We start from the raw sequence: 118438 nt of genomic DNA, 5'->3' as shown, positions 1-118438 counted from the left end.
ACTAAAAAAAACTACTGGTGAATATTGGGAGTATTTTTTAAATTCTTTTTCTCTCGCGAAACGCACAGGGAAAAGGCCTTGGGAACGAGGTGGGAATAATGGGCTCCTGTATGTGTACACTCCTGGTCCTAGTTTACGTGGTTCAATTCCACGCGTTTTTCTCCATCCCCCTAACCCGGGCAATCCCCGAGACAAGTCCAACCCTTAGTGCCCAGGGGTGGGGAATCTTTTAAGCCTTGTCCCGGGGTTGTAGGGGCGAGGAAAATCAAACAAGAAGATCTGTTAGATCTTATAACCGCGCTTTGAAAAATTAACTGTTTGCTTACCACTGCAGTCGCAACGCAGTGCACATTTCAAAGCAGTCCTTGATGATTCTTTTTTTACTGTAGACATCACATCACTTGATCAACACGAACTGTATTATTGCACCATCAGTCGTAGCCGTTGTGAAATCTCCGATGACGTAATGGTCTTAATCTGGAACTTTCTTCGGGATATGTGTGGGCATGCACTATATGAACGATATGAACGATTCGATAACAACACTATAAACAATTGCTTTCTTTCTTAAAAGTCATGATTAAATTTCTTTGATGTTTTCCACAAGTAAAGGGCTAGAAAAGTAGTCACACGAGTCACATAATTTAAGACTTCCGTTATTCAAGGCTATTTTTAGTACGGTGGTAATTTCCCTACCAATGACGTAATCCTTGCATGTTTTGACAAGTTCTTTGCTTGGCTTGCAAATATTTAATTTTCCTTCAGATCTATGAACTCGCTGCGATGAAACAGCCAAAGAATTTACGTCATTTGCCTAAAACCACAAGAAATACTAGCAAAACTTCAAATAAATTGATGACCGTCGCTTCTGCCGAAATAACCTTGCAAAATAAACACCATCTTATTTGTCACCTAGGGAAAGTGAAAGCTGCAATGTTAGCGCATTCCATGGCTGACGTAATACTTTTTTTTTTAGCGCGGTTATTATTCCATTTGAATCCAACGCTTCGATAAAACCAAAAGAAAATATATTTTACCCACAACAAAGAAAACAATATCCGTAAAATTGTCCGCGTATTAATGTTTCAAGAGCTTTTGGCGAACAAACACCACACGTTGCGTAACTCGAAATTTGGCCGAGCGGAGGTCTGCGTCTGGTCACCGACAAAAAAAAATAACAAGAAGATCTGTTAGATCTTATAACCGCGCTTTTAAAATTTAACTGTTTTCTTAGTACTACAGTCGCAACGCAGTCCATATTCCAAAGCAATCTTTGATGATTCATTGATTACTGTAGACATCACATCACTTGATCAACACACACTCTATTATTGCACCATCAGTCGTAGCCGTTGTGACATCTCCGATGACGTAATAGTCTTAATCTGGAACTTTCTTCGGGATATGTATGGGCATGAAGATACGAACACTATTACAAACCGCTTTCTTTCTTTAAAGTCACAATTAAATTTAATTGTTTTTTTCCCTTGAGTTAAGGGTTAGCAAAGAAGTCACACAAGTCACATAATTCAAGAATTGCGTTATCTACGGCTATCTTTAGTACGGTGGTTATTTCCCTATCAATGACGTAATCTTTGCACGTTCTGACACGTTCTTTGCTTGGCTTGCAAATATTTAATTTTCCTTCCGATCTATGAACTTGCTGCGATGAAACAGTCAAAGGATTTACTTCATTTGCCTAAAACCACAAGAAATACTCGCAAAATTACAAATAAATTAATGACCGTCGCTTCTGCCGAAATAAACTTGCAAAGTAAACACGATCTTATTTGTCACGTAGCGAAAGTGAAAGCTGCAACGTCAGCGCATTCCATGGCTGACGTAATACCTTTTTTCACCGTATTTATTATTCCCTTTAAATCCAACGCTTTGATAAAACGAAAAGAAAATATATTTTACCCACAAAAAAGAAAACAATATCGGTAAAATTGTCCGTGTATTTATGTTTTAACAGCTTCTGGCGGAAAAAAATCACATGTTGCGTGACTCAAAGTTTGGCCGAGCGGAGGTCTGCGTCTGGTCACCGACAAAAAAAAAAATAATAAACCACGGGTAAACCTAGAACCGCGCTCGGCCCATGGCCGCGCGGTTAATAAACCACGGGTAGATTATGAACCGCGCTCGGCCCATGGCCGCGCGGTTAAAAACTGCTTGCGTACGTATACGTGGTTATCAAACGCACCGCTTGCCGGACGTAAAGAGATTTTTTGAGGGAAAGTTTGTTTCGGCTTGGCTGGAACAAAGCAATCTTTCTAAATCAAAACCCATATTTGAAGATAAGTTTTAATGTATAAATGCGACGTTCAGTTTCGCGGTAGTGCGACCATTAAATATTGTCCAAACCCACTGAATGTGACGGATTTCCTTTTGTTTGTTATAACATGGCGGTTTAGGCGGAGGTAGTCAATAAAGCTTTATAATTCTAATAAACCATTTAATATTGGATTTCCGATTTACGGCTTTTATACTGAAAGTATTCATTTGCTTAAGAGGTCTTAAAAACACTTTGAAACATTTTATAATTATATGATGGGTTCAGGCTCTTGCAAGATTCAGTCTCGTTCTCCCAATGCAAGCTTTAACTCGCGTTTCTTAAAAATTGATAGAAACATGGGAGGTGTTTTTTATATCTTAATCATTAAATTGGAGAAAGAACGTAGCCGTCCAAAAGTAACAATCTATCCACTCTTGACTGTATACAGTCTCAGCAGTCTATATACAGCTACAGGCTATTTTTGCTGATAATCTCGAGAGATATTAGAATTACAAACTGCTCGGAGCTTGTTTGAGAGGTCCGAGGGAGCGTTTATCCCCTCTGACTTTATTCGCCTCCTGTAAAGGTTACGTTAAAGAAAATATTTGAACGCAGAATCAGTGCAATAACCTTTTCATTTGAAATTTCCTTTAGAAAAGGTGCGTATTATATTTTATTTTATTATCATTATCATTATCATTATCATTGTCATTGTCATTATCATTATCATCATCATTATTATTATTATTATTATTATTATTATTATTTTGATTGGGGAACAGTATGACTGACTCCTTCAAAGTTATAGCTTAAGGAAAACAAACTTTCCTCGTGGTGCATTCATTCCAGGCAGCCTCGCCCGTTCTAGGTCATCAATATGATGTTTTTCGGCGGAAATATTTGATCCAGAATGGGGAATAGGCCACGTTCGATATGTCAATATTCCAACATGGCTCCGAGACTTTCAGGACAAACTTCTGTATTTGTTGTTGTTTTCTTTATATCCAAGTCTCTTTTGGGAACAGCCCTTTTCATGGTTACCTTTGCTCATTTACATTACGATAAAACCTAGCATGTATGTGAGGCAATTTCGGGCTATTTTGTAGTTTTAGCCCTAAATTGCCTCGCATCCACGTTGGATTACATTGTAATGCAAATGAGAAAAATTAACCGTGAAAAGGGCTATTGAGAAACAAAAGAAACTTTTTGACCCGAAAGCCTCGGAGTCACTTTAGATAATTTAAGATTGTAAAATGTACTCGTTAATTCAGTTGTTTTACTGCAAGAGAGTTTTAATAAACTACTTTACTTTACCATAACTCAAAAGGATACACCCGAAACAAAGAGACTGTGATTATAGTTATAGTATCTTGGCGAAACAGAGTGGCTAGGCCAAAACTGGTCATGAGTTCTGACAGTTCTGATGAAAAAAAAAAAAAAAAACGTCATGGCCATAATCATAAATCTGGTCGATAATTAAAGACCTTAACTAGGCTGAAGTTAACGCTTGAATTTATTGATCTCGGTTAACACACTAAAATTCAAAGTTAATGAATGGAAGGACAAAATCGTTTGAACTGTGGAAACTTAAATGAAATGAAGATGTGACCATCACAGGTGTAATCTCGGTTTAAAAAAAAAAACACCAACAACAACTGCAAATCAAGCTCGAAAATAAACTTTCGGGCGTTAGCAATGATAATAATAATAATATACAGACAAAAACTAACGATAGACAAATCCGACGTTTCGGCGACATCTTGGCGCCATTGTCAAGGGAAACTAATTAAATATGCGATTTCAAGGGTAACTGAAGAGTTCAGAGTTTCTAATTTGCATAAGTTAGACAAAGACTTAAGCGCGAACTGAGTCTGATTGTACATTTAAACACGGTCGTAATTGTTTAATGAGTAACATCTTATTAATGAGACAATCAAACTTGTTGTGGCATTTTTTCAACACGCTAAAACAATTGCGAAGGTCATCCGGAATCCTGCCTGCGTGTCTATTATCATAGTGATTGCGTACTGACGAGGTCTTGCTTCTATGTCCATCAACGCGTACGAACAGATGGCCACGGGCGTAACCGACATAACCAGCATCGCACTGGTCACACTTGAAGTTATACACAACGCATTGTTGATCAATGAGCTGAGGCTTAGACTCGCTTGTCGGAAACTCCTGGGCAATCTTGCGGCTCGTAAACACCGGTTGAACACTAGTCTGCAGCTTCACACTGAGATCTTTCAACTGTGTCTTCACGATATTAGCAGACTCCTGGTCTTTAAAGGGTATGACAACCCGAGTAGTGTTTTCTGTCGTAGATCTGGACCGTAATGAGGGCTGGTCAGCGACCTTTAAATTTAGGAAGGTTTTGACAGTGGAGTCAACAAGGTGCTTGGGATATTTCAGTTTAGAGAAAACAGACTTCAGTCGTTCGCACGCTTCAGTGAAGTAGGACCATGACGAAGACAGGCGATGTGCGCGATCGAGCATAGTTGTCAATAGTCCGCGCTTGTACCTATTATCGACATGACTGTGGTAATGGAAAAGCAGACCACTGTTTGTTGGCTTCACAAACACTTTAGTTTCAATACGAGGCGCTCTGTTTAGGAGTTGAGTACCGAGAAAGGGAAGCATTCCATCATTTTCGACCTCCATAGTGAAGTTGATGGTGGGGTGAGCGTGGTTGAGGGTGTTAAGAAAGTCCCTAGCTGTAGACAAATCGGGCATCACAGTGAATGTGTCGTCAACATATCGACGATAGTAAGGTGGCAGCTTGCCATTAACATCTAATTTCTCTTCAATAGACGACATGAATACGTTGGCTAGCAAGGGCCCAAGGGGGGACCCCATCGCTACTCCGTCGATCTGTTCATGTAGGGATCCATTAAATTGGAAAAGCTGCCCCTTGGTGGCCACACCCAAAAGATCAATAAGGTCTTGCTTTGAAATGTTCAAATCATACTCGGAATTAAACCGGTCGAAAATGATGGAATGCTTCCCTTTCTCGGTACTCAACTCCTAAACAGAGCGCCTCGTATTGAAACTAAAGTGTTTGTGAAGCCAACAAACAGTGGTCTGCTTCTCCATTACCACAGTCATGTCGATAATAGGTACACATGACGAGCTTTGCTCAGGAAAAAAATCTATGCAAATTAGGTTAATAATAAGCCATGGGTGTGTTGAATCCACCCATGGCTTATTATTAACTGTAACTGAAGATCGAAGTTCGCAAGTTTTGTACGATCGAGGTGTTATTTGTCACATTTGCGGTAACACATAATGACACTAATTTAGTTACAAAGCCCATCCAGCGGCATTATTTTTCTCATGCGGTCCGCAGCTTTGTATATTGTCACGTTTCATGAAATGGCCGTAATAATATCTATTAAAATGTCCTGAAATCTCAAGTTAACATATAAGACTGAGGTAAGATATTTCCAAACTTTCGTGTTCGCGGAACAAATACCGCTAGCAGACCAGTTCCCTATGGAGAAAGAAAAAAAGAGGCAGATATTGTTAAGCACGAAGATGATTCCTCTCTCAAAATATTGAAACAACTCAAAATACGGACCTCTCAAAGAAGGCAAGAAATGCTGGGGTGCAAGCAAGTGAAATAAATAAAGCAGAAAAGGTTAGCATTATTATTCTGCTCGACAGATAACAACAGTTCAATCAAGAACTGACTACCCAAGTAAGACGGAATTAGCTAAAGCGCGAGGTTAATATTCTGCCCACAGATAACAACAGCTCAGTAAGAACTGACTACCCAAGTAAGACAGAATAAGCTGGCGCGCGAGGTTAATATTCTGCTCGACAGATAACAACAGCTCAATAAGAACTGACTACCCAAGCAAGACAGAATGAGCTAGTGCGTCAGGTTTATATTCTGCTCGACAGATAACAACAGCTCAATAAAGAACTGACTACCCAAGCAAGACAGAACAAGTTAAGCCGAGTTAAGCATGTATTTGGCGCAAAGTGAATCAGATAATTCGCTTCATTGCGACATATGACAACCGTTCTCTACAGAACTCTTTTCTCTGGTTTAGGCTAGATAGGTACGCAAATATGAGAGCTCTCTGATCTGATATCAGCATATTTAATAATTTCAGTGCAACTTACCACTGCAGTCTTTTCCTTGTTCCATGGCATCGTGGATCGGAGGATTGATGGCAATGCCGTGCGGAAATTTCCCGCCAAAAATAATTTAGTCCGACATGAACAATGATCATCGAGACACAAAAACACCAAATGCATGCCTCGTTGTCTTAACCCAAGAAGACGTCATTTATTCCAAGACCTGGCTTTGAGGATTCGCACTCGTCTATACTAGCTATATAGCTAGAAAAAATAATATTGCAAGGTAAACTGCGATATCTTGACATCATTCTAACATAAGAATGTGGCTCAAACAAAACATAGAATGTACTCGAAGTCGTAGTCATCAATCGAAAGTGCCGTGCGCCATGTATCCCCATTTCGCTATGCCAAAATTAAGACTAACGATATAGTAATTACTGATTTCAATCTTGTTCGGCATTCATACATATGTTACCACAGTAGATTTCTACTGGCGGCTTTCGCCATAATTGTTCATAATTATTTTGGTACAAACCGGCTTCCCTTGACGCGACGGTGTTGGCAATGTTTCCACACAGAAAAATGTCATAAAATTATAACCATCTCTTTTAAGCCCCACAGTGAGCTATTCTGGCGGTTTAGCAAGGAAAGTACCGTAACAAAGATGCGACAAACGCATCACTGGCTTCAAGCATGTTCGCAAAGGCAAAACTGCGTGATAAATAAAAGCAAGTATCGGGTCCTGTTTCATGTTACATTTCCTGGCGTGCGATGATAAGTCGTGTACAAGATTAAAAGACCTCCTGGACAGAATTTTTTTAGAGGGTAAAGCTCCTCATGCGCGGACTATTGACAACTATGTTCGATCGCGCACATCGCCTGTCTTCGTCATGGTCCTACTTCACTGAAGCGTGCGAACGACTGAAGTCTGTTTTCTCTAAACTGAAATATCCCAAGCACCTTGTTGACTCCACTGTCAAAACCTTCCTAAATTTAAAGGTCGCTGACCAGCCCTCATTACGGTCCAGATCTATGACAGAAAACACTACTCGGGTTGTCATACCCTTTAAGACCAGGAGTCTGCTAATATCGTGAAGACACAATTGAAAGATCTCAGTGTGAAGCTGCAGACTAGTGTTCAACCGGTGTTTACGAGCCGCAAGATTGCCCAGGAGTTCCCGACAAGCGAGTCTAAGCCTCAGCTCATTGATCAACAATGCGTTGTGTATAACTTCAAGTGTGACCAGTGCGATGCTGGTTATGTCGGTTACGCCCGTGGCCATCTGTTCGTACGCGTTGATGGACATAGAAACAAGACCTCGTCAGTACGCAATCACTATGATAATAGACACGCAGGCAGGATTCCGGATGACCTTCGCAATTGTTTTAGCGTGTTGAAAAAATGCCACAACAAGTTTGATTGTCTCATTAATGAGATGTTACTCATTAAACAATTACGACCGTGTTTAAATGTACAATCAGACTCAGTTCGCGCTAAAGTCTTTGTCTAACTTATGCAAATTAGAAACTCTGAACTCTTAGTTACCCTTGAAATCGCATATTTAATTAGTTTCCCTTGACAATGGCGCCAAGATGTCGCCGAAACGTCGGATTTGTCTATCGTTAGTTTTTGCCTGTATATGTTTATCTAAATCATTGTTGATTAGAATAATAATAATAGTAATAATAACAATAATAATAATAATAATAATAATAATAATAATAGTAACAGTTGAACCTCCCGTAAGCCAACACCCAAAATGTCAAGCCTAGGAGGTCGCTTAAGGGAGGTGGTCGCTTACGAGAGTTTAGACCATATTGGGTAAAAAATGTTGCCTCATTAGCATATGAAAATAAATTTACCCCATGTTCACCCTCATTGAGAATTACATTTCCATCTCTTGTGCTACCCAGGAATGCGATATGGTTATAACGCCTTATTATCCAATTCACGCTCTATTATCTGTCAAATGGTCGCTTACGAGAAGAGTGTAGTAATAATTTGTTTTATGTCGTGACACAGGGAGTGGCTGCCCATTCTTCCGACTCTAGTGCTCATGATAAAAGTGTTTGACAAACAAACAATTAAAGAAAAACCTACCTAAGCACAAAAATACCAGCGCTGCTGCCCTTTAAACACCCTGCTGCAGTGCTCATCTGCCAACTGTGCTAAGAAGATCCGTACATTGGGTACAGGCTACGCTAATTTATTGAGTTCACCTTAACTCGTGAAACGGATGAAACATAGAATGAAGAGGGTGTGAACTGCGGTCAAAGTCTTGGAACAAATTTGCACTTCGTGTGCTTTTTCACACGCAACAAGAGTTTCAACATTGCACTGAGTAGCGTCGGGAGGAGGGAACAGCAATTACCGTATTTTTAAAAGGATAGCAGTGCGTTTTTAAACTTCAGCTGTAAAACACAGACAATTGCGGCAATGCATTTTCTGTACTTTATTGTGCTTAATACGCGAACCAAACAGACTACCAGCAGGAACGAGGACGGCAGGCATATTCTGCAGGTTGCAGGTTGAAACGACTTGTTTATTTGAGTTGAAGTCGAATAAACCCCAGTATAAAGGCTAACCGCAAGCAACCTAGGCTAATTTAGGTTAACTAGAGTGCTATTCAGGCTAACCCATCGAAATGCTAAGAAGACTCACTCGGACTTAAAAGTCGATTTTGCAACCTGCAACCTGCAACCTGCAACCTGCAAAACATACCTCCCGAACGAGGAGGGTTACGTTACGATCGGCTAAAGTTCCGCCTCGATGGAGACTTCGAGCTTCACATGTGCTAGCTTGCGAGCAGGTTCCCGGAGGGGAAAGAAAATGCTTGCTACACATGCGCCGAATCTAATGAATACATTACGGATACATACTTTAAATTATATTTTACCTCAGAGATTTTGTACCAAATTAGCAATTAAGTTCGATCCCATTATATTAGGTTCGACGTCTGGATTAACTGTCCAAAAAATTACTTGGGTCGACTAAAATCAGTATATTGGGTTCAGGACATTTAAGGTTTTACGCTTTGACAGTAGATAAAACAGTTGTTATGCATGAGTGTAAAATGGGGTTGACAGGCCTGCACGATTCCCAGGCACGCCAAAAAAAAAAGCCTTGATCGCAGCCGTTAAACCAAAACTCACTTTCTCCTTGCAGAGAGGTTGTTTAATGCTAACTGCATCTGGAATCGCATTCCTCTACTCTCCTTGATCCTGTCGTGTTCCTCTTAATTAGGTTCAACGTTTGAATAAACTGCAGGACTTAAGACGAAATCCGATAGAAAATAGAGCAATTTCAGGTTTTAGTGGACAAAAATCTGGTACCAGAATAATTTAAGTATTTTACAGTCATTTTTACAATTTCTTAAAGCGAAATACATAAATAATTGCCTGAAATAACTCCGAAAACCATTTCCCATAGGAACGAGAGAAAATGTATTTCAAAGTTTAGAGATCTTGTGCAAACACAGGCAAAATTTCGTCATCAGTTTCATTTCACCAGTACTTTTAAGTGTTTCATATGAAGTTCAACATTCGTTTTCGGCGTTTGGTGTTGCTAGAAATGATTTTTTTTAGAAGATATTTAAAACAGTCGTACAGAAGTTTGCACTAAATACGATGTAAATAATCTTGGTACTAGGTTTCTGTCCATTTGTTACTCGAAATTCTGGTGGATTCCGTCTTAATTATTTAGGTCGACCCGAATTGGTACAGTCGAACCTGTATACAATGGTTACCTTCGGGATTTGAGGAACTGGCCGCTTAAGGGCCTCTTCATATGAGCCCGGTCAACCGGGCTTGTGGCTCGGTTTCCGAGATCTGGCTTCGCCACTCTTTCCTTCGTAAGAGTGTCGACGGGTTCATATGAGAAGCAGGGCTGGCCCGATTACCGAGATCTCGGTTTTTGCGACCGATATCTCGGTAACCGGGATGAAAATTTTCCCATAGGAACACTCCAGCCCAGGTAACCGGGACGAAACTTTATAGACAAAATAGCTTCGCTTTCGCAACATAGCGGCCAAAAGGGCATAAGTTTTGTCTTGTATGTATTTACACTTTAGGAGTATGCGAATTAGCTTTATTGGTAAGTTACAAGAGTTCACAAAGCTACGACAGCCGCGAACGATACAAGTTTATGTTCCACCATTTTGGTTGTGTTTCTTGGATTTCATCCCGGTAGGCCGGACTGGAATTTCCCATATAAACAGACAACAAAATTCGTCCCGGTAACCAAGCTAAGCCAGCCCGGCTACCAGGCTTATATGAAGAGGCCCTAATACAGGTGGCCGCTTAATTAATGCAGGATCACTAAAAATACTCACTAAGCGTGGTCTAATGTCAATTTTAAGGAGCTACTTGACTCACCTTCAAGCGTTGCCATAGCGATGCACGCGTTGCTTTATATAGCACCTTAATTATCGTAATTACGTCTCTAAGGACCACAATTGGTTAACACGTTACTGAATGAAATAGACCCTTGGTTCCTTGTCCGCTTATGCTGACTCCTTGCTAATGGATCATTATCACGGATTTAGCGACAAGCTTTTAACACTCTACCGGATGCTTTCAATTTTGCTGTGGAAACAGAAGCGACAATGACAAACAACAAAGGACCTTTATCACTGAATCAATATCTTTAGTCCTTTTGTCAGTTGGTTGACGACAACACACGTAGGGTTCTTCTGAAAGTAGTTTTAGTTCAAAGCGAGGTTTCAGTGTTAAAATTTGAGCAGTCCTTTCTTAGTTTAAACATCGTTGAGCGAGTTGCGCGAAAAACTGAGAGACCGGCGTAATTGGCCCTGCGTGCACAATCCCTGGGGGTAGGTAGACGATATCACCGTGTTCCTGCATCGCTAGAGAAGCAACAAACAAACAAAGATTTTATGTTTTGCTTTACCTCTATCGTGTGATATTGCCGTCAGTTTTAAAGGGTTACCGTACATAGAAAACGGCTGCTAAAAAAAGTCAAAATTGAATGAAAAGATAAATGGATTAGAACGGTATTCACTGCTTGTGCTTGGTCCCATCCCGGCTTCGCATGATCCCGGCTGTGATCCTCAATTGCTTACTGCTGTGTCCATTTACATGGTCACGAATATCATATAGTCAAGTAACAGTGCTGAGATTATTTCATGTTCCGTTTTCAGAAGGATTGTTTAAGAGTCTGATGTAATCGTGTTTCATTGGTTTTAAAGTCGCTTATAACAATCAGTGTGAATCAAACCTCGGCGCGGCGCGCTTTTCACAGACTAACTGATCAGACACAATTTTCACATATACAGTGGAACCCCGTTCATCCGGTCACCAATGGGTCACAAAAATCTTGCCGTATTAACGGGGGTGGCCGTATTAAAGGAATTCTTTAAATAAGAAAATGACTGACTGTGCTTTTGTTCGGGGCAGAATTAATTGCCCACCAGTGTTAACCGCGGGGGTTCTTGAAATGAGAAAATTACTTTTTCTGCCCACTATCGTCTCCCTCCTACCCCACCCCCTCCCAACAGAAAAATGGCTGTAACCTTACATTGTCTTTCAGAGATAGCATGTTTACATTTTGTCTCTGTTGTTCTATCTGCATGTGAAAGACATGGTTTGACATAAGGGAATTTGTTGCTGGTTCCGAACCACAAAAATCACTTCCTTCCCATCAAGTAAATCTGTTTATTCGTTATCAGCATTATCATTAGCAGCAGGTTTCGAGAGATCATGTAATCACCCTGTTTTGTAAAACCAATATTATTGGCAAAGCAACAACAAACGAAATAGCCTAATACCAACAACGATAATAGCAAAAAAAGAATTCAGCAAATAGCCTTTTGTAAGTATAATCCAAGCGCAAATAAATTTAAACACATGCTTGAAGTTCACTTGTGCTAAAAAAAAAAAAACCAGCAAATAGCCTTTAGTAAGTTTAATCTAAGTGCAAATAAATTGAAACACATGTTTGAAGTTCAGTTATGCAAAGTACTTTAATATAGATTACAACCAAGAAAATGTAAATTATGTTTCCTGGTTAAACTGACTAGTAAATATCATTTCGATCAACCGGTATTTTATTTTAGTTAGAATCACCTTTACGGGTTATATCTTGGGTGAGTTAAGTTAAATCTTTCTTAGATGCAACGTGATCAACACGCAAGGTAACCTAACTGCAATTTTGCGCTCTGGTTTTTGTTGTTGTTGTTGTTGTTGTGTTTGTTTATTTAATTTAATTTTCGCGCTCTGAAAGAAAGGCACGCCAGCAAGGCGACAACCGAAGCATCACTCAGTTAACGTTCAATTACGGTAGTGGAATGAAGTTAACTAAACGTGATGTTACCATATGGTTATACTACGTGTAATTATCTTATCCAGTCAACTTTTGCATACGATTCCTGGCTCGGTATCTTCCAGCAGTCTGGGACCACCGTGATAAAGTCGCTCCTGTCAGCATGGGGCATTCAACAAGATTAATAAAAGACTTTATCTGAGTGTCAAAGGGTATTTGGCTTTAAAAAAAAAAAAAAAGTGGGGACACCATTTGCACCTAGGACGCTGTATCTGTATTCCCAGACTGCAAGAAGTTATTTATAACCGATCGAAAGTCCTATTTACATTTTAAAACAATCTCATATGGACAGCATAGCAAGATCTTCTTGAAATTGTTCCGCTATAAGCATCAAGGTGCTCCTGCTTTATGTGGTACGCCATTTTATGAACCTATAACAAACCACGTTAGGAACGCAAAAGTTTTATACCTTTTTAATTAGTGTTCGATGAGCGAAACAATTCACTAAGTCTTCTTCTAGGTGCCAAGAATTTTTTCCGTGATCTCTGTCCATGATGCGTCAAAAGTTCAGTACGAATTCTTACAGGCGGCCTACTGATAACTTGGGCAAGTCAACTGCCTCGTGATGCGTCAAGCTTCGAGGTCAGGCCCTCGTCAAGCTTTATCTCCTTCAGTCCCAATTCCTTTAATTCTGAAGTAGACTTCTCCAAAATTAGAATCGTCGATCGTAAAAACTTAGGGTCAGTGTACGAGGCAGACGATTGTTTATACAGGCTTTGGTTCCTCCGCTGCTCCTGCTTCCTCCTCGCCATACACCTCGTGAAATTTAGTCTTCTTCGCAGTTCCGTTCTTCGTTAGCTTACCCTTAGGGCTTGCGTTAGTTACAGCAATGTTCATAGAATACTGAGACTCGTCAACGTTTGAATTGTTGTTAGATCTGGAGCATGAGCTACCAAATGTCCTCTGGAGTAATCGGCAGAATGCTGACCTGAAGTCCCTGTTAAACAAGGCGTATATAATTGGGTTCAAAGTGCTGTTGATTGTTGGCAGGACGTAATTGAACGTGCCACGCAACCCCAGGAGGGTCTGTTCAGAAAGTTGTTTTAACAATTCAAGTTTCCACAAACTGATCAGCAAAAGTGTGAAAAACGGGAACCAGCAGATGACAAATGCTCCAATGACAATGGCTAAAGTCTTCGCAGCCTTCACTTCTTTAACGATGTTTATGGAAAATCTTCGACCGCGTCTGTCTCGGTTAGAGGTGGGCTGTAAGGAGGCTACAGCTCTGGCTTGATTCATCGCCACACGGAAAACGAGTCCGTACATGATCAAAACAATCAGGAGTGGCACGTAAAAGTCCATGGTCGTGGCTACGGTGTAGAATATTTTGTCCTTTTTATGACATACATGATCGGTGAAGATGTGCTCTTCACCGAGGTTTGTCCAGTTGAACGAGGAGAGGCTCGCCCAGGCTACTGAGTAGGTCCACACCATTGCAATCATCACCCACCCAACTCTTGTAGTCATGAGGGAATGATACCTGAACGGGTGGACAATGGCGATGTACCGGTCTACAGAGATGGCTGCCAGGTTACAAATTGATGCACATGCACAGGTCAGATCTGTAAGGAGCCAAGTCCAACAGAGCGCAGTGTTAAGGCAATAGACACCATTGTGTAATGTTTGGTGGATTCGGAAGGGCACCAACAACACGGAAATCAATAGGTCGGACACGGCCAATGACACAATGAAGTAGTTGGTGACGGTGCGCAGTCTTCGATGGAGGTACACGACCAAGCACACCATGAAGTTTCCCAGGAATGTTACCACCATGATCAGGATCAGAAACGCTGTTTGCAAAATGAAGTCGCGTTGAATTTCTTGCTGACATCGATCCTGGGTTTGGTTCGTGCTGTTGCTCATTTTCATCGCAGTTATTTGAAAATCAGGACTGTGTGACGACGTCGGGTTAACCTTTACCCAAGTGAATTCTTCAATTACAGATTGTCTCTTAATAAGAGCTCACGTTTTCAATGATAGCAGAGAAGTACTGTTAAGGAATGGTGCTCAACAAAGGTGTGCTCAGTTCTACTCCGGACCGCTCGAGAGTCGTGTAAATGTCGTGTCTTGGTGTAAACACTGGGACGTAGATATGTTATCCAATGGTACAACTCGGCAGCTATTAACAAGCCACGCTGTCAGACTTCTGCACAAATACTAAGAAAAAACCTTCACTTTTGACGTCAAATGCTTTTAAGGTGAATAATTGTCCCCTTTGTGGTCACCTCAGTTTACATTTGAAGGATACCAGTCAGGTAGAACGCTTCAAAGCGACTCGCAGTTTGGGTTCGTCTCTTCGTTGCCTGCAAAACAAAGAGAAAATATAATGAGTTTGGCGATTCATAGACCCATATCAAGGATTTTAGCAATATGCGTCATCACAAGCATTGACAAAGTAAAGCTTCCTTGTGTTTGGACAACAAAAACGTTAATCCCTTTAAAATGTATCTTAATTAGGGTCTACCTGCTGCATGAATCGGCATTACTTGCTTCAAAACGAATGCGACTGAAAATTCAAAAGGGAATGCCTCCTGTGTTAAAAATCTTGGGTTTTAACGTAAAATACTAAGAAGAGAAGGAACAATTAGTAAGTGTCGTGAAAGGATGTCAAACCAGATAATGAAAGAATTCAATTAACACATTTGATGTTGTTTCTCACATGTACAATGAATTCATAAGCTTTGTCCCATTAAAATAATTTTGTATTGTCGTCAGGAGCATATCGTAAGGAACATGCAATGAATAATAATTATTTGATGCTAACATTAAATAGGTGATCCAGTTCTTTCAAATCTCTCAAGCAAAAAGTTCTCATATATTCATTACCAAGACCTTGTCAGCATTATAAAATTGCGGTCTGTCACATTGAAAGTTGCACACACAGTGTATGAGTTACTTCCATTTTGGATAAATGACCTCCCATTTGGAGCAACACTTGAATTTGATTAGCTGTTAAGCCTGCCACTGAGTTTTCAACGCGATTTCATACGGTTAAGTGGTTCTTAGTAAAGTCAGCCCAGAATAAAAAAACTCCCTTTCGCAAATAACAATCAAAATAAGTAAAATGCAGTGGATATGATCTATTAGGAGTTATACTTCGCGGTTAGCGGTATTCGGGCGCCAGCTGACAAGCAAGATATCACAAGGAAAGCCGACTCGGTAACTTGGCAAACAGAAGCTTTTATCAGTTCTATCTTGGAAGATAAAAAAAATTCATTTAATAGAGACGGATGTAAACGAAGTTTTCCTGGTGGCGAGAATTTCGCGTTTCGTATTCCCAAGAAATACACCCAGAGTATCAGAAATTTAAACTTATTTCTGTCATGTGGCTTGTGCCGCGTGTCCGTAATCACCATAAATTTCTCCAGGGTCTGCACTGGCTAATTGCGGCGACAACAGTTTCCATGGTAACCAAAATTAAGATGGCGCGCGAGAACGAATTTAATGACATGTATAAACCCTTTCCTTTTCGAAAGTAATACAATTTGTTTTTCTCTGAAATATCTTTGTCATCATCTTTGAGCTTTCTATTAGATGGGAGAACTTTCATTTCGAACAGAGAGAGAATTTTCGAGAAGAACGTGATTATGGTTGGGATCTGTCTTAATCCATGAATGAGTAATACTTAAACCATTGATAAGATGTATAAAAATAAGCAAACTCACTCGCCGTGACTGTTTTCATGCAAGGCAGCCACAACGAACCATTCAAAACTGGCAAGAGGACAAACTGATTACACAGCTTGCCGGAAAACGTTCCTGGCTTCAAGGACGTTATTTGGTCGTGAAAAAACTAGCCAAAGAAATCTGACAGTGGTTCGCTGCTTAACCTAAACTCCTGGCTGCGCTGACAGAGAATTCCGGGAGAGAATTTAATCCCTACAAACATTTTTAACCTGAACTGAACAGAACCGTAAATAGATAAGCCTTTAAACAAAAATACGTATGGCCAAAATAGAGACCAATCTTAATCAGTGAAAAGGCCTCGATCGATGGAAAATTTATAGAATATTAATCAAAATCTCGGGCAAACTGCCAGAGGTTCCAATAATAGCTATTTCGAGACGACGATTTGGTCAAGAGAAGCAAACCTTACATTATGAGCACATTTCCAATTCCATAGAACTTATCAGAATTTTGTAGTTGCTGGTAGGTCTCAAAGTTCATTAACTAAAAAGCGTGAGAGCAAAGAATTACCTTGGTTAAATCCGAGGGACACGTTCACCGTATTACAAGTAGTATCCAAAGCACGGATGCAAGTGCCTCGTTCCTCTCCGATAACACCCAGTTACAGGCCAAGAACTGACAGGCAATTATCAACGTCCTTTTTGACAAACAAGAGATTGCCACCTGAATATCACTTACTCTTATTATTAGACAAGTTTATTTACTTTAAGGTGCTTAGTTTACAAAGAGTTTCCAATAAGATCCGGTAGTTGAATTAATCTGTAGCAAAGACACTAATTGCTGGCATAGACTGAATTCTCGTGATTTCTTTCATTCGCCGCTGCTTCTAAAGAACGTCCAGTGTGACGAGAACTGAGCAGAAATATCTTATTTACAGCTTTAATATCTCTCAGTATCGTTTGAGAAGGAGAGAAAACAAACGCTTTCGGTCTATAGCATTTTCATTGACTTAAAAAATGTCCACCGGCTTAGTGATTGTTTGTTTCCGTGGCAGTAAAATAGACGGTAATGAAAATGGAAAAATAGACGTTTTGTTGCAGAGCAATAGCATTTAAAGACTTCTGAGTGAATAAGTTGCACAAAATTGTAATTAAAGGCAATGCGTGCAGTTAAAATGAAGAACATGACCTTACAATAACCGGTCTAAAAGCTAACAATGACATATGGGAGACCCCACTTGTTTTATTTATTTATGCAGAGGCGAAAAATTATCAAAGGGCGCTCTGTTTCGGTTGACATTGAAATTATTAAAACTCTTTTGTTTATAAAGCTGTCTAGTAATTGATTTTGACTATAATCATATTAAGCTCCGATATTTCACTGTACTGCAAATACATAACCAAATTGGTCTTCACAGGTTCAAAGGACGTGCGGTCTATCATTATACCGCAGTCATAATGTACAGTTGCCGCAATCTTTCCGCAATCTAAACTAATACATCCCTACCGCAGTGAGGTGCCGTGCGGATAAAACTGAACACTGGAGTTAAGATGTCGGGCAATTTACCTACGAATTTTGCATGCGCCAAAAATCCACCGACGATGAATTTTATTAGTTTTACACTTAACGCCCCCACAGACAAACTGAGTAACATTGTCGAGGAAACATTACTTATCGCAAACTAGTTTCCATGGACTACGGAAGCAGAATGTTTCTGAGAAAATCAGAAACATTTCTTATTTAACTTCCAGGAAAAAATTACTTCCTTAATAAACTTTGCTCGTTTGAGTAAAGGGGAAACAATTTAGCGAAACGAGCAATATTTGCTAGTTGGGGTTGAAGCGGCGAGTAGGAGAGGGTGGGGGGGGGGGGGAGGGGTGGCATAATCGGTTTGCACCAGTCTGGGGACCAAACGTTGAACTGCCGGCTTTCCCGAACAGAGAGCTAGAGAGAGCCAGAACTGGACTAGGACGGATAAGTTCAAGTTAAGTCAGTTATCCAAGGATTTATCAACAACTAATTTTCCAAATAACATCGATACACTTTCGAGCGGATAAATAGTGATAATAATAATCAATAAAGAGAAATCGTCAACCAAAGAATATGTAATCACGGATTTTCTTGGTAAGTTTACTTATCTTGATTGCATAAACCATCTGCAATGACAGTGAGCTTCAGTGTAAAGTTTGATTTGAAAAAAAATAGGTGCATCTATAACTGACAACGACACTGTAACAACACGGATAAAGTTCTCTTCAAGTAATTGGTTTCGTAATGAAAAGTAAACAAGAAAGTATCAGCTGATTCAAGATTGGTCATGAACTAATAACCTTCATCTTACTAAGCCTGTTAACAGCTACAAACACAGCTTAGTCGGGGTTTTTTCCGCTGCGAATTCCCGTTTGTCTAGCTTTACGAGTTTGAATCCTGGTTGTGAATGAAGCTAGCGCGATACCGAAGCCGGGATGCGCTCGATGCGAGTGTTGGCGGTTAGCGTGCTTGATTTCACGTGTACTTAAAAAAACATTAATAAATAAAGAAGAATTAAGAAGTAGAGTAAATGCAGGAAAAGAAGATTCGGTGATTCTTTTATTTCTGTTTTTCAAATTACCAGAAACTGAGACGAACAAGTGATATCTCTGTACGTTCTTCGCCATTATTTGTTGCAGCCTTAATTTTTTCACTGACCACACAGGGATCGCTTAGTTGTAGATTGATAGTCTCGCCTAAAAAATTGATCAAACTGATCAAATTGCTGACCACAAATACCTTATTACATGAAATTTTCGCGACACGTTAATTTCGCGATTTTGAGGTTCGCATATTTCGCGATTTTGCGAAAATTTTGCATTTTGACTCACTTTAATTTCGCGTTTTTGAGTGAGACACTATATTTCTCTGTCAATGTTATTAAGATGTCCCTGAATTTGATCAAACACTTAACCAACAACGTCCAAATAACCAGAAACGCATCTGATTATGTAAACAGTAACAAGAAAGATGTTCTCACAGTGGCTACAAGGCAATTGAAAGGTTTAAGCAACTAGTGGAACAGCACTACAAGGAGCCAGTAAATGGACAGTTTGAGGATTGTACAAAAGAAGTGCTACCTGGAGTGGAGACGGAAAGCAGCAGTGATGAAGAGGACCAGAACATTACCACAGAATAGTTCAAAATGATTGTTATAAACGTGTGTAATGGTAATAAAGTCGCTTTTTTAATTATTGACGTAATGTGAGTCACTTAATTTTCGCATCATGTTAATTTCGCGACATTTAATTTTCGCGTCACTTAAATTTCGCGAAATTAACGTGTCGCGAAAATTTCATGTAATTAGGTATATGATATCACGCCATTAACAGTTTTGATATTTAATTCCTTGCATTTTTCCGTCTGCTAAATATAAGTATGGCAGAAGCCTGACCTGAAAGGTTGGCCGGAACGCAATCAGAAATTTGTTCAGTTGACAAGAGAGGCTGCCGACCTTTCCACACTCGCCATTCTTTGCAACAAACTGCAACATCGACTTTCCTAGTCTTTTACCAAGTTTGGGGCTTGTCAAGCCTGATCATAAGTTTAGAAATGTTGATTTAATTTTCGACTCGACCAGTCGGACAGGGCAGCTTCCCTTTCATCAGTTATGCTACAATGCGGCAAAATAACGTTCTAAGAGAATCATTTTTGGATCTTTTGGCCGGCTATGTATCAGTCAGTCCCACCAAGCTAAAGATGAATTTCTTACTTTTTACTTCTTCCAGCCTGTTCCTGTATCAGATTGCATGGTTACATATCCTTTAGTAGTGGGATATCTGTAAACTAGCCGTATAATAAGGCTAAGCACATTGCCACTGTAAATATTGAAAGTATCGTATCCTATCATTAGGCAACGCCATGGACATGGTAAGCTGCGACTGGCGATTACTAAACTGGCCTGTGTACAGCCACCCCATTACTAAACCAACTCAGGCTATAAAAAAAAAAATGTAATGCCATACTGCAGTTTATCAGTTATCACTGTTTGGCCTATGCTTCAGGTTATCAATATGATCCGTAAATATGTAGTCAGACATAAAAAAAGCGAGCAATTGCGCGTAATCTTTGAGTGCCGCGGCTTTGGGAAAACTTTTAAAAAATCGGAGATTCGACGGAAGGAGACCGTCCCTGAAGCTGAACCTGCTAAGATGTTTCTTGTATGTTTGTTTTCTTTTTACTTGTACGTCTAGCGAAAGAGAAAGACCAGAAGTCTAAGAAAGAGGCCGAGTTAGGCTAATGATAGCTCCACTGCAGTTGGCTTTTGAAAATTTTGGGATGATTTCGATCATACGTCATAAACGTATGGCCGGGGTACAGAGGACAATGATAAGAAATCGAGTTACGTGAAAGATGCTACAGTTCAATGAAAAAGAAAAAAAAAAGAAATTCATGGTTGTCCATTCCCCCGTCCTGTGTGCATTCTGCTGAACTTAACGCGCGAACAAGAACCTTAAACTCGAGACACCGGTAAAGCCTTTTTTTTTTCACATTCAAGATTAGTTAGTTAGACTCGCAAAAAGGTTCAAGAATAACTATTATCCTTTCAGTGCTTGTGTAAATGCTTTGTCTGATATGATAAACAGACCTCCAACAATTCGATTTAATTAACAGCGATGGGAACACAAAGCCAAGGAAAATAACGAATGGAACTTACCCGGGGCAATTAGCCGTATTCTAGGTGGATTATCCTCGCTGCAGTTCAACACTCACTAAGTGCGTTTTGTTAACAGATGCGCAGTGGATTCACAGATCATTTCGCGTTCTGGAATTCAGTGTCCGCTTACGAAACCAAGGTTATCTATTGATATCTACTGTACCCCTGATCACAAGCGAGATAGCTAGGCATTTGGACATTTCTAAAGTAGATCTGCATCTGGATTTTCAGGGGGAAAAAAATGACGCCTCAAATTTGATTGCTGTCTACTTCAGTTGAATATCGGTAATTCAAAGCGTTATGTACTGCTTTCATGAAATTAATAGCCATCCGAATGATTGCTTTTTCTGTCTACAGCCGGTAGTTCTCAACAGCATTGTAGCTATATTAGGAATCTGTCAATGGAGTTGTGGGAAGGTATATAATTGCAGAAAGAATTATATATCACATCACTTTTAAACATCTATGAATTCCTGCTAAGAACTCAGTGCTAATGACAAGTTAGAAGAGTGAAAAAGCAAAATCTGATCGACCAGAAGACATCGTGTCGATGTACCGCCAATATTTTTATAGAAAAATGCGTCCGTAAACACAGCGGAGAATTTTGAGCTTGGGAATTTCAATGATCAAAATGGTTTGCTTGATGATTGATGAGCAAATCGGTATCCTTTCCATTCAATTAACCCTGTCATTGCAGAGACAGACTTCGTGTCATTTCAGATTTGTTCCAAACTTTTAAACTAAGTGAAATGAAAGTAATAATGTCATGCCACACAAGGTAGCTGTGATTTTTCAAGCGGAGATGAAATCCTTCGTTGAGTCTGATTCAAGTCGAGTCAATTCGACAGTATCGCACCTACATGTTAGTCATTGTCCCGGGGGGGGGAGTACTCCCAGAAAAATTGGGTGGGGTGTGCGGCCCGCTGAAAGTGGGGGGGGGTACTCCCAGAAAAATTGGGTGGGGGTGTGCGGCATGCTTCCCAAAACCCTTACCCTATTTATGACCAAAATCTGCAATTTTCCCTACCCCATTTATGACCTGACATAAAACTTGAATTCCCTATTTATGACCGTTGGGATTTTTCAGCGAATCAACAAAAACCCTATTTTTTGTTGATGTTCTTATCGATGAAATGAAAAAGTAGCTTCTTCTAAACACCATCCCAAATCAAGACTGGAGGACAAAAACCATACCCTATTTATAACGAAAAGGCCAAATCGGTGCCCTATTTGTGAGCAAAAAGGCGGAAAATCCATACCCTTTGGGGCCGCGCATACCTATATAGCCCATATAAGGGAGTACCCCCGGAGCATTGTAACAGCCTCAGTATATTATGCCGAACAAGACGGTTCTAACTTTTAACTCTAGAGCGTGGTGTTTGAGTTGAAATGCAACTAATTTCATGAGCAGTAAGTATTCTGAAGTGTTACAGTAACAGTTCTCCTTAGTGCAAAATAAGAAAACTGAGTTATTTTAGGTACTCTCAAGATGAACACGTGTGACGTCACAAAGATAATTTGAATATGGGCATTTTGCACAAAGTCGTTCAAATCATGTTCACATATGTGTTTACACCAATATAGGTCTCATTCTTCGCACGGTTATTGCGAAATTTGAGATCTTTCAGCGAATCAGATATTTTGCGATTTCCAAGTAGTGATTATGCGTTCTTGCGTCATTCAGAAGGTAAAAACCGAAAAATGCGATTCCCCGTGACGTAATGTGCCATATATTCTTTTTGATGCCATACATATTGGTTGAAATAGATTACTATATATGTAAGGTGCACGAATAATTACTTCTGCGAGAATTACGACACCTTTATTTTATTTTATGTTATAAGTGATTCATTTTTACGGGTGGAAGCCTGAAGAACATTGTTCAAGGCAGTTAGAAATTTCAAAATCTCGCGGACAGTTTTCTCAGTACCGATAAATACATTAATATGCATGATATAATGCTTTGAATAGTAACAGATTTCCATACGCTAAGTCCATGTACTTATTTTTGTTGTCGTTGAAGGGAACGAGAGTAATTTGTGTAAAATATGGCGTTGCAAAATCATGAGGGGAAACGGACGATAAAAAATGTGTCACTCGGCTAATAAAATAATGGCCATAAAAACTCACATATAACAGTACAGTACAATTTCAATGCAATATAGAGGTATTAGAGGGAAAGTTAATCGGTTCGCGCTATTTAAGGAGTGGTGACAATGAAATGCTATTAAACTCTGTTTTTACCCGGCGCACACCTTTGAAACCCTACTTCATTAACAACTGCCCATGCCTATACCACTTTGCATGTAAACATCAAAATGCATCACTTGAAACTCAAACAACTGAACCACTATTCTATGAAAATACAAAGTGGCAAATGCGACGAAATATAAAGGAAGCACATTTTAAAATGGGAACTTTCGATAAACGTTCCTTTCGTAACCAGGATTAAAAATCCCAAATAAGCGTTCAGATACTTACGAGCAGGTGGGAATGTGTTTTTTTTTTCCATCGTAATCAAAGAGAAAATGTTTCAACTGACAGATGAATAAATTTTGCCTCTGCTAATACTGAGGGCCATTTTCACTAAATTAACAGTCCGTTTGCGACCGCTTTGAGCACAACTATCAATAGCATCACGTACATCTTGAAGAAACGATTTTGTCTATAGGACTGGGTTACATCGTCAATCAGAAAAGCACTTGATATGAACTTGATAGAGAGTTCGTGTGACATCAAAAATAATTATCAACGAAAGCGCAAACCGAAAAATAACCCGTAATATACCACAAACGCTCCTGAGAAATACGTCTCTCACTCATCCTTCGACTTGCAATATCACCACACAAAACTGAATTCATCAACTGAAAGCATTTAAAGCAATTCATTAATCAGCCTTGGGATTTTGATTTGCAAATTTTTTTTTTTCTGTAAAATCGGTGTAAGGATGAAAAATTCTTCCTTACCTCTCATGTCGAAATATCTCGCACATTAAAAGGCTGTTTGGTTCCAATCCTTGTTGAACCGCAGTCGAGCATCGTGTTAAATGGAATTTCGTGTTAGTCAAAGCACAGACGTGTTTATAAATTTGAATTGAACTTAAAACAATAATGGGTTCTGCTTTTGTGGAGAGAGATTTTCTGATAATGCGCACAGCCCGAAACCCATCCATAGCTTGACAATGTCGGCTTACGACTGTGCTTAATAGTCGAGACGAACACGAAATTCATTTCGCAATGACAATAATGGGATTTAAAAACCGCTTAAGTAGAAATTTCCAGCCAATTGGCAAGCCGGGGGACTAGCCCAAATGATTCACTTTCATCTGTCTTTGAGATAATGAATACATTTAAGATCATTTTCCTGAGGTATTGTTTAAAAGCTTGAAGGCGCATGCTGCCTTTATATCACTGAAACGCCACGATTAATATTTCGAAATCGTTGTCATCATCACACGGGGCCTATAAACCTCATTTATAGCCCGATAATATTACACAAGCGTGTAGCGTTTTCTTCAAAAAGCGAAAATAATTCGAGTCAGAGTATTTACATGAGATGTGTGAAAATCAACAGCTTTTTGGAAAATATATATATATCTAATGTAACACTTATGAACTTTAAAAGGGAAAACCATTTTTAAACATTGAATAAAACAAAACAAAAAACCGACTGAGTTTTAAAAGACACCTCGATAAGATTTTTTAACCAAAATTAATTATTCTTTCCGGAGCTGAGGATAATTTCATTTTGGCTGCTTATTAAGAACATTTGCATGAAGCGTTGATCACTGGTGTTAAAATCCAACATTCTGCTTTGTATTGGCGTGGGAACATAAATACCGATATTTTTCCCTGTGCTATGACGTCACGTGAGATAAGAAAATCTAGAAAATTTTGTTTAGAAGTGTCAAAAGTCTCGACGCACTTGTAAGACAAAGAATTTTCAAATGGAAATTTCAATTTATACCAGCATTCCTTCTACTTATTATTTTTGAACTAAGAAACATGAAGTATAAACATTGAAAGTTTGAGTGATAGTTTGACTGACTAAGGAAATCTAGACATTTTGTTTGAGGGAGGGGAGGGGGCGAAACTCTGTGCGCTACATTTTGCGCTTGCTATAGGAACATGAAGAAAAAGGTAAATTCAAGAAACGTGCAAAGTTTTACTTTCGTTTTTTCTGCTGGTTGCAACGTGCAACGTTGAACATCAGTCCTCTTCCGTTATGTAGGTTTCCTCAATTAAAGAGAATATGTTCTAGTTTTTCAAAGAGGAGTAGAAATATAATTTCGTCAATTTTAAAACTTCTTTCCCACTTAGGTATGTATAAATAACACATGTTTTTGGTTTAGAAAAAGAGTAAAAGACAAAAAAACACAAATGAAAACCCTAGTTTTTTAGGTTTTCGTGCAGAAACATGCCTTTTACGTTTTAAAAGTGATCCTTTGACATCAGATTTGTTCGGGAATTGTTTCGCAGTTGGCAAAATAATTCGTTTCGTTTGATAACACTCTTGAACAGCTTTGACAAATTATGTAAATACGAGCGAGTAAATTAAATTCAACGCGCTTATATTTTCAGTTAAAAGAAAGGAATAAAATAGTTCACTGATTAAATGTTCTGTACACTAAAATTTCAAGGAGATGTCTCATCATAAAATGTCCTCGAAGCTGGGAGATATCTTAACTGAAAACTGGTGAATCATCACTTAAAGCTATAAACGGCGACTCAAAATTTGTTTACCTGCTCAATGCGTTACAAAAAGATGGATGACCTTGTAAAATCTAGACTGTGTAGACGGTCTGTGTACTTTGTTAACTGAACGTACTCTATCTTACTCACAGTTTTTGTCGCTGAATGTTTTCTCACGAGCACTTCAGTCTACTTGTAACAGCTCCGTTTGCGCAGGTTTAAAACAAGTCTCCATACCGCATCCAGCTTTATTAATAAAACGTTGTATGCATTTTTCGCAATTCAAAAGAAAGCTCCAAGCTTGAGGCGAATGGGTTAGAGATTAATCCATTATTAAAATTCCCGATGCGTTAATCCCCTTTTGATAACAAAAATAGCCAACGGGCATGAAACAATTATCCTTCAAAAATGAAAAAAAATCGCCTAGTTCCGGCAAAGAACCTCCACAGGATCATCTATTGTTTGCAGTTTATTCATCTTCCTTTGCTTCTGTTTCTCTAAAAATGCAGTTGTGTTGAGGCAGAATAATGCTCTGAAAAGCTGGTGATTGCTTCATTCGTCATTGCTTGATTCTTTCATTTATTTTCTTGTTATTTTATTTCTCTACGTGACGGATCGAAGGGATTCAAAATATGAGACATAACCACCCCACAACACAAAGCTTGCCTTGTGTCTCGTATTAACCTTCGGTGGTATCTTTAGCTTTTTGGGGGCGCTGAACTCAATGGAATATTCAACTTCAAAATGTTGGCCTGATGAATCTTGCGAACATTTTCTATTACCATGGACATCACACTGAGCCTTATAACGTTTTTCTCGTCAATGTGGCTTTGGAATAAGGAACACCTGTCAGTTTTCTACCCATTAAGATGATTTTCTTTTCAAAAGTTAAACCGGTGTATTGAATTTGGAGTGAATGGAAACTTGAATATTTGTATTAAATAAATACTCTTAACGGAACGTGCTTTAAAACATGGCTGAAGATAATGTTTTACTAGCAAAGTGGTATTCAGCCGTTCAATTTTTTGGGGAAAATACCAGAAGGAAAACCCAAAGCGAAAACTAAAAACTCAAGTGTTAATGTTAAACAACAAACCACCAGAATAATCGTGTTTTCTTTGCCTTGGGCAAATTGTTTTGATATTGCCGCTTTCGCCGGACGTATTTAAATTGAAAACATTTATCTCGTGTTTCAAAAGCTACTGATTTTGTTTAGAATTTAAACAGTCAGAACTTCCTTTCAGATTTAAGCTGCATCGAAATTATATGCCAAGCTACTGTTTAAAATAAGCAAAATATTTCAAATACATTTCGTGTTTGGTCTTAAGGCTCAGCTGGAAATACCTCTCGTATAGCTGGAATGTATGTAGTTGATACGAAACTTCCTGGCGACAAAAATCCTTGGTATTTTTCCGTCGACTCAGTTTAATTTCCTATTCAATTTTGTAAGACGCTTTTCTCTCAATTAAAGTTTCTTCAGCCCGGTAAATAGTCGAGTTCATTTCCTCTTTCCTGCGAGGGATTCATTCATTTCTCCAAAGTTACAATGTTAAACAATAATCGGGGGTGCGAGAGGAAAAATAGAGCGGTTACGACGAAAATTATCTTGCAAAACATTAATGGTTTTACAGTAAATAACACTGGAGCCAGTGACCTTGGGCGAACCATAATTTTTCTCTTTCGGTAACCAAGTTCTTTTTAACTTAAACTTTTTTTTTTTTTCTTTTGGAGTAAGCTAACTCTGAAATTATCGCCAGAATAGACCAATTTCGATATATTACAATTCGGCCTAAAACAATAAACCTCAGCACGAGGCTCTGGGGAATAAACCCCACAAACTCTGTAGTTATTCCCCAGAGCCTCGTACTGACGTCTATTGTTTTAGGCTAAATTTTAATATATCGAAATTGGTCTATTGCCTAACGTTTCATACTCAGCACTGATCACCACAAGAACTTACTGCAAAAATATAAGTGAAAGAAGTGATTTAAACAATTCAAAGCTGACTTGTTTACATGTGCAGAGCGTAAATGTGCACTGAAAACTCGACCTACAATCCTGGCCATAGGTTGTTGGGACACCTCCCCCTTTGCGTGCAAAAACCCACGATTTTAACTACGTCCTTGACGTTTTAGGAAAAGATGAATAGAAGCAAGTATAATAGTCCCCCTCCCCCTTAGCAATGTTGAAAGAAAATGAAGCTATTCTGAGGAGTAGATCGGATGATGTTAAAATTAAAAAAGGGACAATAGAAAGTGGTTAGACAGTTATGTTGGAAGCGAACGTGATTGCTGAAAAATCGTTATTATTGGAATAAGACGTGAATATCTATGTTATCGTTACTTTAGTTGGAGAAGCCGACTGTTCTAGGAGGCAAACAATTCTTGAAACGTGGCTATTCTGAGGCTTTTATCAAGGGTTTTTTTTTGTTTTCAAGATTTTTATCAACAATGACAGGGGGGAGGGGTGGTAGGTGGGCTTACGCGGTCTTGGTCTCAAGAGAGGCTGCCTGTGATCTTAAGAGAGGCTGCCTGTGCAGTCATCTGCCATAAACTGTCCCAAGACTTGTGACCAGGGTTGTAGCTATGCTTCAGCTTAACTTTACATCACTATTTTATTTAAGTTACAAACTGTATATAGGTTAACATGTCTTCGTGTCACTGAACAACCTTTCTGTAAGCAGTTAAGAGTTGTTGCAGGTAAGACCACGTGTCAACATGCAAGTTCACCCGCATTTTACTACACTACATTCAATTCTTACAGCACCAGTTAGGCGACTATTTCTTTATATGTTTTGAGAAAACTTACCCTCAACAATCGATGGAATGCTCTTCGGCCCAGTGGGTAACAGGGAATTAAGTGGCAGCTAAAGTCAGTCTGATCAATGTTAGCATTCTTTTTACAAACTTGCCTAAACTTTGTAAAGATGTTTGGGGGAGCACTTACTCGTTTATCATTGTTATGGCTTAAAGAGTTACTGATCGAATAAACCGCTTTCTTTTGGAAAAATTACAATAGCTTTAATAGTTCCGTCAGCTCCGGATGACCCCCTTTGGGGGAGCTCTTTCCAAGAGCACGTACCAAGCCCCAGGGCCAAACAAAGGCTTCCAATTCCAAAGAACACCTTACGTGTCACGCAGTCATCGAGTGAATGAATTCTTAAAATTTATTACAACCAAACAGTGTCTCCTCGTGCACCAAAAGAAATTGGACTTAACTCGTTTTGATGCTGCCATTTATCACATTAATTGACGGAGCTCAGTCAGGGAATTTTGAGTTATTTTGCTCGCGGACAAAATTACCAAATGTTAATTTACTATGATAGAAAAACGCGTAAAAGATAATAATAAACTCTAAAGAAACAAGGATGAAGATGATTGAAACAGATTACAAACGACAAAGTTGAAATATTTAGGCTTAGCTTTTCAAGATGCGTAAACCGCGAACTTCTTTATAAAATATGACCTGGCGTTAATACTGGCGTTAATACTGGCGTTTATATTTTAGATCCAGGAGACGTGTTTATAAATAATTAAAGTGGTCGACACGAGAGGAAATTATTGAAATTCGTACAAACCATTTATCACTTCAATCTCCAGCTACGTAAAGACGATCTTAAAATTCACCTTGTGAGGTGATAAGCATGAACCCGTTTGGGAAGAAATCATTACTGTTAAATCCCCGGTGAGCTACCCCGGAAGGACTCCCGATAACAGGTATCATTGTCCAATGAAGAACGTCCTCTAGAACACTAGCTCGATAAGTCGTCACGTCACGGCCTTCAGTAAGGGCAGTACATCTCATTACTTAAAGATGACATCCAGTCCGTACTGCGCAGCCTCGGCGCCGTAATGTTTATAAAGATTATAACTTCTCACTCGATGGAATGCGAATCGATGTTATTCGTTACGAACCACATACCTAATCTTTGAGGCTTTTCAAATTTTTTTTTTCCAACAGCTTCATTGATTTTTACGGCTGCGAAGTTGTGTCATCAAGTGATATGAGAAAGAACGAAGCATAAAGCTTCGACCACTTCGCATCCAACATAATGGCGATTGTTTTCAAACATTGAATTTACTTTATGTAAGAAGTTGCGAAATGTTTACATTTTGCGATTTCTTCCACGAAACAAAACAAAAAACGCAAACAAACTCTCGACCGTGCGCAGAAAGGAATGGAAATCATCTTTAATTAGCTACCTACGCCAGATTAAGTATTAAGTGAGACAATTGCAACCCAACTTTATACGAGACAATCGTCACATGCACTTATTGTGTTAATAATTTTCATGTGCAATGTGGCACGTTGGACGATTTTTAGTGCAAATATTTTTGTTGCAGTTTCTTCAAAACAAGCTAAAAGCCTGCGACACTTCTTCCGCTTTTTCGAGTCTGCGGTCTTCATCCCAGCGGCAGGTAATCGAGCCTAGCAACACTGTTGCCTGGACAACAGAGAACACAATATAGAAGCATTTGAATGGTCATGCATTATGTTTCATCTGGAGTTTTGTACAGCATAATTATAACATTTCTCCCTTAACGTACTGCTCAATAGCTTACAGTTAAATGGTCACACTTAATGGTTTCATCCACAGTCTTATAAGTTAGGAAGTTCAGGTTTTTTAATCAGGAGAAAAAAAAAGAAACTCAAGCTTTTGTCTGCTTAGGAAAAGGCTACTGCAACCAATGAAAAAAGCCGGATGTTTCCTGGGTTCGCGTTCAGTTTGTTTTGGACCTATCTTGTTCGCTGGTCTTTGTAGACCAGGTTGTTGTCAAGCCAGAAAATTTATTTAGGGCATTTTGAAACCCTGACTTTTCCTTCGATATTTTCGACGCTTTTCCTTTGTAATAATATCTTAACTGTCTAAAGATGCTTGGAATGCAAGAGTTTTTTTAAAATTACCATCTGAAAATTAAACTTCAGAAACATCAATTGTGTGTTAGTATGCATAATACATTTCACATGTTCACATCAAACTGTCTCGATATATACACGTGTATAGTGGACGCGGAAGTTGAGGCGGTGGTCTTAAGGTTAGCGCGCTAAACTCCGGATTGGCCGTTTGCTTCGAATCGAATGCTGTCAGCCGGCTCCCAACACTTTACAGTTCCGCTGATAGAGCGTTTGAATGTCGAAACAACTGTTTTATTTAATTCGCGGTTCATGGTGTTTAGTTCAGGTTGTCAGTAAAATTATTTTTAGGCACTATTTTCCTCAGTTTCAGCACACTGATTAGTCGAAAATAGATTAAAAACAGTTCATTCGACATTAAACTTTCAATGAACATCATCCAAACATTTTTGTTGAAACTTGTATAAAAGAAAATGATCCTGCTCTGGTTACATCAGGACATATGTTCACAGAGTGGAATGCTCATCTAAGGGACACGAATCACTTTGGGAGAGAACGTCTTACTCACCGGTGTCCTGTGAAATCTCTTTGCTGTCGCACTCTAGAAATCTGCAAAACAAAAAAGAGAAAAAGCATTTTGACAACAAATTACGGTTGTAAAAATTCGAAGACAGTTTGGCTTTGTAAGATAATGGTTCGACACTGACTATTTTTTTTTTTTTTTTTTTTTTTTTTTGGATGTTTCGTTCAGGACGTTTCGGCTGGTGCTTGAGCCTTCATCGGTTGAAATATTAACGTTAGTAAGCGTGATTCAAAAAACAGCACGTCGAACGTGCGCTGAGGAAAATTCCGCGTGAAGTTTCAAGAAAACGTAGCGCGAGACTTATGTACGTGCCAAAGACTTGTTGACTTCTGGGATGGCGATGTGGCCATTTCCAGATAGCAGATTCGTTTTTAACATCCAGGCTTCCAAGAAGAGTCGCTCCTGAAAGTTAGCCTCGTGTCCAACAAATCTGACACTTCCAAAATCCATTTTGTGGTTGTTTTCGTGGACATGGCAGGAGATCTTGGAGACATGGTCGAACATAGGAACAGCCCTTTTGTGTTCTGTAATCCGAGTTTTCAGTTTGATCGTAGTATACAAAACTGCAGTTGGTGCAACTGATTTTGTACACTGTGCCAGATTGTGGACAGTTAACCTTTTCCTGGGCTTTCGGCCCGGGGGAGGTACTTTGGGAATTTCTGGGTGGGGATGTGCCGCTTGGACCCTGGAACCCTTAGCCTATACCAGAGCTAGTTCACCTGAATTTTGCTACCCTTTACTGGAGTAAACTCCCCAAATCCCTCCATCTATAGACACTGTTGAGGCTGATTTGCGTAAATTTAAACTTGCTGATTTGATTTTTTTATATTTTTGAGTGGCAATTCCTGGTTTCCTTAGTCTAGATAAACTCTTCAACCAACTAGTCAGTTTTGTGAAAAATGATACCCTATTCTAGACCCAAACGCTCTGATTTATATACCCTATCTTAGAGTAAACTGCTTGAAAACCATACCCTTCACAGCGGCACATACCTATATAGCCCATATATGGCAGTGCCCCCCCCCCCCCCGGGCTTTCGGTCGCGGAAACTGTTCACAGTTCTCAATGGCTTGAAGGCGACTTTGATTTGATGTTGCCTTAAGGGTTGACTAATCCTTTCCGAAATGCTCTGCACATAGGGTAGCATCACGAAACCATTGGATGGTAGATCGGTGGGGAGTTTCGACAGCGATCTTTCGCAGCTATTGATGAAGGATGAGGGATAATTACTGTCTCGCAGTACAGCCTGTGTGTGTTGGCTTTCTGTAGACATTCACGTCAAGCTGCGTACCCCTCTTAGTGATGATAATGTCTAGAAAAGCTAAGGTACTGAAGGTAGCCGTTGTCCCTTGGTGTCCTCAAGTTCTAGAGTGAATTGTACGTTGGGGTTAATTGAATTGAGATGTTGGTGAAATTCATCCACTTGGTCCTTTAAAAGACACGTGTGACTGTCGTCAACGTAATTTTTTGAATCACGCGTACTAACGTCAATATTTCAACTGATGTAGTCTCAAGCACCAGCCGAAACGTCTTGAACAAAACATCCAAAAAAGAAAACAGTCAGTGTCAAACCATTATCTTACGATGTTAGCTCCTGACTATCCGCACTACTCTATTTTCAAACAGTTTGGCTTAATGCACTCATTCCAAAGGACCCAAAGGGTAATAGTGCGTATTCGTGACTAACAATCCATACCAATTCCAGCTCTGCAGGTGCTTCGTGTCTTTCGAGTTTCTCTTACAGATTTTTAAGATTTAATCATTTTTGAGATTTTTCTCACAGATGACCTGGCTATGATTTTATTTGGTGATCATGGCCGTTGAAAAGCTGATAACAGCACTTGTTTTGTAGTATCGCAATTTGTGTGCCAAAAACTGACTAGGCACTTAAGAGGATTCTATCAAAGCGTGTTCTTTTGATAGCTAAGGAAAATATGTGCTCTTCGTGTTTTCACAGTTAAATAAAAACACGCGCTACGATAAGACGACAAGATAGTTTGGCTATTTCATGGATCAGTAAAACTACAATTGGTAGCCACCCTGGAGTTGAGATCAAATCGTTACGGAGAATTACAAGAATACCACTGACAAAATTATCACGGATAGGTTATCGTGATGATACAGACACGGGTACAGAAATAGAGAGAAATAGAGGGTTGCGGCTCAAAGAAGGGATCCTTTGGACTATTAATAACAAACAGAACAAAATTATCCTATATTCAAAACTCTGCATAACATAAAATAATGGCATTCAATTGGGTGCATTGCCGAGTTCCAAAGTAGTAAAACATAAGCACAAAGTTTTACTAACAAATGTTTAATATCACTGCAATAAGAGCTGTATTTGGCACTTCCTAGCTAACGCCACAGGATGAGCAAACCTGCAAAATTTGAAACTAACTTTGCTGGAAATGATATCATCCAAACACAGAATTTTCCTGTAAGAGATTACCTTGGGTGCCAATACCGTAAACTTTGCTTTGCAGCTATAGATTACAAAACGATCGTTAAATATTCGCTGTACGGTTTCTCGAACGATTTGCTTGAAGCAGAATACCTGCGCTGTAGAATACCTGCACTTCCTAAGCGAGCCAAGATTTTTTTTAAAAGATACATAGAACGGCAAACTGTATTATTTTGATAAAGACGGATTACATTCCTCAACTCTAGCCTGTTTCATCACACGCCAACAAGTTGAACAGTTGTTGCTACTCATTCAACGCTAGCTAGCGAACCAAGTATATTAACAGCTCTGACTATTACTTACGTAGAAGAAGGTTGCACTCCGATTAAACTGAATATATCACCAGATGCACGGTGAGAGACAATAACCACGGTATAAAAACCCCAAGGGCACGTCACGATATCTTTGGCAGGAGGTGTGCTGCCCCGTTGACTAAGATGATATATTTTTCAAACCAAAATGTACACATTTGAATATACATACTTGTTAAAAATACGTGATTACAGTTTTCCTGCAAGTGAATTTATGAAAGATCATATATTTGAACTGCGGAGAAAGATATGAAGACATGACTGATCATCGCAGTTATATACACAACTTAAGCAGCTGTGAAATTAAAGCCTGAAAAAAATACAGGCCTGTTCAGCTCCCAGTTGGCTTGATAGCTCAGTTGGTAGAGCGCTGCACCGGAATCGCAGAGGTCATGGGTTCGAGTCCCGTTCAGGCCTGAATTTTTTCAGGCTATAATTTCACAACTGCTTAAGTTGTGTATATAACTGCGATGATCAATCATGTCTTCATACAGTTTTCCTGTTAGTTCGTGGCTATTTGAGTTTTTTCGTTTGTTTTTCTTCTCTTTCATTTCAAAGTTTGCCATGACGTAGACTAGTACTCTAGAGTTTTGTTCTCTGCTAATTAACACTATTTTTTTATTTTTTTCATACATTTTTATCTCCTTTTTCAGTTTTTCTATTATTAGTTACGTAATACTCTTGAAGCTTAAGCCTGATATGACTCACGTAACTTCTTGCAGGAATGTTATTAGCACAGAACATACGGCTAGTGCTGTTTTTGTTGCTTTTTGGCTAGTTTTGCCGTTTAGAGAAGGAAGAAAATTATACGGTTTAGTTAAAAACATATGACTCTATCGTATTTACAAGTTTTCAACAAACAAAATCAAAATCTCAGCCTCAGTATATTTTTGAAATATCCTTAAAATTTCGCCAATGTCAGCCTCGATATTTTTATGAAATATATTCTTACAAAAAAAAAGAAGAATCAATGTACATGTCTTGTCACCACTCCATTGCAGAATTTGTACACTGATTCATAACGTAATTGCTATGTTCACCGCGTGTTAAATACAGAGAATTGATTTTGCCGCTGTGAAGGGTATGGCTTTCAGGCAGTTTAGTCTGGGATAGCCTTGGGCTATAGAAATCGCACTGTTTTGGTGTAGATTAGGGTATAATTTACTGGGAAAGTGGCAAGTGTATAAATAATTAAGTCTAGAACAGAGTGATTGTATAACAGAAATTGAAACTCGGAAGTGACTTTGTACGATATTGGTTTAGTTGCCGTATGTCCTTTGTTAAACTGTTATCTACCTGTATTGTTTTGAAAGTTATTAATGTTGTAAACGATGGATTCCGTTATAGTTAGTCGAGCCTTCTGATAATGTTTAGTTAATACTTTTTTGATAGCTTAGCGTAATCCTTTAGAATCGTGTTTCCGGCTTAAATAGTCGTGCGTTGTAAAATATTCTTTGGTTACCTTCTGGTTATATTCTGTCTACGTGCATGTTATTATGTATGTTATTGGATTAAGCTCTACTGTTGGAGCCAAGTTGCTACGTATTCTCTATCGTCCCGTTGGATTGTTTTGCTGAAATAGTTCCCGAAACCTCTAGAAGTCTGACCCTCGTCGCTGAAAGCGTGTTTCCCTCTGGATTGTTGTAACAAGGATAACAACTTAAGCAGCCCAAAAAGCTGTTATCACATAGATAGTAATAAGGTTTCTGCATGGAAAATAGCTAGTCTGAGAAAAGGCAGGGGGTTTTGGCTCCTCAGTAGTCGAGAATAGGGTTGCAAAATCAAGCTGATCATGGTCTAGCATAGGGTAAGTGATTTCACTGTCCCTGCGGCACACCTCCACCCAAAGATTTACAGAATACCCCCCCTGGCCAGTGAGTCGACTGAGCCTAGCCCAAACTATCAACTATATACATGTACGGCTTGTAGTAGCTTCACGATTCATTATAGCACATCCGTCAACTTGGTGATGTCAGTGATGTCAAGGAAATGGGTTAGAATCTTAACCAGACAGTCCGCCGCAGTATACACAATTTGAGGACCATCGAGGACAGATCTTCGCCGATTGAAACAAATACACTGTTCTATAGTTGGGCAAATAATCACACATTGAGTAATTCTCCAAAATCTAGTGAATACATTCGTTGATGTTATTAACTTTCCTGATCTCCCACACATGCGAATCACACGCCACTGTGTATATTATATCGATCGAAGTCAGACTGATCGAAGTATTACATGTGACAGAAGTGTATGGTAAATTTTCAAAATACTTACTTAAACTCTTCGCTACGTTGATTCAGGCAAGTGCTCACTCTTGAACGCTCAACAGATGTAAGGAATTAATCTGCAACGAAACCAGGCACGGATATAAGACACTATCAGACGTACTAACGTCTTTTTATAGAGCCTGACTGAACCGGGTTTAATTCCTATTGTTGAAATAAGATCATTTTGACAAGGGCCCTTATGACGGCGATAATGGAAATATGGGTAATTGGTGCCAAGAAAAGTAAACTAACTATTAAGGCTTTTAAGAAGTTTTGTGTCAATGGTTTCTGTGAATTATAAAATGTCTTTCAGCCCCCAAAGTCATCTCCTGGTTGAAGTTTTTGCCAGGAATACAGTTCTTTTATGGTTCTTCAAGTCATAAGATAACTTCCAGATGTAGAGAGATACTGCTCCAAGAGGTCTGCTAAGTGTCAAAGGGCCACAAACCACGCGACGATAGTGAATATTTTGTTTCCAAGATAAGATCCGGTTTTAATAAAGGATCTACTGTGATTGATTGGCTGATTATAATGGCTAATGTCATGATATAGAAAACATGACAAAATGCAGCCAGCTCGTTTACACGGAATTTAAGGCTGAATGAAAGTTTTTCTTATAAAATTAAAATAAATTGAGAATTAAATCAACGCCAAGCTGAGAAAATTTCCGCGCTTTTTTACCAAGGAAAATAACGATATAAAATATCAAGAACCGGTTCAATCCACGGAGAAGTATACAGCGGGGGGAGAGGGGGGGGGGGAGGGTAGCGGTTAAATACAGACATCATCGGCGGCATCTTTGCTCTTCAGATGTCTAGGGTATGGTTTTGCGACTGAAAGGTCTCGTCATTATAGGCAATTAACGATTGTAAAGCGTTAATTAATCTATTTCAAATTAATCCGACTTAAATTAACGTGAATTAAAATACACGTTGTTCGAAATATAGGAAGTCAACGCAAATTGCAATGAGATATTTCATTGCACTGGGAAAGAAATTAATTATTACAGTTTTTGCCAAGCCATTATTAACTGTTTTATATCTTAAAGACAAAAGAATTTAACACAATCAGCGGTACAAAAGAATAAATAAGTGTGGAACGCTCGACACGAGTTACAGACACCACCCTGACAACAACAGAGGAACACCGTTCAGCGTCGGTTTAAAAAACTGAAATATTGCAAATAGAGAAAGCTATTGATAATTCTACATTACGGCAGGCGGTGATTAAGAATTAGTAGGTAATCGTATGAATGCAGGGTCAGTTAAGGTTTTTCACAACGAGTCATCAGTTGAAAATTGTCTCCAAATTGCTCGAGCTTTTAGGCGAGAGCAATTTGAAAGAATTTTCAAACATCACGAGTAGTGCCAACAATCTACAATTGCTCGAGCCTCCATACGATTACTCATTTATTACACGTTTACACGAAAATAACGAACAAACTGCAGACCTTATTTTTTACCACACCCAGTGGACAAATCATCTCATGTCACGTGACAGACCTTGAAATGTTACGATTTTTTTGGTTTATATCATCACGACACTATTGCTCTTTGATGAGCCCAAGTTTCAGAAATTCTACTTAAAAACCTTGCAAAGTAGAAATGTTGGCGCGAAGTCAGTCGGTACAAAAGTAAACTTTTGAGAAAAATGCACTTTAAGTTTCTTACACGAAGTATTAAGCACTTAACGAGCCACAAATAGTGGGGGGGTGCAGATTGGATCTCGGGGGAGGGGGTGCAATGATTGTTCTATTTTGTAAAAAGTTACCGCAGTTGTGGGAAATATTCTTTGTCATAAGGGAAATGAATGAGCCTGTGATGGCAATTTGAGGCAAAGCTTTTCACAAATAATTATACCAATCGAGTTGTGCATGTCTTAAAAGTTTTTTCTAATACAGTTTCGTTCATATGAGTTTAAAATAATCTATATTTTTGGTCACGTTCTTATAGTAAACAGTCGTTGCTATGGCCGTTGCCACGTGAAAAAACTTATACCGCTGTGCACTTTCCTTAAATTTCACACTCATCTGGAAGGAAATTCGGCAAGATCGTTTCAAAATGTTTTTGACAAGTCCTCAAGGGTCTTAAGTCTTGTATTTCCAAGAAATTGAATTTTTCATGAACATCGCCATATTTTAGGGTACCATACCCCCTTAAGTTATCTACCATGAAAATTATTGTCAAGTGAAACTAAGTAAAAAGAAATGTATCGAAAATTAGCTCAAATTGCGGCTTCGTTGTGGTGCTTTCCAAGCAAGCAGCAAAAGTACAAAGAAATAAATAGTTAAGCTAAAAATTCTGAGACGAGTTTATGGTAAACAGACATGGCCAGTCATGTAATTCGCAGCCTAATGTAGTGGCCAGACCGCTTAAGCCTATTTTACAGAAAATCTTTTCGTCTAACATGCTTAAGTACGCGTTTTTATTTCTCGAATAAGCCATTTGATACTGCTACTTAGATGTAGATAGCCTTGTAGCCTAGGAAAATTTTAATTTGGGGACACAAAATAAATAGAGGAGAAAAGAAACACTTTGAAAAAATATGCACAGTAAAACCTTTTTGAAATGTCTAATTCACTCACCTTAAACCATTTAATCCAGAATTTTTTATTGCCGGTATTAATTATCAGACAGGACAAAGTTTACACAGCTCAACATTCTCGTGCGTAACAGAAAGCCTTAGCAACCGGCTCTATTTAATAAGATTTACATATGTGTGTATACAACTCGATATGTTTTCTGCGCTGGTACAAGCAAAATATATATTACAACAGATCTTCAAATGTTGTCCTAAAATTACAACAAGCCATACCTCTTATGACTCTCTTATCCTATTTGGACAAAAATGTATGTGTGCGTTTATGCAGCAATTTCTTTTTGAACCGTATTCGAAACGTGAACTTGAAACAAAAGACTTGACAACCTGTGACGAGTTTGCCAAGCGGTATGTCCTGCTGCAATTAGTCAGGAAAAAAATGAGTTTACTCATATCATATTTTATTCCAAGTCAATATACCTTGAAAACGAAACCGGAAATTAGCTTACTTCATTCTTGTGCAAATCATAATTGACTCTGTAAACAAAGCAATCCGGCATTAATTTAGTCATATTCAGATTCAGGTCAAAAACGTGCCCCTGCTTAATTAAATTAAATGGTTGATTTTTCTGAGTGTGAAAAGCCACTTGCAAGATAAACCATGGCTTAATCAAAAACGAGACACGAACATAAAATTAACTTTTCCTCATGCAATGAAATTCCTTGTTTTCGATACAAATTCACCGCAATCTCCCTTTTGTTTTCTTTCAAAACAATTTGTAGCCTTTATGTTTGTTGTCAATCGGGCGACATTGGGTCTTGCGAACACTTCATTTTTAATCAATTTATCAGAAACCTTGAGCCAAGCTGACTTAACTCGGCTGAACATGTAGTAAGATATTTTATTTCGACTCATTACTTGGATTCGATTCATTATTCGTTTTTTTTTTTCTGCCTTAGTAAACTTTCGTTTTAATTTCCGCATCCAGACTAGCAAAAACCTCATGAAGCGATCAAAACGGCCTTGTCTTAAAAGACGATTAACTACCACCACGCTTTCATATCGTCACATACAAACCAGCGGCAATATTCTCTGTCACATCCTGAAAAAGGAAGGGCCTGCATCGACTGGTAGATCTCGAGGATACCTCGGAGTAAACTTATGTTGTACAAAATAAATATTGATCACCGCATGGTCACCGAGTCTCTCACGAATATTTGAGCAATGATTCACATTTGTTACGCATGAGTTTTATCGATCTGAACGAACGTAAAAATCATTTCCTCTCGAGATGCAATTTAGTGTTACATTGTAGAATGCATTTTATGTTAAAGACGTTTAAAACGCTAAATCCTTTATCCAATCAAAAGTTTTGTAAAACCGTAGTACATTTAAAAGATTGGGAGTTTATTTCATATAAATAAGATGCTTAACTGAGGAAAACATTAGCGCGAAAATGTCTTGTTTATAAAACACATAGCTCTCGTGCAGCCAAACATTTAGTTATTTTTTTTGTAATATTTAAAATAAGCATCACTAAGGGGAAGTGAAAAACACGATATGATACTCTTTGCATACAAGACCTACCTTACTGTGCCACTGCAGCGGGGTTACGGCGGAAAGATGCTCGTTTTATTTTCTCGACCTCAGCGATTTTCCCGCACGACAAACAAGAAAAAAACACGGTTAATGCTTTCTAAATCCGCCCCGATATTACTTCAAGGTCTAAAAGATAGGTTAATATAGAAGAGATAAATAATGCATGGTCCTTAAAAGCATCTTAAGGGTTCGCTAGTGGTAATTCATTATTAAGTGTTACTTATTGCTTGCGCACTTCCACAAAACACCACTTAAAGCATTCGATACAATGCATGACAGCCAATTGCTAACTTCTCTCAAGATTGAAGCTTTCGTTTCTTAAAAAATCTATCATTTAGTTTGAATTCCCTTTGCTAGTTCAAAGTGCCTGCAGCGGTTGTCATGTGACATCAGCCTGAAAATATAGACTTACATCAAACTATCTTCCCTCCCTCAGTTATTGCTTATTTAATTTATTCTGCTCACACCTGCTGTTTGTCAATGTTTTTGATATCACACGGAGAAAGTCAGCATTGATCACGCCTGTAATGTTAGCTGAAAGTCGACGGCATTCAACGAAAGCAAGCCTTGGGCTAGCGAAGAAAAGAACATGTGCTTTATATCGTAGCAATATTCCCCAACCGACATAATTTAATTTATAATCTAATCAAAATATCTAGGCCTTGAGGCTGTTAGGAATAAATGAAAGCTCGAAGTTTATTTGACACCAAAATCAAACATATTAAGCTTGCGTGTGAGAAATAAAGTGGTGGTTTTAAGTTTTCACCTAATTGACTAATAGGAGCTCTGGGCTCTGGGCTAGATTTCAGTTTCAATCAACGTTAGAGTGAAAGTAAAATACAATGTCTCTTTGAAATCTTCTTCACAACACTGAGTACCATTTCTACTACACAACGATCAGATTTTTCTGGAAAGCTTTGTGAACAGAGAAAAACACTTGCTCGAAATTTCAATAAATGAAACATTATCAATCTGTTCGGTATGTCTTTAAGGCCTCTCAGTGAATAGATCTTTACCTGATAACAACGCACATGCATGTCATGAGAGAGCACCTTTAGGGAACTTGCCCAATGATGAAATCAAATTTGTTTGCAATTATTAAAAATGGGTATAACAAAGTTTTCATATAACGCGCACTCTGATTGGCAGAAACAGCGTGCTTTTCAGAGAAGAAAGCGCAGGTTGATGACAGTAAGCTGGCTTTCAAATTTATGCTACGGAATTTTGACACATTTGACCCAAATTGAACATGCCCTGTGACTCAGACAAACGCAATGGAAACGAGCTATTTGCAATTGCCCGCGGTAGATATGGTTGCACGGAAACCATTGGTAACAACAGTAGCGTTAAAACTGTACTAAAATAACAAGTTTTGCTAAATTCCGACCAAACAAGTAGCGAAATAAACAAATTCACAACATAACGAATGCTTCAATAAAAGACATTATATTTGTTACGAAGGCAGAAATTAGACTTAATAAGAAGTAAAACAAGGACAGAAAACGCCAATCAGTGAGCTGTCTCTGTTTATGGTGTGAAACTTTACTTTTGTAATATTTGTTACGAAGGCAGAAATTATACTTAAGAAGTAAAACAACGACAGAAAACACTAATTGAGCTGTCTCTGTTTATGATGAGAAGCTTTACTTTTGTGATATTTGTTACGAAGGCAGAAATTAGACTTAATTGCTCTTTGTACCACTTGTGACGTCATCAATTTAAATGTCACCAGATAAGCAGATGGTAGTACTAGGCTAGGCCTTTTCCTACAATGGTCAGGTTTAGATATTGACGACATTCCGACGTCGCAAATCGAAAAACAATGTTATCAGTTTTGGTGCAAAAACGGTGGTAAAATGGTCCACTACGCCTATTATATTATTGATCAAGGTCCATTTCTAGGCTTCGTCCATAATTAACATTCAACTTTTCACGGCAGCCAGAAAGAACATACAACGCAAAAGGTAGCCAGAGTAAAAGGGCCGAGAAAAAAAGAAAGGAAAGGGGCAACAAACAAAATTGAGAACGGTTAATGGCAAAATAAAAAAAAGTCCAAATTTTGGCTTATGCGCGTGCCCAGAATTAAATTATTGCTCAATATTGTACGTAATCCTCGAAAAATCTCTCCTTTTGGTAAAAAAAAGCTTTTTTAGCAAAACGTAGGCTTATTAGCGTCACGCCAGCCAAAAAAACCTGACTAAACGGTTAAAAACGGTATTTTTTGGCGAAAGTTTGGTATTCAAAGGGTTAAGAAGTAAAACAACGACAGAAAACACTAATTGCGCTGTCTCTGTTTATGATGAGAAGCTTTACTCTTGTAAACATGTCCAAACAACACTTACATGCAGTGTAGTAACGCTCGTTTGCTTACTAGCGATCTCCAGTAATCTCAGCAAGCGGCTGCAAGCCGTAAATAACTGTAGCTCCTTTCAAATACAACTCAGCATTTCGCATTTTCATCCGCATGCTTTGAGCTCCTTGTTTCGTAATTTCTTGACGCTAGTTCTGGCAATCTTGCTGCAAGCCGTAAATAACTGCAGCTCCTTTCAAATACAACTCAGCATTTCGCAATTTCATCCGCAAGCTTTGAGCTCCTTGTTTCGTAATTTCCTTTGGAAATTGCACGTTTTCATGAGCCACGATGCGGCCAGATTCCTCTAGACTAGAAACCTTTAGATCCTTATTTAAAATTAAACTAAAAAGCTAACTTTGAAGCATTGTTCTTCTCTCGAAAGCCACTCGAAACTGAAAGCTTAGCTGAGGTCCAGTTTGTGATTGACAGCTGTCGTCTCGTTAGCCAATCAAATTATTTGAACAACTCTAATAAGGATTGTGATTGGCTTATTTTAGCGTGCTTTATCAGAGAACAGAGCACGGCTGACGCCACTTTTACTCGTTCGGAAAATAAAGCTTGATTTGAAACTTCAGGCGAATGCGTGGGGAAATTAATAGTTCTTTATCATAAAACAAACAAAGAAGCCTCGACTGTGCTCTGTTCTGTTATAAAGCACTTAGGAAGTGGTAGAGCACTCAAGAAGTGGGGAAAAACACTCGACTGCGTCTCGTGTTTCCCCCTACACTTCATTCGTGCTCTACCGCTTCCTGCGTGCTTTACAACAGAACAGAGCACAGTCGAGGCTTCTTTATATGTTAATTATCATATGATTCGAAATCAGTATTATAGAAAAATACAACGGATCCCAGAAGAAGGAAATTCAGAGAAAAGTATAAAGTTTATTTAATTTTTAGTTATTTTAAGAAGACATCACTTTATGATTATCATACCCCGCTAATTTTACATATAGAGTCTTGTACATTTGGTCGCATAGCTTAGTGCGTTTGCTGATTAACGCATTTTTACACAGTCTCAAGAATACGATGCGTTGACGGATGACTTACTATATTTCTCAATTTCTTAATGCCAATCAATATGAAGTCCGTGATTCCTGGGAACTAAGCTTTCTCTGGTCGCCAAAACGTGACGTCATATGCTAACTGGAGGGAAACAACTCCCTTAGTCATAGGAAGAAGAAAGAAATCAAAATGCTTCTAGCCCGTTCAACCAAGTAAACCGCGATGTTTCATTACTCAATATCATGGGTGACAAATAACTCCTTTATTTTGGCGGGCATGTTTAATTTCACATGTTGCCATGGCAACGTTTGGCGCGACTTTTCTCGATACAATAAACAAGTCAAAAGCCCACGATTGTAAGCGTAATTTGCCACCCACGATATTACGTTTTGTGAAAATTCCGAAAATCATTTCATTACCCATACTTGTATTTAAAACCGAAACATTACTCACGCAATATTTTGCAGGAGTAAGATCAAAACAAGACAGTTATGAGAAAATGGCGCTAAAATTAATACTAATTACTTCGCTAATACGTGAAGTTCCTATGGGGAAGAATGCAAGTGAAAATATGAAAGATCATGTATTTGAACTGCGGAGAAAGAAGTGAAGAAATGAAAGATTGATTTCGAGCTGCTGTGTTCTTAATTGCGATGATCATTCCTGTCTTAACATCAACATCCGAACAGTCATGATCAATAGAACAACATTACTTCATGGGAGCAGAATGCGTTTCCAAAGTCTCGTTAAAAACTGATAAGTACCCGGAAAGTGAATAATCCACCTGGACAAATCTGAGCAGTCACTGTGATATTTTTTCTCTTTTGTGCGTCTTGGTATGGTTCTCAGGACAAGTAATCCGGGTACTGCCTCAAGACGAACTATCTGTTTCGCTGATTCGCAATGCCCTTGCCAAGGAGTTAAAGGTTTAGAGCATCCGATAGCAATTCGACAGTAAAATGTCTGGTTCATCTGGAGGGATTATACCTCCTTTGCCGGGGAGTGCATCACCATTCTCCTCTCATTCTACTTTGCATGCCAGGAAAGAAAGAGAAAGAAGGGGAAGAGCTCTTTTCCCCTTTTCTCTCTCCTACTTTCTATGAAAACGTGAATGTTTGCTTCACAAAAACCAACTTTTAACACAGTTGTTTACAAACGTTCTTGGTCTCTCCTTACCTGAAACCTTGGGCAGCAGTTTTCTTGGTGTCCTTTTGTGGTCCGTTTTGTTCGAGTTTCTCTCCTGAGTTCGTCTTCTTTAACCAAAGATGAAAAAGAGAAAAAAAGGTTATTTATAAGACTGAGTGAAGGGGCAGCTTCGGTTCCTGCTAATGTAAGGTAATATCGGTACCGAGAACTTTAACAACACGATGAAATTTGTTAATATAAACCAGTAAATAACGGGCGTCATTCAAGGAATAGACGTAAGCATTTTTTATCTCTGTGTCATTAACAATATTTTACAGATTCGTTGTTAATCCACAAAGAATATCTTGATGGTGTTTGCCCATTGCTACTGACAATATTCTGTCAATACAAGACAAAGGATAAAGATCTCTCCAACGAGGCAGTACAGAAACAAAAGGCCGGAACAGAGATAAAGAGGAGTTTATTTTGTTTCGACCAACCCGATGTTGGAATATGTATCCACTGACAGATAAAACTTGTGTTTCTACAAGAACCGTTATTTCGATTGAAGAAATTTGAAACTTAGTCGGTACAGCAAACACTATACTCCTAAAACTTGTCTTGATATTTTCGTTGAACATGCTAGACAATTCACATGAAATAAGGTAAAACTGTAATTTTCCCTCAATCATGAGATAATTTCGTAGTAGCAAGTAGTTACTAATTATAGATATGTAACTTTAGGCTCCCATCAGTGGAGATTTTTACCAATTTTACATTCAATAGCAAAATTTTCTTTTTCATTTTATTGATTTAGTAACAAATAGATAAAATATACTCGTTTTTAATTAGTTATCAATCGTTTTGTCATTTAGTATTTGAATATGAAAACACATAAACTTCAACACCTCCCTGTAAAACCAATAGACTCGATACACAGGTTAGTTGAAAACAAAATCAGCACACATTTAGTGCAGTGAATTTTGTTTTCATAGCGTTTTGCAGACTCTAAAAGACTTTTTCATATTCTCTGACTATACATGACGCGACGGCAGCCATGCATTTTGGTGTCCCAAAACAATCAAACGGCGACTTTGTTGGTATACCAAACCAACCCTATGGAAGTTGAAGTCTTTTCTTGTGTCAACTATTTCTTTTGTTCCAATAAATATGCATGTGTGCTGGCCACGTGAGTAAAAACGATTTTTATGCTAAGAAAATATATCGCCTTTGGCTGCAGCTTCACACTTCAGACTTCGCAAAACAACTGATACTCAATCATGGTCAAAAACATAGATACATGCAGGCGGCGTCGCCGCATTTTTTTTTAAATAGATGGTAGCTTTGGAACTTTTATAACGTCTGCCATGCTATGGAAAAGTTTCCATGTTATTTCAATTATGATCTGCAGATCTACAATAATACCTACTGAAAAAAGCTTTATGTCACCCCCAAAAACAAGATGAGTTAATGTCCGGTAGCTTTTAGCTACTTTGCGACCCACGAATTTTTGTTTTTGTTTTTGCTTTTTTCTTTTACTGAAACTTTTAATTTTCAAAATTCGATCGAGTGTAAAACTTCAGAAAGAGACATATAGAAGCCTAGAGCTAACCCTCTTAACTATCACTGTGATGTATTTTTTTGCATTAACCCTAACCCCTTTAACTATTTCGAGTGGCAAATCACGTGACGAGGGCAGAAAATCCCGAAACTTAAACCGCATCCATTTTAAAGACATTTTTTAAAAATAGCATAGGACTTCACTGTTCATTCCCAGTAAACAAGTCGTATGACGAAATTTATGACGTCAAAAATATGCGGAATAATAGACTTTTTCAGGCTTTTTGAGATTTGCTTTTAAGTTGTAACGATAATAATAATAATAATAATAATAATAATGAAGAATTTGTAGTGCGCAAATTCCATATGGATATGTTCAAATTATCTAAAACTAAAACTCACAATCCCTATATTTACAATTACAGCTAACTAATCTAAATCACAGAAGAGGTGGTTATCAAAGGCGAGAAAAAATAAATAAAATGAGATAAAATAAAACCTAAAAGCTAAAATTCTCAGAAAATTACAATATAATTTGGATTTTATGAACAAGTATGTCTTAAGTTTGCCTTTAAAGCCGGCGACAGTGTCCTCAGACCTAACGTCCAGCAGGGGAAGAGCATTCCAAATCTTTTGGCGCTGCATATATGTGAAGGAGCGGTCACCAAGAATTACCTTGTGATATAATGAGCGACTGTTTGCACGCCTCAAGAATTTAACGAAGTGGGCAATTATATATACAGTATATCACAAGAAACAATAAAAGAAAAGAAAAAAAATCTTAATCACCCCTCTACTCCTCCAATGGGGGTTTTCAGAGCCAGTGGAAACAAACAATCAAACAAATAATGTAAATGGCTGATAAATAACCAAAAGATTATCATCCTGGCATAACATGGTTAAAAATCCCAACTGGCAGGAGGCGTCTAGTTGGCTATTTACAAGGGTGGCTGAGGAATAGGCCACGTTCGATATATCAATATTGTAACATGGATCCGAGGCTTTCAGAACAAACTTCTACATCTGGTGGTGTTTTCTATGTACCCGTCTCTTTTAGGAATTGTGAGACGAAAGAAACTTAAACATTTTGCAATTTTGACCCGAACGCCTCGGATCCATGTTAGAATATCGATATATCGAACGCGGCCTATTGAACTAAGTGCTACCAAGAACATCACGAGCGGGACTTGAACCCGCCACCTCCGGATTTCAAGTCCGGCGCCCTAACCACTCGGCCAAGCTACCTCCAACAATTCTTAAACATAATGACTGAAAAGGAAATTCTAGTACCAAAACATGACAGGTGAAAAGAATGAAGACGAAAATGATTTTTTTGTAAAATTGGTAACGCTAAAACAGGAGTTCGGTTGCCGTTAGGTTTATCCTATTTTCTAGAATCAAAATCCAATTACATAAACTTTTAGTCGATTTGAACGATGAATTATCTATCGGAAAAGACAAATTCAGTGAAGACGCATGACATTAGTTGTCGGCATGAATGCAGCACAAGCTTATAATTAAGAAAATTTCGCCTGTACATGTTATGGTCTTTACCTGACCGAATAATTTGCAGAACAAAACGAAATATTCAATATCAATTTTGTCGATCAAAATGATAACTTTAATTAGCACGGAACATAATTTGTGGTGGTGTTAAATAACCAAACAGAAATTTTTATATATATTCCAATATAATCCTGGGTTATATAGACTGGAAATTTAAATGGGATCGTGAATTTTCAAATACGTTTTGAACCTGACAGACAATGTAACAAAAATTCGCATTAAAATATTCTTTGGCTTGAATCGGTATTATATTAGCCAAAATATATATGCACCCAATTCAAGAAGATTTTTTGAATCATTACTCGACAAGAGATCCAATTTCACAGAAAGGACGTTTACAACATTTCTGATACGCACCCAACTAAATGGCTTTCAACGTCAGGCCTTCCCGCAATATAGCTTTCGTATTTGCTCCTCTGTGAGAACACTGGTTTCTTTCTCTTTGAACATCTGTCTAGTTTCAACGACCGACCGTAATTGATAAGAAACTTTATAACCGATTGTTAATAAACACCTACAAACAATGAGATTCACAACTGCCGGTTTGTGGATAGCATTATTCCAATAATAGTTTATTTGCTGGGGTGTAAATCTTCCGATTTTTTAAATTAACAGATGTTTTGGAGTGTGTCGTTAAAAAGAAGATTTTTCTTTTTCTTTTTGATCTCCTAAAAATAATGGCCACAAAACATTGACTCGGGCAAAGCTTAAAAGCCACTGAAGGTGCTACAGAAGTTGGTATAATTTTGGTAACTATGAATTAACCAATCATTGCATTTTCAATTTTTCGTCTCCTCTTATCTAACCTAATTTTCTAACCTAACCAAAATAAATCACGAGTTTGTACAAAATCATTTCTCGTTTGGAAGTGGAAATGTGCTGAATCGTCCAAGAGAACACGAGTCCTGGTGCAGCACCCTTTCATATGGTAGGTAAAGTCTGCATACGGGGCAAGCAGCCCATCAGCCCGGAGCTTATCCCGGTTTCTCTAGCATGAAGCGTCTAGGAGTATTTCTACTCCCCCCCCCCCCCCCCCCACCTGGATGGGATGCTAGTCCATCGCCGGGTTACCCCCAGCATTAAGTTCGCCAGGGCCCATTTATACACCTCGGTGGAGAGAGGCACTGTGAGAGCAAGGTGCCTTGCCCAAGAACACAACGCAATGCCCCAGGCAGGGCTCGAACCCGGACCACTCGATCCGGAGACGAGCGTACTGACCATGACACCACCGCGCCTCGCAGATTAATTTTGAAGACAATGACCGTGCAACAAAAACTCATTTGTGTAACGAGACACGTTTTGAAACAGAGGTAAGAGCAAGCAACCCGGAAATGCCTTATTGTTCAGTGATATTTCCAAAGCTTTCTCTGAACATCGGAGGAACAAGAAAACGTATAGCCAATGCAGACTAATCAACAATTATTCCAGGATGATAGATAGCCACTGATGAGGCGCGTAGCACCAAGTTGGCAATATTCATATCATATCCAGCAAGCGCTAGTGAAATAATTGTTTCATTAAAAATGAGCACAAAATATAGACAACTAAAATAAACTAAAATAAAAATAAACACGCCCCAAAAAATTACGGGTACGCTTACCATATTTGCGGAGCATGGTATAAATTACCATATGCCATGGCGGCTAAGCTAATGAAAACTCTTGAATTACATTATCCAATGTGAATTCTACTAATAATATAAAGAAGGGATTACAGATAAATGCTTCGCACTGTCCTTTAATTTGAGGCTTTGTGAAATCAGAACCTTGCTTTCCTAGGATGTATAAAGCGCGATAACGTTTTTTAAATACTGCATCTTTAACATCTTTGGAAAGACCTTTTGGTAAATTGTTGGAAAATTTTTATGAAGACGAGAAGATCATTATTTCGGCATCGGTATCGATTTGAAATAAATGGGATCGGAAAAAAAAACAAAAAAAACAATTGAAATGTATAGTAGGCAATATAATGGATTGTAACGTTAATTAAAATGCCTACAAAAAAGCAATAAAAAAATTTTAAAATGTATATAAAATTTTAATTTTATTTCAACGCTACTTTTAATTTAATTTTTTTATAATTTTATATTTTAATTTTTTTTATTTTTTTTTATTTTTATGTTATTTGAACCTCCCACATGCAGCAGTTAAGACTATACGTGCCTAGTTTCCTGTCCGAATCTGATGAGAATTTACATTTCAAATCATTTCGTTGACGCATATCTGTATGCATAACATCACCTGTCTGTTTGAAATGACACTGTACTGATATGAACAGAACACTTTAGCAATTAAAGGATTATCGCTAATAACCGCAACTGACACAGGGATTATGGACCGAAAAATAAGGTCCACCGCCCCGCCCACAATTAAAACCTCCATGATTCAAAACACGAACTCGGGGCCTTATTTATGTTTCTTTTTCTTTTTCCTACGTCTCTTTTGAAAGACGAGGCAGTAAAACGAAAAAAAAAAAGGTACGTTTTCTCAGAACCAGGAGAGGTCTTAAATTGTTTATGTTTGTCACCGCCAAGGATGGCAATGTTGGTCCAATGCCAGCCCAATGGTGCTCCAATATTGAACAAACTGGTCTATTATGTTTTTGTCATTAAAACACATACAAAAAAGTCAATAAAATACATTGTTGTCAAATAAATTACTTGTTTTGCTGTGTTCTCAACACGTTATGCATTTGTGGGCTGTTTCCAAGAAACCGGTTTTTAGTCTTATGACTGGATAAAAAGGTTGTGCACAAGAAAACGTGATGTATGCCTGGAGAGCTTAGCATGTCAAAAAACTCTTTTCTCTTTCGTGGAATAAACCTAAGTGCAAAGTAATATACTGAAAATAATCAATATGATGAAGACGAAAAGGATGTTTTTTTAAAATGGGCTGTCGGACTTTCCCCAAATGTCTTAATTAAAATTAACAGCTTTGTCATCAGTAAGGTTCACACGATTTATGACATTAAAGTTCAGACAATATGTCAAAACCAACCGTACCAAACAACAAATAATGAAACTAATTTTAGTCATCGATATAATATTGCAGCAATTGCAGCAATAAAATGAAGCTATTTTAAGTTGTTGTAGAGCGGAAATTTAAATATCTTCCTCTGTTTTAATGAAAACGCAAGTACTCATTAACAGAATCGACGATTGGCGGAGCTTTCTGTTGAAGGTTAATTAAAGGGGGAAATAAATTTAACTTGACAGGATCGGTTTTGTTCTAACCTTTTACAACAGACATGATATTGCACAAGTTTAATGAAAAGAAAATCTTTAGGCGATATTGCCATTTGAACTGAAATATTTCCGGATTTATCAGAGAGGAAAAACGAAAGAATAGATTTCTAATTTTCATTCCAAATTCGAATAACTCTAATTAATTAGCTGGCAACTAGTAAACTCTTATTTTATTTTTCTTATAATTAATTTTAGGTAAGGTACGTGACGAATAACAGCAACGTTGTTCTGAATCTTTTGTTATTTCGCTTCTGTGCTGAAATAAATTTTTTGTTTTGAAGAAAAATTTACACGACACAAAAATTGCTTAAGTTAAGAATTATTATTAAGAAATCAAAATCAAGATCACGGTTACCTTTTGAACAATGCCTGAGTACGTAGTGTACCCGGCTTGAAGACGTTTACAATTGCTTAAAAAAATCGCTCGATTTTATCTGAATTATACGGGGTGAAACATACCTTGTACAAATTTTGCCACTGTAGGAGGACTTCTTGTCGTTGAAGGCTTTTCTCAGTCGGTTTCCGTGATGTTTAAGCTTTCCATGTTTATTTTTCAGTCGACGAAACTTCTCTCTCAGATCAACATCCACCCAGCTCCAATGACCAACTAAAGTAGGAAACTATCAAGTAATGATATATAAACGCCAAAGTACAGAAAACGCTATTATCGGGTAGGCCGCTGATTGGAAAGAACATGCAGCGCATTTAAGGCGCCAGTTACGAACAGAGCTCCGCGATCTCAATCGCTTGCGAGATTTTACATCCATTTTCTTATCGCCTTAGGTCATCTAATCTATAAAACGTACCGCGGAAATGGTTTTCCCAGTTTACTACTACAAGCGCTGCCATATTCACTTCTGTGCACGCAACATTTTGTTTTAATAGCTCCGACTTACTCAATCGTCTCGGCATCGACAACAAATCAATCAAACATTGCATTACAAGGCGAAACACAGTTGAAGCGAGGCTGAGAGATTCACATTTTACGAAAAAGCTTAATACTTTTAATCCCCGAAGAAAAAATATTTTTCCCTTTAAAAACAGGTGAAATAATTTACAACCCGTTTATCAAACAAAAGACGGAGACTCTTTTACGATTCTTTAGTGTATGTGACACGACAAAATTCAAAATTCGGCTCATTCATCTTCCAGGCATTGTTCATGCATTGTTCGAAGCAGCTGTCATGAAAATATCGTCATAAAAAGGAGACAACTATGAAACATGGCTTGATAACAATAAAAGGCTGGGAGATTAAGTAACCACCATTTGTCAAATGGAACAACTTCTTAACCAATCAGCGTTCAGCAGTTAAGAAATTTACTTCTTTATATTCCGCAATGCGGCTTGGTTTTTTACCTTTATTGCCACCGTGAAGTCTGGGATTTTCATCTGTTAAATCTGTTAAACCTAAACACACAGAACGTATTGCTTTCTTTCAGTCCCTGAATGTCAGTAAAGAAAAAAACGTAATTCCAAGACTTTTATCCCAAAATCAGCTATTTACTCCCCCAAATTATTAAAGCAATTTTTGATTGCTGCAATCAAATTATTCTGTCAGAAATCCTTCCAACATCGATGTCGGTGAACGCAATCAATTGAACTAATGACGAAGCTTAGAGAAAGGACCAATCGTGAGTCAGCATTTGTCCAGGGGAACTTTCCTTTTTTTTTCTTGCATAAACCATTTTGAACTGAATGACGCGCAGGCTATCAGCGAGGTAATTCCTGATGATGTAACAGAAACGATAAACTTTGAAATCGAGTTAACCAATCACCCAAAATAATGCGCTTAATAAACTGCGGTTTTCGGGAAAGAAAACATAAATTTGATAACAGGTATACTGTGCCAATATTTGAGTAATGGACATTACAAGCTTTTCCGTGCTTCCAAGAGTTATGGAAACACAAGTGGGAGGTTTGGAGCACGAGAAATGCTGTGGGAACACGGAACTTAGACAAAAATTGCTTTTTTGGAGGTCTCCCAAATTTCCACGAGTTTCTCAATAACTCGATACAAAATGGATAAAATAGTTGTTTTTCCTCTAGAGAGAAAAAAGCGATAGCGGTGGCACTTGTTTGTTGCAATTGCTAAAAATTTCAAAATTCTCTTTGCGTGTGTGATCATCACGTCAAAGCCAGTGGTATTGCTTTTACGGAGTGAAGAAATACGATGAGAGACCGGGGCAGACTTGGAAATGGGGGTCGGCCGATTTTCCTCAAAAATCCACACACAAAGTCCATATGCCGCTGACTTATAAATGCTAAAATTTCAGCTTCCTTGATCATTTTCCACCTGATTTTCCATTTATCAAATTGATTTGAATTTTTAATAAAATGAAACTCATTCTAGTGATAAACAATGTACAAACCAATATTTGACAGTTTCAAATAGGAATTACCTTAATTTATCACGAAAATCGATGGGAATGTTTTTATGTTGACACCCTCAGTAAAGGGCCTTTAGGACGTTTTTGCGTCAATCTTAGTAATTTTTCTAGATATTACTACAATAAGGGTTAGTAAAACACCAACCTATTGCAAAAACTATAAATGTAGACGTTTAGTGCGATCGTCTGGGTGATAGTAGTTCTGAAAAGAACTGTTTTTGGTGACTGACGTTTCGTCAATCTTAGCAGAAGTCATCTTCAGAGTCGAGTGAATAGTGTTTGTCAGTCTATTGTGTTATAAGTCTCGTTCGTTCAGTTTGGCGAAACGTCAGTCACCAACAACAGTTTTTTTCAGAACTACCGTCACCCGGACAATTACACAGGACGAACTACCTAATACCCATTTACTATGAAATGCAGACATGTTAAGAGACAATAAGTCCGTCCGTTATGCATCTCGTTGGAGCTGTACTCATAAGCTGTCCTCATGTCCTCATATAAACCTAAAACCTAACTTGAGCTAACCCTAAGCCTAGGTAGGTGCTAACCCTAATTTCTTTACAGCATTTTATTTGAGATTTCAGGATATTCCCCTCACCTATTCCATGGGACTACACGATGCGCAAGGGAATTAGTTCCCAGCAGACTCTCAGTGCAGTGAATTGTAACCCTGATTTTCTAAAAGACGTCTGTGCGCTCTGATTTCCGACCATTTCCCTCACCTATCCCATGATTGGGACGCCTGTGTAGCAAGAGTTCCCTTTCTGCATTCTGACCGCGCGTAAATTGGAGCGAGAGCAAAAATTAGACGAAGCAGGGAGTGGTGGGGCGAGCTGAGTTTTTGGTCTCATCTAAATTTACGCGCGGTCAGAATGCGGAAAAGCTCTTCCTAAGGGAACGCTTGCTACGCAGGCTAATGAATGGGAAAAATCGACAAGTAATTGTTTTTGTGAAGCGTCTCCTTGGCGAGAACTCTAACCCCAACTTCAGCAACCCCTAACCCTAGGCGCCTAATTTTCTATAACACGTTTGCGCCATGAGATTTCTGGGCATTCCCCATATCTATCCCAGAGGGATAGTCGATGCGCAGGGAAATTCCTTTCATTCACCTTCTCAGTGGCGAAAATTCTATTCTTACTCTAAGACCTAAACCCTGACCCTAACCCTAACGTACATTCGCGGAACACAAACTGACTATATGTAATATTTATGTAACCTAAAAGACCAAACTATTGGAAAATATGTATGTATAAATGCATGTTATGTGGCAATAACTAGGAGCTGTTCGCATCTTGACAAATCCCATGATACCTAGAGGGTCTCAATTTAATGATGTCTTTCATGGCTAATGGCTAACTTACAACAACAACAACTGGCTTTATTTGCATAACCATAAGAGCACTACTGTGTTACAAAAGCTTTTGTAAACTTAAGCTGAAACAGTAATGATTACCGTGAACATGTAATAAAGTTATGATATAGCAATCAAGTTACATCGGTAACATTTGGAAGAGGAATATTGCTTCGATCAAAGCAAGATGAAATGAATTTTGCTAATAGAATATTAACATAATGATTTGTAGAAGTCATAAGAAAAGTTGGAACTTACCGATGACTTACTTTCCTTACGGTTAACAGATGTCTTTAATTAACAATTAACTTTTATTTTAAAAAAAAAGAAAGTCGAACGACTTTATTGATGACTTTAAAACATTTTATGGTCTTAGAAGCATTCCAGGAAGGAAAATGGTTTTATTATGAGAATTGTTGAGTAATATAGCTTACAAGCCACAAGACAAGACACAAAAAACGTCTTGAGTAGAGATCTTGAGAGTTTCACTTTCGAGGCTAAACTCTCAACTAGGAGACTGTCGCTCATGAAATTCGTGATGACGGAGCCTCTGCCGCGCCCCTAAACATCAAAAATGGACATCATTGAACAACCTCGTTCCAGGGCTTCTCACCTTACCGAAAGAGCGGAAAGAGGAGAGACCGGGTTGCTCTTTGAACTGATGACGTCATAATTCCTATTTGGTTTTTCTATTAGGAAAAACCTTCCAACTACTGGATAGCCGAGCAGATTAATGAACTCTCGTTAATATTCAAGAACTCACCAGAAGTTTTAAACATCACGCAATGCATGTCACGAAGTCCAGATCACGTGATACGCCTGTACTTTATTCACGCAACAGGTTTAAAACGTTAAGAAATTCATGAATATTCACCAATAATAAGCAACACACAGGGAAAACTCCAATAATCAAGAGAACATTTCTTTGCGGCCGAACTCAAACAAACAAGGGAATTACGTCATCACTTTCCATCAAGCTTGTTTCTGGATATTGGCGTGACACACGGTCACGAAATTAAAATCACGACACTTTGATTGAGTTATTCTTCTTCTTTTAATAGTTTTACCCTATTAACTCTTAACTAAAACCTTTTTTCCCTTTGTTATTGAAGTAAGGTTTCAATTCTTAAATATATGTTGTAATCGTATATCATTTATCTTTACAAGATAACCAAGGGTAATGGAACTGACTAATAAAACTTATCCCTGAACTTAGTGTTGACGATGAAAACCTTGTTAGAAGCTGTGAGAATTATGACGTCAAGCATGCTATTTATGGCTATTATGCGCGGCAAGGTCACGATTATCCAGACCAAGAAATGTCTATATATGTAAATAACTGAAACTACTGGATGTTTGACGTCATCATTTTTCTCACGCATGAACCGTAGCCACAGGCTGCCCAAGCTTTTGTCGAGAGTGTTACTTTGTATTTGTCATAGCCAGAAAAATTGTCGTATTTTAGATTAAAGTCCTTAGCAGTGGGATCACGAAAACCGTTTAAAACCACCACTACAAGGTCCCAGACTCGCAACAGGATACAAACATGGCAAAATTAAGTTTATTTTAATCTTGTCGCTTCGGTCGTTCGTAAAACCGATTTGCGCTAATCTGGGGTTAAGAGTCACTAGGTTTTAATTTCAGTCCGTTTCAGAAGCGCCCGTTCAATTTCCGCTAATTTAAGGGACGATTGGAGATAGTCCAAAGTGAAAACTGCTGAGCCGACGGTACGGAAATTAAGAGAGATGAGTTTTTCTTTTCTGGTCTTTTCTGAGGGAAATAATTGTTGGTGTTTCATAAATGACTTAACCCGAAGTTAACGTTTAACATGACCCTATGTTGGACAATCGGTCCTTAAGTAATTGACCAAAATATGCTCGACTTTCTCAGTTACAGCGAGTCCGATATACATTCTTGTAGTTCTTAGCGGTCAACCCGTTGTCATATTACTGCTCGTGACTTGAGCGTGGGTCGTCTGTATATTGTCAAGCACCAAGAGAGTCTCTCTATCAGCACGGTTTAGTGGATGATTCCCGTAAGTAAAATATTTTACTACTCAAAATTCGATGAAAGGACAGGTGAAGAAAAAACGTTTAAGGTGTTTAAGCTTTACTTGATCTTTTGACCGTGCCGATATCTTTTATCGCGTATACAATAATACCCCACGATTATTTACTCAACTGCATTCAGTGCAATAGAGCTACCGCGAGAGACAAGCACAAGTGCTTTCTCACGCTACTTGCACTCTAGCAGACCGGTATAACAGGTTATTGTTAATCCCCGCATTCCGACCTCCGCGTGAGACCGACGAGAAGGGTTCACAACCAGGATTTCGGAAAAGTAAATATTTGAGGTTACAAAATTATTGTTAGAGTGAAGCATGCAGCACAGCTGAAATAACGGCTGCTCATTTGCATTATGATTTGATATACGTACAGCCTCCCCATAGAGCTGCAATATAACTGCTCAGTTCTCAAAAATATTTATTGCAATACCCCGGGTTTGTAATAAGATATATACAATTACTGTGAAAACATATCAAGTACCATTTGCATAGTGCCGATGTGAAAAAAGATTATATCACTGAGTCAGTAAGCCACTTACATCAGAAAACTTGATTCAGTAGTGCAACCTTGAATAGTTACTGGAAATCATCAATGATACGATATTTTTTAAGTGAAAAATCTCAAAATGCAATCATTGGTCCAGCAGGTAAACCTTTGAAGGGGGCGTATAGGCATACGACAAAAGAACGGAACCACAATGGCTGAGTAAAAGTGTGTTCTTATTTCTTGCTATGACAAACGACTCATTAGGCTCATGTTAATGGAGCGTTATCTTTGATGTCGGTAGAAGCGGAAGCGAAATGTGAAATAGTTTCTTTTTTCTTAAGACCGGACACTTCAGTAAAAGCATTTTGAAGCCAGTGTGTTTGTTGTTATTGTGTGGCTTGAACTGCACGGCCAGGTGTTAGCGGCGCATGAGTCGTAACGTACAGTACTGATTTGTTGTTAATTGCATTAGATTAGGAGCGCGCCCCAAGGGATACATTTGTATATGGCGGCTTGATTGACTCTTAATAATCACGATAATTGTGCAGTGACTTTACACCTTGAGCACGAAAGCGAAAAAACATCAGTGAATTATCCATAAAGATCACAAAATCGAAAATTAAGAGCACATAACATCAGTTAAGCGTTTAGTGGACTCAAATTTCGATTTCCTGCGTCATGAAACGAGTGACTGGTTTTTGGCACCAGTCAACACAAAATAGAACAATTAACGACGTGGACCATGCATGGTTTCGCATTTTAAACTTAAAGGTAAGGAATTATTAGAAAAAAAAAAAGAAAAAGTAGTAAATATTCAAGACAAGCAGAGTTCTCTGCTCGAAGATTTCATTTTTCTGAGAATATTCTCGGGTTTTCCGCTCCCACTACTCATTTCACTGTGGGATGACATGGTGTCATTTTTAATTGTGGTAATTATACACCGGGCAGTAGATTTGCTGTCGTATTGTTCTAAGTCACTCACCGAAAGCGGATTTTTTTTACGTGGACTGAGTAGGCGGGTATATAAAAAGCAACAAACAAAATATTTGTTCATTCGGGAACGATTCGAAACCAAGTATTGGTGAGCTCTTTGATTGCAGTCTAAATGTTTGTGGAATTTCAAGGCATGCAGAGGTTTTTCCTCTATACGACACTCGTTTTTGTGTTCACCGTCGGATGGCTCTTAAAGATTGTCCCTTTTTTCAAGTCATTCGTCAGCATTGCTATGTGCAAAATGACAGACACTTCCTTGCCAACGGAACTTTACTGGGATTCGCTGTTTACCTGGAAAATGCTTCAGAATGTTTATCATTGCGTGCTCGCTGACAAGAATAAGAAAGTCAAACTGCACGGCAAGGCCTACAACTCGCCAGTCGTGTCGGTCGATGGAAAACGTTGCCACCGGCTTCTGGACTTTGCAAGGGGCAGCCGACCTCTGGTGCTTAATTTCGGGAGCTCAACCTGCCCAGTGTTCATGCAAATGTTGAAAAGGTACCAACAATTAAAGAACGACTTTGCAGAGGTGGCCGATTTTGCTGTGGTCTACATCGAAGAGGCACATCCAGTCGATGGCTGGGCATTTAAGGTAACAAAAAATGCTTTCCTTTTTACCGTGTGCAGCTCATAGTGCTCATGTCTATTTTTAACATGTAAATGCACTTTAAATAATTTGCTGGCCTGCACAGATGAGATCGATATAAACAACTTTGTTGTCAAGCGGTGGCCATCGACCAAACTTGGAGAAGTGCCACAAACTCGACACAGTGCCGTTAGAGCTGACTAAACAAACTCCAGACAATTAGAGGAAAATTAAAATAAAAGAGCCAAATGATTATACTGCTCTTGTTTTTATCTTAATCAGGGGATCAGTGACATTCCAATGCACCGTACACAACTTGAGAGATGTAAGGCCGCTCAGAAGATGACAACATCCGTCGACCTTTCTGGTTGTATTGTGGCGGTGGATTCCATGTTAAACGCGGCAAATATCGCCTACGGTGCTGTGCCAATTCGACTGTACATCGTGCAAAACAATGAAATTGCCTACGAGGGTGGCCCAGGGCCCATGAAATACCGAATGCAAGAGGTGAAGACATGGTTGGACCGAGCAAAGTTACTACAACAATGACGTTGTGTTTAAAATGTTGCGAGAGACTGACAGAGAAAACTGGTGTTAAGTTTCTCCTTTGCCGATAAGAGAGGAATCTTTGCGTAAGAGAAGAAATACCACAGAAGGGTTCAGACTGTCCAAAGCAAAAACTGATATGGCAATCAAATCAAAAAGATATATCAAGAGGACACTCCGGCATGGTTCAAAGACTAGAGAAACTAACCCTGGCCTTGCCAAGCCGTCAGGCGTTTCCGGCTCTGGTTATAAGCCTAGATTGAAATCCCGGATCAGGAGTAACAAGATGAAAATGGATTTTGCTCTAGTGATAAATTAATTAAACCTTGAAAAACTTTAAGAAGGCGGGCATACTCGAGTCAATGCCCTTTGGAAACTTTAGTGAAGCATACCATGTCCACAACATATACTTAGTTCTGACAGCGAAAGACGATAATTTAGTTAACAATTTCCAGTAAGAATGGGTAGCATAAGTGCTTTTCACGTTCTCATCTTTGACGGAAAAGTAATTAAAAAAAAGAAACTTCAGTGTTTGATCCACATTCCTTCGCATTAATAACCATTATATAGATCACATATTATATATTCTTCTTTTCAGACTCCTATCGTTTATTGTTTGAAACATGTGAATATGGTAGTAGTGCCTGTATTTTTTGTTACTGAATAGACTTCTCACCATTTGTATATACGTCTTCGCATCCAATTTGTATATACGTCAGCAGCGTGTAGCTACGTAAACAAATAGTCTTTAGGGTTCTCTAATCATAGACTAACTCAGCGAAATCTTACGTTTTTTTGTCACTGAGTATCAGAACTGCTTTCTCTAAATACATTTACGTCTAATGTCTCAGTCAAGTAATTCTTGTGGGATCTTTATTCAGTGATCAAAGCCACCGTTTCCGAAATATCTTTGCAAGATCTAACCACAAAAGCAAAGCACTTCCTATTAAATCAGTAAGCAATTACTGAATTAACGTTTGACACTGGGCAGGGGTCTTCATCTGGCCTGCAAAAGATGTTCATTTAACATGTGTACATGTGTATTGTGTATTAGTACAAGTTGATCAAGTAATAGCAGAGGGTACCAAATGGGGCATTTTACGTTTTTGACACGTTCGCACGAATTTTAACCTTGTTCGCGTATCGCATATGCTTTTAGCTACTTCTAACAAGCACGTGTCTGTTAGTTGCTATCCATCGTGTCCACGAGTCACACACTTATTTTGGCCCTCATCACGTGCCACCCTCATAAAAGAGTGCGATTGCTGTGAAAGATATTAACTTGTCTTTTTGGTCCATTTGCACCAAATGCGCAGAAGACAAAGAGGTTTGTCAGGCTTGGAATGTAAGAACAACAAAACGGTTTCTTGGGTACCCGTCGATGCATAACCTTTTGCTGACTGCTGTTTTGCTCCGGATGGGCAACACAATCGTAAACCATTGAAATCAGCTCCTTCTTCAAATGTCTTTACTGCTGTTAATAACGCATTATATTTAATCTTTTTGTGGTATTGGCTTATATATCAATAAGCTATTTCCTACGCTAAAAGGCTATTAAGGTTTTACTAAACACCGGCATCTGGGCGATATGTTTTTGAAAGGACATTCCAGCTGGTTAGTCAAGTTTAACGTGTTGATACAATTACCTGGAATGAACGCCTACGCAATGTTTGTTGGTGTGAAAAAAACTGGACAACATTTACAAACTCTGCAATTTCATTAGTTCTCTTTCCCTTCAGCTTCTCTCTTCTCCTATCAAAATACACTCTTTAGACCAGCAACAACTTCAACGACTTCAAAGCGGTGTCCATTTTCAGGGGACTGTGCAACTTATTGGGTCCAGTTCTGTCATTCCGCGCAAAAATTTTCCATAAGCATGGAAACAAAATTTTCTTCAACCTTGGTACTCTTCATTTCTAGCGATGTCGAGAACAGTTTCACATAGTAACCCTAACATTGGCAGCTTGCTGATATTGAAATGTGGGTGGCCATCCTGCGTGCTGACACTACAATTTTCTTTTTGTTGATAGTGTTCGACACATGATCAGTAGTGCATTTATGGTAACAGGCGTGTATGATACCCGCAAAATATTACTTTATTCCTTTACGGAAAAAGAGAATTTAGACGTATCACTTCGGAACTGCGGCGGAAAGAAATTATTGGGCAAAAAAAAGGTTTCTGAAACCGTGTCTCTGAAAGGTTTTGTCTTTTGACACTATTATCCTGGCCCAGTCAGTTACTCGTCTCAGGAGCCCAGTTTGTCCTTAATCCTACAAGCCGGAATACTTAGCTGTTGTAATGCCTCTCGAGAAACTGTCTGAAAGGGGAGATGAGGACTTCGTGGCTACTTTAGAGCATTTTTGAGTGTTTCGAGTATGCGAGTCCCGGATGGCGCTCTTTTTCACTTATAATATGGGAGAGCCTATCCATAGAGAAACAACGCAGCAGCTTTATACATATAGTCGGCAACTTTCGACCCCCAGTGGTCTGGAACTATCATGTATATGCTATAGAAGACTCGTGAGTCACGAGCTCGAGTAAAACGATTTGCCAAAAAAAAACAACTCATCCGGCCTTTCCTAAATATTGTGTCAAATCATTTATCCGTTTCAGTAAATAAGAGAGAGCAAATAGGTTAAGTTTGTGAAATATTCAGATATCAAACTGAGGATAGTTGTGCAAGAGTTTACAATTGGATCTGGAGCAAAGCGGTTTGATAATAATATAACATTAGTACTAATCTCGGACAAACCACAAGTTTTTTAATCCAACAAAGAGTTACTTAGACCAATGTCGGTATGTCTAATCAAGGAGCACGGAATCTCTAGATCTAAAGAAAATCCGGGGATATATAAGTGGTACGGCGCTTAAAGTATACACATACCAAATCATCAGAGCTTTTTTTAGGTGAATAGTAATCTTGCAATGAGGCAAGTATGTTATTTTTTAACTGAAATGTCTTACGTGTTGGAGATAGCGGGTCAGAAGTCGGAACTGCTAGACCATGTAACGACTATAGAGACTTTAAGCCTCTCGAGCAATACTCAGTAAACATTGCACAATCAACAAACAACTCATTTTGTAAGACGATGTCTTGTTTTAAGTCCTCGTACATAGTTTTTAGCAAAGGAATTCTATAATAAGAGAGATTTATTACATGTTTTACTTTCCCAAATACATTTGGCTTAGGATACCTCATCTTCAATGACGAGAAAAACTCTGCATATTCTAACTGTTACTCTGTGGTCAGTGATCGATTCATTTTGCTGATGTGGTTTTTTACACTTGTTTGTTCTTGTTTCAAGGAGAAAAATAAGTTAAATAAATTAAATTAAAAATAACTCTAATGCGTTTCTCATGGCCAAGACACTTAACTCTCACAGTGCCTCTCTCCAGCCAGCTGTATAAATGGCTTCTGGTAAATTTAATGCTGGGGGTAACCCTGCGGTGGACGAGTATCCTATCCAGGGGGGAGTGGAAATACTCCCGTCGCTTCGTGCTGCAGAAATCGTGATAAGCTCCGGCCTAATGATGGGCCACTTTGCTCGTGTGCAGGTTATGGCGTTTCTATTTGACGTGCAACTTATTGAGGAAAACGTGGCGCTCTTCCTGGCCGATTTGGTTTTTTTTTTTTATCTTCCGTTTTGAATGTCACTCGAGCGCTGGCGCCCAGTCTTTAGCTGATCTGCTTCTTTGGTTTCAGGCACTCGCTGTCTATTTTAAACGTCCGCGGTGTAAAATTGGTTTCATTATTTACTCTGTTCTTGGGGGCCTTGGATTGTAAGGTTTTGACTGTTCTTGCCGCTATCCTATATTGCCTAATCAATTAGACGACGTACCCTCATTTTTCTCTGGGGGAGGGAGTTTCCAACAAAGTTTTATCCTGGAAACGATTCTATTAATCGAGCAAATTAATGATTTTACCAAAATGTTCCGAAATTTTAATCCTAAATTTTATTCCTAAAGTTTTCAGAACGAGCTATTTTAATTTGAAAATCCCTTTTATATACCTAAATAATGGGTTTTAATCGTACCCTTCTCTTTACTTCAACTTATTAAAACCCTACATTTTTTTATACACCCCATGCCCAAGCCTGAAAAAGATAAAGGAACCCTTTCGTGTGGAGCTTTCCCATACAGATCCTTATAAGAGTGCCCCATCCCTCCTGTCCTATTTTACGAGTGTTAGTCGATTCGGCTGCGTCTGGTTGCTATTTCGTAATAAAATGGCTCGGTAGTAGTCTAATTGCTGAATTTAATGAAATTAACAGATTAACTTCTGTTCACGCAGAAGTTTTGGTCTTCTTTCAAGTTCCTAAAATATAAGGAAACAACAATTTTGTGGTTTGGCTGTGAAGCCTTACAACGGCCTGCAGTTATGCCTTGTTTGATTAGAGGACCATTTGTATGACGAAACGTTTAATTCATATTTAAGAGATAAAACAAATAATCTGAACAACTGAATTCGTGATGATTATAATCCCATAAAATCACAAATAATCTTTAAAGTATTACAGCCCAGCCGAGCGTGAAACAACAGCAATATAAAGCCTGCGACTAAGACAGCTATGAATATTTAATAGGTACAAGATGAATAAAAAGGACTAGAGGACGTGATCGCTCTGGTGAGACTTTGTACTCTTACTGGCGAGAACGTGCAGGCATTTTAGAGTCATTTTTTAAATAATTAGGAGCTGTGGGATTATTTTTCCAAAGCGAGACAAGTGTCGTAATCCTATTCAGAAGCACACACGGAAACTTGGCTAACGACAAATTACATTATCTTGTGCCATGCAGGTCGGCACACACTAAGGGACATGTGGCGAGAACACGAAGCAGGGACATGCTGCAGCAACAGTTTTCCTCGTGTCACAGTCTCGTTTTCGAGAACAATCTGTTACCCGCGACATGTTGCATGAAATTCAGCTGGTTTGAATTCGATGGTCACTGAAGCAGGGACAAAATGACCTCAATTTTCAATGTCGCATAGTGCGCACTGCCCTTGCAAACTGTATCCGCTACAACACATTTTAATGCCAGCATAATGCACCAGTTTGCGTACTGCTCCTGCAACATGCGTCCTTTGTCTACACACAAAAGGGCTTGTTCCGCTTCATAGACGCCGCCGTAACGTATCCCCTAGTGTGTGCCGACCTTAAAGTACACGTCCATTTGCCGCCATTACACTAACAAGCCACTATTCAATAAAAAAAAAATCCTAATTCAGAAGCACAGACGCAAACTTGGCCAACGACAAATTACGTTATCTTTTGCCATGTCTGAAGGTCGGCACACACTAGGAGACATGTGGCGAGAACACGAAGCAGGGACATGTTGCAGCGACAGTTTTCCTTGTGTCATAGTCCCGTTTTCGAATCATGAGCACCGTTCATGCAAACTGTATCCAATACATGTACAACACATTTTAATGTCTCAATCCGCTTCGTGTGCACCAGCTTGCTTACTGTTCCTCCAACATGCGTCCCATGCCTACGTACAAAAGGGCCTGTTCCCGCTTCATAGACGCCGCCGTAACGTCCATTTGCCGCCATTACACTAACAAGCCCCTATTCAATAAAAAAAAACGTAATTAGATACTATAGAAAGTAAGCCCCAATTGCTTTTTTTTTTTTTGCTTTACTCTGTTTTTTTCTTTACTTGGGTCTGGTAAAGTATCTGGTTTCACATGTTACGCAACGTGATTGGTATAAAAGCTAACGCCACTTTCTGATCCAGTCTGAAGTAAAACCAAACCCAATTGCAAGCCGCGCGCTCACGTTTCTCCTCGCTTCACTTCAGCTACATGCTCTTACTATGAGTTTTGATTGGTTCTTTAGATTGTGTGTCCCTTGTGGTACCATCGGCTCAACCAATCAAATGCGGAAAAAAAAAAACAATAACGACTTGGTCACGCGCATTTACCCGCGTCTCGCTCTGGTGACATGTTCTTGCTTCGTCTTCTAATTTGTCCATTGTCCTGTTTACGTTAATCGTGATTGGCCAATGTAATTGCTTTGTTTTGGGCACTCAACACAAAAAGTACTCAGTAAGGCCGTTTTCTTTTCGGAACCAGCCGCTTCTCAAATAAAACATCTTGGCTCATTCAACTAAAGTGTAGCAATAGGAACTGTTTTCGATTAGAAGTGTTGTACAAACTTTTTCAGTTGATTTGGGCCAATGCAAGAGCCCATCACGGGCGAGGGTAATTCAATTTGCGAGAAGTAAGATGTAAAGAATACTGAAGATGGAATTTGCCCCTTTAGCCTAGATTCAGTGTTCCATTTTCTGCATTCAGGACTTCAACCTTGTTGAGCCGGTTAGCCGCCTTTCAATCTTCATTGGCCTATTCCATATACGACCAAAACCTTTCTAGCTTGCTGATGGCGAGAAAAATTGGGGCGACAGCAAAAACATCGACGTGCATGAGAGTTATGGGGCGCGCGGTCGGAATGTGGAAAAAGCTTTTACGTTCGTACAGGAACTCTTGCTACGCAAACTTAATCTTTATTATCTGCTTCTTTTTAGCGTCGGTCGGCGCCTTTTGCCCGCTTCTCTTCTGCCTTGTCATCTTAAGTCACCAATATACAGTTAAACCTCGAGCTCCATCTCTTTTTATAACTGATAAGTCGATTACTCTAACCCACTCCATCTCGAAATCAAATAATTTCCCGTGGATATTCTTTTTCATTCATTTACTATTTCCAACGATTTTTCGTTTTCCTTGAGATATAGACAGCGGGTTCAACTGTAATTCAAGGCCGTTAAATGCGTCAGCGTACCGTGATTTTGAATGAGACTTATTCAGTATTGTTGTCATAATTTGCGTATTGGTTATTGGGAGGTTTTATGCAAAGAAAATCGAGTTAATGAACTTGAGTAACCCGGCTATATGATCAACTCATTTACGAGAGGTTCAAAATGAATAATTTCTTCATCTGGTCAACACGACCACTCGTGTAAATGGTTATCATAAACGGACCAAACTATTGCATTCTTCAGAAACCAAATCCTCCCTTCTTACCTTATAACATTCTGTATCATATGACTTGGGAGAATTCGGTTCATCACAATACCATGATCAAGTGCCTTATTCTCAGAAACTACTCACTAAAATTTGTTTTGAACCATCATGAGAACAAAGCAGCTAATCCGCGCTAGCTTGTTGACATGGCAGACTGAATCAACCTGGCATTGAAATCTTTACAGATCTTTACCCCCAAGTTATTAAAACCATGACTTCCACTGCGTTGCATGAGCTTTTTTTCCAGCGTAGCGTGCCTCTCTGTTTTGTAGTTTTTTAAATACAAGGATGATTCTTTGTTCAGTGATTCCCTAGTACACGAAGCCCCTTCCATTGACGTCATGAGCACCTACAGAGCCACGAAATCAGGCTATGTTTTCAAGACAACGACACGAAATGTGGCGCTTATGAACCACACGATGGTTTGGCTTCTAAGCTTTAAGGCTTAAATATCGAGATTTCCGGGAAAAGGCACACAAACACGGCCTCAGAGTCATACTGTGCCCGTCAAATAAACCTGTTTGGGGCTCCCTGCGAGACTCGACTTCGTAAACAATTACGTAGTGATCTAACCGAAGAACTCAAAATAGAAAATCGCATCATCACAAAATGCTAATTCAACATTTTTGTGATTGCACCTCCATGACTCATTTTTGTCGAAACGGAAGAGAAATTGGACGGATTTACGTGCTTACAATATACAGTTTCTGTTTATAAATCATTCCTAGTTAGTACCAGTTGAAAATTGCCTTCAAATATAATTCTGTAACTGGGAGGCTTGTTTGTGTAAGATTGCCGGGTGCAATATTCGTGTACAATTACATTTATACGGTACTAGAATTCAGCTAAGGACATGTCTAAGATCCCCTTCGCTCGTTTAAAGATGTACGTGATGGGATGACTCCGGCAACCCTCATTACCTCCTGCCTGTCTGCAGTGTTTACATAGTATCACGAACTCTCTAGGTGTCACAAGAAGACACGGTTTAGTAAAGAAAAAACATCGTTTTAACACCATGGTAACAGGAATATCAATGAGACTTGAAAAACAAATACTGAAAAAATTCAAACAAAAATTGACCTCAGCTTTCTACCCAGAAAAACAACCACCTGGATCATGTCCAGGCATTTTTTTTTTTTTTTTACTTATTTGCGAGTTTTTGGACGTGCTTTTTCAAAACCAGCCAAAATTGTCCCCAAGGAATAATTTCCAAAGAACATTTAGTCGCATTACATTCTTAAATCCTTTGAGTATTGTGGACGATGTGAGCTCTTACATAGTGTGCACACAATCTATTTCATCAACACGAACAGTTTTATACCTCAAAAAATTATGGACAGAAACCAGTCTTTCAAACAAGCACCTAACGTGGAGGACCCTTCATATTCTAAGGCTAAATAGCTGGAAATGTTTTAAGAACACCATTAAAACACATTGCCTGTTATTTTGGCGCGCGTTTGATAATATTATCGTGCAGAAGACAAAAGAGTCTATTTGCTTAATTCTGATTTAGCCACGATAGCATGTTTTTCAAGTTTTAAAATAGACGAGGAAGCCTGTCTTGTGATAGAGACAGGGTGTTAATTGTTGAAATCTGGAAATGCGCTGAAGGCGTCCAAATATGTGTGTCTGGGATCGGTATTTCCTGCAAAATTCAATGGTAGGCTTTATTGTACCGATATATTGATTGTATGCGATAATCAATCAAGCAAGAATGTAACTCAGGCGGATTTAAAGAGAATTGAGCAATCTATTGTTTTTGTGTATCCAGTGGGAAGATCAGGCACGAACCACATATTAACATCATTTTTTATGATTAGAAAACATCTGGAGGGTTGTTAAGACACTCATTCTGCACCCGGACAGAGTGAAGTCAACATGTTTGTCCAGACTGTCCAAGCCGTCCAAATGTTCACAGCTTACAGCATGCTACTGCTGTTTTTTTCAATTGGCTCTTTGCTGAAATCGGTGCCTGCTTTTCGGAAATTTATCATCGGAGCTTTTGATGCCGTTACCAAAGTAAAGTTGCCGGTGACCTCGTATTGGGACTCTTTATTCACTGATCAAATGCTCCAGAACGTATGGCATAGCGTGGCTTTAGACCTGAACAAGAAGATGAAGCAAGATTCCGAAGCGCCAAACAGCCCAGTGGTGTCACTGACTGGCAAACACTGTTTTCCTTTATTACAGATGTCCCAATCTGGACGGCCTCTTGTTTTAAACTTTGGCAGCTGTACCTGCCCAATATTCATGAGCCAGTTAGATGAATTTCTGAAAATGGCCAATCACTTCAGCCACGTCGCTGAGTTTTGCGTTGTTTACATCGAAGAAGCACACCCATCAGACGGATGGGCGTTAAAAGTGAGTCAATATTTTATGAATTTTTATGAAATTAGGACATGTACAAAACCCAGAAATTAATTTTTGCCGTACGAATCAATGTCAACTTCGCATTTAGGAGGCTAAGAAGCAATAGAACAACTTTCCTCTTCAAGAATATAAGCGTTCAGTACCTTTTAGCTGTCACCAGTACAACTTTTCAGACACCAAGTAGCTTATATTACAGCAAAAAGATCTGTCTATTCCTATTGGTCTTTGCAAGCCCGAAATGGCTGCACCAGTATCGACTCTGGACCTCTGAAGTGATCCTTCTCCCACCATACATTCGAGACAACAAAACATTTTAACGCTTTTATTAAGTTACCTTTTACATGCACGTCTTTTTATAGGACAACTACGAAATCAGAACGCACAGAACACAAGCCGAAAGATGTCGCGCCGCGTGTGAGGTGGCCCGAAAAATTCCCGGATGTCCGGTGGTGGTGGATACAATGCTTGACGCAGCAAACTTCGCTTACGGTGCTCTTCCCATCCGCTTTCACATCGTCCAGAACGGAAGGGTTGTTTACGAAGGTGGGCCAGGACCTATGGGTTACGACATGAAAGGAGTGAAGGAGTGGCTGGAAAGGTATCACACTGGGAAATCATTATGAGGTCGAGAAAGTCGATCTTAGAGACCTGTGAACTACACCAACCATGAACCCAAAGAAGTTGTGGCGGATATGGACCGAGACTTCGATGAAAAATAATTATTAACAGTCTTTGATGACGTAACTTCAAGAACACAATATCGTGCCGTTTTGGACAACCGAGATTTCATAAATGAACTTTGTTTTCTTAAATCAATGCCTCATTAGACACTCTCAAGTGCGTGAAAAATTTAAAATGTTGCTTCAGTAACACCATATATTCAAAGACTACTACAAATCGGTGAACTAAACCGACAGACTCATTTACGACGAAGTTTTTAAACTTGGTTTGATCGATTTCTAATAAAATATTACTATAAGTAGATTAAGCCACCATCCTTGCGCCTTTCGTGTGCTGTAAAAAGTATTAGCTTACCCGCATTAGTAAAAAAAAACATTGCAATTGTAAGCAAGAAGCAGCGTGAAGAGATTTATTTATAAACTTATATATTTTATATCATATAGCAATTTCCGAATAAAATATATACTGAGAAATATCTATCTTGTTGATTATTACTTTTTGACCGAACATACTCGTAATCAAAAACAGTTAACTAAAGTTTGTCCCCTATCGGTAGTTGTAATTCAACTGAGCTTGTCAGAGCTACTTTATACATAATGACGGCATTGGAATTGGTCTCACCAGCACAAGTGTTAGAAGCACTCCCCCGGGTTCCCTGTAACGACCAGTAAACAGCACCTCATTAGCCAAGTCTATGAACAAACCCAACTCGCGACAACGCAAGCGCGCATTTACAATCACTTCGATATCAAGGAGTGATAAGATGGAACATTCTGAATACCGATGACCCTTTGTTGACCTCACCCAGGTTTATGTCAAGACACATTAAAATTTCTCCTCCATCAAAAAACACCTCAGCAGCCGAGTGGAATATCATGTGGATAGTATTTAATAATACCACGTGGCACAATAATAGTGTTACGTTCAAACGATAGGTACTCCAAGTACCAAGTACCTCTTAGTGTCCGAGTACAAGGTCAAGACCTTGTGCCCGGCTCGGGCACTGTGGCCGAATTCTGGTGTGAATACTTCGATTAAGATGTGTGTTCACATTAGTTTCCTGCTAGAATCGTCCTCGGACACCGAGCTCGGGTACAAAGTGTGGACATGACCTTGACCATTGAACAAAATGAACTAACATAAAGTTTTACATTGCCTTATCATGCAGATGTACAATTTATTGTCTGCGTGACTTATCGTCAAAATCATCTGTATTAGCGTATCAACAAAAAAATGTTACACCAAATGTGTGGGAAAACGAAGGAAAGTGCGCGGGAGTCACGAGTCCGTACAGGAGGCGCGAGAAAAAGGGAAGGGGGCGGATCCCTAGAGTGACAGGGAAAACGTTGGCGGATTTTTCTTTTTTTGCAAGATTTTTGCGGATTTTCTTGAAAGACAATGGACGGAAACCACCAAAGAAGGGCTGGGACTGGGAAGTTCAGGATCTATTAGCAGTTCTAAGAGGTTTGCTCTACGCGAAAGCTGCAATCACTCCAGCACAATTGTGAAATATATAATAGTGATTTATTTTCGTCCCTAATAAAGCAATATAAATGGATATAATTGCGTATCAAAATAATCTCACCAGTAATTACAATCACTTTTTCCCTTTTAATTTCCGCTATGTAGATATAAAACTGGTTTTACTTGGCCCATAGGTCGTTTATAACCTTCGACTTAACGTAGACAACGAAGTTCAAACTAAAATTAACATTCCTAATGTTCAGTGTAGACTGAAGTCTCGGTTTTTTTAAAGCTACCGGGAGTACTTTGAGAACTTCCCTCTTTTTTTGTCGTTTAAAGTTTGGTCCATAGGTCGTTTAGGACCTTTAACTTAACGGAGACTACGAAGTTCAAACTAAGAAACATTCTTAATGTTCCATGTAGACTAGGGTATTTTTAAAATGAAGTTTCTGTTGTTCCTGAGCACTCACTTCGTGAAGACGCTAAACTGTCTTGTTCGTGTTTCCTCAGCATCATCTCCAGCAAAACATCTTCGTCTTCTTCTTCCTCTTCTAAGATTGAGACATCCCTGAATTTGCTCTGCAAGATAGCTAGCTTTCTGTTCAACACATTATAACGGTTTTTTGCATTTATGATCCTGTAGCCATTTTCATCGTCACTCGAATCATCCACGAACCATTTCTGCTCAGGGCCCACGCTCGAAGAGAGTAAATTCACGCCCAAGATTGCTTTCAACCGTTTCATTATGAACTCTATAAGTTCTGGATCCGTTTCCGAAGGTTTAAGATGGACTTCTCTACTCCCAAAAGCTGCGTTTATGATTGAAACGAACATGTTGAGAAGTATGAGTTCCATGAGAATGCTGTAACAGAAAAATAAAGCGGGGCCAATAACACGGTCAACCTGTTCCAAATCATGAAAATAGGAAGCACCGAGGAGTGCATTGAGCATGGCTTGAAATGCCGATGGAAGCGAAATGAAATCTTGTAAATGAGCTCCGAATGATATGTGAGACATGATCACAAAAGGGAGAAACCAGAACAGAAATTGAACCATGAAGAGAATTATTTCCTGTCGCATGTTAGAAAACGTTTGATTTAAAAGTTTGATGTGGCTGTTGTATCTCAACAAGTACAGGAACTTGATCGTTGTAAGGAACACCACAAACGCGATCATGTAGGTGTCAATTTCGTTCCACGTGAGCAGCATCGAAAAGCTGACAAAAAGGAAGGGGTTATCGCTCAAGTCTTTCATAGTTGCGTTAATACTTATCATCTTGACAAAGTACAAAGCAATAGACACGAGTGCGAAAAGGACCTGCAAAAGATCTACCAAATTCCAAAATTTCCTGAAGAATGCCAGCCTCTGATGGTACATACACTTGATAACCTTGTAAAGTAAGAACAATATGACCAAAGCAATTATAAGCTCCGCGGCTAGTGCGACGTTAGCGAGCTCTCCTACGTATCTGTAAACGCGTATGGTGTCAATTCTACGGAATGTCTCCACTCCGCCAGTTGGCATGGCCTCCACCAGTAGTGATATAACACTGAACAAGTTTACTTGGGCGTTGTAAACAGTGAACTCTACAAACACACCGCGCGTGCGTCGATCAATCCATTCGTAATGGGCCAGTTCATCGATCACTTCTTGCGACTTAGCGGAGTAGTAACCAAGTTCTGCCACGTATCCTCCCCCTGAGTATACAGTTGTCGTACCCCACAGCGGAACGCCTTTGAGCTCCGTAGCTGTATGGTAACGCCATGGCCTGGGGCACATGTCATATGATATGTTTCCAATTGGTATATTAGGAGGAACAGGGACCCATTCAGGTTTATAGAGGCTTTTGTCTTCGTCTTGAAAGCTGTACAGGCCATAACAACCTCTGGCTAAATATCGTATAAATGGAATATTACTACACGTGTCTGCAAGGTAAAACGATTTACGTTAATTTAATTTTGTGTTAAGTAGATACTCTGGGAGAATTTTAAAAAAAAGCACCACGCTTTTCAGTTTTGAATACATGTTTCGACAGTAACTTCTGTCATCGTCAGTTACAACTAGAGTGATTTTAAATAGACAAGTTGCTCAATAAGTGTTACCCAGAATAACTTACATAACAAGAACAAAATTGAAATTGGAACTGAAACCAAAAGAACAACAGGCAAATGCAGAGAAAAACGCGCAGAAAAATTAAAATGAAAGAGACAAATTAACATGACGAATTTGCTGATTTAAAGCAGGCTTCTCCGAACTGATACACGTAGCTTCTTTAATTTTTACTTGAAACTTTGTGGCGGCAGAGTCCAAAATGGTGAAAGACTCGCAAAAACAAGATTTGCGACATTCTGCGAGATTTGTAATTACAGTAAAAGGCAAAAGGTTTGCTTATGTGAGTCCAAATGTAAAATTTAATTCGCAAACAAGATGAAACGCGAAACATTTAAAAATAATGTTCATTTACAGAGCGACGAAATGATGGATTTGTGATGACGTGGAAACGTTTACTGGCCGATATAGACACAGCGCCAGAAAAGTAGACAAATGAGTATATAAATACAGACAGACAGACAGAATGACAGAGGGACAGACAGTCAGAGGGACAGACAGTCAGTCGACAGACAGACAGACAGAGTCAGTGAAGAAGTGGAACCTACAATGTGGGTGGATTTTCCCCATTTCCCTTTCGACCACCCTAGTTTGCTGCGATTTGCAATGGGCCAAGGATCTGGTCAATAAAAGTTCACTCACATAGTTATAATGTGCTCTCTTTCTTACCATTCAAAACTCTTAGCTGTCTAAGACGAACCATGCCAACCAGAGCTGAACTCCTATCAATCAAGAGTCCATTTTCTGAGTCCGCAGCAGGCATTCCGTTATACCATGGACCGACAAAAACAGCTGGAATGATGCCTTCGCGAACCCAGTCCCAAATGCCGGCAAAATGTTGAGCCTGAAAAGAGAACAGAAACATAAATAAACATCCAAAGTATTTGTAGTTTGAAAGTAAAGCAAAATAATATACTCTGAAAATAATTTATTTGAACACTGGTTTGAACCCAGGAGTATCAGTAGTTCGTCTGGAGTAATTTCCAGGCGAGGGTAGTTGAAGATGATTTCCGCTCAGGTTGTCGAAACTTCAATCTCACCAGGCGAACAACTAGTCATTTTTGATGGATAAAAAATCAAAATACAGAATATCATTCAGCTACGCCCCACTTCGTGTTGTTCACTTTCCGCACGAAGTGTAATTTAGGAACGCGCAAAAACAACTCACCGATACATGGAATATATTCTCCAAGTGATTGGTCATCTCATACGCGATTGGATCACGGTGCCCATAAGCCACTATGAGTAAAAGAAGAAGAAACAGAGAATAGAACAACACGTCTGTCATGACTTCGGACGACTTAATCTCTTTCATTCTTTTCATCTTCGCCTTCTGTAACACATTTTTCTGCAATGGTAGAGAATCGTCCCCTGCAACCTCATCACCTAGCTGAACCTCGGTCGAGTACGCACTTCCATCATCATCATCATCTGTCTTCATTTTCCGTGCCTTAACTCGACGGTGCTTTTCTCTTTGCTCCATGGAAAATTTTACGAGAAAAGCAAGCAACGCTGAAAATAGGGCAACTTTTACAGGCTGAGAGATCGCGGCATCTTGAATGAAAGACACAAAGAATGACAAAAGCCACTGTTGTGATCGCTCACTCCCCCACTCGAGGGAATACATCAAGGTGAAGAACGTTGAGACAAATACCGACACGAAACACAATATCCAAGCCAGGTAGTATAAAAAGCGGCAGAAATATCTTTTCCTTTTTTCCTTGGTTATTATAGAGTCATCTGTCTTGAAGTTGAAAGTGCTCTCAGAACCAGAGATGATGGTAGACATACTGTTTGTGATATGTAGTTGGTATGGCAAAGGCAGGTACTTACGCGACGATGGCCTCCGTCCGAATCGTCGATTAAAGATCGTTAATTCTGACTTAGGCAGCGTAGTTTTGGTAGGTGGCGTAGCTTTGGATTTCTCCTCGACTACAGGGATAGTCGTTGTGGATGATTTACGAAACAGTTGAGTTATGCCCAGGTTGATGGGAAATATGATCAAGCTGCTCTGGATCCCTATCATCAGTTGACGCATGCTGATCTTTATAGGACCGAGATAAAATACAGGAGAAGTGTCAGCTTTCCCGTTATCATAAAACATGGCGTTTGCGATCATTGTGCTGAACAGAATCGACAAACAGCACGAAGCCCGCTGCACACGAGTAAAGCTGCTCGCCGGTGGTTTGGCGGCTACTGAAATCCAGAGATGCTCGTCATAAAGACCATTTGCACTATTTGACAAAAACAGATGCTTGTAATTAGACATTTCGCCTACGTTTGCAACGTAGATTACTTTTTCCGTCTTCCCATCATCATTTTCAACTGCCAGCCACTCTCCGCACATAAAACTCCACCTTTCGTCACTCAGAGTGTCCCGGACAACCACGTGATCGAGGTTCCAAGAGGGATCATCGCCCGCGTTGTCATGCCAAATATGGAGATATAGCAACTGGCCTAGCGAGCTTGGAAGGTACATAGTGCAGGTGACAACAGAACCTCTGCTAAACTTCACTTTGGTGAGCTTGCTCAATGGAATTACACCGCTAGACCCGTTTTCTCCAACAATGATGAAGGCAACTCGAGCTGTGGTTCCTGAATTTCTTCCCTTACTGGTACATATCGTAACTTCATAAGCATTATGGTTCCACGGCTTCCCGATGACGATAATTCCTTTCTAGAGAAGTATAATTGATAGACAGAAAGTAAATTCATTGACTGTACAGGGAAATACTTTCATTGATCATTACTATTTAAACACTAGTTGTTTCGCTGAACCAGAAATCATTTCTTAGTAATGCAAATACCCTCCTTCAATTTAACAGATCCCATCACTTCCTCTCTTTTCCAAAGAAAATAAACACTGTTAGTTTGGGGTCAGAAGTGAGAAAATAACATAAAAGAATAAATAAATAAATAAATAAATAGATAAATAAATAAATAGCTTCGTTTGGACGGAAAGCCAGTTGATTCTGAAAAGCACATGTAAGAACATTTAACGGCCCTGTATGTCCCCCAGCTGTAAATACTTGACATTCATTGGTCATCACCTGGGAATCACGATCTCTTATGTCAGCTCTCCGTGCCCATATTATGACCAGAAGATATAACAAGAATATACTGATCATTGTAGCCAGTACAGCCATATTGTTATGAATATCATCAAAGGCAATCCACACTTTATCGAAGTCGATTGGGTTTGGCTTCACAAGGAGGCCTCCGCCGAACGAGGTTAAATGCTTGCAACGACAGCTCAAGGTTCGTGATAGGGTACGTCGGCGGCCAGTCTAAAAAGGAAAGAGAAATTTCAACTGTCAGAGGGTAAAACAAAGCAAAACCTTGAGAGGTAAGATATGGTATGGTCTAGGTCTGGCCTGGTGTGGGAGGGGTTTTCGTTTGGTCTGGTCTGGATTAGGTTTTCTGGTCTTGTCTTCTTTGGCCTGGTGTGTTCCTGTCTGATTTTCTGGTGTCATATACAAAATTAAACTTGGCATATGTAACCAAGCAGAAATAACCTTCTTCATCTAAAAATGTGACAAACATTAAAGTTAATATTTCCCCCTTACCCTGCATCCACCCCCGGAGAACTGGTTACTAGAAGGATTCCAATAGTTGCATCCCAGGCCCAACGACTCCATTGTGTAGTTGCTGTGTTTGGACTTGTCATAGCCTTCTTGGTTTGGAGCGAACTTTCCATTCGGAGGTTGAGTAGGAGGTGGATCTTTGTATTCAATGCAGTTTAGTGACCTTTTGATACGCCCTCCTTTCCCACAATCCCTCCTTTCTCGGCTATGAACGTCGCGCTGACTTCCAGCTTCGTATTTCACACCTATGTAATACGTACCCTCTTTATTCAAGTATGTGCTTGGCAGGAAAATGCCGTAAGGATTCTCCGTACAGTTGTCGTGTTCAGAAGAGCAGCTCGAAAAGTTGGGTAATTTTGCCTGCAGGTCGTACTCCAAGATTGTAGGTTTTGCTCCGTACTTTACTAAAATTGTCATTTGTTCTTGCTCTCCAAGTGATTTCACATAGAATTCCATTGCGCCATTGGTCGTATCCACTTCAGAAATGTGGTACTGTATACTCTCATTGTCTCTTTGCTTAAAGAATACTTCTGATGCTGACAAAGGGGTTAATGGTTCGAAAGGAATCTCTAGATCGATTTCCTCTGCTAGATTGGAAATGTTTATAACTTGGCGGGTTAGGCCAAGTGACGCTATCACTTTGACATCTAGGATGGACGTTGTTACTAACTCGCTTGACTTGTCCCAGGTGAAAGGGTTTGTTGGGATGTACAGCAACTAAAACAAGAAAAGAAAGACAAGATTTTGCTCCTTCAACCAAGAAAAGTCTCAAAAGTGATGCCCAGACCCCGTTTAAAGGCGATCTCGTTATTGCGGCCATTACGCCAGCTCGTTGGGCGTACGTGAAAAAAGACTCAATGCGATCTTGATTATGACCCTCCTTACTGCAGTATTTAGATGGCCTACATGTACATTTACCGGATTAAATACTACTCAGGTAACCGTAGAAAGAACTATTAATATCGTACTGTTATCAATGAAGCAAACGCCCAGAAACATTCTCAAACGCTTGCCAAGATAACCTTTGGCTGAGAACAGATGTGGCTGTTTCTGGGTAACTTTACCAGAAGAGTTTCAAACCCAAAACGACGTTTATTCACAGGTAGCGAGTACTGCTCGGCACAATTTGCTTCCTTAACACTGAATTACACGAATGTACGGTTTACCCGAGATAACAATCTGGATGACAAAAATGAAAAGAAATAAACTTAAATACTAACACATCGCCAAGAAAAAGACTCACAACAATTCGCAAAAGGTACAAAAAACTGTTTCTCACCATTTAGGTCTTCGGTAACACATGATACGATCCGATGGAAAACGATTTTGTTTATATCTAAGCACCACGCGATGCGAAAACACAAAATGACGGAAAGCACGACTAGTGAGCGGTTACCTAGCACTTGAAGAATGTCCGTGGATACACAATCTGGCTGAACTGCAGCCACAACAGCAATCAAATACAGGGAATGAAAATAATAATGAAATTACCCCAAAACTTAATACTCGTATACCTGAACATCCACTGCCCTATTTCCGAGTACATCCGCGATATCTGGAAACTTTACACTTGCATTTCCTGCCCTGAGGGGTTTGTCGACAATAGCGGTGCCCCTAGCTCTTCTGCAGGTCAGTATAGCGGACTTGGTTTGAATTTCGATGTCATTTTGCCCGGGCAACTGCTTGTTGAATATAGCCTCGGCGACTCTGTCAAAATTGTCCATGTTTCGGTAAGCTATTTCCTTACTCTAATGGCGAAAAAGTGAACGGAAAACGCTGTTAGAACATTTTGCTTGCACCAACCCTATAATAATAATAATAATAATAATAATAATAATTGTCGCGGCTAATCGCCGTCGCAAAGTACAGCAACGACGCAGCTCAACAAGGTCGAACTGAAAGCATACATTGGCGCCTCTGGCAGCCGCTATACGGTCCATGTGCGACCTTGGAGCACAGCTTACAGCCAGCTGGAATCAGCTGTATGTTGGTTTTTGCTGACGGGGGAAAACCGGAGAACCCGGAGAAAAACCCTCGAAGCAGAGAAGAGAACCAACACAAACTCAACCCACTTATGGCGTCGGATCCGGGAATCGAACCCGGGCCACATTGGTGGGAGGCGAGTGCTCTCACCACTGCGCCATCCCTGCTCCCCTACGGTTGTAGAGAATAAGAATGAGAGATTTTCTGCATGAATACTGATCAGAACGTCAGTGCTGTTATTTTTTTTTAGCATAGAGTAAAGCTGTTGTGGTGTAAATGACATTGCGAATTACGCTAGAAACTAGACACTTAAACACTGCGAGTGTTGCGTGACGTATTGTGTTACATTATAATTCGTTGTCTTGTATATGTAGTGTGACTTCACTTTATTATATGAGCCTGAAATCCCCGTGGTTGCAGTTGGCCGCCATGTTTTCTGTAGTAAGAGATTTGGTGATTAAAGCCTAATATTCTACAGGCAAACGTCTTCTCTTTATCCACAACAGCAGTTATGTGCTTTTAAAGATTTAAGCTGTTTTCAAATCTTGGACAGTGAAGTCAAGTATTGCTCTTCAGCGCACGTGGAATCATGGTAAATGACCACACCAAATATTTATTCTCACATAAAAAGAAACACACCTTTTCTTGATCGGCATCATTCGTGGCATCCTTTCGACGGAAATCGGCGTTATATGACGCTGACATTAAGATGTTGAACACAGCACTAACAAGATTCACTGCTCCTTCGGTGACAACAGACACACCAATGTCGTCTTGCGATTTGTTCACCAGAAGAGTGATCATGCTTGAAATTTTGTCAGTGGCTATTTGCTGTCACGAAAAGCAATAGAGTAAGATTAGAAGCCAGCAAAACAACTTTCGGCATTCTCTGTTTCAGAAGCCGGGCCGGCTTTGACGCTCTTTAATCTTTTATCCTGATCATCACCCTTCGTACATGAGACTGCAACGGCCGTCAGTTAGTTCTAAGTTTTGCCTGTCGTATGCACGTCTTATTAACCATTCACATCCCTGTAACTAAATAAGTCAGAACAACCCATCGTGACGCTAAACACGTGCTACAAAGATCGTAATGAAGAATCGCATCAGTTAGCAGATTACTTAAACCCGAAATGCCCAATGACTGTTATAGATTTGTACCTGAGCTGTTGAGTTAACTTGCTCCTTGACCTCTGCAGCTGCCGCTATCATGGTTGAAACTTGATTGACTTCTGTCAGGGTTGAGATCGGAATTCTGGAGATCTTTTCCATGACGGTATAGCGGACCTGTAGGAAAAAAAGGTTGGGCAGTAAAATTTGATATCACCCATGATATTGAGATCTTTACTTTGTTATGGTTTGATCTAGTCTCCTCCGCAGCCGTTTTTTGGGATGTCACGCTTTGGGGGGAGCGTTGCGTGACATCCCAAAAAACGGCTGCGGAGGAGACTAGGTTTGATCCGGCGCTGAACTAGTTTCGACTTGTTGTCGAGGAAAAAAATGCAGAGTGCTTCTTTGCCCTTCTTTGTTTGTTTGTTTATTATTTTGATTTTTTGGTTTTTTTTATTGCTTGTTTTTAGAAACTCGACGCTCTATCCAAAATTCTTGGAATGGCAATTGTGTGCACGTTTCTCTGCATATTCGCTCCCATATTCGAAATTAACCAATGAAATGCCACGTCAAGCACTGATCTGATATGGCTACGATATCATGGTCACTTGGCCGAATTTGGGTACGGTAAATAACTAATCGTACCGTTTTTAGTACAGTTCGGAGGCGTATCAGGCTCGTTTGGTCTCGCCAGGGGTATTTTGGCTCGAATACGAACCATGGTTCGATCAAACTCGCCCGATATGCCGCCGAAGCGTATCAAAAAGCTACGATTAGGTATAAATACAGACCTCACCTCCTTCTGCAATTCGTAAACGCTTGAATCATTCCCTAAGTGTGTTGCCTCATAGTTAAGGTTGGAGAGTACACCGCTGACCAATTCAGAAACTGAATCGATGTCTCCGATGTTTATGTAAAAATCAAGTTTGCTGTTGTAGTTCAAAACCAAGTCATCGAGTTCTGACTGGACAAAATTGCGCGGAAGTACCTGCAAGGAGAGATAAATATGTTATTTAACTAGCGTGAGGTCCATATGGAAAATGTTACTTCAAGGTTATAAAGCTACAAGGGTTGAAAGTTGGCAAGGGCCTCAAAGGCGCTTCCGAACTGAATGGGGTTAAAACTGTCATCAGTCTTTTCGATAAGTTTTGGCTAGAAAACACTTCTTACTTCCGTACTGGATTGATTTAAGTGTAGCTACAATGGGTTTTTAAAATAAATTTACAAATGAAAACGTTAAGCAACCATTTAAATGGAAACACTTGCACCGATACTTCTTGCATAATGTGTTTTTACCTTAATTGATCTCTGATCCGCTATGCGCTCTCCAAGAGAATCGATAATGCTGAAAAAGACCGTAAGCTCGAAGTTCTTGTCAATTGGTTCTCCTGGAGCCAGTTTGACTGAGAACTGTTCTTCCTCTGCTCTAAAAAGCAATGGCTTTAGTTGCGTGTATGGATCATAGTAAGAGAACACGTAAAGAAGAGGCAAATGCTTGCTCTTCCACCCAGAACATCCAAACGTGAACATGGTTTCATAAGCTTTACCTTCGGAAGGACCCACGGAACAGTTCCCTCCGTGTGGAGGACGACTAGTAGTAAAGCTGTATTCGGTGAGACCTTCATTAGGGAATGATCTGTACCGGAGTCGTATTACGTAGGACATCTCTGGCTTTAGTAGATTAGCTTTCAGCACAAGATTCTTTGAGCTTGTGTTTGATAGTGCAATGCTCTCCAGATCATCTACTTCGATCCAGTTTAACAGACCCGTCTCGTTAACGTTCCTGTAGAAAAGTTCCCAAGAAAATGACGACGTTGAGTTTGTTTTTGAACACTCATTAGAGACACATCGACTTGTGACGGACAGGATATCAGTAGTGAGAACCATGTGTTTGCAGTTCACTTTGCACCTGAAATACAAAACGTTTGTCTCATCATAATTGAAACAAGAGAGATAAGATAAGATAACTTTATTTATACACGGTTTTTCCATCAGTCAATTAAAAACTGCTTTTCATGGAGGCAGTGTCTAAACATTTGCATAAAATTAAGATATTACTTAAAACTGTGGCGACTTAATTTTGATTTGAAATCGGTCAGTGAAGATGCTTGTCTTAGGTCTATAGGTAAGTTGTTTCACACCTGAACTCCGCTGTACGAAAAACATCTCTTAAGATAATCAGTTCGAGGAATCACTAGGCTAGAGGCTAGAAGTCACACACTGTGTCACTGGTGGCTTTGAAAAATGAAAACTGCTGTTTCCAATTAGTTCTCTTTAGGATACAATGGCTAATTCTCTCTATGAGACACGTTTGCAGGGAATCAGGGTACTTGTGTCCATCAAAACAATGCAGCAGTGCAGTCCAAGATGATTAATACAACTACCATGATTCTCTGCAGGCATGTCTCAAAGAGAAAATCAGGCATTAGTTTTCGGCATCCAAACATGGTCATTGCTCGAGTTACTTTTGTCTTCCTCTGGCTGGCTGGGAGACACAGTAGTGCGATGAATAGATAAACCGGGTATCAGCAGTTACTTTGATAGCCAATCAGATAAAACGTTGTATCGAATCTGTATTACATTACAATATGTAAAAGCAAACCTTATATGGAAATGAGATATTTCCGCGTCTTTCATTTGGATAACTGTTGATTTTGTGGCCTCTCTGTTACCGGACACCAACACTAATTTAATTACATAAATTCCGTTCTTGATTATCTTTTGTCGAGGAAGAGATATATGTGAGGAATTCATTGGTAATGTTCCGTTTTGATTGAAACAGCCATCTGGCAATGGATTCTCAACGAGGACATCCAATAAAGTGGAAAGAGGTGTTTTTGAGGTACTGAAGTCTGTAAACCTGTCAGTTATATTATAGCAGTACCATTTAAATTCCAAGCCACTTCTATCTAAGGTATCAGGGTCCCGTGAACCAGCTGCGTTGATAACCACTGGTCGTGAATACATCCTTTCGTTGGCGGAGCCTTCCTGCATGTCAATGATCAGATCGGAGGTTGTGACTCTAACGTATCCTTCAGCAATACCCTTGATACTAAAGGCGTTGACTAATGTGAGCGTAAGTTTGATAAGATATAATCCATACTCTAGTTCATTGGACAGTAAAATGAGGTGCGACGTTGCTGTCACCTTGGTATTCTGCAGCACAAATCCCTCCCCCGTTTCGTTTTTAGATATTTCCCATTGAAGAGTCGCTCCTGTCGCCCCTTCGCAATCGATGTGGTACCGAGAACGAATAGTGACTTCTTTAGAGCGTATAATTCCAGTTGGTGTAAGTGGATTGCTTGCAATGTTCGACAGAGTCACATCAGGCGTACGACAAGGTAGCTCTGTTACTACCACAGTGGTGTTTACTGACACACATTCGAATCCATTCTGACCACTCCAAGTTATATTGTAGACCCCAGCGGTACTATAACTGTAGTTATATAGCACGGACGGATAGGTAAATGATGAATTTTCGATGTAATTTTCACCATCATTTGGCGTGCAGTTCAGCGGTCCAAAAGAGACCTTTTGGCTATTTCCAAGATCTAAAGTAAAACAGGAAGGATATCCTGTTTCACCCGCTGTGAGGTTCAGCGTCAGGACATTCTTGACCATAACTGGGCCGTTGTGGTTTATGCTCATCTCAAGTGTCCTTGGTACAACCTTCGTTGTATACTTAGCGCTGCTTGAACTGATGGTGTTGTTGCATGTAAACGTGACCGTGTAAGATCCATACCACGTATACTTATAAGTCCAGGACGATGTCAAGTTAGAATACATAAAAAATACTTTGCTCTGTTCTCTACCATCAAGATTTAACCAGCACTGGAAGGCTGTACCTTGCTGAACAGCTAAAGAGCACACAGTCATGTCAGACAGGCCAACAGTTTTGTTGCAGGCGACCTCAACTCCGACTAAAGGCACAAGCCTCAAAACGGCCACTCTATGGAGAACACTTTCGCTGCTGACGTTATTGTATGCGCTGATATTGACGTCAAAGGACCCATTACTTGAAAATGAATAATTAAAGATTCTGTTTGTCGTCGTTATTGTGTGCCCATCGCCCATGTTAAACACAAACTTGGGGAGAGTTCCGTTTGTAAGGCTCAGGAAAAATAATATTCGATCCTCTTGGAAACACGACGGGTATACACTAAGACACTGGATTGTCACGTTGAATCCATGTATGGCAACTTCACTTATGATCAAAGTTGACGCGTTAGCTTGACTGACAGCGTTAGAGGCGTAAAACAGGCCATTGCAAACTCCAACAGTGTCAAAAACACAAGTCAGCAAACTGTCCAAGTTGCTTGGTCCGCTCAACCAGGTGGTCAAGAATGGGAGTTTGCACTCATCATACGTCGCCTTTACTGATACGTTCGTTCCCTGGGCTATAGAGAATAAAAACCGTGCTCTTTCTCCGACTGACACAAAGTAAACATCTCGATCAACCCTAAACCCTTCCACAAGATCTTGCACAATTACCTGGCGGGTTGATGTTAGCATGCTCACCTTGTTTGCAACGATCACTTTAGCAGGGAACAGGCCAGCTTGAGGGTAGGAATAGTTTGCCTCGAAGCTAGTCGAACTGATAGCCGACCCATCTCCGAAAAGAAAGGAAATGTTAGGTGCACTAAGGGATATGACATCCAATGAAATGTTGAAACGAGATGATGTATTTGTTACTACAGCACTAGGCGCCGTGAAGTTTAGCCCAGAGAGTTTTACTTGGACATGTGCCATTTTCCAAATTGTCTGGTTACTGAAGAAATTAAAAGCGTAGACTTTGACTGCATAGTCACCTTCTGATGTGTAATTATGCTCGTTTGTAAGGAAAAACGGGGTTGTAGCGTTTGCCAAAATATTCTGAGATACGGTTTCGTTCCCAATGTCATCTCCCCAGTTGATGACCACGGTCGAGTTTGTCCCGAGACTCAATTTCCACGAAACAGACAAGTTTTGACCCAGAACCACGGAAAAATTGTTGCTGACAAAAGATAACCCAATGACTGTGAAAACAATAAATACAATATGTAGTTACGGATAAGAGACAACTCGGAATATGGGTCTGAATGGGGTGGCCCCTTACAATTTTGGCTTTTTACGGCTAACAGTTAAAATTTTCCAATTTTCGTACCTAACGGCTAAATTTGTGGCTCGTTAATTAATAAAACAAGGCTGATACTACGTAGAGTGAGACCTAACGAGGCAACAACATGCATGATACTAGAGTCCGGAAGCCAAGATGCAACCGTGGAGCGGTCTTTGGAACTTGCTGGATCTTGCCAGTGCAGTGAGCAGCAAAGAACCGAGCGGAAATGCACAACTGTTTACTAAGCTTACCTGGGCATGGGTAGTTGCAAGGAGCAATTTGCTGAATCAAAGGACAGTGGGCTCCACTGGTTTTAGTGACAGGACTGAGACATGTCTTGATTCTTGTCTTGACAGGTGTGTGTCCACATTCGGTGCAGTTACTCCAAGAAGACCACTCTGTGTCTAGTCCTCCATATGCTTTGGGAGTTGTTTTATGAAAGGAATAAATAGTAATGCAGTTATACAGACCATTATTCTAAAGTTCAGATCCACTTGACAATTCAAGGCAGGGACGAGATCGCATGTTAGCCGTATGAGCCGCGCGTGGCAGCCAATATCAGTCCATCCATACAGTCATATATTTTATAAACAAACTGCACTGGCCGCACTCGTAGAGTATTCTACTTTCAAATCAAACCGATTTGATCGCTATATCATAACCTTATCAGATGTTCAGGAAAATCATTACTGTCTTAGTTTTAGTTTTAGTTTACAAAAGCTTCTTCAATATTGTATGTATTTATGGTCATGAAAATAAAGCTAGCTGTTTTTGTTGTTGTTGTTGTTGTTGTTGTTGTTGTTGGGGCGATGTTTGGACAGTATTAATTGCACAGGGGAACAGAGGAGTCGTATTTTCAGCTAGATTCACTCTCCTAATGTGACGCAAATCGACCTTGTTGATTCAGATCAGTATAGGTAATTAATCTAAGTGCCATCGGTGTGAACAGGTGTTAAGTGTCCGTTGAAACTCATATCACTACTGACGACTTACAGTAGAGAAAGGTGAGTTGTGAGAGAGTATATAATTTGGAGTGTAATATCCGAGAAATATAAAAACTTGGGGGATCTTAAAAATTCGCATTTTACAATTTGATGATCGCTGTGTTCGGTCAGAAGAAGAAGACCAAGGAGCGATATTCGCGCAGTATGGTCCCGAGGAACTTAGTTGATAATTGTACACGACTGCAAAGCAGATTATATAAACGCTTGAAAATGCACCCTTTTCCTTGCTTAATGAAAAATCGTATATATGCTCAAATCACGTTATATGTGAGATAGAATGGCTGAAAAACCGCTTTAGACGATGTATGTTGCAATATCAACATTGGGAGTTGTGTGTGATTGTGTGGCAATCTTTGTCATACTGGTAGCCCTACTGAACGTTTGTAAATTCATTCGTAATTGCAATCGTAAATTCGACAAGTTCCTCTTCAATTTCCCCCAGTTACAAACAGTTGCAACTGTGTGCCTGGTATCTTTCATTAAATTTCTCCTTTAATCTAAGTTTTCTGTGAAAATCAAAGCCCCGGATCAAAGCCCAGCGAAGGGTTGATATTGATTACCCAATACTAAATATCTAGTTATATCTTACCTGTCTGGCAGCTGTAATACATTGTAAATTCAAATTTCGACCAACAAGAACCTCCTAATATGGATTTGCTGTGATCGATATAACAAGAGTTCCTGCCGTCGCATAAACTCTGAATTATCTTCATTGCTTTGGAATTACCAGCACATTCTCCGTCTCTCTGCCAGGAAACAGCATGGGTGACAATCACCATGTCGTCATAGCAATGCAGATCACGTGGTATCAATGTCCAGTCCTCGAACTGGCTCATATGATAAACTTGGGAAAGAAGGTAGAAATCATAACATTATTTATAAATGAAATTGAAGAATGATCATCGCAGTATATTTCCCAATTTAAGCAATTGGAAAGAAGAAGCCTGAAAAAATTCAGGGCTTCAACGGGATTCGAACCCGTGACCTTCGCGATACCGGTGCGATGCTCTACCAACTGAGCTATGAAGCCACACATTGGGAGCGAGGCCACTTAATTGAGTTCATATCTTCCCGTGAGGAGTGAAATGATGTGAAGTTTATATGAAATAATTCATATATAAACTGCGGTTGTAGATGAAATTGAAGAAAGATCATCGCAGTATATTTCCCAATTTAAGCAATTGGAAAGAAGAAGCCTGAAAAAAATCAGGGCGGTATTGCGGAGGTCACGGGTTCGAATCCCGTTGGAGCCCTGATTTTTTTCAGGTTAAAATAATCAATACTTATGTTGACTCTCGATAACTCGCACCCGTCTAGGGAAAACATAAAAAGCGAACTCGAGTTGGTGTGTAGAGAGTTGTAACTCAGTATCGGGATCGATCGGAGATGAGACTGAAATGATCGAGAATAAGGGACATTTACAGACACTTTGCATTTCAATCAGGCTTACGATGGACCTACGGTGGAGGCTTACAGCTTACGGTGGAGGCGCGGTGGCCTCATGGTTAGTGCGCTCGTCCCCGGATCGAGCGGTCCGGGTTCGAGCCCTCGCCGGAGACACTGTGTTGTGTTCTTGAGCAAGACACTTGACTCTCACAGTGCCTCTTTCCCCCCAGGAGTATAAATGGTTACCGGAGAATTGTTGGGGAAACCTAACAAATTGCGGGGGAGTGACCTGCGATGGCCTAGCATCCTGTCCAGGGGGGAGTAAAAATACTCCTAGCCACCTCAGTGCTACAGAAACCGGGATAAGCCCCAGCAGCTATGAGCCAGTCGGCACCAAGGTTTCACACTACTTACGATGGACTAGCATGCCATCCAGGGGGGGATTAGAAATACTCCTAGTCGCTTCATGCTGTAGAAACAGGAGTAAGCGCCGGCCTGCTGGACCACTTGTCTCGTATAAAGACTTTACCTACAACTACCGACCTATCCGCACTCACTTGACTGACATCTGTAAGTGACGTTAAGTGGTTTCTTAATCTCAGGACATGAATCGTTGAAAATATCTGCAGAAGCTTCCAGATAACACTGTCGTCTTCCCTGGCATCGTTTCATGACAGCAATCTTGCTTCTGTTGTTTGACGTGCAGCTGCCATTTCCGTAAAACACTGACCGGATCTCAATCACCGTATGATATTTCTCATTTAGCCCGAACATAGGACAGACAATTGTGGTATTTTCGCCATCATTAAGGCTGATATTGAGATCTGAAAATGAGCAACGTTCATTTTCAACATTATTTTGATCATTATACACTAGGAATATTGGATACGCACATATAATAAATAATAATAAATAATACCTTTGTTTACCCTCGGCAGTGTTTATAGCACAAAGGCTAGTAGTGTTTTTTTTTTTTTTTTTTTTTTTTTTGTAGTAGATACAATGAAAGAATCCATGTAAAATATCAAACATGAGAGACAGTGTATCATCGGGATATCCAAACATTGAGAAGAGAGTTAAAAATACGACGCGCAGCGGAGTATTTTTGAAGGAATTCGAGGTGTTTGGATAGCCGATAAAACACTGTCTCCTCTCAATCGAAACAAACGGAGAAGCATAATCGTCAAAATCTTTGATAATTACGACCGGGTACCCAAACTTCCTTCACGGTTGTGATTTCCTTTGTTTTAACTTGATGAATTATTAATGAGTTTGAGAAGTAATATATCGAAATACACTAATAAAAGTGACTGAATAATGTTAACAGAAGTCAATCAAAACCAAAACGTTTGAATAACTGTTATTTATAAACTTTTGGTTCAGTCGACGCAGTACGACATTGTCCGCCATAATATCCTAAAAAAAGCGAACTGAAGTGGAGGAAGGTGGATGGAAGAGTAATCTGAACTGCAAGTTTACGTCATTTTACTCTGTTGTATTTCGGAGGGGCCGGTAGCGAGCCTTGCAAAGCCGATTAAGAATCAGATCCAGATAATAAACTGATCAATATTTTGAGTTCTTTTGTTACAAAGAGCTTTCCATTGCTACTTTTTTAAGGATTTAAAATTAGTTAGTATCAATACCGAACGGACATAAATTATAACCAGAAAACGTCTCATATTAGAAAATTGTAAAACTGTGGTCAAAATTTTCACGCTTATCCAAGATAAGCTTAATCGTGCTTTACAACACTGTCCAATATTGCAGTGTAACGGGGCGCTCAAACATTTTAAGGTGGTTCGATACAGTTTCTTCTGAAACCTACCTAGCATTTTCAATTGGCGTTTTACCAACCTTCCCTTAGTATGATATCGATGCGAAAATAAAACCAGTTTTTGGAAAAAGATTGAAGTTTGGTTGAATGTGTTTTCAAATGTTATCGATATTTCCATGGAAACGATAAAACAAAAGAATGAAAATAGCAACCAAAAAGCATCGTTTGAAATGTTTTCTCTATTTATTCGAAATCAAACATACAGAAATATATACATTTCGCCCATAAAAGTAAAATATAAAACTGTAAGGTAAAAAGCTATTAAAATTGAGTCTAAATGTTTTCGATCTGTTTGATCATCATCAGAGATCGAAAACGTTTAGACTTACCTTAAAGTTTTATATCAAACATACAGAAGAAACATAGCAGATTTGGTTCGTACAAAATTCATGCTTTTCCGATTTTCATTTTTTGGTTTATCGTTTCCATGAAATATCTCTAACACTCTTGCTAATTATGCTTAGAAGAGGCCCCGCGGGACATCTGGTATTTTCGCGCGCGCGTGAGGTCAATTTGCTAATAAGACTAGTAGTTTAAATTCTGTCGCAACGGTCAAACTAACAGTTATATTAGAGCTGGTCGTTGTCGCTGTTCTTGTAATTTCCTTTTCGCGATCATCGTCTACCAGAGGTCAATCATTCATTTCGGGAAAAAGCTGTAAGTTTGTGTTTTTCGGGGTTTGTCCGTTCAGCCGTCTAAAGTTGTAAATAATTGTTTATTTTTGTTCTATTTTCAGTCAAACTCGTTGTCGTGAATAAACTTAAACGTTTGTTCTTTTTTAAAACGATGTTTGAAGACCGGTCAAGATTAGCTTCGCGATATGGCGGTAACAATATCGATTACCTTAAAAAACAAATTCAACCAAACTTCAATCTTTTCCAAAAACTGGTGTAATTTTCACATCGATCAGACTAAGGAAAGGTTGGTAAAACGCCAATTGAAAATGCTAGGTATGGTCCAGAAAAGACTGTATCGAACCACCTTAAGCGTGAGCAGCCAGCGAATTTTAAAAACTGTTCGCAATGGCTCTTAAAATGCGGCCAACTTTTTATTCAATAACAGTCCAAACCTCCACAGCGATGATAACAATGTTCCCTTTCATTTTTATCCCTCCAGGAACAGGCTCCCATGGGAGTATAAGGTACCCCAGGGTCAATACAGTCACGGGATCTTGTTCGACGGGTGGTGAGACCGCATGTCTCACAGGACTGCCAGGATCCCCAAGCAGTGTAGACGGCGTCCTCTACGAAAGAAAACATTGGGACATCTCGATTTTATTTTCAAACTACTGTAATATGAATGACTTGAGTAAATATTCGTTTATTATCTTGACCTCTCTCGAGCCAGCACAAATTTACACGAATTTTCTTCTTTTTATATCGATAAAACATCAGTACATTCTGCCTCCGTCAGAGGCTTGACTTCGTTAAAGTTGCTCTAGAGCTTGTAACTAGAATACAAAGCACAAGTTAAAGCTGAAGGAAAAGCGAATAGCGAGCGGGAGACTGGGCACGAGGCTCCGGCGGACGGTGTTCCGTCGAGAAATACGAGCCCAAAACTGAAAAAATTCAAAGTTGTACGAGAAATAATTTCTCTCAGAAAACAAAACATTTCCTCCTCTTTTCAATAATTAACACCTGCAACCTAAAATAACCCATTGTACATTAAAGTCACTTTTATCTTTCCTGCACATCTTTCTTCACCGCCCTCCCGCCGATCTTCACAGCTAGTGCTTTTACTTACTTTGCTGACAGCTGTGGTACACTGTGAGATAATTACTGCTGTCTTTGCATTGGTACTGGCCTTTTAAGCCCAACTTGTTACCGGATACTCCTGGTATGTCACAACTGTAGTGATCGCAAAAATCATCGATGCCGTCGTATGTCAGATCAGAGATGCAAGGGGTTGGACCAGATGCGGGACAAGATTCGGAAGAGTTCACTTGGCCATAAAAAGGCGTATTGTGAAAAACCAAACGCAATTCAGGAGGGCAGCTGATAAGGGCTTTGTCTTCATCGCAAAATGTTCTCTTAAATACTACAAGAAAAGATGAAGCAACTTTGAAGTAAGCTATTAAACACAAGAGACCGTTTTTACCACATTTCCACACACTGAGAAAAGAAAACGACGCGCAGCGGAGTATCTTTGACAAACTTTGAGATGTTTGGAACTGTAGAGAAAAAAACATTTTCAAGAGTTTGATATATCTTCTCAGTCGAAACTAATTAAGATCAGATGAATATATAAACATTGTCTCAGTCATAATTTTTCCATGGACGTTGCCTCAGTCACTTTTTTTCATGGACATTGCCTCCGTCATGATGTTTTCATGGATATTGCCTCCGTAATAATTTTTTCATGGACATTGCCTCCGCAATAATTTTTTCATGGAAATTGCCTGAGACATAATTTTTTCATGGACGTTGTCTCAGACATAATTTTTTCATGAACATTGCCTCAGTCATAACTTTTTCATGGACATTGTCTCAATCATAGTTTTGTTTAGCTACAGCCATGATACTTAGTGGCTACTAAAAATAAGGAAAACAGAGCAGCGTTTTCTAAATCTTAAGAGTTATACATATCCTTACCAGGACTGCACGAGTATTCTATTTTAAGGTGTTTGGTAACTCCAGGACATGGATCACGAAAAGTGTCATTGGAAACCATGAAAGTACAATTTTGTCTCATTTGGCATCGTTCATAAACTTGTGCGCTATTATGGCCCTCCATATCAGCTGACGACGAACACGATCCATTACTGGCACCAGTAACGTTGCAAGTCATATTAACTTCGACGTCACGACCGTAGAATACGGTATTGATGTTGATAAATGTGCCGTTTGGACACGTCAAGTTGGCTGTCATAAAATCGCAGGTTGTGGAATTTCGATCTGAAAAAAAAAAAAACAGAAACATTCCCAGTGCTATTTTAGGTGCTAAAATGTGTTATTTTATCACGTGTTAGGTTATAAATCTCATAAACGTACAGTTAATATGTTGTGCTAAAGAGCTCACCTGCTCTCTATTTGATCAACGGAGTAGTCAATTAGTTAGTTAGTCACTTGGTCACTTGGTCCCTGAGTCACTCGGTCACTCGGTCACTCGGTCATTCGGTCACTCGGTCACTCGGTCACTCGGTCACTCGGTCACTCGGTCACTCGGTCACTCGGTCACTCGGTCACTCGGTCACTCGGTCACTCGGTCACTCGGTCACTCGGTCACTCGGTCACTCGGTCACTCGGTCACTCGGTCACTCGGTCACTCGGTCACTCGGTCACTCGGCCAGTTAGGTGGTTGGTTAGTTGACAGATGTCCCCCAACAATTCACTCGTTTTTCATCCTAAGGCGCACTGTGTTTACACAAACCCGAACCTCTGAATCCAAAGACCAATCGTTAGGCCAACGCGCGTTTGTTGACACGTATCTATTGAGCAATGGAATACCTCAAAATAACTCTGATAACCTACCAAGACATGGAGTATAGCATCCTGTCGGGCGAGTCTCTGATCTTGATCCAGAACAGTCTGCTCCTCCAGCCTTTCTTGTAGGATTGAGGCAGATCCTCCTTCTGACTTGATGGTACCGTACACCACATACATCAGGACATGCACTCCAGCTTTCCCACTGCAGGTACCCACTTGATGCTAACGAAATATTCAATTCTCAATTAACTACCCGGGCTGGATCAAGCAAGAACCGAACGACGGTGAGTTTCTTTAATACTCACCGACCATGAGAGAGCTTAAGCAATGAACATGGCGACGTTAAGGACAACACCTGGTTGAGTGAATTCATATTTTGCAGGAAAATCTCGTGATTGTCACGATCTAAGTTGTTTGTAAGCTTTGGTGCCACCTTTATGCCATGAATACTGTGTAAAATTCCAAACAAAAAATACGAATATGCAATTCACAGCAATGATTCAATATAATTGTAGTTTCAAGATCACTCATTCACCCCTTAATGACATATAAGTAAATTATATCTATGTATGCTTACCAGGTTGACAGCTGTTTTTGATAAATAGTCGTAGTGACGTTATTTTATCCTTATAAGGTTCACCCAACTTTTTCCTTGTTACGTTGAAGTTGCATCTTCTCTTCCCGCGGCATTGTCCTAATCTAAAGGTGAAAATTCTTTTGGGTTTGAGTACTTTAGTGATGTTGTAGTACTCGTAAATTACACAGTCGTTTTGTTTGAACACACTGGAGTTCGAAGAGTTCAACGACGATTGTAACACCGAAGAGGACACCATTTTAGGATGAAAGAATGACGAAGCCGTTATTGAAGACGACGTTGTTTCATTTTGAGGTAACGACATCAGTGGCACTGATGATTGTGGTGGTAGTGATGATAATGCCGGCCGCAGTGATGCTGGAGCTGCTGTAACTGTTAATGATTTGGATGATGACTTAGGACACACTGTTACTAATGATACTGGCACTGACACTGATGATGCTGATGCTGATGATAATAACAGTGATTTTGATGCCATTGCAAGGGATTCCGACGATGTTGGAGATGCCACTGCCGAAGATGCTGATCTTAGCACTGGTGATGGTGCGAATGATGCTGATTTTGACGCTGGTGATGTTGCTAATGATGCTAGTGTTGGTATTGGCAATGTTGCTAATGATGCGGATGTTTTTGACGATTCTGGTAGGGATGCTGAGGCTGATGCTGCAAATGATGCTAAAGGTGACACTGGAGATGCTGCTAATGAAGGTGATGATGATGATGATAATGATCGTGGTGCTTCTTCTTCTGATGATGCTGATGCCGATACTACGAAACTTGATAACATTGCGACCTGACTCAGCTTAGGAGAAGAAGTCACCGTAGTGGGTAACAAAGTACCAGGGCTAGTCACAAGTGATTCAGCGACAAAATGCATTGATAGCGCTTGAATTCCTGACGTTTGGAGTTGGCTGGGAGTAGTTACTCCAGCAAGCACTGCGGTGTTGCTTCTTTCACTGACATGCGTAGCAGAAATCTTAACGTTTGTCTGGTATGCCAGATTATTTGTCGATGCAGTGAAGAATGCGTTGGTGCTATGGGATGATATAGTACGGTTTTTCAAGATATATTCGATTCCTCTCCATTCGAGGCTGTGGATAACGAATACTTCCCCTACTGGGCAAACAAAGCTTGCGTACGTATTCTCGGGAAATTCAGTTTCGTTGACTGCAATAAAGGAGTAAAGGAATTATAGCTCAGTAAACGTTAAAATTATAGTTATATTAATTCATTTACATAGTTGAAGCCTTCCCCACGGACACATCTATATTACGTATTGCTAACTGTCCCAAACACGGTATTACACCGCACCCTGCATTTAGTCCAGAATGGCAGGAGTCAAATGCACCAGTTAGTTAAAAGTGGTAGTCAGCAGTGATGTACAAATGCGTCGACGTGGGGAGCTGAAAATATAAATGAACGACCCTTTGTTTCCTTCCTCTAGTTTTAATTAGAATGTAGGTTTTAAAAGTTAATCTTTATCGCTGACGACATGGTTCCAAGAGAATGGCAAGAAGTATTCACAAATGTTGCTGTGTTTGGCAAACCAAGACGAAAGACACATTGAATGTTAAGATTATCCTATGAGGTTCATGCAACCCATGATTCGTGGGTCTCACAGGACTATAATAGGTGGTGAATGCTAAATGCGAGCCCGAGACATTTTGACTTTTTCAATCGCTACTTATTGAGATTTCAACGTGTTTTAAATGCGAGCTGAAGATGTTCAGGTTCTAAGACGTTCCAAAGTCATTTATAAAAAAAAAAATAAAAATCGGTGCTTCGAGACTTTCTTAGCCTTGCAATAAAAAAAACGACACTGCGAGACCAGTGAAATTCGACAAAAGTTTTGCGAGACCCATGGTTTTTTAAGGGCCATTCGCCACTCCTGACAATGGTTTTGCGCCCCAAAATAACAGATTAGTTTTGACTCTTTGGCGTGTTTGCCGTTTATTTATGTTCATGCCATCCCTAAACACGACTGTATGTAGCAAACAATGTTTCCAACTTACTTATCTTACAGTTGTAAGAGATATTGAAGTAATTTGTTTTGTTTCCATCGCAAGGAATAACTGCGCCGTCGTACGATCCATTTATAACACAGGATGACAGCCCCTGACAGTATGGCATCACTCTCCTGCTCAAGTCAACAGAAGCATTACAAGATGGTATCGCTTGATTTGGCTTCAAGCATGTTACGTTGTCAGTTCTTCCATATGTCACGGACTCGATGAAAATCTTGGAATCGTTGTGACACGTAATGGTTGCCAACTCCGTGGCGCACGCAGTCTTAACAAACGATGCTGTGAAAAAAAAATACGTAAACACAAGAGATTACGATCATAATCCCGTGGTACACATAGCACTGAATATCGATCAACTTCACTTTATTGCTATTGAATGTATGTGGGATGCGCAAAAAAGTTTCTGGACTCACTTTTTACCAAAAAGGTGAACGCGGCCGGATCCTAAGTGGCTTAATTTCTAATCATGTGGACAAAACGCTAATGTGTGTAGCCTGTATTTCAGCTATGTTCTCTTTCTTGGGACTGGAAGACCAAAAAAGATGAAATTCAGGCTATGCGCAAATGTTCTTTCATTTTGGACAATTTAGGGTTGGTCATTACGGTCTGCGAGGTGTTTTAAACCCTGGCATGTGACCATTCAAATAAAAGATATTAACTCTCGGTTTAATGTGATGCATGATGTCATTTCACCAATTGGTGAAATGAAATGTCTGACATTTCCAGTTTCAATCTATGACGCCCTTACAGGTAAAATGACGCAGATACCGATCACTGTTCACAACTATTAAAGCTAAGTGGAACCGACTTCTTTCTAAATGACACCATGAGAACATAATAAGCTACTGGACCGGCCACGGTCAGCTATTTGAATTTAAACACTAATTTCTAGGATTCTTTCGTTTCTAGGAGCGAAGGGATAAAGGAGGCATGTCAAGCGATACTATTTGAAATTGTATTGGCAATCAGAAGATAAAAATTCGATTAAAAAATTAAAATTTTACCCATGAAAAGGTTTGAAATGACGTGCAAACCTAAATCTCCATTTGTTCCCATTTGGTCCTGAGTTTTGTAAAAGCAGATCAAGATTAGTCTCCCGACAACCCGGCTTTAACATCGATCAGTTCTGAATTTTCCTTTTACATTAATTTTTTAAGAATCATTTTTTTTTCATGCTATCCCATATTTGTAAATGAGAGGTTTGTTTTAATAAAGTTGGTAAGTTAAGTTTATTAGAAAGCTCAGTAAAATATATATATTTACTCACCGTTGCAGGTTACGAAGGTTAACCCGAGTGTCAAAACTAACAATAACAACATATTCCTCGTCTTATGAGGTAATGATCTTCTTCTTTTAACAGCTGAGGAAAGAAAATGACGGAAATCGTGAAATCGTAGAAAATGAAAGTACGACCATTCTCTAAAACTACACAGCGTCCTGCAACACATCAAAATGACAGATATCTCAGAGTGATACTTTAATACAGCATTTATGTTGACCTCATTAACATTTGCAATAAAAACCCTACAATTGGATGGATAATAATGTAAACAACATCGTAAAGTCCTCGTGAAATATACCTTTTTTTAATTTTTTACTGTTCATTTTTTTGGGCCAAAATTGATGCAAAGCCCATTAGAACGTTAGGTTCATATGCCTGTATTACGACATGGATCAAAATTAACTCAAAGTTATCGATTTTTTCTTGATCGTAGCTAGCTAGCTAGCTCAAACATTTTGTTTTCTAGACAGAGGAACGACGAATTTAAATTATATTTTAGTTGAAATGAGCGACTCAAAGACGTTCACCACTTCAGTGCTATTTACAGATGTATTAATTAAATTAGGTAGCACTTTTTAGGTGTTTTAAAGTACTAACGAAAATGACCGCCTTCACACTGTGTGCAAGCAAATTGTGTTCTTTTCTTAACCAAAGCTGCCGGCTTTCTTAATTAAAATATTATCGGTGTTATTAACAGACGCAATCAACGTCATGGCTGTCAGGGTTTATTAAAGGTACCAGCGGAAACAGAGACTAAAAAGAGGAAACATAACAGGCGCCGATGATGTCGGTCCTGCAAGGCTAACAGTGGAAGGTTTAAAGTGGTCAAGTTTAAAATTCAAAAAATAAAATAATCCTAAATTCCATTTTGCAGGAAGTGGAAAAACAAACAACACCATATGTTTTCACAATACGGTTTCATCAGCAAACATTTAAGTTACAGAACCGAAGAATGTACTCGTAAGAATTTAAACGAAGTTGACAATGATCTATAATCATAAAGAGTCTGTGTGTCTTGTACCACTTCAATACGTTTTGATTTGATTTTAGAATAAGTAGTGCCATCTTGAACTTATTTAAAAGTTGAAACCTTATTGAAGTCTGAAGTACTAAATGATTTTGAGGCGATGTTGAAAGCGAGGCTGTAACCCAGAAATGGAAAATAGGTACAAGCTGTTTCGTGTCTCGACATCTATTTTTACTGCTTAATTTTCAAAATTGGTTTTACCTTGGTCTTTTCGCTGTTGCTAGCAATTTTTCTTATTTTACTTGCTGTTGGTTTAGATCTCCACTTTGAAAAGTATATAGAACTTCTGATGATAATCTGAGAGTATAATAATGCGAAAAACATTGAATTTTCCCCAAAACTAGCCAGGGAGGGATTCCAGATTGCAATCATTTTTCATGTAAAGAATAAAACACTGCAAGAAAAGCTGCGGAACGCAAATTCTCTAGATCCCTGGTTATTTATTCATTCTTCGCGATTCTACTATATTTTCTCAATCAGTAACAGTATTAATCGTTTCTTATGTTTCCTTTTTGTCCCCAACAACACGATTAACAACTAAACAAAACATTCCGGTGCTAGTTTTGTTCACAATATCCAGTAATCTTTATTCACACTATTCAGGTACAAAGGAAAGGTAAGACAAAAAAGAAACTATAGAAAACGTAATGATCGAGATTATATAACTATACGTTCAATTTGAGTCAGTGTGCAACAGCCAAAGTAGCAAAGCTTTCGAGTTGGCAGCTAAGATTGGTTATTTGGTGAGTGAGTTTACTAAAAATAAACTTAACACGGCAACTGATATTACAGTCAAACCAAGTGAAGCGTAACCTCCAAGATTATATTAATGACTTGATTATTTGAATATTGAACACGCTAGTCGTTTCAAGCCGCAATAGGGAATTGATTGATTGATTGAATGCAAGTGATTATATGAAAGATCATATATTTGAACTGCGGAGAAAGATATGAAGACATGATTGATCATCGCAATTATATACACAACTTAAGCAGTTGTGAAATTAAAGCCTGAAAAAGAATTCAGGCCTGAACAGGATTCGAACCCATAACCTCTACGATACCGGTGTAGTGCTTTACCAACTGAGTTATCAAGCCAACTGGGAGCTGATCATGTTGTGAGTTCGCTGTATACCCGTAGGTGGTGAAAAATGCAAGTGAATATACGAAAGATCATATATTTGAACTACGGACAAAGATATGAAGACATGATTGATCATCGAAGTTATATACACAACTTAAGTAATTGTGAAATTCAAGCCTGAAAAAAAAAATCAGGCCGTTAAGCAGTTTCATCACCATCTACGGGTATATAACGAAGTCACAACATAATTAGCTCCTAGTTGGCTTGATAGTTCAGTTGGCAGAGCACTGCACCGATATCGCAGAGGTCATGCGTTTGAATCCCGTTCAGGCCTGAAATTTTTTCAGGCTTTAATTTCACGACTGCTTACGTTGTGTACATAACTTCGATGATCAATCATGTCTTCATATCTTTCTCCGCAGTTCAAATATATGATCTTTCATATATTCACTTGCATTCTTCACCATCGACGTAGCCAGGAAAATCACTTGTCATTTGGTTTTGTGAAATTTTGGCTTTTAAACGGAGGACTAAATATGATTAGCGCCGGAGCATTACCTTGGCCGTTCTTAGTGGAAGGTTGTTCTTGAAACACTCATGATCATCTGCTGGCTGGACAAATCTTCAACATCGATTACTACTGAAACAAAAAACATTCGAAAGAGGAGCTGAGTTAACCTGAAACTGGAAGACATAACTTAGTGTAATACTAAGCACACTCTCTTTTATAAGACAGTTGTTTTTCAGGCCGAGGCTGAATATTTCGTACTTTTTGGCAGTCTTCACAATTTTCACAATTTGTTCATTTATCAAGACGATGGTTGATTATTATTTGGAGTAACCTAACAGATATACATTGTATTTATATTACTAGAAAGAAATGCATATATTTCATGTATATTAAACCAGGCAGGAAGACAGGTGAAATCATTGAAATCGTGTCATTCTACCGCCTTCAGATAACTAGCTGATTTCTCTTGCAGAGTTTCTACATTGAGAACTAAATGAATGAATCGATCGAAATTGAACACGCATCACCTGACGATGTATTGTCGGTGCTGGAAGGGAAAACTAGACTTTGATCACTCTTGAAAATAAAGATAGGAGAATATCGTTTCACCCCGAAAAACCAGCGAAGCTGTTATCCAAATTTATCTTCATTCAAGTTTCAGCTTTGGCAGCCCACAAACAAGCAGTGATGTCGAGGAACTATGGTATCAACTCTTGCTCCACTCCGAATTGTATTTCGTAATTTAGCCAAGCATACAGTAAGGGTTCTAGTTCAATCGTTATTCACTGCCTAAGAAACACCTGCTAAGAAACTGCCAAAACAACACTCGATCATTTCTCTTTGACACTCAACGTGAATTGATTAAGACCAGTACGTGCTCAGTGGCACAAATGCGTAGCTACGTTTTAATTGAAATAGCTAAAACACGGAGGTATAAGAAGTGATACTTTGGTCTGCATTTCAGGGATGGCGCCACTGTCCGAGCTAATGTGGCGAGTGTAAATCAAAATATCGTTAAACGCGGCAATGTGTTGAATGTAAGACATCTTCCACGAAGGAAAAATGTGCAGTGGAGATAGGAAAGTATACTAACAATATCATTTTAAAGGTCGGCCATTCCCGCTCAACATTTCAACAAAACCATGTGTGGTTTTCGTTTTTCATATAACCCCAAAACGCTCCATTGATGTTGCAATTTGGTGTGCTGACATGTTGCGCGGGTCTGATTGTGCTTCAGAAGGTTTCGAAGCACAGAACATAGAGCATTTTCATTTTTTATTCATTTCAGCGCTAGGAACTTGAAAACAAAACCAGGGATTTTTTTTCCTCAAACCAACGTAATGCCTCAATCGGATCTTAATTTTAGTTTAAAAGCTATGTGCAAGAGATTATTAACTATGCGGGCGGTGCGTTTTATTACTTTGTGTTATGCAGCGGATATGTATTGTCTAGGGGGATGTAGAAGCTATTTACATATTTTAATTAAAAGCAACGGGTAATGGCTAGTTTCCAGAGAGCAGCAAATTGTAATATTCTTGATAGAGGAGACGAAAACACACAAATTAAGGGCGCGCGGTTTTGCCCTAATGCTTATTTCCACTATTACAAGTAAGAAGAATATTTCTAAGCCCCACGGAGTACTCAAATCGTTCTCCCGATATTCAGGAAAAGTCGCTATTTTGTTCCTATAGAATTTAGCTTTAACTTTGTAACTGTTAATGTATACAGTATGTGATTTTCAGTGTACTTTAATCAGGTGGTTCTATGGTTATCAATCTGTTAATCTAATGGCTTTCATCGATTCGACTGAATGAACGCTGCACGCAGTAAAAACACCTTGCAAAACATTAATTGCTGAATGGAGCTTCCCTATTGGCTCATTCAATTGAGACAGGCTTGAGAAATTGGCATTTAATTTCAGTGTCAAGAATTCCCTTTTCGATTTGCAAATTTACAAAGAGCGAAGGATTCACGGTCTCTAAATACGGAAAATAAAATGATTCCTGTTGCAATGATACCACAACCCACGGAAAATCTCGCCCAGTTCTAAAAACAATCACAATCGTTTAGCATATAGAAAGTATTCAAGATACAAAATATTCATTATGATTTTTTAGATTTGAAATTCATACAGTTAGAACTCCGCTTTACATCGATTGGCAAACAAGGATTTGATCCTAAGTCCTACGAATTAGAGCAAATTACAGTGAAGTATATTTGCCCATGGCCTTAGGCGTCAGCGAAATCATGTACTTTAAGATATTTCCTTACCACGTTGACAAACACAAGCCTTTCTTTCATTTTAAGTTCAGTTCTTGTCATAGCGTGAGTACTTTGAGTGGCGATTTTGAAACCCTCTCCGTCGCTGCACAATTAACTAAGACGAACGTGCCCATTGAAAAGGTAACGATCGCGATATGAAGATTCAACCATTTACACGCAAGCACTTGGAATTAACTGTCATCTACAACGAGCTAGAATCGACAGAAAAAAGCTATGCTGTAAAACGCATGTGTTGAGGCAAGTAAATTGGAAATTTGAAAGACTTTATGAGAACAGTAATCAGTATTTATCACAATGAATACTTTCCTGCCCCTTAATCGTCTGCTCTATTTTCAAAGATAGTCGTCATGTGTTATAATGTTTCCTCATACAGTTAAAACCGTTTATAAACTCAGAAATGAAAAAACCTTGTATAGCAACAATAACGAGCAAAAACTGATAAAAAGATATTGTTCTTTTTATATATATAAATTTTAAGAAATAAATACATAGAGACGGCGAAAATTACGATTCCATCTTTGAGAAGAGGTAGACCTCCTCAACGAAAGGTTGGCTTCGTGCAAGATGCTATCTCAAAACAAATGAACCTTCAAAATCCAACGCCTTACCTTAATAAAACCCAAGGTACATCGTCAACCAAACATCAGGTTCTTCGCTTACAAAAGGTTGAGTTGGGTTTGGCCATATCTCACAAACCAGGCTTTCAATTTGATAGGTTTAACTGAAACGTCAATGCACCTACCGTGCGCTTCTCTCGCAGGTTTACCCAGCTGGCCCGATTACAGAATTTTTAATCAAGTGACAAATGCATGCACGTCAGGAATATTTTTTTTTTCTATCTGATGTTAATCTTGTTCTTTGTGTTAGTGTAAGGACATACACGCATCTCAAACTCGACTCAATATCAAGGAGTTCAGTGAAATTCAATGTGAATTGACCACGTACGAATTAGGAAGTGATGTAATTCAGATTATCTAAGCTACAGAATCTTTCAACACCGTGAGTAACTTAATGGACTCAGCAATGAGTGTTAATTATAAACAAAGAGGCTTGTAGAAATTCAGAGAAACGAGCGTTCACAAAAACTTTTCCAATTAATTTTTTCAAGAACCCAGCCATTTTCTGAATCACGTATAATTTGTTAAATCCTAGGTTATTATTGTCGCCTCTGTCCAAAGTAAACATAATTAAGCCTCCTTTTTTTGCAAAACTTATTTGTTTAGGATTGAATGGTTGTAGAGATATGTAGAGATAGCTCTACCTAACTATCGTAATATAGATGGCTCATCAATCAAAACAGTATGCCCTGAGATAAGTTCTATATAATTTAAATAATTTATTTCGGAGGCAGTTGAAGGACTGATCGATTTTAGTCGGTGCATGACGAAAGTCAGAAAAGTAGATTTTTCACGGCAGGAGTTCGCCCCTTAATTTAGTACAGATTCAGCTTTTTGCTATTACGAGACTGTTGTGCCATAGATTAAATGTTTGCCCACTCTTGCCATTAGTTCTGAGCTTTCCCGTTGTTGACAGCCATTTCCCACGCTCCGTTCAAAAAACTGAAAATGTTCAAATGTTGTTGTTTCTAGTGTTGTTGTTAATGCGCTTACTACACCTAGCTAGTTCAAACGCATGCACTTAAACTGAAAGAAACAAAACCTTTTTTAGTCCTGCGAAAAAAAGGAGGCTTAATTGCGTTTGCTGTCGACAGAGGCGTCATTATATAACTGAACCGCAACACTTCATTTTTTTCCCACGCTTGTCACTGCTCTGCAGTGATCAATTCGATGATTAATTTTTTTCATTTTTGAAAACTACTTTAGATTTTAATTCACCTGAAATAGAAATCTATTTCATCCAGTAACCATTATGTATGATGACCAAGAGATGATCAAGTTAAGAGAGTTCATCCCCCATATAGGCCTTTTACCCGAGGCAATCCCTTCTAAGTTGTTTTTAGACACCCCCACTCTTGCCATTAGTTCTGAGCTTTCCCGTTGTTGACAGCCATTTCCCACGCTTAAGTTCAAAAAATTGAAAATGTTCAAATGTTGTTGCTTACAGTGGTCAATGCGCTTACTACACCTAACTAGTTCAAAGACATGCCACTTATAAACAGTAAGAAACAAAACATCTTTTTTTATCCTAAATAAATAAGTGAGGCGCAGAGTTTTCACCAGAGCGCGCCATTGCGGGAATCCCGTGCTGCAATCAGAGATGGTCCCCAGAAAAACGAGAAAAGAGCCAATTTGGCTCTTTCCTTTTACAAGACTTTGGGCTTAACACAGGTATAGTATTTTAAAAGCCATCCCAGGGCTCGAAATTGCGACCAATATGGTCGCCAATGCAACTGATAATTTATCCATGGCGGCCAAAAATTCTGGTTTAGTCGCCACAATGGCAGTAATGGCGACTACATTTCTCTGTGTTGACGATCAATAACGGTTATTTTGTCACACATTTTGTCCTTCTAGAAAATCACATTGAAAGATCCTTGCTTCTAAAACATTCAACATAAGAAAAGAGGTCAATCCGTCCTTTTGCTTTACTGCAGTATTGATGCTCGGAAAACGTCCAATACAAATGGCTGACCGTGTATGAAATTGCCCTAGAATGCATTGTAAACACTTGATCATTGACTACGTCGCGTATGCGTAAGGATTGTTCTCTTGTAATGCACGGATCCTTCATACTAGTATCTGATTCAAAAGAAACTTTATTGAGTAGAAACGCTTCAAAAAGTACTTATTAAATTTTATCATAGACCCCAATAAACTGCTTTATTTTCCTTGGTACCCTGATGCATTTTTGCCCCTAAAAAAGGTCTTCAGGGGCCACTTTGGCCCTCAATTAAAATTTCCTGGCTGAAACACTGGAGGCGTCAATATATAATAACCTCAACACTTCATTTTTTCCCACGCTTGGCACTGGTCTGCAGTGATCAATTCGATGATTAATTTTTTTTTTTTGGAAAACTGCTTGAGATTTCAATTCACCTGAAATAGGAATCTATTTCATCCAATAACCATTATGTATGATGACCAGGAGAAGATCAAGTTACTGAAGAGAGCTCATCCCCCATAAAGGCCTTGTACCCGAGGCAATCCCTTCTAAGTTATTTTTAGACATGGTACCCAGTTATTCCACGGATGTTACTGGCTCGTTGTATGGACATTTTTTTATGGAGGATTTGTTTATGTTTTGTTTACAAAGCAAACACGAAAACGTCTGTGAGGAAGCCTTCTTTGATAGCGAACATTTCGCTCGCACGTAATTGGTCTGAACGCGTTACGTGACTGAATTTGCCCCAGCTAAAACTGGGCCCAATAGCCTCCATTTGACTTTGAAAATGTTATGCTCGGATATTTGTTCTTGGACATTATCTTTTTATCGTAGCGCACAAAATTGTTCGCTTCTCGGAACATGTATTGTCCGCGAACAAATATTCGCGCACATTTTCACGCCAAATGGAGACTATTGTTTATTAAACTCTCTTGCCTTGATCTTCTCTTGATGATGATATAAAACTAACAAAAATCACGAAGCTTCGCTAAGAAAAGGCAGATTTTATCATGAACAAATTTCCAAAGCAGCAAAGAAAAAAAGAGAATATCTACATGAAAACAACACGACGATGCCCGCTCCAGAAGTTAAAGAAAATTTCACGTAACGAGGCTGGGGTGAATGCTGACGTGTCATGCATAAACGGAAAGAGTTTTTAACTGTAACTTGTTTACAATTTTATTTAGCCATCCTAGAACACTATACTAAACATCTCTCTATGTGATAGTCTTAAAGATCCTAGCTTGGACCACTAACACGTTAACATTATATCGAATGATCTTCCACCTTATTTCAGCGGTACGTACTTTTCTTGGGATCTGGAACGAGCGCGGCATGTCGAGTAAGATTGGGGAGAGATATGGCTCACGTGCAAGTCTTGAACCCCCTGCTAACTCGCGCGTGTTTCAATATGTTGATATGAAAACAGCGACTCTCTGATAGATTTTACAATTTCTGGTGTTTTTCTTCCAAAGTAAATTGCTATTTTCCGGACGTTTCGTTCAATTCAACGGTATTAATTTTCGTAAATCATAATATCGTGACACGGCTTCCCTGAAATAAGTTCTTACGTCGTAGTGTGATATTTTGACCAGCGTTTCTGAGCCTAGCAGCTTCGTAGAAAATAAATACATTTTTCTTAGGTTTTCAATACCTAGCATATGCCAAGAATAGTGTCGAAATGAGATTATTAACTCGTCAATCGAGGGCGTGAAAAACACAATGCCGAAAATTGGCCGTAGATTAAAACTGAAGAAAATCCCAAAAATGTTTGTTGTTTTCGGACAAAAAACAACAGTAAGATGCTGTAAGGCACCCATTAGATTAAAGCAGTACTACGATATACATAAAAATCATTTACAGACGATTCTTCCTCTAACCTCGCCGAGTATATTCCAACAAGGAGGACAAAATCGTGACAAAACCGTTGTGGCAAACTTAATAACAAAGTGGCCTTTTCATAAAAATGTTTGTTCCAAACTCAAATTAGTTACCGTTTTATAAACAAACGTGTAACATTACCCTGAGTAAAATAACTACTTTCCAACACGACGTACATAAAGGAACATTGATTCGAACTCTCGTGATTAGAAATACTATTAAAACAATTCTGGTACTTACGATTTCTGCTCTCCTTACGAACTCTACATGTAGCGTGAAAAATATTTACGGGAAAGTCTTTCTATAAAGGCTCCGAGACCGATTTGAGTGATTCAAGAATATATATTAATCCGAAACGGCGCCAAATCAAGGTCCAGGTGATTTTGGCTTATTGGGGTCAATAAATAATGCATGTTTTCCTGATAAACGTATATTTTGTTAAGTTTGAAAGTGAATGCTGCCAAGGATTGATTTACGAGATTTGTGTTTAAAGAATAGGGGAACATCCCTGACATTGAATGGCTCACATTCGATAAATCTTAAATTTCTCCATGGTACAAAGGCTTTCTGTCAAACGTCTACATTTGGCGTTGTTTTTCACTGAGTCCGAACTACCAGGCAAAGAAATTTAAGAAAATTTGCAATTTTGGGCAGAAAGCGTCATGTAAAATTTTGATATATAGGCTATCAACTCGGAGTACAGAACAAAGTTCTTTTGAATGACTAGCATATGATTCTTAAGGCCTTTTTCGAAGAATTTGGATTGTACACCAAGGCACCCGTCATTGATGATTTTCCTTATTCTCAATACCTGCTTGCTTACCAATGTGTAGCAACCATGAGGAGAAAATGGGATTTGATTACGGAAATTTGTCTCATGAATATACACACATCCAAAAGTGTCAGCTTGGAGGCTTGCAACACGCGAATAAAATCTATTCGACAGTTGATGCAATTACTCGAACTTTACGACGTAAATCAGACAGTCTTATACAAAAGGACCAAAATGGCTACTCAGCGGGAAATTAAGTAACACGTGTTGTTGTTTCTACTTGTCAGTTCTGCACTAAATTAACCTCATGTTGGGAAGCTCTCAGCCAATCAGATTCGAGAAATGTTTCAACGCTGGCGTAGGGTTTCAAAATTGTGACTTTTTACAACTGATGCTGAAAACTAAAAATTGAAGCTTAAAGGGAACAAATAGAGAACTTAAAAAGTTAAAAAGTACAATATTTGGTTTCCTCTACGCTATTTAGGAAGCAACGTCACTTCTTAATAACTTAAGAGTAATTGAGGTTTAATTCCGGCCTAGCTTAGACTGCTGAAAAAGGCTCCAATTCTATAGTACTTCACAAATGAAATTTTCAGGTTTTTATTTTCAGATGTCATTATCAGTACAAGCTTTAGCTTGGGTGATGTCCTTAGCTCAGTTCATGCTTCAGAAATGTTCCCTATTTAAAAACTGTGTATTATAGAAAAATTCCCATTTAAAGCCCTCGCAAGTATTAGTCCACCGGATAGCCATATAGCAGAGACTGACATTCTACCGATCATCTGAAGAATACAGAGGCTGTTTTTTGTCCAGTTAATAGGCAGAATTCTTATATATGTCCGCTTAAAATTGTTTACACTGTAAGTCCCATCCAAAGATAACCCCTACCATTTTTAGAGGGTGAAAACAATGTGTGATAATAAGCTGCTAATAAAACACCTCACCAAAAATTCCTTTTGAACGATGAACCCAAGACGTGTTTTGTGGCGACTACAACAACAACATACAAATTTAGATGGTGCCAAATTTAAAAGAAAGCCATTCAAAAGGTGAAGAGCGGCACTTACACAAGTTTTCATGGCAACTATTGTTGCCACCCTACATTTTCACCAAAAATATGTCATGTGAAATTCAACTCATTGCTTTCAAATTTACTTAAGTTTGCCTGACTAAATTTTGTCTTCGTAGAATTAATAAGCTCCAGGCCAAACGCCAAGATCGCCCTCTTGAGATAAATTAATTATTAGCACGTGTACGGACAAAATTTCTCAGTCTCATCCACGACCTTCGATTCTCTCAATTGGTTGACAAATTGTGTATTGAAATATTTCCAGAACTACAAAAGTGAAGGATGAATTAACTTTCTTTCTGTGGACAAGTAGAATTAAATCACTTATTATTCCCTTTTGTTTTTTTTTTTTATTGTGCGAGTTGTTTTCTGTTTGCCAAATTTTTGCAAGTCAAACAACAACAATAACTTTCATTTGTAATCATGGTTACAAAAAAGAAAACATTTTATAGGCAGAACCAAGCGTTAGAGCAACATAGTTTTACATATTATATTCTTTTGTTAACTCGTTCGATGACACTTTAACGGTTCGTGTTAAGAGTGAACACAGTCTTTTCAGATGGCGAATTGTTTCCAATTCAGAAGCAAAATGAGAAAATTGCAAACGAAACATTTAATTTTGGAGAACAATGTAAAAAAGTTTGTGGTCTAGTAATATCAATTGAATTCGAATTTACGTCTGAGGGATGATTATGATACCTTAACTGTAAACTCAGGTGTCTGTGGTCCCCGTCTGCACTACACCGGCGAAATTTGAAAACGGCGTTTTTCACTCTGAAAACCCATCAAATGTTTTCCGTCCACTCCGCTGGAAAAATTTGAAAACCCAACAATCAGCGATCATTTTCCATTTGCGTTCGAGGTAAACTCTGGCAGGAAGTTAATCACATGATCATCGTTAGTCATCATTTTCGAAAAGTTCCGTTTTCAAAATGTTTTCCTTCCACACTAAAACGCAAAGCCAGCCTAATAACTTAAATAAAGTTATTAAATAAAATTATATTCAAATTCCTCCGGTTTGAAGAGCCTTTTCGAAAAGCTCCGTTTTCGTGACGGATTAGTGTAAACGTAAGGCCGAACTGAATAAAGCTGCGTTTACAATTTCTCCCACGTGAGTGTGGACGAGGCCTAAATACTATAAAGATTGTATGTTTGCTATTTAGTATAGGACAAACAAACCCGGTTATCATCCAAATATGAGACACCCAAACCGAAGTGCTTGTTTTTAATATCAGCTTGTGGATGAGGTTTTGGTGCGTTAAAGTGTATTAACTAATAAATCATCACACTTTCTTTGCAATGTCTCCAGTTTGGGTTGCAAGAATAGGTGACATTTTGTGAAGTCAAGGTACTTTTATTCATAATGTAATTGGCTTTAGTTATTGCAACCTTCAAGAATGATCAACCGTTACCTAACGCAATTTGATATATCCTTAATTAAAAGCCAGACAAATCGAAGGGTTTCTCTACATCCACAGCTAAAATGAAACTAAGAAGCAAAGGCCGTATTCGTCTGGGTTTTCGTGAAAACTGTTTGGTGAAATATTATGTAACTAAATCCTTAATTTTCATCAGTGCTGGCCCGCTGACAGAATTTGCGGTCGTGTTTACGTTCTGCTTCATCAAAGCCGGCCAAGGACTGTGAGTGCAATTTTTTCATTAATAATGTGTTACAACAAGAAAAAAAATACTTCTTCACACTTGTATAGAGAAAGAAAACTTTCCATTAAGTTGCTTAACCAGCCTACGCAGCGGCTTTTATTTCCGTTTGGTTATTTAGAAGTACAGCCATTACTATCTCAAGAGGGATATTACTAAATCATTGTTTACTGTTTGTAAATGTCGATTTTGCCCAGTAAACGCTTTCATGAAAGAAAAAGTATAACTTAAGAATCTCAATAGCCTGTACTTATTTGCAATCATATGTACAAACCTCACTTTTGTTGTTGCGTAATGTTCTTCTTTTCACGCGGACCAATTACTTGACAAGTATAACCTGGGGTGAAAGTGTCGATAAAGTTATTTTAAATTCTAATTTCTTATGAAGAAATGATTAATAACTCATGTCAACTCATGCAATCGAGTCAGAGCAAATACTGTATGATTTTGCCACCAGTAAACACATTGTAATTTAACGAAAGTGTTATTTTTCAAGAATTTTGACATTTTTTATTAAATTTTTGGTAATCTTTTTATGTTAATAGTGTGCCATTTTCTCATAGCCCTTTCGATCGAAACTTTTAACGCTGCTTTGCATACAATATAGCATCGGTGTACGAATTCGTGGTACTGCATTTTAATTATACATTTCAACACACAAAGTAATAAGAAAAATATAATGGTATAGTTGAAGAGAAGAAATTTGAAAGCAATCATAAGGCAGATGATGTTAGGCCTCCATAGCTACAATCAGAAGTGTTAGAAATGTTTTGAAATCTTATAACGTATGGTCATTCTTTTTTCAGTTTTATTTTCATGACAGACAGTTTTATTCAACGTGTTGTTGCTACTGACGTACGTGCTTGCAGCTGCCGCAACTAACCCCTAAAAGTCCAAAGAGTAAAACGTTGACTTGGTCACGTCCCTACGGCGATATTTCTTTGAAAACCATTTAACGTCGGCAGCCTCTTTTGATATTTAAAATTGCCAAATGTTAACGACGAGAACATTTTTCTTTTCAACTGACGTTAATTGGCTCAAAATAACAGCGTGTATAGCGTAACAACTAAAGAAATAATTTCACTCGATGAGAGTTTCCAAGTGATTTTAACTAACAGCGGATTAACCCAGACAACGGTTTATTGTAGCATTCTGATAAAGTGCTATTGAACATCAAAAACACTCTCTCAGACTAGATCACAAGGCAGGGGAGAAAGAATGAGACTGTGCCTCGGGGAAGTAGACAGCGAATCTCTGGAAGGCGAGCTACCTTGTCTAGCATGTAAACGCTTCAATGTGTTTTCTAAAAGAACGTATGAAAAGTTGGCTCTCCCAGGATAACTTGGTTAGACGGGCACCCTCCCTCCATGTAAACAGGCTCCCAGCCGGGTACCTTGGTCAGCCTGGGTAAGCCACCTCCATCTAAACAAAGCCTTATGGTCTGGGCAGCAAGGACTCAGATTAATAGTATCAGATCATATTTTCTTTTTTTTTTTCTTGCATGCACAAATGAACGTTATTGTTGTTCTCCTTTTTGTTGTTCTTGTTAAGTTGTTGCCGTGTATTTAAATTTTTTTTCTTATTTTGCCCATTTACATAAACTCATGCTCGGAGCTGATCCCATTTAACTTATTGTAACACGTAAAGGAAGGAAAAGGACGGTCTTATTTTTGTCCCAGTTTAAGGCAAGATCCTGCATAGTTCGTTACAAAAAATCGCATGCCCACACTATTTTGTCACGTTGCCCCAACAAGTCGACAGAACTCATCTGCACTCCCAGCAATTAGAGACATGTGAGGCAGTGTGCGTTTGGAGCAAGACGACATGACAATCCCGCTAGTTGGGCCAGTGCTCGAAACTGGACCTCTTGCAAAGGTTAGACAGCGCGCCTTTCGCGAAACACGTCGGTTGTGAACACGTTTGATTCCTAAATAGGTAGATATCTCAAGGATTAAGCTAGATTTATTCAATTTGTAGCCTTTATTCCTGACTAAAATCGGATGGACGTAGAACACGCATCCGAGCTTGAGAGACCAATATTGCTTAGCATTCAGTTTGCTGCTAGTCGACTTGTGAAAACTGTATTAAGTGCTTAAAATGCAAGTTCAAACCAATTCAGGCTGTAACTATCTGTAACTAATAGGTTTGAGAAGTGCTGGCTAAAAGCCATTATTGATAAATCCTCTTATTTGAGAAGAATGACTTTCTACTTACAAAAATTTGCTGCGATGGAAAAACCGTCCGTGCCTTCGTCTTGATTTCCAATTTCAATCTTCCGTTAATATAATTCTAAAAGGCGTACGTTCAGAACACTGTTCTGACTGAAAATTCGCACTGCTGGGGATATTCTTGTTTGATATAGCGTATTTAACCATTAATAAGCAAATCTTTTTCAAACGCTTTTGCAATCTCGTCATATCTTGAAACCTTATTGTTTACATATAAAAGTACATATAAATATTAAACAAGGTTAATTTGTTCCCGAGTGAAAAATACGTGGCGTAAGATTGCTCTACTGATTAACTAAGGCATAGTACCTGTAAATATTTTTCATGACTTTTTTATGGCTTGTTTCCAGCTTTTAGACCCTCTTTTTATCAGTTTATGATGCTTTAGACGATTGTTAATTCGAATAGCCTTAATTAATTCGAGCGGTTTGCCTTTGAGTTGCAAAATAACTTTGCAAAGAACGCGCGAAGAAATTTGTCCTTTTGTTTCAAATGTCAACATGGAATACAGCTAAAGAACGATTTCAGAGGTGAATTTTTCTCCTGTAATTTGCTTAATCTCGATACATTTGTAAAAGAAACTAATTATTTCATATATACTTCACAGAATGTAGCTTTGGAACACTCGGTCGTTCATCTAAGTATCTTATCTCGCACAACACTCTTGGATAAATGTCATTCCTCGATCAAAACCTTTTTGTATCTAAATTTAACCTTGATATTCAGAACAAGTAAAAACCTACACAGAAATATTTAATGTCATGTATGTACAAAGTGGTTCGTTATTTCTTTTGTCCGTTTTATCAAAAGCCTTCTATTTATCATTTCATCTGCAGTTTTCAGGTGGCTCTCGTAAGACATTTTCACACGAAGATGACACAAGGATAACACGAACCTTCAACCTTGTACCGAAACAGTTTCGCTCACGGGGAAAACAACAAGGGTAGTTTTATGAAACAAGTTTCAACAGAACTCAAAAAGAGTTAACGATTATGACATACAATAACATTTTTGAGAACGGCTGGAGCACCCAGAATGGTCCCGTTACGTAGCAACTATTCTGATAAAACTAGGGATAGTACGATTTTAAATGAACATGAAAACAAGACTCGAGGTAGTGCAGTGGTAGGACGCCCCCCCTGATTCGACGACTTCATTATAACGAACAGTTTTTTCCTTTCTGAGCCGAACAAAAGCTAAGTTAGTTTCTTTAATTTATCAGAAAATCCTCTTAATCCAGCTAGGTCATTAATGCGAAAAACAACCATCTTCTAGTATGTTCTCTACAAATTTAACCTGATGAAAGGCAAAAAGGAATCAGTTAAAAATTGTGTTCGAATATCGCAAAACCACGTTCTGCGCTCGAGCGAGGGTCGACGAGGAGCTAAAATAAAATTGTACCTGTCGTAATATCATCTCAAGAGGATTAGTATTTCAATGAACCTACCCGTTAATGCAACCAGTTTTTTCAGAACGTACCGATTTTAAGACTCCCCGCACTAAATTCTCACTGTTTTGAACAACTTTATCTGACACTTTAATTTCACAATTTTATCGCACGGAACTAGAAATTTAATGTTCAGAGGCTTTTGTTTTTAATGTTTAAGACAATTTACAGCTTTTAACACCTGACACTATCTCACCTGAAATGCTACAGTGTACACTATTGTACACATACAATGAGGGGATAACATTTTTGTTGTACGTTCCGCATTTGAAAGTCAAATTCGACATGTTTAGTAAACGGGGAAGAAAACTAACATCAATGATCCTTCCGCAGCAAACTTCCTGTGTTTATTTAGAGGAATCTGCATCACACAATGTAAGATATTTCGTCATACAATGGCTCTCATTTCTTGTCAAACAATCAGTATAGAATGCCTTTTATTTTGTTGACAATGGAAATGAAAGTCAAGGGATGCGTCCTTTTTATCGGTAGATTTCACCAAAGAGTTAATTCTTTAACGCAAAATATAATAACAAATGTTAGAGAAAGCGTTGCGCAAGTAGAATTTATGAGAGCAAGGGGAGCATAAAAATTAGGATGCAAATTATCTTACCAGTTGTACAACTGAGTGTATCTGTTATGGAGGTGTTTGTATGTTTCCTCTGGGCTTGCAGTAGCTGTAGACCTTCAGGGCTGTTTTCCAGAAGATATATCTTAAGCTTATTCCTGTCTCTTTTCACAAAACCAGAAGAAAGTCAGGGGCGGATTTAGGGAATTGGGTGGATTGGTTGACTAGCCACCCACATTTTGGAGAAGCAAAAGATGACCGGCAAAAATTGATAAAGATCGTTAATATTATGGCAGAAATAAAGGTAAAAACTCGGGACGGGTACCTCATTGTAATTTCTAGTTTGTGGCATTCCTAGTATTTCTGATGTAAGAGTTTTAAGTAAGAATCCAATTCTCAAATTGCAACATTTTGAAGGCTCATTGATTCTGCAACATCAAGGTAATAGTTGGCTAAAAAGAAAAATGGGAACACCAGCTGCGAAACTAGCAACCAAAATCGGTCAACTGGCAACTGTATGAAATAAAACATGGTTACCGCTATATATAAAATCACTAGCTGAGTAAAATGTAATGAATGGTTTGGTAGCACAGGGAAAAGCTGGGACAGTTAATATTCACCAACAATTCTTATAATAATACCTGTTTCCACCCGTAAATAATCCTGAGATGTTGAATGTGTTTTACAGTAAAAAAAAAAAAAAGAGAACTCTTTTAAACGATGAAAATTAATTATTAACTCAGTTTAAAACAATGCTAATTAAGGTTACACGTTAGTTACAAAAAAAGCCAAAATATCACCCTTATGTAAAAGCCACCATCCCATTGAGATCATCCAAAGTTGGGCCAACTTTTGTAAGGGCAAAAGTGTGGAGTACGCTCAAAAGCGCAATGTAGTTCACTTATTAGTCCAAATAAGAGCCTGTTACAGATGGAAGCCCATACCCAAGGAGACTTAAGCTTTAAAAAATAGCTGTTGCGTATGTTGGCATTAGGCCACCTAATTTTAACTCTAAAGACTTTTTAACAAACGTACTCTTTTTTACAAAAGAATACGTTCATGAAAACAGCGTGAGGTGCTGAAGATTCTCTGATAACTTCGAGAAAACAAGGCTTGGGGGACATCTTGAGAGCAAATATTAACAACAGACATTGCATCAGGTCTATTTCTTATCTTTTAAATCCTGACAATCATATCAAATCGGAATTGACCTAACGATGTTATATTTGATCTTATATTACTAGAAAAGGACCCAACAGACCATCTTTCCTTTCCCAAGGAACCTTTATTTTTTGTCGTGGCATAAATTGCAAGTCCGAGGACATGTTTCTGCGATATTTGCATAACTGTCACAAAATTCGCGATATTCTTGACACTTTACAGGATCCAGGTCGTGGCAAGCTATAAAGGAAAAATAAACATCAAAAATAAAACTCTTAGTATCGTACCAAATATAGTTTTTGTAGAAAGACAGCAAAAATAAGCCCATTTAGCGCGAAAAGATATAAGAGCCGTACCACAAGTCTTGTGTAACGTCAATTCACATTTGCCGAACCTAATGTAGCTACATGGTACACGTAAAGTTAGACTACTGGAATAGTCCTTCAGTTCACTTAGCCGGATTTCACGCGGCCATTTTTTCCTCGAGGTTTTCGTAGTCTAACGTACAGTCCGGGCACGGCCTGAATTAGTTATACGATTCCATCGACACAGTTGTATTTGGGTCGACCTTGCCGTTCTAGTCGACTGCCCCTGTTGAATACAACGGCAGAAGTTCGACTTCGATTCAGACGTTGAGCTTCAGACATGTGCCGAATTTAATGCATGCATTACAGATGTTTTATAGAGGAGTGTTTATTGTGACAAAAACTAGAGTTAAGCTTTACAAAATGCTATAATATTTACATAATTTGATGTCTGTTAAACCTGTAAAACATGTTTCCGTATCTAATCATGATATCATTAGATGTTTTATATATAATAATAATAATAATAATAATAATAATAATAATAAAGATCTGTCAACAGGGAGCCCACTTCACACACATGTGGTTCTATAAATTATGTTATACCCATAATTCTACACATTAATGCAAGGTGTCACTTAAATGCCATAGTTTTTCAGCTGCCCCCTAGCTTCCCACCCCTACTCGGTTTCTGTAGCATGAAGTGACTAGGAATATTTCTACTCCAGTCCCTCCCTAGATGGGATCCTAGTCCATCACAGGGTTACCTCCCCCCCCCCCCCCCCTCAGCTTTAAATTCGTCGATACCCATTTATACCCATTTATACTCCTGCAATGGAGGACAGATGTCCTTGGGACAGTTCCAGGAATACTTCAAATTGGTGCGTTTTATTCTCGCCATCACTATTATGACCCTGGATCCACCTTACAAACCCCCACCACTCCCCCAGGCAATGTTGGAAAGCTCTTAGCGAACATTGACACTTATTTTGCTTGGCTTATGTCTGTCCAACGATCCCAGTTCAACATTGTTTTGGGGGGAATGGGGAAATTAGGAATGAATTTTGCTCGTATCGCGTTCACCGTCCCAACACTTTCAGCCCGGATTGTGGGTTGAGAGAGGCACTGTGAGACTGAAGTGTCTTGCCCAAGAACTCGAGACAATGTCCCTGGCCAAGGCTCGAACCGGGAGGACTGTTCAATCCGGAGGTGAGCGCACTATAACCATGAGGTCACCACGCCTCCCCCTAATATATGTTTACCAGGCTAAAAATCCCCCATCTCATTTATCATCATCGGGTTAAACTGTTTTTCTTACCATCGGAGGACTGGCCCATTTTAATTTCATAAACATAGTTCACACCCTCCATACCGGCGCAGCTGGACGCAGCGCTGGAGTCACATGGCAAAAAGTGTCCATCAACACAAGAATCTGATTGGCCGTCAGAATTGTACGCGACATCCGGGTTCTCTCCTGCCCAACATTCAGCCCAAAACTGAATTCCGAAGTACGAGTAGCCAGCGGTGGCGGTCTTCCTGGAGCAGTCGCACACAAGTCTGTACGTAGACAAAAAAAGGTCACCAGTCAACTGATGTGTGGGAGGCGTGGTGGTGTGATGGTTAGCGCGCGAACTTCAGGACGAGCGGTCTGGGTTTGAGCCCTGGCCGGGGTCACTGTGATGTGTGCTTGAAAGAGACTAGGCATGTGGTTCTTGTGATCATAGTGAATAGAATAGAGGGAAATATGGTTAAGAAACCCGGTAAACATCAATGAAGCAAACAAACAGGTTAAGATTTATGATGGAAGGTCCTCGACCCTGCACATCTTTTGTTTTATGCTCATTGACTATCCATGAATTAGGTAGTCAAAATGTTTCTATTCGTTAGTTGTTTATCATACATAACCACCTCGTGTATTTTTCCAGGTTTTGTGCAGGGTCAACCCCCAAAATAGCCAACAAAAGCATACAACAAAAAACTTTGCCAGGTTTCATAACCATTTCCTCTATTAACTATGTTGTGAAAGGCACATTACTCTGACAGTGCCTTCCTCCCCGAGGGGGAGACTCCCATAGAATAAGGGCGGGGGTGCTTGTTGGAGATTTTCAAAACAATCCCTAAGAGGTACCAAGATCCTGTTTTGTGGGTGTGGCTTAATTTTTTTCATTTCTAAGAGGTACCAGTTTTAAAGCTAATATTGAATTTTTTCGGCTCTTTTCATATGCAAATGTTTTTCAGCCTCTGTCATTGTTATTTTTGATTAGTTACTTATCCTAAATTTGAAATTTAGTTGTTACTTCTATTGTAAACGGTCACTTCTGAAGATGTATGTCGAAACATACGAAACATCAAGTTAAGTGATATTATTACACATTGAACTCACTATCTCTTTTCTGATTGGCCGAACGGCGTACAGTGAATTTTCGAAATCAGCGCCTGTGACGTCATCTCTGCAGATTATACAATAATCATGTCAAGGAGGCTGAAGGTCGCGGCTAATCATGTCAAGTTCGCGCGCTGTGTGCTGCTTGCCGTCAGTGAAGAAGCAAAAACATGACTTTTTTCGTTCAATGTATAATAAAACAATTGTTAGATTCGGGGAGTCCACCCCTCTTCCCCCCCCCCCGCCTCCCCCCTCCTCCCTCAGGCTTCCTCCATTCAAGTGTATATATGAGTGCAGGGACTTTCCCAGATTCTCCGGCGTTATCGTTTCTTAAAAGGTTCTGGAGGAGGGGTATCTTATAACGTTTTGGGACTCTATCTTAATAATAATAATAATAATTGTCGTGGCTAATCGCCGTCGCAAAGTACAGCAACGACGCAGCTCAACAAGGTCGAACCGAAAGCATACATTGGCGCCTCTGGCAGCCGCTATACGGTCCATGTGTGACCTTGGAGCACAGCTTACAGCCAGCTGGAATCAGCTGTATGTTGGTTTTTGCTGGGTCAACCCCCAAAATAGCCAACAAAAACATACAACAAAGAACTTTGCCAGGTTGTTGCAATAACCTGGTTATTATGGGAGTAAAGTCACTCTTGACTCGTACGAAGGGCTAGGGGAAGTTGTTCTCAAAGTAAAGGACAAATTTCTTCGGAGTGGATATTCGGATGAGGGCCGTGGAATTTCAGTTCTTAGTTAAAGTTTTTGACAATTTCTCAGCTATCAATAAGTTTTGCTGGTCTCTGACCTCAGTTATCAGTTCAAAAACGTGTAAAATCTCATACTATCAGCTAAGCCTCATCTATTTAAAAACCTAAGATTGACCAAATGATTATGCTTTTCGCGCGTGTGTTACTGTTTTGGTTTACATGATAGCGAGGTTTCT

The 118438-nt window shown here is 39.1% G+C and overlaps 4 protein-coding genes and 1 non-coding gene across 13 annotated transcripts; 3 read left to right on the top strand and 2 right to left on the bottom strand.

Annotated features, from left to right (window-relative positions):
- Positions 1-12537: 12537 nt before the first annotated feature.
- LOC145464983 (D(1) dopamine receptor-like) lies at positions 12538-52291 on the bottom strand. Of its 4 annotated transcripts, none has more exons than XM_081448795.1 (5): positions 51631-52291; positions 44853-44929; positions 36192-36261; positions 31125-31165; positions 12538-15001 (listed from the first exon to the last, which is right to left on the bottom strand). In XM_081448795.1, the coding sequence occupies exon 5, from the start codon at positions 14565-14567 to the stop codon at positions 13404-13406; it is 1164 nt and encodes a 387-aa protein (XP_081304921.1). In that variant the 5' UTR covers positions 14568-15001; positions 31125-31165; positions 36192-36261; positions 44853-44929; positions 51631-52291; the 3' UTR covers positions 12538-13403. The 4 variants fall into 4 exon arrangements, with proteins under 4 accessions (XP_081304921.1, XP_081304923.1, XP_081304922.1 ...); XM_081448797.1 differs by lacking the exon at positions 51631-52291 and adding an exon at positions 48285-48909; XM_081448796.1 differs by having other exon boundaries at positions 31125-36261.
- Trnas-gga (transfer RNA serine (anticodon GGA)) lies at positions 34259-34331 on the top strand. Its single transcript has one exon. It is a non-coding gene; the product is annotated as a tRNA-Ser (tRNA).
- A 5369-nt stretch (positions 52292-57660) lies between the features above and the next one.
- Positions 57661-61112, top strand: LOC145465626 (thyroxine 5-deiodinase-like). Its single transcript, XM_081449405.1, has 2 exons — positions 57661-59047; positions 59324-61112. The coding sequence occupies exons 1-2, from the start codon at positions 58568-58570 to the stop codon at positions 59588-59590; spliced, it is 747 nt and encodes a 248-aa protein (XP_081305531.1). The 5' UTR covers positions 57661-58567; the 3' UTR covers positions 59591-61112.
- A 7167-nt stretch (positions 61113-68279) lies between these two features.
- LOC145465012 (type I iodothyronine deiodinase-like) lies at positions 68280-69976 on the top strand. The gene is made up of 2 exons (XM_081448827.1): positions 68280-68970; positions 69339-69976. The coding sequence occupies exons 1-2, from the start codon at positions 68488-68490 to the stop codon at positions 69600-69602; spliced, it is 747 nt and encodes a 248-aa protein (XP_081304953.1). The 5' UTR covers positions 68280-68487; the 3' UTR covers positions 69603-69976.
- LOC145466762 (polycystin family receptor for egg jelly-like) lies at positions 69972-111765 on the bottom strand. Of its 6 annotated transcripts, XM_081450475.1 has the most exons (24): positions 111618-111765; positions 109678-109740; positions 99225-99306; positions 96541-96633; positions 95262-95552; positions 93232-94416; positions 92700-92876; positions 91821-92123; positions 90973-91266; positions 90299-90472; positions 87953-88219; positions 86599-86853; positions 85257-85424; positions 82510-84922; positions 81204-81816; positions 80704-80895; positions 79959-80084; positions 79440-79631; positions 78332-78565; positions 76800-77534; positions 76284-76520; positions 74402-75910; positions 73903-74077; positions 69972-73049 (listed from the first exon to the last, which is right to left on the bottom strand). In XM_081450475.1, exons 4-24 carry the CDS (start codon positions 96590-96592, stop codon positions 71560-71562), a joined length of 11082 nt encoding a protein of 3693 aa, XP_081306601.1. In that variant the 5' UTR covers positions 96593-96633; positions 99225-99306; positions 109678-109740; positions 111618-111765; the 3' UTR covers positions 69972-71559. The 6 variants fall into 6 exon arrangements, with proteins under 6 accessions (XP_081306601.1, XP_081306602.1, XP_081306598.1 ...); XM_081450476.1 differs by lacking the exon at positions 109678-109740; XM_081450472.1 differs by lacking the exons at positions 109678-109740; positions 111618-111765 and adding an exon at positions 102069-103619.
- Positions 111766-118438: the final 6673 nt, after the last annotated feature.

The sequence above is a fragment of the Orbicella franksi genome, chromosome 13 (genome assembly GCF_964199315.1).
Source record: "Orbicella franksi chromosome 13, jaOrbFran1.1, whole genome shotgun sequence".
NCBI lineage: Eukaryota > Metazoa > Cnidaria > Anthozoa > Scleractinia > Merulinidae > Orbicella > Orbicella franksi.
Note: the sequence above shows the minus strand (reverse complement) of the source record. Positions and strands in the feature narration are given on the sequence as shown.

Coding starts and splice junctions, on each gene's coding strand:
- LOC145464983 (XM_081448796.1), bottom strand. CDS start 14,567: ATGAAAATGAGCAACAGCACGAACCAAACCCAGGATCGATGTCAGCAA.
- LOC145465626 (XM_081449405.1), top strand. CDS start 58,568: ATGTTTGTGGAATTTCAAGGCATGCAGAGGTTTTTCCTCTATACGACA. Junction 59,048..59,323: donor TCGATGGCTGGGCATTTAAG/GTAACAAAAAAT, acceptor TATCTTAATCAG/GGGATCAGTGACATTCCAAT.
- LOC145465012 (XM_081448827.1), top strand. CDS start 68,488: ATGTTTGTCCAGACTGTCCAAGCCGTCCAAATGTTCACAGCTTACAGC. Junction 68,971..69,338: donor CAGACGGATGGGCGTTAAAA/GTGAGTCAATAT, acceptor GTCTTTTTATAG/GACAACTACGAAATCAGAAC.
- LOC145466762 (XM_081450475.1), bottom strand. CDS start 96,592: ATGTTGTTATTGTTAGTTTTGACACTCGGGTTAACCTTCGTAACCTGC. Junction 91,267..91,820: donor AGAATACTCGTGCAGTCCTG/GTAAGGATATGT, acceptor CTTTTCTTGTAG/TATTTAAGAGAACATTTTGC. Junction 78,566..79,439: donor ATGATGCCGATCAAGAAAAG/GTGTGTTTCTTT, acceptor TTTCGCCATTAG/AGTAAGGAAATAGCTTACCG.